A 144,179-nucleotide genomic window follows, 5' to 3' on the forward strand; every position below is an offset into this window, starting at 1 on the left:
CGGTCGTCACTTTTTATGAATCTGAGGTGAACTATCCTGAGGGGCTCCACCTACCCCCACTAGTAATGGATCTGTGTCTCCCTTCCTTCCCTTCTGCTGCTGAAATCAGGAAACGAGCAAGAGCGGGAACACAGTGCAGCAGTCAGTGGGGTCACCTCATGCCGAGCTGCTGGGGGTGAGGAGCACCGCTGCCTGATGCTTCCACGCTGAGGGAATGCCGATAATGACTGGAGGCAAAGCTGCCACCACCAGATATGGGAAAGCAGAAAGCAAGAACCGAGAACCTGGCAATAACATCACTGGACAGAACTTCCAAAGCAAGATGAGCAGCAGCAGAGGAGTGAGCGCTCACATTAGATACAAGCGGATGGTGGTGGGACAACCAGTCGCTAGTGATTGTCCTATAACCGCGGTTACTGGCACCGGGTGACTTATGGTAGATGCATTGCCAGAGGTGATGCTCATATCTGAAGAATGAAAGATCTTTCACAGACTGACTGGTCATATACTGGCCAAAAATGTAGAAAACGGCTGACGTTTGTCCAAATGACAACGCATCACTGACGGCACATTGTAACGTCTGTTGTAGCAGACATCCTCCATTTTCATCAACTGTTGGCTGAGGTGGGTTATTCACCCAGAATGGAGGTCTGCTGATCACTCACCGGTCAGCAATGAGCTTTCCCAACATTCACAGACACATCTGCCCTTACATTACCCACCTGTCCGAATAGGGAGAGGTCCTCTTCCTCCAGACTCCCATCTAGCCAAAACTCCTGTCCACCTCTACTCTTCTCCAGCCTCCTGTCCTCCTCTGTCCCCTCACCTTTAAGCCTCCTGTCCTCCTCTGTCCCTTCTATTTTCAAGCCTCCTGTCCTCCTCTGCCCCTTCTATTTTCAAGCCTCCTGTCCTCCTCTGCCCCTTCTATTTTCAAGCCTCCTGTCCTCCTCTGCCCCTTCTATTTTCAAGCCTCCTGTCCTCCTCTGCCCCTTCTATTTTCAAGCCTCCTGTCCTCCTCTGCCCCTTCTATTTTCAAGCCTCCTGTCCTCCTCTGCCCCTTCTATTTTCAAGCCTCCTGTCCTCCTCTGCCCCTTCTATTTTCAAGCCTCCTGTCCTCCTCTGCCCCTTCTATTTTCAAGCCTCCTGTCCTCCTCTGTCCCTTCTATTTTCAAGCCTCCTGTCCTTCCCTGTCCCTTCTATTTTCAAGCCTCCTGTCCTCCTCTGTCCCTTCTATTCTCCAGCCTCCTCTGTCCCCCTCTATTCTCCAGCCTCCTTTGTCCCCCTCTATTCTCCAGCCTCCTCTGTCCCCCTCTATGTTAAAGTCTCCAATCCTCCTCTGTACCCTCTATTCTCCTTTCCCCTCTATTCTCCAGCCTCCTGTCCTCCTCTGTCCCCTCTATTCTCCAGCCTCCTCTGTCCCCTCTATTCTCCAGCCTCCTCTGTCCCCTCTATTCTCCAGTCCTCCTCTATTCTCCAGCCTACTGTACACCTTCTATTCTCCAGCCTCCTGTCCTCTGTACCCTCTATTCTCCAGCCTCCTCTGTCCCCTGTACCCTCTATTCTCCAGCCTCCTCTGTCCCCTCTATTCTCCAGCGTCCTGTCCTCCTCTGTCCCCTCCATTCTCCAGCCTCCTGTCCTCCTCTTTACCCTCCATTCTCCAGTCCTCCTCTGTCCCCTCCATTCTTCAGCCTCCTGTCCTCTGTACCCTCTATTCTCCAGCCTCCTGTCCTCCTCTGAACCCTCTATTCTCCAGCCTCCTGTCCTCTCTATTGTCCAGCCTCCTCTCCTCTGTCCCCTCTATTCTCCAGCCTCCTGTCCTCCTCTGTCCCCTCTATTCTCCAGCCTCCTGTCCTCCTCTGTCCCCTCTATTCTCCAGCCTCCTGTCCTCCTCTGTCCCCTCTATTCTCCAGCCTCCTCTGTCCCCTCTATTCTCCAGCCTCCTGTCCTCTATTCTCCAGCCTTCTGTCCTCCTCTATTCTCCAGCCTCCTGTCCTCCTCTATTCTCCAGCCTCCTGTCCTCTGAACCCTCTATTCTCCAGCCTCCTGTCCTCCTCTGCCCCTTCTATTCTCCAGCCTCCTGTCCTCCTCTGTCCCCTCTATTCTCCAGCCTCCTGTCCTCCTCTGTCCCCTCTATTCTCCAGCCTCCTCTGAACCCTCTATTCTCCAGCCTCCTGTCCTCCTCTATTCTCCAGCCTCCTGTCCTCCTCACCCTCTATTCTCCAGCCTCCTGTCCTCCTCACCCTCTATTCTCCAGCCTCCTGTCCTCCTCACCCTCTATTCTCCAGCCTCCTGTCCTCTGTACCCTCTATTCTCCAGCCTCCTGTCCTCTGTACCCTCTATTCTCCAGCCTCCTGTCCTCTGTCCCCTCTATTCTCCAGCCTCCTGTCCTCCTCTGTCCCCTCTATTCTCCAGCCTCCTGTCCTCCTCTGTCCCCTCTATTCTCCAGCCTCCTGTCCTCCTCTGTCCCCTCTATTCTCCAGCCTCCTGTCCTCCTCTGTCCCCTCTATTCTCCAGCCTCCTGTCCTCCTCTGTCCCCTCTATTCTCCAGCCTCCTGTCCTCCTCTGTCCCCTCTATTCTCCAGCCTCCTGTCCTCCTCTGTCCCCTCTATTCTCCAGCCTCCTGTCCTCCTCTGTCCCCTCTATTCTCCAGCCTCCTGTCCTCCTCTGTCCCCTCTATTCTCCAGCCTCCTGTCCTCCTCTGTCCCCTCTATTCTCCAGCCTCCTGTCCTCCTCTGTCCCCTCTATTCTCCAGCCTCCTGTCCTCCTCTGTCCCCTCTATTCTCCAGCCTCCTGTCCTCCTCTGTCCCCTCTATTCTCCAGCCTCCTGTCCTCCTCTGTCCCCTCCATTCTCCAGCCTCCTGTCCTCCTCTGTCCCCTCCATTCTCCAGTCCTCCTCTGTCCCCTCCATTCTCCAGCCTCCTGTCCTCTGTACCCTCTATTCTCCAGCCTCCTGTCCTCTCCATTCTCCAGTCCTCTGTCCCCTCTATTCTCCAGCCTCCTGTCCTCCTCTGTCCCCTCTATTCTCCAGCCTCCTCTGTCCCCTCTATTCTCCAGCCTCCTGTCCTCCTCTGTCCCCTCTATTCTACAGCCTCCTCTGTCCCCTCCATTCTCCAGCCTCCTGTCCTCCTCTGTCCCCTCCATTCTCCAGTCCTCCTCTGTCCCCTCCATTCTCCAGTCCTCCTCTGTCCCCTCCATTCTCCAGCCTCCTGTCCTCTGTACCCTCTATTCTCCAGCCTCCTGTCCTCTGTACCCTCTATTCTCCAGCCTCCTGTGAACCCTCTATTCTCCAGCCTCCTCTGTCCCCTCTATTCTCCAGCCTCCTGTCCTCCTCTATTCTCCAGCCTCCTGTCCTCCTCTGAACCCTCTATTCTCCAGCCTCCTGTCCTCCTCTGAACCCTCTATTCTCCAGCATCCTGTGCTCCTCTGAACCCTCTATTCTCCAGCATCCTGTGCTCCTCTGAACCCTCTATTCTCCAGCCTCCTCTGTCCCCTCCATTCTCCAGCCTCCTGTCCTCTGTCCCCTCTATTCTCCAGCCTCCTGTCCTCTGTACCCTCTATTCTCCAGCCTCCTGTCCTCTGTACCCTCTATTCTCCAGCCTCCTGTCCTCTGTACCCTCTATTCTCCAGTCTCCTGTCCTCTGTACCCTCTATTCTCCAGTCTCCTGTCCTCTGTACCCTCTATTCTCCAGCCTCCTGTCCTCTGTACCCTCTATTCTCCAGCCTCCTCTGTCCCCTCTATTCTCCAGCCTACTGTACAGCTTCTATTCTCCAGCCTCCTGTCCTCTCTATTCTTCAGCCTCCTCTGTCCCATCTATTCTCCAGCCTCCTCTGTCCCCTCTATTCTCCAGTCCTCCTCTATTCTCCAGCCTACTGTACAGCTTCTATTCTCCAGCCTCCTGTCCTCTGTACCCTCTATTCTCCAGCCTCCTGTCCTCTCTATTCTCCAGCCTCCTCTGTCCCATCTATTCTCCAGTCCTCCTCTATTCTCCAGCCTCCTGTGTCCCCTCTATTCTCCAGTCCTCCTCTATTCTCCAGCATACTGTACAGCTTCTATTCTCCAGCCTCCTGTCCTCTGTACCCTCTATTCTCCAGCCTCCTGTCCTCCTCTGTCCCCTCCATTCTCCAGCCTCCTGTCCTCCTCTGTCCCCTCCATTCTCCAGCCTCCTGTCCTCCTCTGTCCCCTCCATTCTCCAGCCTCCTGTCCTCCTCTGTCCCCTCCATTCTCCAGCCTCCTGTCCTCTGTCCCCTCTATTCTCCAGCCTCCTGTCCTCCTCTGAACCCTCTATTCTCCAGCCTCCTGTTCTCTCCATTCTCCAGCCTACTGTCCTCTGTCCCCTCCATTCTCCAGCCTCCTGTCCTCCTCTGTCCCCTCCATTCTCCAGCCTCCTGTCCTCCTCTGTCCCCTCCATTCTCCAGCCTCCTGTCCTCCTCTGTCCCCTCCATTCTCCAGCCTCCTGTCCTCTGTCCCCTCCATTCTCCAGCCCTCTGTACCCTCTATTCTCCAGCCTCCTGTCCTCCTCTGAACCCTCTATTCTCCAGCCTCCTGTTCTCTCCATTCTCCAGCCTACTGTCCTCTGTCCCCTCCATTCTCCAGCCTCCTGTCCTCTGTCCCCTCCATTCTCCAGTCTCCTGTCCTCTGTCCCCTCCATTCTCCAGTCTCCTGTCCTCTCCATTCTCCAGTCTCCTGTCCTCTGTCCCCTCCATTCTCCAGCCTCCTGTCCTCCTCTGAACCCTCTATTCTCCAGCCTCCTGTCCTCTGTCCCCTCTATTCTCCAGCCTCCTCTGTCCCCTCTATTCTCCAGCCTCCTGTCCTCCTCTGTCCCCTCTATTCTCCAGCCTCCTGTCCTCCTCTGAACCCTCTATTCTCCAGCGTCCTGTCCTCCTCTGTCCCCTCCATTCTCCAGCGTCCTGTCCTCCTCTGTCCCCTCCATTCTCCAGCATCCTGTCTTCCTCTGTCCCCTCTATTCTCCAGCCTCCTGTCCTCTGTCCCCTCTATTCTCCAGCCTCCTGTCCTCTGTACCCTCTATTCTCCAGCCTCCTGTCCTCTGTACCCTCTATTCTCCAGCCCTCATCTATTCTCCAGCCCTCATCTATTCTCCAGCCTCCTCTGTCCCCCCTATTCTCCAGCCTCCTCTGTCCCCTCTATTCTCCAGCCTACTGTACAGCTTCTATTCTCCAGCCTCCTGTCCTCTGTACCCTCTATTCTCCAGCCTCCTCTGTTCCCTCCATTCTCCAGCGTCCTGTCCTCCTCTGTCCCCTCTATTCTCCAGCCTCCTGTCCTCCTCTGTCCCCTCCATTCTCCAGCCTCCTGTCCTCCTCTGTCCCCTCCATTCTCCAGCCTCCTGTCCTCCTCTGTCCCCTCCATTCTCCAGCCTCCTGTCCTCCTCTGAACCCTCTATTCTCCAGCCTCCTGTCCTCCTCTGAACCCTCTATTCTCCAGCCTCCTGTCCTCCTCTGAACCCTCTATTCTCCAGCCTCCTGTCCTCCTCTGAACCCCTCTATTCTCCAGCCTCCTCTGTCCTCTCTATTCTCCAGCCTCCTCTGTCCTCTCTATTCTCCAGCCTCCTCTGTCCCCTCTATTCTCCAGCCTCCTGTCCTCCTCTGTCCCCTCTATTCTCCAGCCTCCTGTCCTCCTCTGTCCCCTCTATTCTCCAGCCTCTTGTCCTCCTCTGTCCCCTCCATTCTCCAGCCTCCTGTCCTCTGTCCCCTCTATTCTCCAGCCTCCTGTCCTCCTCTGTCCCCTCCATTCTCCAGCCTCCTGTCCTCTGTCCCCTCTATTCTCCAGCCTCCTGTCCTCTGTCCCCTCTATTCTCCAGCCTCCTGTCCTCTGTACCCTCTATTCTCCAGCCTCCTGTCCTCTGTACCCTCTATTCTCCAGCCTCCTGTCCTCTGTCCCCTCTATTCTCCAGCCTCCTGTCCTCCTCTGAACCCTCTATTCTCCAGCCTCCTGTCCTCTGTCCCCTCTATTCTCCAGCCTCCTGTCCTCTGTCCCCTCTATTCTCCAGCCTCCTGTCCTCTGTCCCCTCTATTCTCCAGCCTCCTGTCCTCTGTCCCCTCTATTCTCCAGCCTCCTGTCCCCTCTATTCTCCAGCCTCCTGTCCCCTCTATTCTCCAGCCTCCTGTCCCCTCTATTCTCCAGCCTCCTGTCCCCTCTATTCTCCAGCCTCCTGTCCCCTCTATTCTCCAGCCTCCTGTCCTCTCTATTCTCCAGCCTCCTGTCCTCTCTATTCTCCAGCCTCCTGTCCTCTCTATTCTCCAGCCTCCTGTCCTCCTCTGTCCCCTCTATTCTCCAGCCTCCTGTCCTCCTCTGTCCCCTCTATTCTCCAGCCTCCTGTCCTCCTCTGTCCCCTCTATTCTCCAGCCTCCTGTCCTCCTCTGTCCCCTCTATTCTCCAGCCTCCTGTCCTCCTCTGTCCCCTCTATTCTCCAGCCTCCTGTCCTCCTCTGTCCCCTCTATTCTCCAGCCTCCTCTGTCCTCCTCTGTCCCCTCTATTCTCCAGCCTCCTGTCCTCTGTCCCCTCTATTCTCCAGCCTCCTGTCCTCTGTACCCTCTATTCTCCAGCCTCCTGTGAACCCTCTATTCTCCAGCCTCCTCTGTCCCCTCTATTCTCCAGCCTCCTGTCCTCCTCTGTCCCCTCTATTCTCCAGCCTCCTGTCCTCCTCTATTCTCCAGCCTCCTGTCCTCCTCTGAACCCTCTATTCTCCAGCCTCCTGTCCTCCTCTGAACCCTCTATTCTCCAGCATCCTGTGCTCCTCTGAACCCTCTATTCTCCAGCCTCCTCTGTCCCCTCCATTCTCCAGCCTCCTGTCCTCTGTCCCCTCTATTCTCCAGCCTCCTGTCCTCTGTCCCCTCTATTCTCCAGCCTCCTGTCCTCTGTACCCTCTATTCTCCAGCCTCCTGTCCTCTGTACCCTCTATTCTCCAGCCTCCTGTCCTCTGTACCCTCTATTCTCCAGCCTCCTGTCCTCTGTACCCTCTATTCTCCAGCCTCCTGTCCTCTGTACCCTCTATTCTCCAGCCTCCTGTCCTCTGTACCCTCTATTCTCCAGTCCTCCTCTATTCTCCAGCCTCCTCTGTCCCCTCTATTCTCCAGCCTACTGTACAGCTTCTATTCTCCAGCCTCCTGTCCTCTCTATTCTCCAGCCTCCTCTGTCCCCTCTATTCTCCAGCCTCCTCTGTCCCCTCTATTCTCCAGTCCTCCTCTATTCTCCAGCCTACTGTACAGCTTCTATTCTCCAGCCTCCTGTCCTCTGTACCCTCTATTCTCCAGCCTCCTGTCCTCTCTATTCTCCAGCCTCCTCTGTCCCATCTATTCTCCAGTCCTCCTCTATTCTCCAGCCTCCTCTGTCCCCTCTATTCTCCAGTCCTCCTCTATTCTCCAGCATACTGTACAGCTTCTATTCTCCAGCCTCCTGTCCTCTGTACCCTCTATTCTCCAGCCTCCTCTGTCCCCTCCATTCTCCAGCCTCCTGTCCTCCTCTGTCCCCTCCATTCTCCAGCCTCCTCCATTCTCCAGCCCTCTGTCCCCTCCATTCTCCAGCCTCCTGTCCTCTGTACCCTCTATTCTCCAGCCTCCTGTCCTCCTCTGAACCCTCTATTCTCCAGCCTCCTGTTCTCTCCATTCTCCAGCCTACTGTCCTCTGTCCCCTCCATTCTCCAGCCTCCTGTCCTCCTCTGTCCCCTCCATTCTCCAGCCTCCTGTCCTCCTCTGTCCCCTCCATTCTCCAGCCTCCTGTCCTCCTCTGTCCCCTCCATTCTCCAGCCTCCTGTCCTCTGTCCCCTCTATTCTCCAGCCTCCTGTCCTCTGTACCCTCTATTCTCCAGCCTCCTGTCCTCTGTCCCCTCTATTCTCCAGCCTCCTGTCCTCTGTCCCCTCTATTCTCCAGCCTCCTGTCCTCCTCTGAACCCTCTATTCTCCAGCCTCCTGTCCTCTGTCCCCTCTATTCTCCAGCCTCCTGTCCTCTGTCCCCTCTATTCTCCAGCCTCCTGTCCTCTGTCCCCTCTATTCTCCAGCCTCCTGTCCTCTGTCCCCTCTATTCTCCAGCCTCCTGTCCCCTCTATTCTCCAGCCTCCTGTCCTCTCTATTCTCCAGCCTCCTGTCCTCTCTATTCTCCAGCCTCCTGTCCTCTCTATTCTCCAGCCTCCTGTCCTCCTCTGTCCCCTCTATTCTCCAGCGTCCTGTCCTCCTCTGTCCCCTCCATTCTCCAGCGTCCTGTCCTCCTCTGTCCCCTCCATTCTCCAGCGTCCTGTCCTCCTCTGTCCCCTCCATTCTCCAGCGTCCTGTCCTCCTCTGTCCCCTCTATTCTCCAGCCTCCTGTCCTCTGTACCCTCTATTCTCCAGCCTCCTGTCCTCTGTACCCTCTATTCTCCAGCCTCCTGTCCTCTGTCCCCTCTATTCTCCAGCCTCCTGTCCTCCTCTGTCCCCTCTATTCTCCAGCCTCCTGTCCTCCTCTGTCCCCTCTATTCTCCAGCCTCCTGTCCTCCTCTGTCCCCTCTATTCTCCAGCCTCCTGTCCTCTGTACCCTCTATTCTCCAGCCTCCTGTCCTCTGTACCCTCTATTCTCCAGCCTCCTGTCCTCTGTACCCTCTATTCTCCAGCCTCCTGTCCTCTGTACCCTCTATTCTCCAGCCTCCTGTGAACCCTCTATTCTCCAGCCTCCTCTGTCCCCTCTATTCTCCAGCCTCCTGTCCTCCTCTGTCCCCTCTATTCTCCAGCCTCCTGTCCTCCTCTATTCTCCAGCCTCCTGTCCTCCTCTGAACCCTCTATTCTCCAGCATCCTGTGCTCCTCTGAACCCTCTATTCTCCAGCCTCCTCTGTCCCCTCCATTCTCCAGCCTCCTGTCCTCTGTACCCTCTATTCTCCAGCTTCCTGTCCTCTGTACCCTCTATTCTCCAGCCTCCTGTCCTCTGTACCCTCTATTCTCCAGCCTCCTGTCCTCTGTCCCCTCTATTCTCCAGCCTCCTGTCCTCCTCTGTCCCCTCTATTCTCCAGCCTCCTGTCCTCCTCTGTCCCCTCTATTCTCCAGCCTCCTGTCCTCCTCTGTCCCCTCTATTCTCCAGCCTCCTGTCCTCTGTACCCTCTATTCTCCAGCCTCCTGTCCTCTGTACCCTCTATTCTCCAGCCTCCTGTCCTCTGTACCCTCTATTCTCCAGCCTCCTGTGAACCCTCTATTCTCCAGCCTCCTCTGTCCCCTCTATTCTCCAGCCTCCTGTCCTCCTCTGTCCCCTCTATTCTCCAGCCTCCTGTCCTCCTCTATTCTCCAGCCTCCTGTCCTCCTCTGAACCCTCTATTCTCCAGCCTCCTGTCCTCCTCTGAACCCTCTATTCTCCAGCATCCTGTGCTCCTCTGAACCCTCTATTCTCCAGCCTCCTCTGTCCCCTCCATTCTCCAGCCTCCTGTCCTCTGTACCCTCTATTCTCCAGCCTCCTGTCCTCTGTACCCTCTATTCTCCAGCCTCCTGTCCTCTGTACCCTCTATTCTCCAGCCTCCTGTCCTCTGTACCCTCTATTCTCCAGCCTCCTGTCCTCTGTACCCTCTATTCTCCAGCCTCCTCTGTCCCCTCTATTCTCCAGCCTACTGTACAGCTTCTATTCTCCAGCCTCCTGTCCTCTCTATTCTCCAGCCTCCTCTGTCCCATCTATTCTCCAGCCTCCTCTGTCCCCTCTATTCTCCAGCCTCCTCTGTCCCCTCTATTCTCCAGCCTCCTCTGTCCCCTCTATTCTCCAGCCTCCTCTGTCCCCTCTATTCTCCAGCCTCCTCTGTCCCCTCTATTCTCCAGTCCTCCTCTATTCTCCAGCCTACTGTACAGCTTCTATTCTCCAGCCTCCTGTCCTCTATACCCTCTATTCTCCAGCCTCCTGTCCGCTCTATTCTCCAGCCTCCTCTGTCCCATCTATTCTCCAGTCCTCCTCTATTCTCCAGCCTCCTCTGTCCCCTCTATTCTCCAGTCCTCCTCTATTCTCCAGCATACTGTACAGCTTCTATTCTCCAGCCTCCTGTCCTCTGTACCCTCTATTCTCCAGCCTCCTGTCCTCCTCTGTCCCCTCCATTCTCCAGCCTCCTGTCCTCCTCTGTCCCCTCCATTCTCCAGCCTCCTCCATTCTCCAGCCCTCTGTCCCCTCCATTCTCCAGCCTCCTGTCCTCTGTACCCTCTATTCTCCAGCCTCCTGTCCTCCTCTGAACCCTCTATTCTCCAGCCTCCTGTTCTCTCCATTCTCCAGCCTACTGTCCTCTGTCCCCTCCATTCTCCAGCCTCCTGTCCTCCTCTGTCCCCTCCATTCTCCAGCCTCCTGTCCTCCTCTGTCCCCTCCATTCTCCAGCCTCCTGTCCTCTGTCCCCTCCATTCTCCAGCCCTCTGTCCCCTCCATTCTCCAGCCTCCTGTCCTCTGTACCCTCTATTCTCCAGCCTCCTGTCCTCCTCTGAACCCTCTATTCTCCAGCCTCCTGTTCTCTCCATTCTCCAGCCTACTGTCCTCTGTCCCCTCCATTCTCCAGCCTCCTGTCCTCTGTCCCCTCCATTCTCCAGTCTCCTGTCCTCTGTACCCTCTATTCTCCAGCCTCCTGTCCTCCTCTGAACCCTCTATTCTCCAGCCTCCTGTCCTCTGTCCCCTCTATTCTCCAGCCTCCTCTGTCCCCTCTATTCTCCAGCCTCCTGTCCTCCTCTGTCCCCTCTATTCTCCAGCCTCCTGTCCTCCTCTGAACCCTCTATTCTCCAGCGTCCTGTCCTCCACTGTCCCCTCCATTCTCCAGCGTCCTGTCCTCCTCTGTCCCCTCCATTCTCCAGCATCCTGTCCTCCTCTGTCCCCTCTATTCTCCAGCCTCCTGTCCTCTGTACTCTCTATTCTCCAGCCTCCTGTCCTCTGTACCCTCTATTCTCCAGCCTCCTGTCCTCTGTCCCCTCTATTCTCCAGCCCTCATCTATTCTCCAGCCTCCTCTGTCCCCCCTATTCTCCAGCCTCCTCTGTCCCCTCTATTCTCCAGCCTACTGTACAGCTTCTATTCTCCAGCCTCCTGTCCTCTGTACCCTCTATTCTCCAGCCTCCTCTGTTCCCTCCATTCTCCAGCCTCCTGTCCTCCTCTGAACCCCTCTATTCTCCAGCCTCCTCTGTCCTCTCTATTCTCCAGCCTCCTGTCCTCCTCTGTCCCCTCTATTCTCCAGCCTCCTGTCCTCCTCTGTCCCCTCTATTCTCCAGCCTTCTGTCCTCCTCTGTCCCCTCTATTCTCCAGCCTCCTGTCCTCCTCTGTCCCCTCCATTCTCCAGCCTCCTGTCCTCTGTCCCCTCTATTCTCCAGCCTCCTGTCCTCCTCTGTCCCCTCCATTCTCCAGCCTCCTGTCCTCTGTCCCCTCTATTCTCCAGCCTCCTGTCCCCTCTATTCTCCAGCCTCCTGTCCCCTCTATTCTCCAGCCTCCTGTCCTCTCTATTCTCCAGCCTCCTGTCCTCTCTATTCTCCAGCCTCCTGTCCTCTCTATTCTCCAGCCTCCTGTCCTCTCTATTCTCCAGCCTCCTGTCCTCTCTATTCTCCAGCCTCCTGTCCTCCTCTGTCCCCTCTATTCTCCAGCCTCCTGTCCTCCTCTGTCCCCTCTATTCTCCAGCTTCCTGTCCTCCTCTGAACCCTCTATTCTCCAGCCTCCTCTGTCCCCTCTATTCTCCAGCTTCCTGTCCTCCTCTGAACCCTCTATTCTCCAGCCTCCTGTCCTCCTCTATTCTCCAGCTTCCTGTCCTCCTCTGTCCCCTCTATTCTCCAGCTTACTGTCCTCCTCTGAACCCTCTATTCTCCAGCCTCCTGTCCTCCTCTGAACCCTCTATTCTCCAGCCTCCTGTCCTCCTCTGAACCCTCCATTCTCCAGCCTCCTGTCCTCCTCTGAACCCTCTATTCTCCAGCCTCCTGTCCTCCTCTGAACCCTCTATTCTCCTGTCCTCCTCTGAACCCTCTATTCTCCAGCCTCCTCTGAACCCTCTATTCTCCAGCCTCCTCTGTCCCCTCTATTCTCCAGCCTCCTGTCCTCTGTACCCACTCCTCATAGAAGACACATGCACACAAGGCAGAAACAAGTGTTCATGTGTACAGGGAAGTCTTCAGGAACATTTCTGCTCGCTGCGTCTCGTGGTCGGTTGGTCTTACGTTCCGAGAAGACTCATGACACAATACAAGGAGTCGTCCATAAAGAAGAAGCAGCCACCAGCAGAAAACATTAATAATGATATATTTTAATGAAAAATCTTCCATCATCAGTTTCTATCCAAAGACACTCAAAACTAAAATTGATTCTTTTGTCCTTAATTTGACCTATGACGGCGCCGGGCGAGAACTGAAATCCTTTGTGTTTTCATACAAGATTTTTTTTTCTCCTTTTATTGTTATGAGTAAACAACCAGGCGAAATGTAGCCGACACGTCCTCCTCGTATATCCCACAAGCTCCGATTCCATGTAGCTATACAGAGTATATACATTACACAAGTGGGGCGGAGCCAAACAATCCCCACCCCCTGCACTGGGGAACAGGTCTACAGACGAGGACACAAGTGGGAAATTCTCACAACTCCCCTCTGACTCCGCCCCCTCTGACTCCGCCCCCTCTGACTATTCCTCTCCACTTTTCCTGACTAGTCCTGTGCTGAATGATGTGTAAGAGGCCGCGTCACCTTGAGGGTTTTGTCCCAATTACTAATGAGACATTCTGTAATTATGAATGATACATGGGCAGGCAATGTGGATGCAGCACTCATCCTGCCTGGCCCCCTCTCTAGTGTCCCCCCAGTCAGTGCAGTGGCTCCAGTTACAGGGAGTGTGTTATACCCAGTAGGAGGTATCCTCATCTGCCAGCAACAATGTGATCAATCAGCCCCGGAGGACGAGAGTATGAATCTCCCATTCCTATAGCTGTCAGAGCTGGCCATCCGCTCCCCATAACCAGTGGACTATAACTCTCAGCATGCCCCAACAGCCACACTCTTGTTGGGGATGGTGGGAAGTTAAAGGTTGCTGCTGTGAGCCGCCTCCCGATGCCACAGCGCTGAATGGACACACAGCCCCTAAAACTGGGTGCAGATGAGACGATACCCCCCTCACGAACTGTCGTGTATGAACTGTCGTGTAGACGCCTCACTTCAGGGGCCACAGCTGCTCCTCCCACTTTAGCAGTGGGTGGGGTCTTGATGTTTGGCTCCACCCACTCCGACATTGGGAAACATCAAAAGCGTACAGCTACGGCTCAAAATTCAGATCAGAAAGGAAAAAGGACAAATAAACAACCGTGACCTTCACACTGAATACAAGAACTGTAGAAATAATTGTAACATTTCCAAAACGGCACTTGTTTTCCAAAAATGGGCACAAAAATAGATATTGTCGCCACCAAGAACAATGGGGTACTATAAAAATGTTAAAAGCCAGATACAAGTATATAAAATGTGTCAATTCTCTTTAAACATTGTATATATTTCAAACAAAAAGAAAGCGACCCTCGCCGACAGGTTAATACACATGCAAGGAGGAAGAAACATACAGGGAGGGACCCTGCGACCGGACAAGTGCATCCCACCCCATACCTCAGGACTGGACAAGTGCATCCCACCAGGACAGATCAGCAGGGGAGGAGCGCACCCCACCCCGTACCCCAGGACCGGACAAGTGCATCCCACCAGGACAGATCAGCAGGGGAGGAGCGCACCCCACCCCGTACCCCAGGACCGGACAAGTGCATCCCACCCCATACCCCAGGACCGGACATGTGCATTCCACCAGACAGATCAGCAGGGGAGGAGCGCACCCCAGGACCGGACAAGTGCATCCCACCAGGACAGATCAGCAGGGGAGGAGCGCACCCCACCCATTACTCCAGGCCCAGACGTGTGCATCCCACCAGACAGATCAGCAGGGGAGGAGCGCACCCCAGGACCGGACATGTGCATCCCACCAGGACAGATCAGCAGGGGAGGAGCGCACCCCACCCCGTACCCCAGGACCGGACAAGTGCATCCCACCAGGACAGATCAGCAGGGGAGGAGCGCACCCCACCCCGTACCCCAGGACCGGACAAGTGCATCCCACCCCATACCCCAAGACCGGACATGTGCATTCCACCAGGACACATCAGCAGGGGAGGAGCGCACCCCACCCCATACCCCAGGACCGGAAATGTGCATCCCACCAGGACAGATCAGCAGGGGAGGAGTGCACCCCACCCCGTACACCGGATGCAGTGGAGGATTGTCCTGGGTGGACAGGGGCGAAAGGACTCTTAACATACAGCCCCTAACAGCAGCGCAGAGGAATCAGGAGCCAGGCCATACCACTCATGAGAGGGGGCTGACAAAACTGGTAAAATTCACTGGTAACTTACCCCCCACTATCAGAGACATGGAGACTCTGCACAGAAGACGTGGCACCAGCTGCGTGGCTTGGTGACGTTCGCAGTAACCAGATGGGGAACATCCCCAACTTCCACCATTATATTACGTCACCATAATTGAACATGGGACGGTCAGACCGTGTGATGGGTATAAGCAGCTGGATAATGCCTGGTCCATCCCCGGAGGATACAGAATACTGAGCCAAACCGGTATAATAGGAGCCTCAATACGGGGGTCACTGCTGGACCTCACGGTGGGGGGTGAGTCACTGCTGGACCTCACGTGTGGGGGGGGGGGGTGGGGTCACTGCTGGACCTCACGTGTGGGCGGTGGGTCACTGCTGGACCTCGCGTGTGGGGGGTGGGTCACTGCTGGACCTCGCGTGTGGGGGGTGGGTCACTGCTGGACCTCGCGTGTGGGGGGTGGGTCACTGCTGGACCTCGCGTGTGGGGGGTGGGTCACTGCTGGACCTCGCGTGTGGGGGGTGGGTCACTGCTGGACCTCGCGTGTGGGGGGTGGGTCACTGCTGGACCTCACAGTTGGGAGAGTCACTGCTGAATGTTGGGGTGGGGGAGTCACTGCTGGACCTCAGGAGGAGTTGGGGGGTGGGGGGGGGTCACTGCTGGACCTCGCGTGTGGGGGGTGGGTCATTGCTGGACCTCGCGTGTGGGGGGGTGGGTCACTGCTGGACCTCATGGTTGGGAGAGTCACTGCTGAATGTTGGGGTGGGGGGTCACTGCTGGACCTCACGTGTGGGGGGTGGGTCACTGCTGGACCTCACGTGTGGGGGGGTGGGAGAAGTCACTGCTGGACCTCACGTGTGGGGGGTGGGTCACTGCTGGACCTCACGTGTGGGGGGTGGGTCATTGCTGGACCTCGGGGTGGGGGGGAGAGAAGTCACTGCTGGACCTCACGGTTGGGAGAGTCACTGCTGAATGTTGGGGTGGGGGAGTCACTGCTGGACCTCACGTGTGGGGGGGTGGGTCACTGCTGGACCTCGGGGTGAAGGGGGGGGGGGAGAAGTCACTGCTGGACCTCACGGTTGGGAGAGTCACTGCTGGACCTTACGGTGGGGAGAGTCACTGCTGAATGTTGGGGTGGGGGAGTCACTGCTGGACCTCAGGAGGAGTTGGGGGGTTGGTCACTGCTGGACCTCACGGTGGGGGGAGTCACTGCTGGACCTCGGGGTGCGGAGAGTCACTGCTGGACCTCGGGGTGCGGAGAGTCACTGCTGGACCTCGGGGTGCGGAGAGTCACTGCTGGACCTCATGGTGGGGGAGGCAACGCTAGACTGCAGGGTCAGCGACAACTTATCTCCAGGGTCAATATAAAACTTCCAGATTATGGAGACACGATGTCACACTGAGTATTGTGCAATTCTTCATATTGTGCTGTTTAGTTTGGCATTATTATTTTTTTTATATAAAAGGAATGAACAAAGTGAGAAGTCGCGCTGAGACTTAATCATCGCGCCTGGTCAAACTTTCCCCCAATCTACATATCGTCACTCATCACTTTTCCATCGTTTCCTGATGTCTGTGCTGTTCGAAATGGCCCTGAAGTACTTGAGGCATTTTATTTCAAATGGTTAAGAGGATGCTGGGAGTTGTAGTGCATGTACTTAGCCCTATACTTGCAAAGTAGCTGAGAGGCTGGTGCTGTCCAGCTTTCTAAAACTCATCCATCTGTACAGTGGTGCGAGCAGGAGCTGTAATCATAGTATCGTACAGAGTGTGATGGTGCACGCACCCCTGGCAAAAGGTTTACAGGTAGATAAGACTGCTGCAGTCAGAAGCGTCAGACATAGAAGGGTTAGACATTATTCTACCAATTAACAAATTTTAAAGTGAATGTAAAAAAGAAATGTAAATATCTGGTGACCACCCATCGCCCCCAGTCATCGGTATGTGGCGAGCGCCTGCCGCCCCCGTCATCGGTATCTGATCTGGTGACCGCCCGTCGCCCCCAGTCATCGGTATGTGGCGAGCGCCCGTCGCCGCCAGTCATCGGTATGTGGCCGGCGCCCGTCGCCCCCAGTCATCCGTATGTGGCCGTCGCCCGTCGCCCCCAGTCATCCGTATGTGGCCGGCGCCCGTCGCCCCCAGTCATCCGTATGTGGCCGGCGCCCGTCGCCCCCAGTCATCCGTATGTGGCCGGCGCCCGTCGCCCCCAGTCATCCGTATGTGGCCGGCGCCCGTCGCCCCCAGTCATCCGTATGTGGCCGGCGCCCGTCGCCCCCAGTCATCCGTATGTGGCCGGCGCCCGTCGCCCCCAGTCATCAGCATGTGGCCGGCGCCCGTCGCCCCCAGTCATCAGCATGTGGCCGGCGCCCGTCGCCCCCAGTCATCAGCATGTGGCGGGCGCCCGTCGCCCCCAGTCATCAGCATGTGGCCGGCGCCCGTGGCCCCCAGTCATCAGCATGTGGCCGGCGCCCGTGGCCCCCAGTCATCAGTATGTGGCCAGCGCCCGTGGCCCCCAGTCATCAGTATGTGGCCAGCGCCCGTGGCCCCCAGTCATCAGTATGTGGCCAGCGCCCGTGGCCCCCAGTCATCAGTATGTGGCCAGCGCCCGTGGCCCCCAGTCATCAGTATGTGGCCAGCGCCCGTGGCCCCCAGTCATCAGTATGTGGCCAGCGCCCGTGGCCCCCAGTCATCCGTATGTGGCCGGCGCCCGTCGCCCCCAGTCATCCGTATGTGGCCGGCGCCCGTCGCCCCCAGTCATCCGTATGTGGCCGGCGCCCGTCGCCCCCAGTCATCCGTATGTGGCCGTCGCCCGTCGCCCCCAGTCATCCGTATGTGGCCGGCGCCCGTCGCCCCCCAGTCATCCGTATGTGGCCGGCGCCCGTCGCCCCCAGTCATCCGTATGTGGCCGGCGCCCGTCGCCCCCAGTCATCAGTATGTGGCCGGCGCCCGTCGCCCCCAGTCATCAGTATGTGGCGAGCGCCCGCTGCCTCCATCCCTTCTTCTCGTCTCTTGTACTCAGGTTATGGAGGATCTCGGCAGGAGGTTGCTCCAGACATCTTGGAGAACAGAGCCCAGATCTCCGGTGTTTGAGGCTTGTACGGATCTTTCTGTCATTTCATGTGAACCCAGACAGATGGGATGATGGGAGATCAGGGCTCCGGGGGTCAGATTATCACCAAATACTGATGGGATTTACATTCCTTTTTTCTTCATTTACTTTGCATTTTGTTGACGCTTCCGTTAATTTTTTTGTTTGTTCTTTTTTTTACTAAAGCTGAGTCTATGTGGATGTAGCGTAGTAATGTCCTCGCCTTTTCGGGGATCCAGCACCGTTCTGCTCCTCTTCTCGGTGACGTCGCACCCCTAAAGATCTTATTGGCTAATAGTTCAGAGATAACTTTTCCTTTGCCTGACACTATAACCTTGGGCTGTGTTAATAAAGCAGACGGCCTGAGTCCACCAAACAAGCCTATGCGGTTTTGATTTCCCAAGGGCTCATAAAACAAAATCTTACTAATTTGGAGTTCAAAAGGCATAGAAGAGCGTGGGTTTCGCTCACACTAGTATCAGTGAGCGTCTTAGACTGTGGCCACCTATACTGGAGGCATTACTGGTATAATCCCACAGTGGATGCTTTATAGAAGCAGATCTGCAGGATCTGGGACCAGAATAAAGGTCTCCCTACACATTAGATACCGCTGCTACTGATCATCTGACGTGCACGCAGCCTCCCAGACAGGGCACGTCGGAGGAGGGTGGGAAGGGATCGGGCAGCTGCTGCCAGCAGAGGGATCCTGAGGGCAGCGACCTTCTCCTCACTCCCCATGACTGCTCAGCCAAACCAAGCACTTGTGTATGTGAGGGTCTGTGGGGACACCTGTCACCTGAAGGACTATTTGCTTGACATAATCTCATGTACACGGTCGGCTTAAGCCTTTGTCATGATCGGCACCACCAAGTATTCCCACGTGCAGCACAAGTACGGGTTGAGGGCTTCACTACAAGTACCAGCAGACTGATGCACACAATGGACTTTCAGGAAACTCAGGAACTTGGACGACATTTTGCTTTTTTTTCACTGAGATGTTTCGGTAATAGCATCATTTGTTGGTACCAATGAGTATAAACCTGAACAACCAACGCTCTGCCCGTCCCCCGCAGGAGCCGGTGGCCATTGACCTTGTAGTGCAGCCATAGCTCGTAACAGCGTCTTCTCTACAGAAGACCAAAAACTAAGAAGAGAAGCAAAAGGCAGAGCTCCAGCTCACCAGGACCACACCCAGTCGGCACAAACCCCACGTTATTAGCACCAGGCGGTGCCGGATCTTCTGGTGCTCCCCTCTGCCAAATCTGCCCACCCACCGACACCTGACCTATAACAGTCCACAAACACCTCGGCCCTGCCAGACAGAAGCAGTAGTGTCCACACTGCTCCGATACCCCTACGAGGGCGCTCCTGGCCAGAGAACATTGCATGCTGGGGCACGAGCACGGCCAATGTGAGGGACGGGTCTGATCCTGGGGTAAGAACTAGAGACTACCCCATACTTGGGGCATCCCCAGCTGGGCAGACCATCTCTTTAGCCCAGCTTACCACCCATGCCTCCATCACGCTCTGTGAGGATACCGGCGGTCAGGTCCCGGCACAGATTTACCGCCACCCTCCACCTGTCCTGGTCTCGTATCTGCGGGTGTTCACCCTTCCATCCTGTCGTCCCACGTGCCAACTGCTGCCGCCAACCAATGACAACACATAATATGCCAACGAACATCGCGGGTCTCGTAAACACCACCCAGAGCAGAAGAGCCGGGATCTCTGCTCCGCTAAGGCTTAAAAATCAAAGAAATAATAATAAACTCCTATAAAGTAGTAAAGGTAAAAGTTCCGGTATAATAAAAGGTTAGTAAATAAAGAGGAAACCGGTGACATCGTTACCTATAGCACCAGCAGCCGAACTATCAAATCTGAAGCAATCGGAGCTGGCGCAGTGCCGGTCGTCTATACCTTGTGCTTGGCGACTTTAGCTGGACCGTAGCGTCGGCCGGTCAGACTAAACGTCCTCACAGCTCCCCGCGGGGGCCGCAGAGGATCTGTACAATTCACGTTGCTGGTGAACACATTTGGTCAGAGACGTTCTAAAATGAACACGGGATAAGATCTGGACAACAGAGATAAGTGTCTGTACCAGTGCAGCGACATCCCACCGAGACAACACGGGTCACTCCTCACATCAAAAAGGGTCAAACACTCCAATCAGAGATCACAAGGACATGAACACTTCAAGCTTCCTATGAAGAGAAAGGTCCCGGGGAGAATCCCTGCTGCACCGCGCTCGCCTGCCTGTACCTTTCAGGATCAGACGATCTCACAAAGCCAGCGGCGGGGGAGGAGTCACTGCACCGCCGGCTCCATGGCAGCGTCGCATCCGGCGGGGTGTAGGGGATTATCCAGGAAAAGCCGAGGCTCCTCCCATTAGAGGGCAAGCAGCGGTTTCCAGGTGTCTGCCTGCGGTGGATGCGGCTGCCTCCCCGTATTGTCTGCAGGGGGTCATATACTTTCATCAGAAAAGAAATGTAAAGAGAAACTAGAACCGACCAAACACAGGCATTTCCCAAAAAAAAGAAGAAAAAAGGGTTAAAAATGAAGAAACATCTGAAGTCCGGGCGCAGGTGTCAGCTACTCCACAGCAATGGAAGCCACCTCTGCTTTGGGGGTGTCATCTTGGCTGGTTTCTTCCAGGGGGGAGGCCTTTGCCGGCTCAGTCAGTTCCTCCTCGTCGGCCTCCTTCTCCGCGAGGCCGCTCAGGGAGCCCAGCGGGAACGTGCTCTCGCAGTTCTGGGTGGAGGAGACCTGGGAGATGACAGGCATTTGGACAGAGGAGTTGCTTTCAAAGCCGTGTTCCACCAGCTCGTACTGCCCAAGAGCCTCTTCCTGCTCCTGACTCAGGTAATCCGGGACTAGGAAATCGCTGCGGAGAAGAAAACAACACCACTCTTACCACCAGAGCGCACAAATCGGAGCGCGGAGCCCACCCTGGAGCACGGCGGAGGTAGGACCACCAGCCGCCCTGGCCCTGTTCCCATCACCTTTCAGGTTTATGATTAGACGCGACGTGTCCAAATGGCGCAGCGCCGGGAGGTTCTCCTGGCAAAGGCAATAAATGTAATATGAACAGAGTCTTATAATAATGGAGCAGAGGTATCGTGTACAGATGTAGGATCTGCTGGTCACCCGCTCCCTCACGTCTGCAGCACAGACTACAGCACCTACACCTGGGGGTCATGAAAATACACCAGCCATCTGACCACCCATCAGCCTCTCTGCAGATATGGTATAGGGGCCCAGAGAGGGGGGCTCAGGAGAGCGGGGGTGGGGAGAGGGGGCGGAGTGAGAAGGGGGGGGGTTGCCAGCCCAGAGAGGGAGGCTCAGCAGAGCGGGGGTGGGGAGAGGGGGCGGAGTGAGAAGGGGGGGTTGCCGACGCAGAGAGGGAGAGGGGGGCTCAGGAGAGCGGGGGTGGGGAGAGGGGGCGGAGCGAGAAGGGGGGAGGGTTGCCGGCGCAGAGGGAGAAGGGGGCTCAGGAGAGTGGGGGCGGAGTGAGAAGGGGGGGTTGCCGGCCCAGAGAGGGAGAGGGGGGCTCAGGAGAGCGGGGGTGGGGAGAGGGGGCGGAGTGAGAAGGGGGGGGTTGCCGGCCCAGAGAGGGAGAGGGAGAGGGAGAGGGGGGCTCAGGAGAGCGGGGGTGGGGAGAGGGGGCGGAGTGAGAAGGGGGGGGTTGCCGGCCCAGAGAGGGAGAGGGGGGCTCAGCAGAGCGGGGGTGGGGAGAGGGGGCGGAGTGAGAAGGGGGGGGTTGCCGGCCCAGAGAGGGAGAGGGGAGCTCAGCAGAGCGGGGGTGGGGAGAGGGGGCGAAGTGAGAAGGGGGGGTTGCCGGCCCAGAGAGGGAGAGGGAGAGGGGGGCTCAGCAGAGCGGGGGTGGGGAGAGGGGGTGGAGTGAGAAGGGGGGGGTTGCCGGCCCAGAGAGGGAGAGGGGGGCTCAGGAGAGCGGGGGTGGGGAGAGGGGGCGGAGTGAGAAGGGGGGTTTGCCGGCCCAGAGAGGGAGAGGGAGAGGGGGGCTCAGGAGAGCAGGAAAGGGGGCAGGCGGAGTGAAAGGGGAGGGGTCGCCAACCTGGGGAGGACAGGAGAGGGTGGGGGGAGGAAAGGAGGGTCCCGGGGAGGGGGAAGGGTTCGAGTATAGTGGAATTTGTTATTTTCTATGTCTGTAACTCAATAATGATTGGTTTCCGTCACCCCTGATGTCCAGATTCCTCAGTTTTCTGCGCCAATGATGGAACATAGAAGTGCTCCTCACAAACAGGGCTGTGGAGTCGGTATCAAATGGAGCGACTCCGACTCCTAAAATATATAATAAATTGGGTGCAGTCGTGCAATGCAGTTTGTGGGGAATATTTCTTCATAAGAATTTGGGAAAGTTATGAACTGTCCTATAAATGTCCGTCCTGTTCCTGATCTCAGGGTCTGGACTTTACTGAGATGAATCTGTGCTACAGTTAATTTATCACTTACACATGAGCCGCGGACGAGGGAGTCGGGGAGCCGCGGACATTGAGGAGTTGGAGGACGTTTGGCTTACCGACTCCACAGCCCTGGTCACAAAATGAGAATGTCCCCAAAAATTTAATTTATTTCAGTTCTTCAATACAAAAAGTACTGATCGCCTCCATGCCACATTGATGCACAAGGAGCCGCGACCAAGTATTGAGGCATTTACTGAACAGACATTTCAGATTTTAAAAACATTTTTCAAGCTGTTGTTATAAAGTATTCTAATTTACTGAGATAATGACTTTTGTGCTTTGATTGGCTGTAATCCATAATCATCAACATTAACAGAAATAAACACGTGAAATAGATCCCTCTGCGTGTAATGACTCTATATAATAGATCCCTCTGCGTGTAATGACTATATAATAGATCCCTCTGCGTGTAATGACTCTATATAATAGATCCCTCTGCGTGTAATGACTCTATAATAGATCCCTCTGCGTGTAATGACTCTATATAATAGATCCCTCTGCGTGTAATGACTCTATATAATAGATCCCTCTGTGTGTAATGACTATATAATAGATCCGTGTGTAATGACTCTATATAATAGATCCCTCCGCGTGTAATGACTCTATATAATAGATCCCTCCGCGTGTAATGACTCTATATAATAGATCCCTCCGCGTGTAATGACTCTATATAATAGATCCCTCCGCGTGTAATGACTCTATATAATAGATCCCTCCGCGTGTAATGACTCTATATAATAGATCCCTCCGCGTGTAATGACTCTATATAATAGATCCCTCCGCGTGTAATGACTCTATATAATAGATCCCTCCGCGTGTAATGACTCTATATAATAGATCCCTCCGCGTGTAATGACTCTATATAATAGATCCCTCCGCGTGTAATGACTCTATATAATAGATCCCTCTGCGTGTAATGACTCTATATAATAGATCCCTCTGCGTGTAATGACTCTATATAATAGATCCCTCTGCGTGTAATGACTATATAATAGATCCCTCTGCGTGTAATGACTCTATATAATAGATCCCTCTGCGTGTAATGACTCTATATAATAGATCCCTCTGCGTGTAATGACTCTATATAATAGATCCCTCTGCGTGTAATGACTCTATATAATAGATCCCTCTGCGTGTAATGACTCTATATAATAGATCCCTCTGCGTGTAATGACTCTATATAATAGATCCCTCTGCGTGTAATGACTCTATATAATAGATCCCTCTGCATGTAATGACTATATAATAGATCCCTCTGTGTGTAATGACTCTATATAATAGATCCCTCTGTGTGTAATGACTCTATATAATAGATCCCTGTGTGTAATGACTCTATATAATAGATCCCTCTGTGTGTAATGACTATATAATAGATCCCTCTGTGTGTAATGACTATATAATAGATCCCTCTGTGTGTAATGACTATATAATAGATCCCTCTGTGTGTAATGACTCTATATAATAGATCCCTCTGTGTGTAATGACTCTATATAATAGATCCCTCTGTGTGTAATGACTATATAATAGATCCCTCTGTGTGTAATGACTCTATATAATAGATCCCTCTGTGTGTAATGACTCTATATAATAGATCCCTCTGTGTGTAATGACTATATAATAGATCCCTCCGCGTGTAATGACTCTATATAATAGATCCCTCCGTGTGTAATGACTCTATATAATAGATCCCTCCGCGTGTAATGACTCTATATAATAGATCCCTCTGTGTGTAATGACTCTATATAATAGATCCCTCTGTGTGTAATGACTCTATATAATAGATCCCTCTGTGTGTAATGATAGATCCCTGTGTGTAATGACTCTATATAATAGATCCCTCTGTGTGTAATGACTCTATAGAATAGATCCCTCTGTGTGTAATGACTATATAATAGATCCCTCTGTGTGTAATGACTATATAATAGATCCCTCTGTGTGTAATGACTATATAATAGATCCCTCTGTGTGTAATGACTCTATATAATAGATCCCTCTGTGTGTAATGACTCTATATAATAGATCCCTCTGTGTGTAATGACTCTATATAATAGATCCCTCTGTGTGTAATGACTCTATATAATAGATCCCTCTGTGTGTAATGACTCTATATAATAGATCCCTCTGTGTGTAACGACTCTATATAATAGATTGCTGTGTGTAGTGACTCTATATAATAGATCCCTCCGCGTGTAATGACTATATAATAGATCCCTCCGCGTGTAATGACTCTATATAATAGATCCCTCTGTGTGTAATGACTCTATATAATAGATCCCTCTGTGTGTAATGACTATATAATAGATCCCTCTGTGTGTAATGACTCTATATAATAGATCCCTCTGTGTGTAATGACTATATAATAGATTGCTGTGTGTAGTGACTCTATATAATAGATCCCTCCGCGTGTAATGACTCTATATAATAGATCCCTCCGCGTGTAATGACTCTATATAATGGATCCCTCTGTGTGTAATGACTCTATATAATAGATCCCTCTGTGTGTAATGACTCTATATAATAGATCCCTCTGGGTGTAATGTCTCTATATAATAGATCCCTCTGCGTGTAATGACTCTATATAATAGATCACTCTGTGTGTAATGACTATATAATAGATCCCTCTGTGTGTAATGACTCTATATAATAGATCCCTCTGTGTGTAATGACTCTATATAATAGATCCCTCTGTGTGTAATGACTATATAATAGATCGCTCTGTGGGTAATGACTATATAATAGATCCCTCTGCGTGTAATGACTCTATATAATAGATCCCTCTGTGTGTAATGACTCTATATAATAGATAGCTCTGTGGGTAATGACTCTATATAATAGATCCCTCTGTGTGTAATGACTCCATATAATAGATCCCCCTGTGTGTAATGACTCTATATAATAGATCCCTCTGTGTGTAATGACTATATAATAGATCCCTCTGTGTGTAATGACTCTATATAATAGATCCCTCTGTGTGTAATGACTCTATATAATAGATCCCTCTGTGTGTAATGACTATATAATAGATCCCTCTGTGTGTAATGACTATATATAATAGATAGCTCTGTGGGTAATGACTCTATATAATAGATCCCTCTGCATGTAATGACTCCATATAATAGATCCCCCTGTGTGTAATGACTCTATATAATAGATCCCTCTGTGTGTAATGACTCTATATAATAGATAGCTCTGTGGGTAATGACTCTATATAATAGATCCCTCTGCATGTAATGACTCCATATAATAGATCCCCCTGTGTGTAATGACTCTATATAATAGATCCCTCTGTGTGTAATGACTCTATATAATAGATCCCTCTGTGTGTAATGACTCTATATAATAGATCCCTCTGTGTGTAATGACTATATAATAGATCCCTCTGTGTGTAATGACTCTATATAATAGATCCCTGTGTGTAACGACTCTATATAATAGATCGCTGTGTGTAGTGACTCTATATAATAGATCCCTCCGCGTGTAATGACTCTATATAATAGATCCCTCCGCGTGTAATGACTATATAATGGATCCCTCTGTGTGTAATGACTATATAATAGATCCCTCTGTAATGACTTTATATAATAGATCCCTGTGTGTAATGACTCTATATAATAGATCCCTCTGTAATGACTCTATATAATGGATCCCTCTGTGTGTAATGACTCTATATAATAGATCCCTCTGTAATGACTATATAATAGATCCCTCTGTGTGTAATGACTCTATATAATAGATCCCTCTGTGTGTAATGACTCTATATAATGGATCCCTCTGTGTGTAATGACTCTATATAATAGATCCCTCTGTAATGACTCTATATAATAGATCGCTCTGTGTGTAATGACTCTATATAATAGATCCCACTGCGTGTAATGGCTCTATATAATAGATCCCTCTGTGTGTAATGACTCTATATAATAGATCCCTCTGTGTGTAATGACTCTATATAATAGATCCCTCTGCGTGTAATGACTCTATATAATAGATCCCTCTGTGTGTAATGACTCTATATAATAGATCCCTCTGGGTGTAATGACTCTATATAATAGATCCCTGTGTGTAACGACTCTATATAATGGATCCCTCTGTGTGTAACGACTCTATATAATGGATCCCTCTGTGTGTAATGACTTTATATAATAGATCCCTCTGTGTGTAATGACTCTATATAATGGATCCCTCTGTGTGTAACGACTCTATATAATGGATCCCTCTGTGTGTAATGACTCTATATAATAGATCCCTCTGTGTGTAATGACTCTATATAATAGATCCCTCTGTGTGTAATGACTCTATATAATGGATCCCTCTGTGTGTAACGACTCTATATAATGGATCCCTCTGTGTGTAATGACTTTATATAATAGATCCCTCTGTGTGTAATGACTCTATATAATGGATCCCTCTGTGTGTAACGACTCTATATAATGGATCCCTCTGTGTGTAATGACTCTATATAATAGATCCCTCTGTGTGTAATGACTCTATATAATGGATCCCTCTGTGTGTAACGACTCTATATAATGGATCCCTCTGTGTGTAATGACTCTATATAATATATGAGCTTCACTTTTTGTATTGAAGAACTGAAAAAAATTAATTTTTTGATGATATTTACTGAGATGCACCTGTACAATGAGAGATACGGGGTCTGACGTGAACCCGGGAGGCAGATGTGAGAAGAATTACTGGAAAATGAGAAAACCAAGCAAGCAATGTGAAAAACTGAGGATGTGCGACAGGCCAAACCCAGAGGCTGCACTACTGAGGCACAGCACATCTCCATTCGGAAACATTGAGGTAATATCTAAGCCGTGACGGAGCGAGACCAGTCCGGCAGAACGTGGATAGGACACACTCAGTAGTGCAGCCTCAAGCTTTGGGCCTAGACAGTCTTGTTATCTGTGGCCCCCGCCCGCAGCAGGCTCGTATATGGCTGACCTTCTTGCTTTCCTGTCTCTATGATTACATGATGGGAGTAAAAGGCTTTGCAGACCCTCCTCTCCCCGTTTCATGCAGTTTGCGGCCATTGAAGTCGCTTTTCGTGCAGAATCTCGGGGATGCACAGGACACTACGTACGGTCACACTTTTTACTCCACCAACATTTTTCTAATGCTTGGAACAAGATAGTGGAAATCCCTATTCAGACTATGTGGATTTCTGTGCTGCAGTCAGCTTATCCCTCTGTACCTGCCCGTCCGTCCTCTGGCCGCTCACAGTCAGGGCGCCCCGCGCGTTGCAGCTGCAGTCAGGAGGGTGCATTATGGCTCCGGGTTGTGACGCGGAGCTGTACTGCACCTTCCATGGGTTCGGCGTCTCTGCTGCGGCCCCTGCGCACCACTATGCACCGTGTATCAGATGTCGGTGCTGCTGCGTGCCCAGGCGGCTGCTGCGTGCCCAGGCGGCTGCTGCGTGGAGGAACATTGGGTTACGTCGGCGGGCGTCTTGCTGTGTACCTCACCTGCTCTGGAAGTAGTTTGCTAGCTCTGACGCTTCGTGGTTCAGGCTCCTCAGGTGCACGATTAAATTTCCAGAGTTGGTAAACATGGCGCCGCATGTTTTGCACTCGTATATCCGAGGCTTGCGGATAATGTGCCGGGAAACCCGCATGTGGTGTTTGTATTCCCCGAAGGAAGTGAATGTGGCACTACATATCTGGCACCGGAAACAGCGTTTACCTTCGTGTTTCAGCCGATGCATCTTTAAGGAGTAAGCCCGAGTGAATTTTTTCCCACAGCGATCACACTGAAATGGTTTAATTCCTAAGAAGAGAGCAAACAAATACGTGATTAGTTTACACCGAAGACGTCTACTGCTCTCTGTTGGCTGCCATTCAATATGGCCCCATCCTTCCAACACCTTCCCATTCACAAGGTACACAAGGAGAATACAGCCCCCGTCATGCAGCGCACGTGGCGAGGTGCAAGGACGGAGGAAAAACCAGAACCCCAGACACAACCGCGTCCCAGCATCTGCAGGCCAGAGCCAGAGGGATGTCACCGACATTACTGCCCGCTAAACAGCGACAGCGGAGTAGTCTGCCAGCGAAGGCGGGACGAGCGGAGGCCACAGCCTCTCCCTATAGACGAGCGGAGGCCACAGCCTCTCCCTATATACGAGCGGAGGCCACAGCCTCTCCCTATATACGAGCGGAGCCCACAGCCTCTCCCTATATATGAGCGGAGCCCACAGCCTCTCCCTATATACGAGCAGAGCGGGCGCAGACAGCCTCTCACTATACATGGATGTGTCCGCAGGGCTTGTGGACGGACACTGTCAGCAGGTTACACACTACATGTCCATCTCCGCTGTGCAGGTGGAGCAGAGGCAGGTGAAGCACTGACAGTCACGCAGCGCCATTTCCGCAGACTGACCAGAATGAATGAGCATGTGCTGCTTCAGGTTCTGGATCCGGGTGAAGCGCACTCCGCAGGTCGGGCACTGGAAAGGTCTGTCGGGGCCGTTGGGACTCGGCCGCTCCGTGCTGCTCGTGGATGGAGTCAGGTACAGCTGATATGGATACTGGACATTCTCCAATCTATGAAGACAACAGGACACAGTGATGGCGCCATTCATTGATAGGTCTGTACCGCTCATATAACGGAGGAGGGTCTGTGATGGCCTCGGAAGCATCTTTATATAAGGAGACACCGCAGAGAAGTCTGATCAGAGGATCATGTACGAGCTGTCACACACTCACCTGTCATCATCATCTGCATGGACATTGCTGCTGGCCGTCCCCTGGAGTGTGGGCAGACCTTCCCCGACACCCTCATCAATGGAGCCTGGAGAGAAGAGGGCACAGAGCGCGGGTCATCATCAAGGACGCAAGACAGGAGGGGCACACACACACACACAGCGGGGTCCTGCAGCCATCACAGGAGGGGCACACATACACAGCGGGGTCCTACCGCCATCACAGGAGGGGCACACATACACAGCGGGGTCCTGCCGCCATCACAGGAGGGGCACACATACACAGCAGAGTCCTGCCACCATCACAGGAGGGGCACACATACACAGCAGGGTCCTGCCACCATCACAGGAGGGGCACACATACACAGCAGGGTCCTGCCACCATCACAGGAGGGGCACACATACACAGCAGGGTCCTGCCACCATCACAGGAGGGACACACACACACAGCAGGTTCCTGCAGCCATCACAGGAGGGGCACACATACACAGCAGGGTCCTGCCGCCATCACAGGAGGGTCACACATACACAGCAGGGTCCTGCCGCTATCACAGGAGGGGCACACATACACACACAGCAGGGTCCTGCAGCCATCACAGAAGGGGCACACATACACAGCAGGGTCCTGCCACCATCACAGGAGGGGAACACACAGCAGGGTCCTGCAGCCATCACAGGAGGGGCACACATACACAGCGGGGTCCTGCTGCCATCACAGGAGGGGCACACATACACAGCAGAGTCCTGCAGCCATCACAGGAGGGGCACACACACAGCAGAGTCCTACAGCCATCACAGGAGGGGCACACATACACAGCAGAGTCCTGCAGCCATCACAGGAGGGGCACACACACAGCAGAGTCCTGCAGCCATCACAGGAGGGGCACACATACACAGCAGAGTCCTGCAGCCATCACAGGAGGGATCCTGCCGCCATCACAGGAGGGGAACACATACACAGCAGGTTCCTGCAGCCATCACAGGAGGGGAACACACACAGCAGAGTCCTGCCACCATCACAGGAGGGGAACACACACAGCAGAGTCCTGCCACCATCACAGGAGGGGCACACATACACAGCAGAGTCCTGCCACCATCACAGGAGGGGAACACACACAACAGAGTCCTGTCGCCATCACAGGAGGGGAACACACACAGCAGAGTCCTGCCACCATCACAGGAGGGGCACACATACACAGCAGGGTCCTGCCGCCATCACAGGAGGGGAACACACACAGCAGAGTCCTGCCGCCATCACAGGAGGGGAACACACACAGCAGGGTCCTGCCACCATCACAGGAGGGGAACACACACAGCAGGGTCCTGCCACCATCACAGGAGGGGAACACACACAGCAGGGTCCTGCCACCATCACAGGAGGGGAACACACACAGCAGAGTCCTGTCGCCATCACAGGAGGGGCACACATACACAGCAGGGTCCTGTCGCCATCACAGGAGGGGCACACATACACAGCAGGGTCCTGCCGCCATCACAGGAGGGGAACACACACACACACACACAGCAGAGTCCTGCCACCATCATAGGAGGGGCACACATACACAGCAGGTTCCTGCAGTCATCACAGGAGGGGAACACATACACAGCAGAGTCCTGCCACCATCACAGGAGGGGCACACATACACAGCAGAGTCCTGCCACCATCACAGGAGGGGCACACATACACAGCAGAGTCCTGCCACCATCACAGGAGGGGAACACATACACAGCAGAGTCCTGCCACCATCACAGGAGGGGCACACATACACAGCAGAGTCCTGCCACCATCACAGGAGGGGCACACATACACAGCAGAGTCCTGCCACCATCACAGGAGGGGAACACATACACAGCAGGTTCCTGCAGCCATCACAGGAGGGGCACACATACACAGCAGGTTCCTGCAGCCATCACAGGAAAAAACAGCTAGTAGACAAGTGCCATTTAGCAAAGGTTAATCCAACCATAGAAGATAGTGTAATATTGCATGATTGTGGGGGTACGGGACCCTCGCTCATCCGCCTTAAAAGTTTCTGCATTCAATGTAGAGAACTAGAGCAGGACCACCTTTATTTGGGGTCCTGGACTGTCGTGCAACCGTCCATACTGATTGGTGTGTGCATGCGACATTGGGGGACCCTCACACCATGACGTGTGCATGCAGCTTCCCGGCCTCAGAGACCACAGGGGCATCACATCCCCCAGCGGAGCCGCAGTAACGGAGGAGCTGCTGGCCGAGAACCAGACGGGAGAATAATGGCGTCCCCCCGGTGTGACGGTGGAATTCCCCCATATCATTGCACATCCTGTAGTCCGGCATTACTGGGACTGCATTATCACTACTATCATCCTGATCATCATAATACAGGAGGCCTCTCCTCCTCCCCCTGAAACACTCTGTGCTGCGCTACTACAATGAGGGGAGGCCTTATATGAGGTGTCCTGTAGTCTGGTCGGTATTTGCATGCGATTTGTATGGGGTCTGTGAGGGGAGGGACGGCCGGAGAGCGGCTCCTGACCACAGGAAGGAATCATGGAGATGAATCCATACAAGCAGGCTGTGTGGATGGGCCCCAGAATGGGCCCCTGCGGATCACGTGCTGTGTGGATGGGCCCCAGAATTGGCCCCTGCGGATCACGTGCTGTGTGGACGGGCACAGAATTGGCCCCTGCGGATCACGTGCCGTGCAGGGTAGACCGGCCGCTTTATAACGGGAGAATATCCAGCCAGAGTCTCCACTGCTCCCTGATAACACGCAGCTTTACCTGCTCCTTACTGACACCACACGCTGTGCCCCCTATGGCTATATTATATACACACACAGACACAATACGCCATCGATTGAACGTCTAGAGGCTCAATGAGGAGTACTGGGATCCGAACCAAAAGGTCAGGGATGATGGGAGTAGTGATACACAGTGTGATAAGAGACTAGATTGTGAGCTCCGGGGTCAGGGATGATGGGAGTAGTGATACACAGTGTGATAAGAGACTAGATTGTGAGCTCCGGGGTCAGGGATGATGGGAGTAGTGATACATTGTGTGATAGGAGATTAGATTGTGAGCTCCGGGGTCGGAGATGATGGGAGTAGTGATACATTGTGTGATAGGAGATTAGATTGTGAGCTCTGGGGTCAGGGATGATGGGAGTAGTGATACACTGTGTGATAGGAGATTAGATTGTGAGCTCCGGGGGTTGAGGATGATGGGAGTAGTGATACATTGTGTGATAGGAGATTAGATTGTGAGCTCTGGGGTCAGGGATGATGGGAGTAGTGATACACTGTGTGATAGGAGATTAGATTGTGAGCTCCGGGGGTTGAGGATGATGGGAGTAGTGATACATTGTGTGATAGGAGATTAGATTGTGAGCTCCGGGGGTTGAGGATGATGGGAGTAGTGATACACTGTGTGATAGGAGATTAGATTGTGAGCTCTGGGGTCAGGGATGATGGGAGTAGTGATACACTGTGTGATAGGAGATTAGATTGTGAGCTCTGGGGTCAGGGATGATGGGAGTAGTGATACACTGTGTGACAGGAGATTAGATTGTGAGCTCCGGGGGTTGAGGATGATGGGAGTAGTGATACATTGTGTGATAGGAGATTAGATTGTAAGCTCCGGGGTCGGAGATGATGGGAGTAGTGATACACAGTGTGATAGGAGATTAGACTGTGAGCTCTGGGGTCAGGGATTGATGGGAGTAGTGATACATTGTGTGATAGGAGATTAGATTGTGAGCTCTGGGGTCAGGGATGATGGGAGTAGTGATACACTGTGTGACAGGAGATTAGATTGTGAGCTCCGGGGTCAGGGATGATGGGAGTAGTGATACATTGTGTGATAGGAGATTAGATTGTGAGCTCTGGGGTCAGGGATGATGGGAGTAGTGATACATTGTGTGATAGGAGATTAGATTGTGAGCTCTGGGGTCAGGGATGATGGGAGCAGTGATACACTGTGTGATAGATTAGATTGTGAGCTCTGGGGTCAGGGATGATGGGAGTAGTGATACACTGTGTGATAGGAGATTAGATTGTGAGCTCTGGGGTCAGGGATGATGGGAGTAGTGATACACTGTGTGATAGGAGATTAGATTGTGAGCTCCTGGGGTCAGGGATGATAGGAGTAGTGATACACAGTGTGATAAGAGACTAGATTGTGAGCTCCGGGATCAGGGATGATGGGAGTAGTGATACATTGTGTGATAGATTAGATTGTGAGCTCTGGGATCAGGGATGATGGGAGTAGTGATACACAGTGTGATAGGAGATTAGATTGTGAGCTCCGGGGTCGGGGATGATGGGAGTAGTGATACATTGTGTGATAGGAGATTAGATTGTGAGCTCCGGGGTCGGGGATGATGGGAGTAGTGATACATTGTGTGATAGGAGATTAGATTGTGAGCTCTGGGATCAGGGATGATGGTAGTGATACACAGTGTGATAGGAGATTAGATTGTGAGCTCTGGGGTCAGGGATGATGGGAGTAGTGATACACTGTGTGACAGGAGATTAGATTGTGAGCTCCGGGGTCAGGGATGATGGGAGTAGTGATACATTGTGTGATAGGAGATTAGATTGTGAGCTCTGGGGTCAGGGATGATGGGAGTAGTGATACATTGTGTGATAGGAGATTAGATTGTGAGCTCTGGGGTCAGGGATGATGGGAGCAGTGATACACTGTGTGATAGATTAGATTGTGAGCTCTGGGGTCAGGGATGATGGGAGTAGTGATACACTGTGTGATAGGAGATTAGATTGTGAGCTCTGGGGTCAGGGATGATGGGAGTAGTGATACACTGTGTGATAGGAGATTAGATTGTGAGCTCCTGGGGTCAGGGATGATAGGAGTAGTGATACACAGTGTGATAAGAGACTAGATTGTGAGCTCCGGGATCAGGGATGATGGGAGTAGTGATACATTGTGTGATAGATTAGATTGTGAGCTCTGGGATCAGGGATGATGGGAGTAGTGATACACAGTGTGATAGGAGATTAGATTGTGAGCTCCGGGGTCGGGGATGATGGGAGTAGTGATACATTGTGTGATAGGAGATTAGATTGTGAGCTCCGGGGTCGGGGATGATGGGAGTAGTGATACATTGTGTGATAGGAGATTAGATTGTGAGCTCTGGGATCAGGGATGATGGTAGTGATACACAGTGTGATAGGAGATTAGATTGTGAGCTCTGGGGTCAGGGATGATGGGAGTAGTGATACACTGTGTGATAGGAGATTAGATTGTGAGCTCCAGGGTCGGGATGATGGGAGTAGTGATACATTGTGTGATAGGAGATTAGATTGTGAGCTCCGGGGTCAGGGATGATGGGAGTAGTGATACATTGTGTGATAGGAGATTAGATTGTGAGCTCTGGGGTCAGGGATGATGGGAGTAGTGATACATTGTGTGATAGGAGATTAGATTGTGAGCTCTGGGGTCAGGGATGATGGGAGTAGTGATACATTGTGTGATAGGAGATTAGATTGTGAGCTCCGGGGTCAGGGATGATGGGAGTAGTGATACACTGGGTGATAGGAGATTAGATTGTGAGCTCCGGGGTCAGGGATGATGGGAGTAGTGATACACAGTGTGATAAGAGACTAGATTGTGAGCTCCGGGGTCGGGGATGATGGGAGTAGTGATACACTGTGTGATAGGAGATTAGATTGTGAGCTCCTGGGGTCAGGGATGATGGGAGTAGTGATACATTGTGTGATAGGAGATTAGATTGTGAGCTCCGGGGTCAGGGATGATGGGAGTAGTGATACATTGTGTGATAGGAGATTAGATTGTGAGCTCCGGGGTCAGGGATGATGGGAGTAGTGATACACTGTGTGATAGGAGATTAGATTGTGAGCTCTGGGGTCAGGGATGATGGGAGTAGTGATACATTGTGTGATAGGAGATTAGATTGTGAGCTCTGGGGTCAGGGATGATGGGAATAGTGATACACTGTGTGATAGATTAGATTGTGAGCTCCGGGGGTTGAGGATGATGGGAGTAGTGATACATTGTGTGATAGATTAGATTGTGAGCTCTGGGGTCAGGGATGATGGGAGCAGTGATACACTGTGTGATAGGAGATTAGACTGTGAGCTCTGGGGTCAGGGATGATGGGAGTAGTGATACATTGTGTGATAGGAGATTAGATTGTGAGCTCTGGGGTCAGGGATGATGGGAATAGTGATACACTGTGTGATAGGAGATTAGATTGTGAGCTCTGGGGTCAGGGATGATGGGAGTAGTGATACACTGTGTGATAGATTAGATTGTGAGCTCCTGGGGTCAGGGATGATGGGAATAGTGATACATTGTGTGATAGGAGATTAGATTGTGAGCTCTGGGGTCAGGGATGATGGGAGTAGTGATACACTGTGTGATAGATTAGATTGTGAGCTCCTGGGGTCAGGGATGATGGGAGTAGTGATACACTGTGTGATAGATTAGATTGTGAGCTCCGGGGGTTGAGGATGATAAGAGTAGTGACACATTGTGAGCTCTGGGGGGACAGACACTAGCGGGTGGCACAGCTGGCGGCTCTCACCTATGGAAGACGACTGTGGGCTGATCAGCAGGTCCTCCTGCACCTGCTCGCTGCCTGGGACGGTCTGCTGGTCGCTCATGGAGCTCTGGGAGGCGCTGACCGGCTGTGACACTTCCTCGTGCACCTCCTCGTCACTGAGCCGCTCCACCTTCACCCGCACGTCGTCCTCCATCACTAGCGGGGAGCTGACCTTTGTGCTTTCACAGGGCACATAATCCGTCACCCTTCTGGCAACTTCCGAGGGTCCGGGCAGTTCTAATGTTCTGGACTCGATCTGCTTCACCTTATCTGACTGCATCCTCCTGTCAATGCCGAAGGGGAAAGTCCAGGGGAAGGCGTGAGACGAGTCCACGGGCTGACCCCTGGCCTCGGTGTAGGAAGGTGTGGGGTTCAGCACTTGGGGGGAGCTGGTCTGTGTGCTGCACTTCAGGGGGCTCTCGGGGGACATCACGATGTAGCTTTTCCGTTTCCGTCTGGACTCGCGACAGATGGGGATGGTCCTCTCCACCACACTGCACTCGGAGGACACCGGGGACAAGCTGCCATCTCGGAAGTTGGTGCCGGTGTTTTCCTGCCCGGTGTCCAGCACCTTTTCTTGCTGAGTGTTCCACAATATGCTGGACTTCATGAACTCGGAGCAGGTGCTGGCCACGCTGAACATCTGCATGTAGCTGGCGGCGGCCAGCACGTCGATGATGTTCTCCGTGTTGATGGACAGGGTGGCGGTGTAGGCGTACTCCAGCAGCGGGATGAATCCGGTCACTGTCACGTGGTGAATATCCAGGACGCACTGAGCGCTCTCCTCTGCCTGACCCACCAGCTTACTGCGGAAGAACTCGCTGCACGCCGCCAGCACCACCTTATGTGCCCGGAAGATCTTGTCCTGCACCCGGATGGTGATGTCACAGAAATGGCCGTCATTGCGCAACATGTTCAGCTTCCCCAGCATCTCCTGACTGTGCGCAGGCGAGCTGTGCGTGAACGTCTTCACCCCCATCCTGAGGTTTCTGGAGAGATGGTGCTTTCTCCTCTTCAGAAACAAGTGCAGTAACTCCGAATCTGAAAGACAGAAACGAGATGTGAGAGTGCAGCTCTGGAGGATAATGCAGGAGGTAACTCAGGATCAGTAATGTAATGTATGCACACAGTGACTGCAGGAGCAGAAAAGTGAGTACAGCTCTGGAGTATAATGCATAAGTAATGTATGTACACAGTGACTGCACCAGCAGAACAGTGAGTGCAGCTCTGGAGTATAATACAGGAGGTAACTCAGGATCAGTAATGTAATGTATGTACACAGTGACTGCACCAGCAGAATAGTGAGTGCAGCTCTGGAGGATAATACAGGATGTAACTCAGGATCAGTAATGTAATGTATGTACACAGTGACTGCACCAGCAGAATAGTGAGTGCAGCTCTGGGGTATAATACAGGGTGTAACTCAGGATCAGTAATGTATGTACACAGTGACTGCACCAGCAGAATAGTGAGTGCAGCTCTGGGGTATAATACAGGATGTAACTCAGGATCAGTAATGTAATGTATGTACACAGTGACTGCACCAGCAGAATAGTGAGTGCAGCTCTGGGGTATAATACAGGATGTAACTCAGGATCAGTAATGTAATGTATGTACACTGACTGCACCCGCAGAATAGTGAGTGCAGCTCTGGAGTATAATACAGGATGTAACTCAGGATCAGTAATGTAATGTATGTACACAGTGACTGCACCAGCAGAATAGTGAGTGCAGCTCTGGAGTATAATACAGGATGTAACTCAGGATCAGTAATGTAATGTATGTACACAGTGACTGCACCAGCAGAATAGGGAGTGCAGCTCTGGGGTATAATACAGGATGTAACTCAGGATCAGTAATGTAATGTATGTACACTGACTGCACCCGCAGAATAGTGAGTGCAGCTCTGGAGTATAATGCAGGATGTAACTCAGGATCAGTAATGTAATGTATGTACACAGTGACTGCACCAGCAGAATAGTGAGTGCAGCTCTGGAGTATAATACAGGAGGTAACTCAGGATCAGTAATGTAATGTATGTACACAGTGACTGCACCAGCAGAATAGTGAGTGCAGCTCTGGAGTATAATGCAGGATGTAACTCAGGATCAGTAATGTAATGTATGTACACAGTGACTGCACCAGCAGAATAGTGAGTGCAGCTCTGGAGTATAATACAGGAGGTAACTCAGGATCAGTAATGTAATGTATGTACACAGTGACTGCACCAGCAGAATAGGGAGTGCAGCTCCGGAGTATAATACAGGATGTAACTCAGGATCAGTAATGTAATGTATGTACACAGTGACTGCACCAGCAGAATAGTGAGCCCAGCTCTGGAGTATAATACAGGATATAACTCAGGATCAGTAATGTAATGTATGTACACAGTGACTGCACCAGCAGAATAGTGAGTGCAGCTCTGGAGTATAATACAGGAGGTAACTCAGGATCATTAATGTAATGTATGTACACAGTGACTGCACCAGCAGAATAGTGAGTGCAGCTCTGGAGTATAATACAGGATGTAACTCGGGATCAGTAATGTAATGTATGTACACAGTGACTGCACCCGCAGAATAGTGAGTGCAGCTCTGGAGTATAATACAGGAGGTAACTCAGGATCAGTAATGTAATGTATGTACACAGTGACTGCACCAGCAGAATAGTGAGTGCAGCTCTGGAGTATAATACAGGATGTAACTCAGGATCAGTAATGTAATGTATGTACACAGTGACTGCACCAGCAGAATAGTGAGTGCAGCTCTGGAGTATAATACAGGATGTAACTCAGGATCAGTAATGTAATGTATGTATACAGTGACTGCACCAGCAGAATAGTGAGTGCAGCTCTGGAGTATAATACAGGATGTAACTCAGGATCAGTAATGTATGTACACAGTGACTGCTCCAGCAGAATAGTGAGTGCAGCTCTGGAGTATAATACAGGATGTAACTCAGGATCAGTAATGTAATGTATATACAGCGACTGCACCAGCAGAATAGTGAGTGCAGCTCTGGAGTATAATACAGGATGTAACTCAGGATCAGTAATGTAACGTATGTACATGGAGACTGCACCAGCAGAATAGTGAGTGCAGCTCTGGAGTATAATACAGGATGTAACTCAGGATCAGTAATGTAACGTATGTACACAGTGACTGCACCAGCAGAATAGTGAGTGCAGCTCTGGAGTATAATACAGGGTGTAACTCCGGATCAGTAATGTAATGTATGCACATAGTGACTGCACCAGCAGAATAGTGAGTGCAGCTCTGGAGTATAATACAGGATGTAACTCAGGATCAGTAATGTATGTACACAGTGACTGCACCAGCAGAATAGTGAGTGCAGCTCTGGAGGATAATACAGGATGTAACTCAGGATCAGTAATGTAATGTATGTACACAGTGACTGCACCAGCAGAATAGTGAGTGCAGCTCTGGAGTATAATACAGGATGTAACTCAGGATCAGTAATGTATGTACACAGTGACTGCACCAGCAGAATAGTGAGTGCAGCTCTGGAGGATAATACAGGATGTAACTCCGGATCAGTAATGTAATGTATGTACACAGTGACTGCACCAGCAGAATAGTGAGTGCAGCTCTGGGGTATAATACAGGATGCAACTCCGGATCAGTAATGTAATGTATGTACACAGTGACTGCACCAGCAGAATAGTGAGTGCAGCTCTGGAGTATAATACAGGATGTAACTCAGGATCAGTAATGTAATGTATGTACACAGTGACTGCACCAGCAGAATAGTGAGTGCAGCTCAGGGGTATAATACAGGATGTAACTCAGGATCAGTAATGTAATGTATGTACACAGTGACTGCACCAGCAGAATAGTGAGTGCAGCTCTGGAGTATAATACAGGATGTAACTCAGGATCAGTAATGTAATGTATGTACACAGTGACTGCACCAGCAGAATAGTGAGTGCAGCTCTGGAGTATAATACAGGATGTAACTCAGGATCAGTAATGTAATGTATGTACACAGTGACTGCACCAGCAGAATAGTGAGTGCAGCTCTGGAGTATAATACAGGATGTAACTCAGGATCAGTAATGTAATGTATATACAGCGACTGCACCAGCAGAATAGTGAGTGCAGCTCTGGGGTATAATACAGGAGGTAACTCAGGATCAGTAATGTAATGTATGTACATAGAGACTGCACCAGCAGAATAGTGAGTGCAGCTCTGGAGTATAATACAGGATGTAACGCAGGATCAGTAATGTAATGTATGTACACAGTGACTGCACCAGGAGAATAGTGAGTGCAGCTCTGGAGTATAATACAGGGGGTAACTCAGGATCAGTAATGTAATGTATGTACACAGTGACTCCACCAGCAGAATAGTGAGTGCAGCTCTGGAGTATAATACAGGGTGTAACTCAGGATCAGTAATGTAATGTATGTACACAGTGACTGCACCAGCAGAATAGTGAGTGCAGCTCTGGGGTATAATACAGGAGGTAACTCAGGATCAGTAATGTAATGTATGTACACAGTGACTGCACCAGCAGAATAGTGAGTGCAGCTCTGGAGTATAATACAGGGTGTAACTCAGGATCAGTAATGTAATGTATGCACATAGTGACTGCACCAGCAGAATAGTGAGTGCAGCTCTGGGGTATAATACAGGATGTAACTCAGGATCAGTAATGTAATGTATGTACACAGTGACTGCACCAGCAGAATAGTGAGTGCAGCTCTGGAGTATAATACAGGAGGTAACTCAGGATCAGTAATGTAATGTATGTACTCAGTGACTGCAGCTCTGGAGTATAATACAGGAGGTAACTCAGGATCAGTAATGTAATGTATGTACACAGTGACTGCACCAGCAGAATAGTGAGTGCAGCTCTGGAGTATAATACAGGAGGTAACTCAGGATAAGTAATGTAATGTATGTACTCAGTGACTGCAGCTCTGGAGTATAATACAGGAGGTAACTCAGGATCAGTAATGTAATGTATGTACACAGTGACTGCACCAGCAGAATAGTGAGTGCAGCTCTGGAGTATAATACAGGATGTAACTCAGGATCAGTAATGTAATGTATGTACACAGTGACTGCACCAGCAGAATAGTGAGTGCAGCTCTGGAGTATAATACAGGATGTAACTCAGGATCAGTAATGTATGTACACAGTGACTGCACCAGCAGAATAGTGAGTGCAGCTCTGGAGGATAATACAGGATGTAACTCCGGATCAGTAATGTAATGTATGTACACAGTGACTGCACCAGCAGAATAGTGAGTGCAGCTCTGGGGTATAATACAGGATGTAACTCAGGATCAGTAATGTAATGTATGTACACAGTGACTGCACCAGCAGAATAGTGAGTGCAGCTCTGGAGTATAATACAGGAGGTAACTCAGGATCAGTAATGTAATGTATGTACTCAGTGACTGCAGCTCTGGAGTATAATACAGGAGGTAACTCAGGATCAGTAATGTAATGTATGTACACAGTGACTGCACCAGCAGAATAGTGAGTGCAGCTCTGGAGTATAATACAGGATGTAACTCAGGATCAGTAATGTAATGTATGTACACAGTGACTGCACCAGCAGAATAGTGAGTGCAGCTCTGGAGTATAATACAGGATGTAACTCAGGATCAGTAATGTAATGTATGTACACAGTGACTGCACCAGCAGAATAGTGAGTGCAGCTCTGGAGTATAATACAGGAGGTAACTCAGGATCAGTAATGTAATGTATGTACACAGTGACTCCTCCAGCAGAATAGTGAGTGCAGCTCTGGAGTATAATACAGGATGTAACTCAGGATTAGTAATGTAATGTATGTACACAGTGACTCCTCCAGCAGAATAGTGAGTGCAGCTCTGGAGTATAATACAGGATGTAACTCAGGATCAGTAATGTATGTTCAGGGTGATATATTTAGATTATTTTCCTTTGTCAGGCCACTACGTGTGAGAATGTGATATTACACGGGGGCTTTGGCTGCTGCTGCCCCTTTAATGCTCTGAGTTGGGGGATTTGTACACGTGCCTGTGTGAGCTGTTTAGTTTAAAATAGCACAGGGCTGTGATTATGTGCCGGCGCGGGGTTAGTGCCGCCTTGCAGGACATATTATGCTACGTTTAAATGAAAATCATGAAAGGGGCTCGATGGACAAGAGAGAAAATCGCGGTGTTTGACCCAAGCGCTAAGAATTGTGCCAGAGGGGCCGCTGGGCTCCTCGCTCTGGGAGATGTCCGGGTGCGGCGGTATTCACATGCAGCGTGCGTGGCCAGAGAATGTCGGCTGCGGCCTTTTATAGTAGTGCACATACATCCACGCTGTTCATACCATAGACACTGGTTACCTACAATGTATCCAGACTCACTGTCTAGACAGGATACAATGTTACAAACCATCAGCTGTGAGAATAACCAGCACTCCACAAGAGCCCCAGCTCAATACCCCACCATGAACTCTGACCCCAGTACCAAACACTGGGCAGCCCCCCAGCTCTCACAGCCGGTGGGGACGTCTGGGGTGGAGACGTCTGGGGGCTGCGGAGTCGGTTGTATGAGGGGGGTAGGTGAAGTCACAGCAGCCGCCCCCCTCACCCATATGTAGCACAGGTGCAGGCCTGAGGGGCCCGGCTCAGGGGGGGGGCCGGCCCAGGAGCCGACATTCCTCTGCACCGTGCCCTGAAGCAGAATGGCGGCTGCTGCCTCAGAGTCACCTTGAGAACACAGCGAGTGCGAACAGCAGGAAAGCAAAAATGTACCATGCAGGGATCGGGAGGACGACGCACCCCGGAGCCTGAGGGGACGCACACACGCCGTCACATGTATACAAAGACTATCTGACCGCTTCCAATAAACTCAAGGTCTCATCAATACCTCCGCTTGCTGTCAGTTACATCATGTTCTTAGTGTTAGGCTATGTTCACACATCATGCTTTTTTCAGCGTTTTTTTTTTCTGCAGCAAAACCTGATCTCTTGCCAGGAGGTTGTTCAGGATTTTTCTTGCTTTTGGTGCGTTTTTTTTCACTGTCCTTTTGTCTTATATGCATGTACATAAAGTTCAGTGATAAAAAAAAAAGCTCATTCTGGTTTTGGCAAAGAAAAATGCTGAAAACACTGAAAAACCTGACACTCTTTTGCTCATTTTTTTTTCAGTGTTTTTTTTCCACCACCCATTACTTTCAATGGGTGAAAAAACGCTCAAAGGGACATCCTCTATTTTACAAAAAACCACGCAAAGCGCAAAATACTGATCAAACAAAAACCAAGGTGTGCGGACGGGAGGTCTGGAATCTCAAAAACGCTGAAAAAATCATGATGTGTGAACATAGCCTAAGTTTATAAAGTTTTCACCATACGGCACACAGTGGTAGAGTAGGGGGAAACGGAATAAGAGGAGGTGGGAGGGGGCCGCACGCTATACAGGGGGAGGGGGATGTGAGGTGCACCGCACGGTATACAGAAGGGCCACAGGAAGGCGCAAGGCCTAGGTGAGGTGAAGAGCGTGGTACACTATACAGAGGGGAGAGGCAGCAAGACGCACCGCGCAGTATACAGGGGAGGCGGGGCGCGCGGCATACAGAGGGGCCCCGAGGGGAGGCGGGGCGCGCGGCATACAGAGGGGCCCCGAGGGGAGGCGGGGCGCGCGGCATACAGAGGGGCCCCGAGGGGAGGCGGGGCGCGTGGCATACAGAGGGGCCCCGAGGGGAGGCGGGGCGCGCGGTATACAGAGGGGCCCCGAGGGGAGGCGGGGTGCGCGGTATACAGAGGGGCCCCGAGGGGAGGCGGGGCGCACGGCATACAGAGGGGCCCCGAGGGGAGGCGGGGCGCACGGCATACAGAGGGGCCCTGAGGGGAGGCGGGGCGCACGGCATACAGAGGGGCCCCGAGGGGAGGCGGGGCGCACGGCATACAGAGGGGCCCCGAGGGGAGGCGGGGCGCACGGCATACAGAGGGGCCCCGAGGGGAGGCGGGGCGCACGGTATACAGAGGGGCCCCGAGGGGAGGCGGGGCGCACGGCATACAGGGGGAGGGGGATGTGAGGTGCACCGCACGGTATACAGAAGGGCCACAGGAAGGCGCAAGGCCTAGGTGAGGTGAAGCGCGTGGTACACTATACAGAGGGGAGAGGCAGCAAGACGCACCGCGCAGTATACAGGGGAGGCGGGGCGCGCGGCATACAGAGGGGCCCCGAGCGCGCGGCATACAGAGGGGCCCCGAGCGCACAGTATATAAAGGGGCCCCGAGGGGAGGCAGGCCCAGGCCCCTCGTGCTATTGCTCCCTGTTATCAGCCCTGTTTGGACAGGTGGAGAATGTATACAGGGCAGCTGATACTCCTTGTACGCCGCCTCCAGTCATTTCTATCAGCAGGCAGAGGACTGGTACGAGGATTTTCGAGCGCTGCTCTGGAGAGCCCACCTTGTCTGTCCTAGATTGGTTACTATGGTGACTAAATCCTACAGGGGCCTGTGCCATCCATAACAGGCAGCAGGTGAAGATGACAGGCAGGGTATCTGTGCACAGGGGTCCGGGGCATCACTGGTATTTAGGGTGGTACTGGCCCCCTTCTGGAAGGTTCTGTATAATACAATGGTGCGGAGGTGACGACCCCGACTACACAGCGGGAAATAAAGTATTGTCAGCGGGCACCAGAATCCAGCATTACCCCGAGATGAGCGGCATCAGAGGAGACGGCAGCCCCTTCTCTTCCTGGGCAGGACGGTGGAGGACCTCATCTCACATGGGTTACAGGGTTTCCTTATGTTCCCTCAGCAGATAACTTTCCCCACCAGATATTCAGGACACCTCTGGACAGATACACTTCAAAATCCACGTTAAAAAAAAAATAATAATCTGTGTGAACATCCCCTCGGTCCCTGAACAGATTCCCCCATAAGGGCACAATAATCCGCGGCTTTATCACTGGCATCAGGTGCTGGAGAGAGGACATCAAACACTGGGGCGGCTACAGGACGGTGACTGCGGGGAGAAATATGGAGACGTCCAAAAAGTGACCAAGCCCCATCCAAACGAGGAGGAAACCACGGCCGTGACCGCTCCTAGAGATCACACAGGAGCACCGGAGACCAGGCAGACAGAGGAGGCCACCGCCGGCCACACTGCGGGGCCAGGGCAGACAGAGGAGGCCACCGCCGGCCACACTGCGGGGCCAGGGCACAAAGACGAGGCCACCGCCGGCCACACTGCGGGGCCAGGGCACAAAGACGAGGCCACCGCCGGCCACACTGCGGGGCCAGGGCACAAAGACGAGGCCACCGCCGGCCACACTGCGGGGCCAGGGCACAAAGACGAGGCCACCGCCGGCCACACTGCGGGGCCAGGGCACAAAGACGAGGCCACCGCCGGCCACACTGCGGGGCCAGGGCACAAAGAGGAGGCCACCGCCGGCCACACTGCGGGGCCAGGGCACAAAGAGGAGGCCACCGCCGGCCACACTGCTGGACCAGGGCACAAAGAGGAGGCCACCGCCGGCCACACTACGGGGCCAGGGCACAAAGAGGAGGCCACCGCCGGCCACACTACGGGGCCAGGGCACAAAGAGGAGGCCACCGCCGGCCACACTACGGGGCCAGGGCACAAAGAGGAGGCCACCGCCGGCCACACTACGGGGCCAGGGCACAAAGAGGAGGCCACCGCCGGCCACACTACGGGGCCAGGGCACAAAGAGGAGGCCACCGCCGGCCACACTACGGGGCCAGGGCACAAAGAGGAGGCCACCGCCGGCCACACTACGGGGCCAGGGCACAAAGAGGAGGCCACCGCCGGCCACACTGCGGGGCCAGGGCAGACAGAGGAGGCCACCGCCGGCCACACTGCGGGGCCAGGGCAGACAGAGGAGGCCACCGCCGGCCACACTGCGGGGCCAGGGCAGACAGAGGAGGCCACCGCCGGCCACACTGCGGGGCCAGGGCAGACAGAGGAGGCCACCGCCGGCCACACTGCGGGGCCAGGGCACAAAGACGAGGCCACCGCCGGCCACACTGCGGGGCCAGGGCACAAAGACAAGGCCACCGCCGGCCACACTGCGGGGCCAGGGCACAAAGACAAGGCCACCGCCGGCCACACTGCGGGGCCAGGGCACAAAGACAAGGCCACCGCCGGCCACACTGCGGGGCCAGGGCACAAAGACGAGGCCACCGCCGGCCACACTGCGGGGCCAGGGCACAAAGACGAGGCCACCGCCGGCCACACTGCGGGGCCAGGGCACAAAGACGAGGCCACCGCCGGCCACACTGCGGGGCCAGGGCACAAAGACAAGGCCACCGCCGGCCACACTGCGGGGCCAGGGCACAAAGACGAGGCCACCGCCGGCCACACTGCTGGGCCAGGGCACAAAGAGGAGGCCACCGCCGGCCACACTACGGGGCCAGGGCACAAAGAGGAGGCCACCGCCGGCCACACTACGGGGCCAGGGCACAAAGAGGAGGCCACCGCCGGCCACACTACGGGGCCAGGGCACAAAGAGGAGGCCACCGCCGGCCACACTACGAGGCCAGGGCACAAAGAGGAGACCACCGCCGGCCACACTACGGGGCCAGGGCACAAAGAGGAGGCTACCGCCGGCCACACTACGGGGCCAAGGCACAGAGAGGAGGCCAGTGCTCAGAACCCCTCAAGTGACTGCAGAACATTTAGTGACATCAGTCGCTGGGGTCTCAGTTTGCACAGTAAGGCCGGGGTCACATTAGCGAGAGCATCCGATGCGAGAGATAATGACGCTCGGCTCCTGTCATCTCGCATGAAGCACAGCTGCGGAGGAGACTGAGAAATTAATATCTTCATCTCCTCCATTGCCAGCGTCTGCAGGAATCGGACAGCACTGGGATAACATCTGAGTGCAGTCTGAGATTTTACACGCACCCACAGACTTGTGTATGGGTCAGTGCGGTCCAATTCTTGGATGCACTCACAGCATGCTGCTCAATTGGCAGTATTATTATTATTTATATAGCTCCATTGATGCCATGGTGCTGTATATAAGAAGGGGCTACATACAAAATACAGATATCACTTACAGTAAAGAACTAACAATGATAGACGGGTACAGAGGGAGGAGGACCCTGCCCCTGCGGGCTTACATTCTACAGATACATTGTATATTATTATTATTTATATAGCGCCATTGATGCCATGGTGCTGTACATGAGAAGGGGTTACATACCAGATACAGATATCACTTACAGTAAATGACTAACAATGATAGACGGGTACAGAGGGAGGAGGACCCTGCCCCTGGGGGCTTACATTCTACAGATACATTGTATATTATTATTATTTATATAGCGCCATTGATTCCATGGTGCTGTACATGCAGGGTGGATAAAAATCAATGTTTTTTTTTAAAAAAAATCAAAAAAAATCGGATTTTTTTGATTTAAATCGGATTTTTTTGATTTAAATCGGATTTTTTTCAATAAACTGCTTTTTGAGGAAAATATTTTACCATCCAAAGGTTCTTCCATCATGAGATAAAGCTGAGTTGTTTAACTCAGTAGAATAAAGGCTGTATATGTGTAACATTCACAATGCCATGCTCTTCCAGAGGTTTCTGTAGGATTAGTGGGCAGTTTCTCTCCTATATTATCACAGACGCTCGCTTTACTTACGCAGTTCTCAAAACTGAATTTGACTCCGCAGAGGTCCCAGCCTCTTCTTCACGGCAAAAATGTTACAACATGAACAGAGTTGAGAAAAAGACCTTAATCCTCTTGTTCTACAAACCTATGAATACAGAAGAAACCCCTTCAGTGCCAAGTCCAAGAAGTTAGACAATATGTTTCTGATTGTTTGGAGTGGAATAGATCTGCACAACACAAGAAGAATGTGAATCTAAGTGTGAGGAGGAGGAAGGGCAAGCAGACAAGAAAATGAAAGTGAAACTTTGAGCACAATACTGCAGCATAGCCACAGACAGACAAGTCTGGATCTGTTTGTGCGTACGATCTGAGGTTTATTACATTCTTTCCTTATAATGGTAGCAGGCCGTAAAAGAGACCCAGTTTGGGAATATTTTAATGAAGCTCCTTCGCCTATCGGTAAGGCAGGCATGCGTGCAAAATGCAAACGATGCAACAAAGAGATGCAAGGCCTGGTGGCGCGAATGAGGCAACATCATGAGAAGTGCGGTGATGAAGATGACCAAAGAAACACTTCTGAACAGGCCGGATCTGTTGGTAAACATTTTTATTGAATCCTGTTTCTAAAGACTGAACTGTCATGTGTGAGAAAAATTATATTTCTTATTATTACTGCATGTTACTGTCATTTGGTACAGTTATGAAGAAAAACAAATATTCCTTTTGGGGCAGGGGCAGTGATGTGTTGTGTACAATAAGCAGAAATTGTATAAACAATAAAATAACAGCATTGACTTTTTTTGTTTAGGGGAATTCATGGATTCTGGAAACTATCCACCTCCAAGATCACCATCATCCTGTTCTACAGTTTCAGAGTTATCCATCCAGGATAGTGCTTCATTAGCAGCAGCATCATCATCAGACACCCACAGCCACATATCACCATCACCCAAAAGGAAGAAAAAACCTTTACCTCCTGGAACCACCAGAGATAGGTTTGTGATAAGAACTAGCAGATTAGAAAAAGAGTTGATTGATGAAAAAATTGCCCAGTTTATTTATGCAACGAACTCTTCTTTCCGTCTGACTGAGAACCCACATTTCATTAATATGGTTCAGTCACTGAGACCAGGATACAGTCCACCCAGCAGAGCTGATGTTGCAGGGAAACTGCTGGATCAAGTGTATGACAGAGAAATGGAGCAATGTGCAACAGCTCTGGAGGGTAAAATTGTTAACCTAAGTATTGATGGGTGGAGTAATGTCCACAATGATCCTATTGTATGTGCTTGTATAACAACAGAAGAAGGTAAAGTCTTCCTTGCACAAACTGATAAGTCAGGAAATGCACACACAGCAGAATACTTACAAGAAGTGGCAGTAAAAGCTATAACAACATGTGAACAAAAATTCAAATGTCTAGTACGCAGTTTGGTCACTGACAATGCTGCAAACGTATCCAAGATGAGAAGAAATTTAGAAGAGCAGGGAGGGAATACAAAGCTGCTAATAACATATGGTTGCAGTGCTCATTTGCTGCACCTCTTAGCCAAAGACTTAAGTGTTCCAGAAATAAAGGCTAATGTTGTTGAAATTGCTAAATACTTCCGTAATAATCATTTTGCTGCAGCAGCTCTGAAAAGGATGGGTGGAACCAAGCTAACGCTCCCACAAGATGTTAGATGGAACTCTGTGGTGGACTGTTTTGAGCAGTATATCAAAAACTGGCCTATTCTGAAAGACACTTTGTGAAGAAAATCGAGATAAGATAGATGGCACTGTCACGGCCAAAATCCTCAACATTGGGCTTAAGAGAAATGTTGAACATATGCTGAGCTTCCTGAAACCCATCTCTCAAGCTTTAAACAAAATACAGAAAAATAGCTGTTTTATTGCGGATGCTGTTGAAATTTGGAAGGAACTGAGTGAACACTTAAAAACAGAACTACACATGGACAGAATTAAATTACAAGCAGTAAACAAACGAATGGGACAAGCACTGACTCCAGCTCATTTTTTGGCAAATATTGTCAATATCCAATATCAGGGTCAAAACCTAAGTGCTGAGGAAGAGGAGTTAGCTATGACATGGGTATCCAGCAATCATCCATCTTTAATGCCAACTATAATAAACTTCAGAGCTAAGGGGGAACCATTCAAGAAATATATGTTTGCTGAAGATATTTTAAGGAAGGTCACACCAGTAAACTGGTGGAAGTCACTTAAGCGCTTGGATTTAGAGACTGTCCAAGTAATGATTTCACTTTTAACAGCAGTAGCTTCTTCTGCAGGCGTTGAAAGAATATTCTCTTCCTTTGGACTCATTCATTCTAAATTGAGAAATCGGTTGGGACCCAATAAAGCAGGAAAGCTTGTTTTTCTTTTCCAGATTATGAATAGGAACAAAGAAGAAGATGATGATGAAGATGACGACGAGTGAGCTACAGAGGACAGCAGGGACAGTAGTATTTAAGTTTTTCATGTGTCGGCTGGGCTGACAGTCTAAGTTTCTTAAAATATATATATATTTTGTTTAGCCAAATTAGTTAACAAACATGGATGTTTGTTTAAGCAAATAACTTATGCTGTAATGTTGTTATTGTTTCAGTTGAATAAATCTATTTAAATTGTTATTAAGGTCAGGATTATTTTTCTCCTTCCTAAGTACAACAGAACAGTGGTGTCCAAATATGAATGATTAACCCATTAAACTGGGGAGAAAAAAGTAATATAAAAAGTGATTCTAAAAATCTTCATCTACTTGCATGTTAAAGTAAAGTAGCAAGAACTAGTTTAGGTAGAAACTTTGATTTAAATCGTGATTTAAATCGTGATTTAAATCAGTTCGATTTAAATCAAATCCACCCTGTGTACATGAGAAGAGGTTACATACCAGATACAGATATCACTTACAGTAAAGAACTAACAATGATAGACGTGTACAGAGGGAGGAGGACCCTGCCCCTGCGGGCTTACATTCTACAGATACATTGTATATTATTATTATTTATATAGCTCCATTGATGCCATGGTGCTGTACATGAGAAGAGGTTACATACCAGATACAGATATCACTTACAGTAAAGAACTAACAATGATAGACGGGTACAGAGGGAGGAGGACCCTGCCCCTGGGGGCTTACATTCTACAGATACATTGTATATTATTATTATTTATATAGCGCCATTGATGCCATGGTGCTGTACATGAGAAGGGGTTACATACCAGATACAGATATCACTTACAGTAAAGAACTAACAATGATAGACGGGTACAGAGGGAGGAGGACCCTGCCCCATGGGGGGCTTACATTCTACAGGATTTGGTAGGAGACAGTAGGTTGGGGGGGCTGCAGTAGCTCCGGTGGTGTTGAGGCGGCAGCGGGGTCATGGCAGGCTGTAGATTTCGTGAAGAGATGGGTTTTCAGGTTCTCTCTGAAGGATCCAGGTGTGGTGGATAATCGGACGTGTGGGGGCACAGAATTCTATAGGACGGGGGATATTCAGAAGAAGTCTTGGAGGCGATTGGATGAGGAAAGAATAAGTGTGGAGGAGGGAATGTATCGGGAGATTAGTTCAGAGATGTACGGAGGAGAGAGGTTATGGACGGCTTTGTAGGTCAGTGTTAGTAGTTTGATACCCTGGGCAATTGGGAGCCAGTGGAGGGATTTGCATAGAGGGGTAGCAGAGGAGTAGCGAGGCGAGCGATGAACCAGTCGCGCAGCAGAGTTAAGGATGGACTAGAGGGGTGCGAGAGTGCTAGCTGGTAGGCCACGGAGGAAGATGTTGCAGTAGTTGAGGCGGGAGATGATGAGGGCATGCACAAGCAGTTTAATAGATTTAGGGTTGAGGAAAGGACGGATTCTGGAAATATTTTTGAGCTGGAGGCGACAGGAGGTGGCGAGAGCTTGGATGTGGGGTGTGAAAGGTAGAGTTAAGGGTTACTCCGAGGCAGCGGATTGTCGGTACTGGGGAAAGAGTGATGTCATTTATAGTGAAGATATGTGAGATGGAGGAAAGATGATGAGTTCAGTTTTGTCCACATTGAGCTTGAGGTAGCGGGAGGAGAAGGAGGATATGGCTGCTAGACATGCTGGGATTCTGGACAGCAGAGAGGTGACGTCTGGGCCAGAGAGGTAGATCTGGGTGTCATCAGCGTACAGATGGTACTGGAAACCATGGGATTTTGTGACCTGTTCCAGGCCAAGGGTATAGATTGAGATAAGTAGGGGTCTTAGGACAGAGCCTTGAGGAACTCCAACAGAGAGGGGGCGGAGTAAGGAGGTAGTGTGGAGAGAGTTAAAAGTGTTGAATAGTTGTTTGGGGTTGTAGGATAGGGAAGATATGAGGGTTGTGAAGTAGGCCTGTTTAGCAGAGGTGAGGGCTGATTTGAATGCGAGTGTTGCTTGCTTGAATGCAGTGAAGTCATCTTGAGAATGTGTTTTCTTCCAATGCCACTCCACAACCCTGGATGCTTGTCAAAGCTGTTTAGTGAGGTTGTTGTGCCAGGGTTGCCTGTTGACTTGCCGCGCTCTGCCATGCATAAGAGGGGCGACCAAGCCAATAGCTGATGCGAGAGTGGCATTGTAGAAAGCAGTGGCGCTGTGTGTCATGAAGTGAAGATATGGATGTCAGTGGTAGAACAGAGTCAGAGTGCGTGGGTGTCTAGATCTGCAAGGTTTCTGCGGGGGTGTGCCAGGTGAGGAGGACAGGGATGAGAAAGTGAGTAGATGGTGGTCAGATTGGGGTAGGTTGTGAGGTTAGATAGGGAGCAGAGTCGGGTGAAGATCAGGTCTAGTGTGTGTCCGTCTGTGTGGGTGGCTGAGGAGGACCACTGAGTAAGTCCAAAGGATGAAGTAAGGGACAGGAGTTTGGATGCTGCTGACTGGCGAGTGTCAGTGGGGATGTTGAAATCACCCATGATGATTGTGGGAATGTCAGCAGAGAGAAAGTAAAGAAGCCAGGTGGAGAACTGGTCAATAAAGGCAGTGACCGAGCCTGGAGGTCGGTATATAACAGCCATGTCCGTCACCAGGGCGAGGAGTATGGGTGAAGTGGAGGCCACCGTAACACAGCGCAGCAGGGGAGGCAGTGTCGGAGGTTGTTCGCCATGTCTCTGTGATGCCCAGGAAGGAGAGATGATGAGAGGTAAAGAGGTCGAGGACAAAATGGAGCTTGTTGCAGACAGAGCGGGTGTTCCAGAGTGCTCCAGAGAGAGGGAGCGGGGGGAAGGGGGGCGTCAGGGGGACCGGTTTTGCGTAAGAGAGGTTGCGGTAGTTTGCAGTTGGTTTGATGCGATAGGTGGGGGAATTGGTGGAAGGTGCATGAGAAAATAATGGCAGATCTGAGCTGCCCCATAGAGTAACACTGGGCCGAGTGCTCAGCGAGGTTTCATCCTTGTTATATGCTAGTGTGAGCGAGCCCTAAGCCACATACTAAAACAGGTCTCCATGGCCGGAGTTCCAAGACATCGCCTCTACTGACCCAAGAGCAGAAGAAATGTCACCCCAAAATGCTTCAACTACAGAAGTTCTGAGACTGTGTTGTGGAATAAAGAAACAAATCTGGAACATTTATATGGCTCAGCGGTGTCTGGAGGAGGGGTAAAGCCTCTGTTGAACGCGCATCAGGGGCTCAGTGATGCATCAGGCTGTGTGTGAACGATGCGGATTTGAAGCAGAAATTTCCTGATCGTTTCTACATCTCCTTGGCAGGAAAAATGCATGCGGATTTTACATGCGTTTTTGTACATCAATGAATGTTTTTTTGGAGCTACATAAAGCTATTTGGTGGGACATTGCTTAAACCTTGGATTACCATCAGAACTAGGATGAGTATATTGGTTAATCTGAATAATTAAAGAATGTGTCTGTTGTATTTCAAATTAAGTGCTTGCTCCCTGTCTGTGTGTTTAAGTCTTTACTTTAATTAGGTTTGGTCATGAAAAGGTCTGATTGACGCCTTGTCATCACCAAACAAAAGAGCTAGGTGTCAGCTAGTCCCATTCACCCAATCTTCATTAGCATTTCTTTTCATGTAATTTATAAGGCAGCTGTGAGCTGCTCTTTTTAGCCATTTGCAAACATGGTCCATTGCCATAATTAACATCTCACAGCTGGTTCGTTAGCCGCTATGTCCCCCCAATCAGCACTCCGCAGCGCTTTAGCTGCAGCGTATTTTTGTTGAGTCCAAAAAGCTATTGCCGCACTTTTGTTGTCGGTACATGTGAATCCACCGCATATGACACTTCAAGTCAGTCAAAATCGGCAGCGGAGATTAGCGTGTCCGCAACATAAATTGACACGCTGCGGGTGAGTTTGGGTACGTGGCCACGGTCAGAAGCTGCTTCAGGTTTGACATGTTTATACAGGATCAAACCCGCAGCATCCAGATGTTATGGTACAGTGGATGGGATCTCTAGAAATCCCATGTCCACTATACGTGCATCAGAGGCTGCAAATCACCCGTGCAATGACATGCGCGCGTCTTTCAGGACCACATGTCAAGTTCTCTTGCGGTGTCGCTTGTCTCCACAACAGAAATTTGCCAACTAGAAAGTATTGAATGCAGTAAATATGCATGGTTCAGTGAACACGTGTGGATTTATCTGCATTTAATAGAATGCAACGTTTTGGACGCAGCAAAAAATATGCGTCCAAAGCACTGCTACATCCGGATCGTGGGCACAGAGCAGAATATATATGGCGTGGGCTCCCGCGTCATTTTTATAACCGCTGGGAGCTTATATTAGTAGCCGGGGAAGGGGCCATTAGCCAACAATGTTCCCTGGCTATTAATATCAGCCCACAGCGGTTTGTTTAGCCTTTACTGGCTAGATTACAGTGGAACCCCCAGAAAAAAAAATTGACGTTGGGTCTCCCTATAAAATCTAAACCAGAAAAGCCTAAACTAGACAGCTGCGGGCTGATATTAATAGCCAGGGAAGGGGCCATGGATACTATCCCCCTCCGCGGCTATTAATATCACCTCTCAGCAGTCCCAGAAATGGTGCATCCATAAGATGCACCAAATCTGGCGCTTAGCCTCCGCTCTTCCCACTGCCCTGTAGCGGTGGCGAGGAGGGTAATGGGGTTGGGGTTCACGTCAGCCTTGTATTGGGGGCTGACGTGAAGCCTTGGTTAGTAATGGAGGGAGTCCATAAGAAGCCCCCATTACTAACTGTGAAGTAAAATGGTTGCCGCTTTTTCAATAAAAACACAGCCAGAATAAAGTATTTTAAATGAAATGAAAAACGCATGGTTTTTAAAAAAAATTTATTGCACGGGTCCGTGACTACCTCGACCTCCTTGAAAAAAAAAAAAAAAGTAAAACAATATCCCTCACCTGTCCGCCGTCAACGACGCAGTCCACAATCACTGCCGAGTGTTCCATGACGATCCGTGTCACTTCTACAGCAGTGACATCAGCAATCATGATGTCACTGCTGTAGAAGACAGCAATGAACACTAACAAGGAGTGTAAACCCCGTCAGTGTACATTGCTGTGCAGGAGGTCACTGGGGTTCATCAGCTCACCGCCATCACCCTGAGAACTTTCTTATGAATGCTCCCACAGTGAAGTCATGTGACCGATCAGCTGATCGCTCACGTGACCGCAGGTCCTGGCAGCTCAGTACACTGCAGGGAGTGAGCCTGCTCCCCACAGTATACCTCCGGGAGGGGAGGATGCCGCCGGGGACCAGGAAGACACAGGGGGGCGCCGGACAGGTGAGTATGGAGTTTTTTTGTTTGTTTTTTACAGTGCGTGGTAGCCGGCTTGGATGGGAAGACTACTGCTCCTCTTAACCACGCTGCTCCCTCTGTTATCAGCGGGAGCGGCGGTCGGGATGAGAGGAGTTGTAGTCCTCCTCTCCAACCCGGTACCACCCACACCGCGTTTCCACCGCAAATTCATGGCCATTGACTAATTGAAACGCAGTAAATTCACATATACCTGCGGGTTTGCTGTGTTTTAATGGACCTCAATGGGTGCAAATTCGCTGCGGGATCGCGCTAGAAATGGTCATGCTGCGTTTTTTAACGCAATGCGAATCCGGACTAGAAATTTCCACATCATGTGCACAACACATCCGGATTAGCATTGCTGTGCATGGCAGACCTATTAAAAAGCGGTATCGCGTTTCCGCGGCGGGAAAACTGACGCGAAAACACAAAAAATGCTACGTGTGCACATAGCCTCACATGGGGAGCAGGTCATAACAGCGAGAAGGATCTAATCAGTACTAAAGACGCCTGAGGCTGCAGCAGTCAGTAAGAGCGACACAGTCTGCTGAATTTTGGAAAACCTCTTGTTCTAGATGTGTTCACCTATTCGCACTACAATAAACAAAAACAATTTGAATTTACATTGGAGGGTATACAGCCCGGAGCTGCATGAGAACGGACCCCGCGCCGCCACTGCCGCACAGTACGACGGCAGGACCCCGCGCCGCCACTGCCGCACAGTACGACGGCAGGACCCCGCGCCGCCACTGCCGCACAGTACGACGGCAGGACCCCGCGCCGCCACTGCCGCACAGTACGACGGCAGGACCCCGCGCCGCCACTGCCGCACAGTACGACGGCAGGACCCCGCGCCGCCAATGTCACACCATGCACGACAATCAGGCCACTGATCCAGTGTAATACACAGACAGTGGAAACCAAGACCTGGACGTCTGATGCCGCGTCATATTATAACAGCTGCTACTATCACTGATATTATACACGAGCCCATAAGGGACATGAGGCGGGCGGGGGGGCAAGACGGCGGAGCCACTTCTGCGCGGTGTACAGTCTACGGGTGATGGAGGAAACGAGATGTGAAAACCCCAAAATAAGTCTAACACAAGACTTGAGTGACAGACGGTCCAGCCTCCGCAGGGGCATGTGAGAATAAGGGGCTGCGATAGTCTACGGCTTGTCTGCATCACCTCAGGAACACACGACGCTGGGTAGTATACACACACACACACGACGCTGGGTAGTATACACACACACACACGACGCTGGGTAGTATATATACACACACACACACACACACGAGGCTGGGTAGTATATACACACACACACGAGGCTGGGTAGTATATATACACACACACGAGGCTGGGTAGTATATATACACACACACTAGGCTGGGTAGTATATATACACACACACACGAGGCTGGGTAGTATATATACACACACACGAGGCTGGGTAGTATATATACACACACACTAGGCTGGGTAGTATATATACACACACACACGAGGCTGGGTAGTATATATACACACACACGAGGCTGGGTAGTATATATACATACACACGAGGCTGGGTAGTATATATACACACACACGAGGCTGGGTAGTATATATACACACACACACACGAGGCTGGGTAGTATATATACACACACACACACACGAGGCTGGGTAGTATATATATACACACACACACGAGGCTGGGTAGTACATACACACACACAACGCTGGGTAGTACATACACACACAACGCTGGGTAGTACATACACACACAACGCTGGGTAGTACATACACACACACAACGCTGGGTAGTACATACACACACACAACGCTGGGTAGTACATACACACACACACAACGCTGGGTAGTACATACACACACACACACAACGCTGGGTAGTACATATACACACACACACACAACGCTGGGTAGTACATATACACACACACAACGCTGGGTAGTACATATACACACACACACACACACAACGCTGGGTAGTACATATACACACACACACACAACGCTGGGTAGTACATATACACACACACACACAACGCTGGGTAGTACATATACACACACACACACACAACGCTGGGTAGTACATATACACACAAACACACACAACGCTGGGTAGTACATATACACACACACACACAACGCTGGGTAGTACATATACACACACACACAACGCTGGGTAGTACATATACACACACAACGCTGGGTAGTACATATACACACACACAACGCTGGGTAGTACATATACACACACACAACGCTGGGTAGTACATATACACACACACAACGCTGGGTAGTACATATACACACACACAACGCTGGGTAGTACATATACACACACACACACACACACACACAACGCTGGGTAGTACATATACACACACACAACGCTGGGTAGTACATATACACACACACACAACGCTGGGTAGTACATATACACACACACACACACAACGCTGGGTAGTACATATACACACACACACACACAACGCTGGGTAGTACATATACACACACACACACACGCTGGGTAGTACATATACACACACACACGCTGGGTAGTACATATACACACACACACACACACACAACGCTGGGTAGTACATATACACACACACACAACGCTGGGTAGTACATATACACACACACAACGCTGGGTAGTACATATACACACACACAACGCTGGGTAGTACATATACACACACACAACGCTGGGTAGTACATACACACACACAACGCTGGGTAGTACATACACACACACAACGCTGGGTAGTACATACACACACACAACGCTGGGTAGTACATACACACACACAACGCTGGGTAGTACATACACACACACAACGCTGGGTAGTACATACACACACACAACGCTGGGTAGTACATACACACACACAACGCTGGGTAGTACATACACACACACAACGCTGGGTAGTACATACACACACACAACGCTGGGTAGTACATACACACACACAACGCTGGGTAGTACATACACACACACAACGCTGGGTAGTACATACACACACACAACGCTGGGTAGTACATACACACACACAACGCTGGGTAGTACATACACACACACAACGCTGGGTAGTACATACACACACACAACGCTGGGTAGTACATACACACACACAACGCTGGGTAGTACATACACACACACAACGCTGGGTAGTACATACACACACACAACGCTGGGTAGTACATACACACACACAACGCTGGGTAGTACATACACACACACAACGCTGGGTAGTACATACACACACACAACGCTGGGTAGTACATACACACACACAACGCTGGGTAGTACATACACACACACAACGCTGGGTAGTACATACACACACACAACGCTGGGTAGTACATACACACACACAACGCTGGGTAGTACATACACACACACAACGCTGGGTAGTACATACACACACACAACGCTGGGTAGTACATACACACACACAACGCTGGGTAGTACATACACACACACAACGCTGGGTAGTACATACACACACACAACGCTGGGTAGTACATACACACACAACGCTGGGTAGTACATACACACACACAACGCTGGGTAGTACATACACACACACAACGCTGGGTAGTACATACACACACACAACGCTGGGTAGTACATACACACACACAACGCTGGGTAGTACATACACACACACAACGCTGGGTAGTACATACACACACACAACGCTGGGTAGTACATACACACACACAACGCTGGGTAGTACATACACACACACAACGCTGGGTAGTACATACACACACACAACGCTGGGTAGTACATACACACACACAACGCTGGGTAGTACATACACACACACAACGCTGGGTAGTACATACACACACACAACGCTGGGTAGTACATACACACACACAACGCTGGGTAGTACATACACACACACAACGCTGGGTAGTACATACACACACACAACGCTGGGTAGTACATACACACACACAACGCTGGGTAGTACATACACACACACACAACGCTGGGTAGTACATACACACACACAACGCTGGGTAGTACATACACACACACAACGCTGGGTAGTACATACACACACACAACGCTGGGTAGTACATACACACACACAACGCTGGGTAGTACATACACACACAACACGCTGGGTAGTACATACACACACAACACGCTGGGTAGTACATACACACACAACACGCTGGGTAGTACATACACACACAACACGCTGGGTAGTACATACACACACACAACGCTGGGTAGTACATACACACACACAACGCTGGGTAGTACATACACACACACAACGCTGGGTAGTACATACACACACACAACGCTGGGTAGTACATACACACACACAACGCTGGGTAGTACATACACACACACACACCCCGCTGGGTAGTACATACACACACACAACGCTGGGTAGTACATACACACACACACACCCCGCTGGGTAGTACATACACACACCCCGCTGGGTAGTACATACACACACACCCCCCGCTGGGTAGTACATACACACACACACACCCCGCTGGGTAGTACATACACACACCCCGCTGGGTAGTACATATACACACACACACAACGCTGGGTAGTACATATACACACACACACACACACACAACGCTGGGTAGTACATATACACACACACAACGCTGGGTAGTACATATACACACACACAACGCTGGGTAGTACATATACACACACACACACACACAACGCTGGGTAGTACATATACACACACAACGCTGGGTAGTACATATACACACACACACCCCGCTGGGTAGTACATATACACACACACACCCCGCTGGGTAGTACATATACACACACACACCCCGCTGGGTAGTACATATACACACACACACCCCGCTGGGTAGTACATATACACACACACACCCCGCTGGGTAGTACATATACACACACACACCCCGCTGGGTAGTACATATACACACACACACCCCGCTGGGTAGTACATATACACACACACACCCCGCTGGGTAGTACATATACACACACACACCCCGCTGGGTAGTACATATACACACACACACCCCGCTGGGTAGTACATATACACACACACACCCCGCTGGGTAGTACATATACACACACACACCCCGCTGGGTAGTACATATACACACACACACCCCGCTGGGTAGTACATATACACACACACACCCCGCTGGGTAGTACATATACACACACACACCCCGCTGGGTAGTACATATACACACACACACCCCGCTGGGTAGTACATACACACACACACACACACCCCGCTGGGTAGTACATGCACACACACACACACAACGCTGGGTAGTACACACACACACACAACGCTGGGTAGTACATACACACACACACACAACGCTGGGTAGTACATACACAGACAACGCTGGGTAGTACATACACACACAGACAACGCTGGGTAGTACATACACACACAGACAACGCTGGGTAGTACATACACACACACACAACGCTGGGTAGTACATACAAACACACACAACGCTGGGTAGTACATACAAACACACACAACGCTGGGTAGTACATACAAACACACACAACGCTGGGTAGTACACACAGACACACACAACGCTGGGTAGTACACACACACAACGCTGGGTAGTACACACACACACACAACGCTGGGTAGTACACACACACGACGCTGGGTAGTACACACACACGACGCTGGGTAGTACACACACGACGCTGGGTAGTACACACACACACGACGCTGGGTAGTACACACACACGACGCTGGGTAGTACACACACACGACGCTGGGTAGTACACACACACGACGCTGGGTAGTACACACACACGACGCTGGGTAGTACACACACACACGACGCTGGGTAGTACACACACACACGACGCTGGGTAGTACACACACACACGACGCTGGGTAGTACACACACACACACACGACGCTGGGTAGTACACACACACACACGACGCTGGGTAGTACACACACACGACGCTGGGTAGTACACACACACGACGCTGGGTAGTACACACACGACGCTGGGTAGTACACACACACGACGCTGGCTAGTACACACACACGACGCTGGCTAGTACACACACACGACGCTGGGTAGTACACACACACACAACGCTGGGTAGTACATATACACACAACGCTGGGTAGTACATATACACACACACAACGCTGGGTAGTACATATACACACACACACACAACGCTGGGTAGTACATATACACACACACACAACGCTGGGTAGTACATATACACACACACACACACACAACGCTGGGTAGTACATATACACACACACACAACGCTGGGTAGTACATATACACACACACACAACGCTGGGTAGTACATATACACACACACACACACACACACACAACGCTGGGTAGTACATACACACACACAACGCTGGGTAGTACATACACACACACAACGCTGGGTAGTACATACACACACACAACGCTGGGTAGTACATACACACACACAACGCTGGGTAGTACATACACACACACAACGCTGGGTAGTACATACACACACACAACGCTGGGTAGTACATACACACACACACAACGCTGGGTAGTACATACACACACACAACGCTGGGTAGTACATACACACACACAACGCTGGGTAGTACATACACACAACGCTGGGTAGTACATACACACACACAACGCTGGGTAGTACATACACACACAACGCTGGGTAGTACATACACACAACGCTGGGTAGTACATACACACACAACACGCTGGGTAGTACATACACACACACAACGCTGGGTAGTACATACACGCACACAATGCTGGGTAGTACATACACACACCCCGCTGGGTAGTACATATACACACACACACACAACGCTGGGTAGTACATATACACACACACAACGCTGGGTAGTACATATACACACACACACACACAACGCTGGGTAGTACATATACACACACACAACGCTGGGTAGTACATATACACACACACAACGCTGGGTAGTACATATACACACACACAACGCTGGGTAGTACATATACACACACACAACGCTGGGTAGTACATATACACACACACACACAACGCTGGGTAGTACATATACACACACACACAACGCTGGGTAGTACATATACACACACACAGAACGCTGGGTAGTACATATACACACACAACGCTGGGTAGTACATATACACACACACACACAACGCTGGGTAGTACATATACACACACACACACAACGCTGGGTAGTACATATACACACACAACGCTGGGTAGTACACATACACACACAACGCTGGGTAGTACATATACACACACAACGCTGGGTAGTACATATACACACACACAACGCTGGGTAGTACATATACACACACAACGCTGGGTAGTACATATACACACACAACACGCTGGGTAGTACATATACACACACACAACGCTGGGTAGTACATATACACACACACACACACACAACGCTGGGTAGTACATATACACACACACACAACGCTGGGTAGTACATATACACACACACACAACGCTGGGTAGTACATATACACACACACACACAACGCTGGGTAGTACATATACACACACACAACGCTGGGTAGTACATATACACACACACAACGCTGGGTAGTACATATACACACACACAACGCTGGGTAGTACATATACACACACAACGCTGGGTAGTACATACACACACACAACGCTGGGTAGTACATACACACACACACAACGCTGGGTAGTACATACACACACACAACGCTGGGTAGTACATACACACACAACGCTGGGTAGTACATACACACACACAACGCTGGGTAGTACATACACACACACAACGCTGGGTAGTACACACACACACACAACGCTGGGTAGTACATACACACACACACACCCCGCTGGGTAGTACATACACACACACACCCCGCTGGGTAGTACATACACACACACACACACACACCCCGCTGGGTAGTACATACACATACACACACACACACACACACACACACCCCGCTGGGTAGTACATACACACACACACACACACCCCGCTGGGTAGTACATACACACACCCCCCCCCCCCCCCGCTGCGTAGTACATACACACACACACCCCCCCCCCCCGCTGCGTAGTACACACACACACCCCGCTGGGTAGTACATACACACACACACACCCCGCTGGGTAGTACATACACACACACACACCCCGCTGGGTAGTACATACACACACACACACCCCGCTGGGTAGTACATACACACACACACACCCCGCTGGGTAGTACATATACACACACACAACGCTGGGTAGTACATATACACACACACAACGCTGGGTAGTACATATACACACACACAACGCTGGGTAGTACATATACACACACACAACGCTGGGTAGTACATATACACACACACACACAACGCTGGGTAGTACATATACACACACACACAACGCTGGGTAGTACATATACACACACACAGAACGCTGGGTAGTACATATACACACACAACGCTGGGTAGTACATATACACACACACACACAACGCTGGGTAGTACATATACACACACACACACAACGCTGGGTAGTACATATACACACACAACGCTGGGTAGTACATATACACACACAACGCTGGGTAGTACATATACACACACAACGCTGGGTAGTACATATACACACACACAACGCTGGGTAGTACATATACACACACACAACGCTGGGTAGTACATATACACACACAACGCTGGGTAGTACATATACACACACACAACGCTGGGTAGTACATATACACACACACACACACACAACGCTGGGTAGTACATATACACACACACACACAACGCTGGGTAGTACATATACACACACACACAACGCTGGGTAGTACATATACACACACACACACACAACGCTGGGTAGTACATATACACACACACAACGCTGGGTAGTACATATACACACACACAACGCTGGGTAGTACATATACACACACACAACGCTGGGTAGTACATATACACACACAACGCTGGGTAGTACATACACACACACAACGCTGGGTAGTACATACACACACACAACGCTGGGTAGTACATACACACACACACAACGCTGGGTAGTACATACACACACACAACGCTGGGTAGTACATACACACACAACGCTGGGTAGTACATACACACACACAACGCTGGGTAGTACATACACACACAACGCTGGGTAGTACACACACACACACAACGCTGGGTAGTACATACACACACACACACCCCGCTGGGTAGTACATACACACACACACCCCGCTGGGTAGTACATACACACACACACACACACACCCCGCTGGGTAGTACATACACATACACACACACACACACACACACACACACCCCGCTGGGTAGTACATACACACACACACACACACACCCCGCTGCGTAGTACATACACACACACACACCCCCCCCCCCGCTGCGTAGTACACACACACACCCCGCTGGGTAGTACATACACACACACACACCCCGCTGGGTAGTACATACACACACACACACCCCGCTGGGTAGTACATACACACACACACACCCCGCTGGGTAGTACATACACACACACACACCCCGCTGGGTAGTACATACACACACACACACCCCGCTGGGTAGTACATACACACACACACACCCCGCTGGGTAGTACATACACACACCCACACCCCGCTGGGTAGTACATACACACACACACACCCCGCTGGGTAGTACATACACACACACACCCCCCGCTGGGTAGTACATACACACACACCCCCCCCGCTGGGTAGTACATACACACACACCCCGCTGGGTAGTACATACACACACACACACCCCGCTGGGTAGTACATACACACACCGCTGAGTAGTACATACACACACACAACGCTGGGTAGTACACACACAACGCTGGGTAGTACACACACAACGCTGGGTAGTACACACACAACGCTGGGTAGTACACACACAACGCTGGGTAGTACACACACAACGCTGGGTAGTACACACACACACAACGCTGGGTAGTACATACACACACACACCCCGCTGGGTAGTACACACACACCCCGCTGGGTAGTACACACACACACACACACAACGCTGGGTAGTACATACACACACAACGCTGGGTAGTACATACACACACACACACCCCGCTGGGTAGTACATACACACACACAACGCTGGGTAGTACATACACACACACACACACCCCGCTGGGTAGTACATACACACACAACGCTGGGTAGTACATACACACACACACCCCGCTGGGTAGTACATACACACACACACACACACAACGCTGGGTAGTACATGTACATACACAGACAACGCTGGGTAGTACATACACACACAACACGCTGGGTAGTACATACACACACACACCCCGCTGGGTAGTACATACACACACACACCCCGCTGGGTAGTACATATACACACACACACCCCGCTGGGTAGTACATATACACACACACACCCCGCTGGGTAGTACATATACACACACACACCCCGCTGGGTAGTACATATACACACACACACCCCGCTGGGTAGTACATATACACACACACACCCCGCTGGGTAGTACATATACACACACACACCCCGCTGGGTAGTACATATACACACACACACCCCGCTGGGTAGTACATATACACACACACACCCCGCTGGGTAGTACATATACACACACACACCCCGCTGGGTAGTACATATACACACACACACCCCGCTGGGTAGTACATATACACACACACACCCCGCTGGGTAGTACATATACACACACACACCCCGCTGGGTAGTACATATACACACACACACCCCGCTGGGTAGTACATATACACACACACACCCCGCTGGGTAGTACATATACACACACACACCCCGCTGGGTAGTACATATACACACACACACCCCGCTGGGTAGTACATATACACACACACACCCCGCTGGGTAGTACATATACACACACACACCCCGCTGGGTAGTACATATACACACACACACCCCGCTGGGTAGTACATATACACACACACACCCCGCTGGGTAGTACATATACACACACACACCCCGCTGGGTAGTACATATACACACACACACCCCGCTGGGTAGTACATATACACACACACACCCCGCTGGGTAGTACATATACACACACACACCCCGCTGGGTAGTACATATACACACACACACCCCGCTGGGTAGTACATATACACACACACACCCCGCTGGGTAGTACATATACACACACACACCCCGCTGGGTAGTACATATACACACACACACCCCGCTGGGTAGTACATATACACACACACACCCCGCTGGGTAGTACATATACACACACACACCCCGCTGGGTAGTACATATACACACACACACCCCGCTGGGTAGTACATATACACACACACACCCCGCTGGGTAGTACATATACACACACACACCCCGCTGGGTAGTACATATACACACACACACCCCGCTGGGTAGTACATATACACACACACACCCCGCTGGGTAGTACATATACACACACACACCCCGCTGGGTAGTACATATACACACACACACCCCGCTGGGTAGTACATATACACACACACACCCCGCTGGGTAGTACATATACACACACACACCCCGCTGGGTAGTACATATACACACACACACCCCGCTGGGTAGTACATATACACACACACACCCCGCTGGGTAGTACATATACACACACACACCCCGCTGGGTAGTACATATACACACACACACCCCGCTGGGTAGTACATATACACACACACACCCCGCTGGGTAGTACATATACACACACACACCCCGCTGGGTAGTACATATACACACACACACCCCGCTGGGTAGTACATATACACACACACACCCCGCTGGGTAGTACATATACACACACACACCCCGCTGGGTAGTACATATACACACACACACCCCGCTGGGTAGTACATATACACACACACACCCCGCTGGGTAGTACATATACACACACACACCCCGCTGGGTAGTACATATACACACACACACCCCGCTGGGTAGTACATATACACACACACACCCCGCTGGGTAGTACATATACACACACACACCCCGCTGGGTAGTACATATACACACACACACCCCGCTGGGTAGTACATATACACACACACACCCCGCTGGGTAGTACATATACACACACACACCCCGCTGGGTAGTACATATACACACACACACCCCGCTGGGTAGTACATATACACACACACACCCCGCTGGGTAGTACATATACACACACACACCCCGCTGGGTAGTACATATACACACACACACCCCGCTGGGTAGTACATATACACACACACACCCCGCTGGGTAGTACATATACACACACACACCCCGCTGGGTAGTACATATACACACACACACCCCGCTGGGTAGTACATATACACACACACACCCCGCTGGGTAGTACATATACACACACACACCCCGCTGGGTAGTACATATACACACACACACCCCGCTGGGTAGTACATATACACACACACACCCCGCTGGGTAGTACATATACACACACACACCCCGCTGGGTAGTACATGCACACACACACACCCCGCTGGGTAGTACATATACACACACACACCCCGCTGGGTAGTACATATACACACACACACCCCGCTGGGTAGTACATGCACACACACACACCCCGCTGGGTAGTACATGCACACACACACACCCCGCTGGGTAGTACATGCACACACACACACCCCGCTGGGTAGTACATACACAGACAACGCTGGGTAGTACATACACACACAGACAACGCTGGGTAGTACATACACACACAGACAACGCTGGGTAGTACATACACACACAGACAACGCTGGGTAGTACATACACACACACACAACGCTGGGTAGTACATACAAACACACACAACGCTGGGTAGTACATACAAACACACACAACGCTGGGTAGTACACACACACACACACAACGCTGGGTAGTACACACACACACAACGCTGGGTAGTACATACACACACACACAACGCTGGGTAGTACACACACACACAACGCTGGGTAGTACATACACACACACACAACGCTGGGTAGTACATACACACACAACGCTGGGTAGTACATACACACACACAACGCTGGGTAGTACACACACACACGACGCTGGGTAGTACACACACACACGACGCTGGGTAGTACACACACACACGACGCTGGGTAGTACACACACACGACGCTGGGTAGTACACACACGACGCTGGGTAGTACACACACACGACGCTGGGTAGTACACACACGACGCTGGGTAGTACACACACAACGCTGGGTAGTACATACACACACACAAAACGCTGGGTAGTACATACACACACACAAAACGCTGGGTAGTACATACACACACACACACACAACGCTGGGTAGTACATACACACACACACAACGCTGGGTAGTACATACACACAACGCTGGGTAGTACATACACACACACACAACGCTGGGTAGTACATACACACACACACACAACGCTGGGTAGTACATACACACACACACACAACGCTGGGTAGTACACACACACACACAACGCTGGGTAGTACATACACACACACAACGCTGGGTAGTACACACACACACAACGCTGGGTAGTACACACACACAACGCTGGGTAGTACATACACACACACAACGCTGGGTAGTACATACACACACACACACAACGCTGGGTAGTACATACACACACACACACAACGCTGGGTAGTACATACACACACACGACGCTGGGTAGTACACACACACACGACGCTGGGTAGTACACACACACACGACGCTGGGTAGTACACACACGACGCTGGGTAGTACACACACGACGCTGGGTAGTACACACACACACGACGCTGGGTAGTACACACACGACGCTGGGTAGTACACACACACGACGCTGGGTAGTACACACACACACGACGCTGGGTAGTACACACACACGACGCTGGGTAGTACACACACACACGACGCTGGGTAGTACATACACACACACACACGACGCTGGGTAGTACACACACACACGACGCTGGGTAGTACACACACACGACGCTGGGTAGTACACACACGACGCTGGGTAGTACACACACACGACGCTGGGTAGTACACACACACGACGCTGGGTAGTACACACACACGACGCTGGGTAGTACACACACACGACGCTGGCTAGTACACACACACGACGCTGGCTAGTACACACACACGACGCTGGCTAGTACACACACACGACGCTGGCTAGTACACACACACGACGCTGGCTAGTACACACACACGACGCTGGCTAGTACACACACACGACGCTGGCTAGTACACACACACGACGCTGGCTAGTACACACACACGACGCTGGGTAGTACACACACGACGCTGGGTAGTACACACACGACGCTGGGTAGTACACACACACAACGCTGGGTAGTACATATACACACACAACGCTGGGTAGTACATATACACACACACAACGCTGGGTAGTACATATACACACACACACACACACAACGCTGGGTAGTACATATACACACACACACACATACAACGCTGGGTAGTACATATACACACACACACACAACGCTGGGTAGTACATATACACACACACACACAACGCTGGGTAGTACATATACACACACACACACACACAACGCTGGGTAGTACATATACACACACACAACGCTGGGTAGTACATATACACACACACAACGCTGGGTAGTACATATACACACACACACACACACAACGCTGGGTAGTACATACACACACACAACGCTGGGTAGTACATACACACACACAACGCTGGGTAGTACATACACACACACAACGCTGGGTAGTACATACACACACAACGCTGGGTAGTACATACACACACACAACGCTGGGTAGTACATACACACACACAACGCTGGGTAGTACATACACACACACAACGCTGGGTAGTACATACACACACACAACGCTGGGTAGTACATACACACACACAACGCTGGGTAGTACATACACACACACAACGCTGGGTAGTACATACACACACACAACGCTGGGTAGTACATACACACACACAACGCTGGGTAGTACATACACACACACAACGCTGGGTAGTACATACACACACACAACGCTGGGTAGTACATACACACACACAACGCTGGGTAGTACATACACACACACAACGCTGGGTAGTACATACACACACACAACGCTGGGTAGTACATACACACACAACACGCTGGGTAGTACATACACACACAACACGCTGGGTAGTACATACACACACAACACGCTGGGTAGTACATACACACACACAACGCTGGGTAGTACATACACGCACACAATGCTGGGTAGTACATACACACACCCCGCTGGGTAGTACATACACACACACAACGCTGGGTAGTACATACACACACACCCCGCTGGGTAGTACATACACACACACACACCCCGCTGGGTAGTACATACACACACACCCCGCTGGGTAGTACATACACACACACCCCGCTGGGTAGTACATACACACACCCCGCTGGGTAGTACATATACACACCCCGCTGGGTAGTACATATACACACACACACAACGCTGGGTAGTACATATACACACACACACACAACGCTGGGTAGTACATATACACACACACAACGCTGGGTAGTACATATACACACACACAACGCTGGGTAGTACATATACACACACACAACGCTGGGTAGTACATATACACACACACAACGCTGGGTAGTACATATACACACACACACACAACGCTGGGTAGTACATATACACACACACACACAACGCTGGGTAGTACATATACACACACACACAACGCTGGGTAGTACATATACACACACACACACAACGCTGGGTAGTACATATACACACACACAACGCTGGGTAGTACATATACACACACACAACGCTGGGTAGTACATATACACACACACAACGCTGGGTAGTACATATACACACACACACACAACGCTGGGTAGTACATATACACACACACACACAACGCTGGGTAGTACATATACACACACACACAACGCTGGGTAGTACATATACACACACAACGCTGGGTAGTACATACACACACACACACAACGCTGGGTAGTACATATACACACACACACAACGCTGGGTAGTACATATACACACACACACAACGCTGGGTAGTACATATACACACACAACGCTGGGTAGTACATATACACACACAACGCTGGGTAGTACATATACACACACAACGCTGGGTAGTACATATACACACACAACGCTGGGTAGTACATATACACACACACAACGCTGGGTAGTACATATACACACACAACGCTGGGTAGTACATATACACACACAACACGCTGGGTAGTACATATACACACACAACACGCTGGGTAGTACATATACACACACACAACGCTGGGTAGTACATATACACACACACACACAACGCTGGGTAGTACATATACACACACACAACGCTGGGTAGTACATATACACACACACAACGCTGGGTAGTACATATACACACACACAACGCTGGGTAGTACATATACACACACACAACGCTGGGTAGTACATACACACACACAACGCTGGGTAGTACATACACACACACAACGCTGGGTAGTACATACACACACACACAACGCTGGGTAGTACATACACACACACAACGCTGGGTAGTACATACACACACAACGCTGGGTAGTACATACACACACACAACGCTGGGTAGTACATACACACACACAACGCTGGGTAGTACATACACACACACACACCCCGCTGGGTAGTACATACACACACACACCCCGCTGGGTAGTACATACACACACACACACCCCGCTGGGTAGTACATACACACACACACACACACACCCCGCTGGGTAGTACATACACACACACACACACACCCCGCTGGGTAGTACATACACACACCCCCCCCCCCGCTGCGTAGTACATACACACACACACCCCACCCCCCCACCCCCCCCGCTGCGTAGTACACACACACACCCCGCTGGGTAGTACATACACACACACACACACCCCGCTGGGTAGTACATACACACACACACACCCCGCTGGGTAGTACATACACACACACACACCCCGCTGGGTAGTACATACACACACACACACCCCGCTGGGTAGTACATACACACACACACACCCCGCTGGGTAGTACATACACACACACACACCCCGCTGGGTAGTACATACACACACACACCCCCCGCTGGGTAGTACATACACACACACACACCCCGCTGGGTAGTACATACACACACCGCTGAGTAGTACATACACACACACACACACAACGCTGGGTAGTACATACACACACAACGCTGGGTAGTACATACACACACACAACGCTGGGTAGTACACACACAACGCTGGGTAGTACACACACAACGCTGGGTAGTACACACACAACGCTGGGTAGTACACACACAACGCTGGGTAGTACACACACAACGCTGGGTAGTACACACACAACGCTGGGTAGTACACACACAACGCTGGGTAGTACACACACAACGCTGGGTAGTACACACACACACAACGCTGGGTAGTACATACACACACACACACACAACGCTGGGTAGTACATACACACACAACGCTGGGTAGTACATACACACACACAACGCTGGGTAGTACACACACAACGCTGGGTAGTACACACACAACGCTGGGTAGTACACACACAACGCTGGGTAGTACACACACAACGCTGGGTAGTACACACACACACAACGCTGGGTAGTACATACACACACACACCCCGCTGGGTAGTACACACACACCCCGCTGGGTAGTACACACACACACACACACACAACGCTGGGTAGTACATACACACACAACGCTGGGTAGTACATACACACACACACACCCCGCTGGGTAGTACATACACACACACAACGCTGGGTAGTACATACACACACACACACACCCCGCTGGGTAGTACATACACACACCCCGCTGGGTAGTACATACACACACACCCCCCGCTGGGTAGTACATACACACACACAACGCTGGGTAGTACACACACAACGCTGGGTAGTACACACACAACGCTGGGTAGTACACACACAACGCTGGGTAGTACACACACAACGCTGGGTAGTACACACACACACAACGCTGGGTAGTACACACACACACACAACGCTGGGTAGTACACACACACACACAACGCTGGGTAGTACACACACACACACAACGCTGGGTAGTACATACACACACACACCCCGCTGGGTAGTACATACACACACACACACACACAACGCTGGGTAGTACATGTACATACACAGACAACGCTGGGTAGTACATACACACACAACACGCTGGGTAGTACATACACACACACACCCCGCTGGGTAGTACATACACACACACACCCCGCTGGGTAGTACATATACACACACACACCCCGCTGGGTAGTACATATACACACACACACCCCGCTGGGTAGTACATATACACACACACACCCCGCTGGGTAGTACATATACACACACACACCCCGCTGGGTAGTACATATACACACACACACCCCGCTGGGTAGTACATATACACACACACACCCCGCTGGGTAGTACATATACACACACACACCCCGCTGGGTAGTACATATACACACACACACCCCGCTGGGTAGTACATATACACACACACACCCCGCTGGGTAGTACATATACACACACACACCCCGCTGGGTAGTACATATACACACACACACCCCGCTGGGTAGTACATATACACACACACACCCCGCTGGGTAGTACATATACACACACACACCCCGCTGGGTAGTACATATACACACACACACCCCGCTGGGTAGTACATATACACACACACACCCCGCTGGGTAGTACATATACACACACACACCCCGCTGGGTAGTACATATACACACACACACCCCGCTGGGTAGTACATATACACACACACACCCCGCTGGGTAGTACATATACACACACACACCCCGCTGGGTAGTACATATACACACACACACCCCGCTGGGTAGTACATATACACACACACACCCCGCTGGGTAGTACATATACACACACACACCCCGCTGGGTAGTACATATACACACACACACCCCGCTGGGTAGTACATATACACACACACACCCCGCTGGGTAGTACATATACACACACACACCCCGCTGGGTAGTACATATACACACACACACCCCGCTGGGTAGTACATATACACACACACACCCCGCTGGGTAGTACATATACACACACACACCCCGCTGGGTAGTACATATACACACACACACCCCGCTGGGTAGTACATATACACACACACACCCCGCTGGGTAGTACATATACACACACACACCCCGCTGGGTAGTACATATACACACACACACCCCGCTGGGTAGTACATATACACACACACACCCCGCTGGGTAGTACATATACACACACACACCCCGCTGGGTAGTACATATACACACACACACCCCGCTGGGTAGTACATATACACACACACACCCCGCTGGGTAGTACATATACACACACACACCCCGCTGGGTAGTACATATACACACACACACCCCGCTGGGTAGTACATATACACACACACACCCCGCTGGGTAGTACATATACACACACACACCCCGCTGGGTAGTACATATACACACACACACCCCGCTGGGTAGTACATATACACACACACACCCCGCTGGGTAGTACATATACACACACACACCCCGCTGGGTAGTACATATACACACACACACCCCGCTGGGTAGTACATATACACACACACACCCCGCTGGGTAGTACATATACACACACACACCCCGCTGGGTAGTACATATACACACACACACCCCCGCTGGGTAGTACATATACACACACACCCCCCGCTGGGTAGTACATATACACACACACCCCCCGCTGGGTAGTACATATACACACACACCCCCCGCTGGGTAGTACATATACACACACACCCCCCGCTGGGTAGTACATATACACACACACCCCCCGCTGGGTAGTACATATACACACACACCCCCCGCTGGGTAGTACATATACACACACACCCCCCGCTGGGTAGTACATATACACACACACCCCCCGCTGGGTAGTACATATACACACACACCCCCCGCTGGGTAGTACATATACACACACACCCCCCGCTGGGTAGTACATATACACACACACCCCCCGCTGGGTAGTACATATACACACACACCCCCCGCTGGGTAGTACATATACACACACACCCCCCGCTGGGTAGTACATATACACACACACCCCCCGCTGGGTAGTACATATACACACACACCCCCCGCTGGGTAGTACATATACACACACACCCCCCGCTGGGTAGTACATATACACACACACCCCCCGCTGGGTAGTACATATACACACACACACCCCGCTGGGTAGTACATATACACACACACACCCCGCTGGGTAGTACATATACACACACACACCCCGCTGGGTAGTACATATACACACACACACCCCGCTGGGTAGTACATATACACACACACACCCCGCTGGGTAGTACATATACACACACACACCCCGCTGGGTAGTACATATACACACACACACCCCGCTGGGTAGTACATATACACACACACACCCCGCTGGGTAGTACATATACACACACACACCCCGCTGGGTAGTACATATACACACACACACCCCGCTGGGTAGTACATATACACACACACACCCCGCTGGGTAGTACATATACACACACACACCCCGCTGGGTAGTACATATACACACACACACCCCGCTGGGTAGTACATATACACACACACACCCCGCTGGGTAGTACATATACACACACACACCCCGCTGGGTAGTACATATACACACACACACCCCGCTGGGTAGTACATATACACACACACACCCCGCTGGGTAGTACATATACACACACACACCCCGCTGGGTAGTACATATACACACACACACCCCGCTGGGTAGTACATATACACACACACACCCCGCTGGGTAGTACATATACACACACACACCCCGCTGGGTAGTACATATACACACACACACCCCGCTGGGTAGTACATATACACACACACACCCCGCTGGGTAGTACATATACACACACACACCCCGCTGGGTAGTACATATACACACACACACCCCGCTGGGTAGTACATATACACACACACACCCCGCTGGGTAGTACATATACACACACACACCCCGCTGGGTAGTACATATACACACACACACCCCGCTGGGTAGTACATATACACACACACACCCCGCTGGGTAGTACATATACACACACACACCCCGCTGGGTAGTACATATACACACACACACCCCGCTGGGTAGTACATATACACACACACACCCCGCTGGGTAGTACATATACACACACACACCCCGCTGGGTAGTACATATACACACACACACCCCGCTGGGTAGTACATATACACACACACACCCCGCTGGGTAGTACATATACACACACACACCCCGCTGGGTAGTACATATACACACACACACCCCGCTGGGTAGTACATATACACACACACACCCCGCTGGGTAGTACATATACACACACACACCCCGCTGGGTAGTACATATACACACACACACCCCGCTGGGTAGTACATATACACACACACACCCCGCTGGGTAGTACATATACACACACACACCCCGCTGGGTAGTACATATACACACACACACCCCGCTGGGTAGTACATATACACACACACACCCCGCTGGGTAGTACATATACACACACACACCCCGCTGGGTAGTACATATACACACACACACCCCGCTGGGTAGTACATATACACACACACACCCCGCTGGGTAGTACATATACACACACACACCCCGCTGGGTAGTACATGCACACACACACACCCCGCTGGGTAGTACATGCACACACACACACCCCGCTGGGTAGTACATGCACACACACACACCCCGCTGGGTAGTACATATACACACACACACCCCGCTGGGTAGTACATATACACACACACACCCCGCTGGGTAGTACATACACACACACACACCCCGCTGGGTAGTACATGCACACACACACACCCCGCTGGGTAGTACATGCACACACACACACCCCGCTGGGTAGTACATACACAGACAACGCTGGGTAGTACATACACACACAGACAACGCTGGGTAGTACATACACACACAGACAACGCTGGGTAGTACATACACACACAGACAACGCTGGGTAGTACATACACACACACACAACGCTGGGTAGTACATACAAACACACACAACGCTGGGTAGTACATACAAACACACACAACGCTGGGTAGTACACACACACACAACGCTGGGTAGTACATACACACACACAACGCTGGGTAGTACACACACACACACAACGCTGGGTAGTACATACACACACACACAACGCTGGGTAGTACATACACACACAACGCTGGGTAGTACATACACACACACAACGCTGGGTAGTACACACACACACGACGCTGGGTAGTACACACACACACGACGCTGGGTAGTACACACACACACGACGCTGGGTAGTACACACACACGACGCTGGGTAGTACACACACGACGCTGGGTAGTACACACACACGACGCTGGGTAGTACACACACGACGCTGGGTAGTACACACACAACGCTGGGTAGTACATACACACACACAAAACGCTGGGTAGTACATACACACACACAAAACGCTGGGTAGTACATACACACACACACACACAACGCTGGGTAGTACATACACACACACACAACGCTGGGTAGTACATACACACAACGCTGGGTAGTACATACACACACACACAACGCTGGGTAGTACATACACACACACACACAACGCTGGGTAGTACATACACACACACACACAACGCTGGGTAGTACACACACACACACAACGCTGGGTAGTACATACACACACACAACGCTGGGTAGTACACACACACACAACGCTGGGTAGTACACACACACAACGCTGGGTAGTACATACACACACACAACGCTGGGTAGTACATACACACACACACACAACGCTGGGTAGTACATACACACACAACGCTGGGTAGTACATACACACACACGACGCTGGGTAGTACACACACACACGACGCTGGGTAGTACACACACACACGACGCTGGGTAGTACACACACGACGCTGGGTAGTACACACACGACGCTGGGTAGTACACACACGACGCTGGGTAGTACACACACACACGACGCTGGGTAGTACACACACGACGCTGGGTAGTACACACACACGACGCTGGGTAGTACACACACACACGACGCTGGGTAGTACACACACACGACGCTGGGTAGTACACACACACACGACGCTGGGTAGTACATACACACACACACACGACGCTGGGTAGTACACACACACACGACGCTGGGTAGTACACACACACGACGCTGGGTAGTACACACACGACGCTGGGTAGTACACACACGACGCTGGGTAGTACACACACACGACGCTGGCTAGTACACACACACGACGCTGGCTAGTACACACACACGACGCTGGCTAGTACACACACACGACGCTGGCTAGTACACACACACGACGCTGGCTAGTACACACACACGACGCTGGCTAGTACACACACACGACGCTGGCTAGTACACACACACGACGCTGGCTAGTACACACACACGACGCTGGCTAGTACACACACACGACGCTGGGTAGTACACACACGACGCTGGGTAGTACACACACGACGCTGGGTAGTACACACACACAACGCTGGGTAGTACATATACACACACAACGCTGGGTAGTACATATACACACACACAACGCTGGGTAGTACATATACACACACACACACACACAACGCTGGGTAGTACATATACACACACACACACATACAACGCTGGGTAGTACATATACACACACACACACAACGCTGGGTAGTACATATACACACACACACACAACGCTGGGTAGTACATATACACACACACACACACACGACGCTGGGTAGTACACACACACAACGCTGGGTAGTACATATACACACACAACGCTGGGTAGTACATATACACACACACAACGCTGGGTAGTACATATACACACACACACACACACAACGCTGGGTAGTACATATACACACACACACACATACAACGCTGGGTAGTACATATACACACACACACACAACGCTGGGTAGTACATATACACACACACACACAACGCTGGGTAGTACATATACACACACACACACACACAACGCTGGGTAGTACATATACACACACACAACGCTGGGTAGTACATATACACACACACAACGCTGGGTAGTACATATACACACACACACACACACAACGCTGGGTAGTACATACACACACACAACGCTGGGTAGTACATACACACACACAACGCTGGGTAGTACATACACACACACAACGCTGGGTAGTACATACACACACACAACGCTGGGTAGTACATACACACACAACGCTGGGTAGTACATACACACACACAACGCTGGGTAGTACATACACACACACAACGCTGGGTAGTACATACACACACACAACGCTGGGTAGTACATACACACACACAACGCTGGGTAGTACATACACACACACAACGCTGGGTAGTACATACACACACACAACGCTGGGTAGTACATACACACACACAACGCTGGGTAGTACATACACACACACAACGCTGGGTAGTACATACACACACACAACGCTGGGTAGTACATACACACACACAACGCTGGGTAGTACATACACACACACAACGCTGGGTAGTACATACACACACAACACGCTGGGTAGTACATACACACACAACACGCTGGGTAGTACATACACACACAACACGCTGGGTAGTACATACACACACACAACGCTGGGTAGTACATACACGCACACAATGCTGGGTAGTACATACACACACCCCGCTGGGTAGTACATACACACACACAACGCTGGGTAGTACATACACACACACCCCGCTGGGTAGTACATACACACACACCCCGCTGGGTAGTACATACACACACACCCCGCTGGGTAGTACATACACACACCCCGCTGGGTAGTACATACACACACCCCGCTGGGTAGTACATATACACACCCCGCTGGGTAGTACATATACACACACACACAACGCTGGGTAGTACATATACACACACACACACAACGCTGGGTAGTACATATACACACACACAACGCTGGGTAGTACATATACACACACACAACGCTGGGTAGTACATATACACACACACAACGCTGGGTAGTACATATACACACACACAACGCTGGGTAGTACATATACACACACACACACAACGCTGGGTAGTACATATACACACACACACACAACGCTGGGTAGTACATATACACACACACACAACGCTGGGTAGTACATATACACACACACACACAACGCTGGGTAGTACATATACACACACACAACGCTGGGTAGTACATATACACACACACAACGCTGGGTAGTACATATACACACACACAACGCTGGGTAGTACATATACACACACACACACAACGCTGGGTAGTACATATACACACACACACACAACGCTGGGTAGTACATATACACACACACACAACGCTGGGTAGTACATATACACACACAACGCTGGGTAGTACATATACACACACACACACAACGCTGGGTAGTACATATACACACACACACAACGCTGGGTAGTACATATACACACACACACAACGCTGGGTAGTACATATACACACACAACGCTGGGTAGTACATATACACACACAACGCTGGGTAGTACATATACACACACAACGCTGGGTAGTACATATACACACACACAACGCTGGGTAGTACATATACACACACAACACGCTGGGTAGTACATATACACACACAACACGCTGGGTAGTACATATACACACACAACACGCTGGGTAGTACATATACACACACACAACGCTGGGTAGTACATATACACACACACACACAACGCTGGGTAGTACATATACACACACACAACGCTGGGTAGTACATATACACACACACAACGCTGGGTAGTACATATACACACACACAACGCTGGGTAGTACATACACACACACAACGCTGGGTAGTACATACACACACACAACGCTGGGTAGTACATACACACACACAACGCTGGGTAGTACATACACACACACACAACGCTGGGTAGTACATACACACACACAACGCTGGGTAGTACATACACACACAACGCTGGGTAGTACATACACACACACAACGCTGGGTAGTACATACACACACACAACGCTGGGTAGTACATACACACACACACACCCCGCTGGGTAGTACATACACACACACACCCCGCTGGGTAGTACATACACACACACACACCCCGCTGGGTAGTACATACACACACACACACACACACACCCCGCTGGGTAGTACATACACACACACACACACACCCCGCTGGGTAGTACATACACACACCCCCCCCCCCCCGCTGCGTAGTACATACACACACACACCCCACCCCCCCCCCCCCCCGCTGCGTAGTACACACACACACCCCGCTGGGTAGTACATACACACACACACACCCCGCTGGGTAGTACATACACACACACACACCCCGCTGGGTAGTACATACACACACACACACCCCGCTGGGTAGTACATACACACACACACACCCCGCTGGGTAGTACATACACACACCCCGCTGGGTAGTACATACACACACACACCCCCCGCTGGGTAGTACATACACACACACACCCCCCGCTGGGTAGTACATACACACACCGCTGAGTAGTACATACACACACACACACACAACGCTGGGTAGTACATACACACACAACGCTGGGTAGTACATACACACACACAACGCTGGGTAGTACACACACAACGCTGGGTAGTACACACACAACGCTGGGTAGTACACACACAACGCTGGGTAGTACACACACAACGCTGGGTAGTACACACACAACGCTGGGTAGTACACACACAACGCTGGGTAGTACACACACAACGCTGGGTAGTACACACACAACGCTGGGTAGTACACACACACACAACGCTGGGTAGTACATACACACACACACACACAACGCTGGGTAGTACATACACACACAACGCTGGGTAGTACATACACACACACAACGCTGGGTAGTACACACACAACGCTGGGTAGTACACACACAACGCTGGGTAGTACACACACAACGCTGGGTAGTACACACACAACGCTGGGTAGTACACACACAACGCTGGGTAGTACACACACAACGCTGGGTAGTACACACACAACGCTGGGTAGTACACACACAACGCTGGGTAGTACACACACACACAACGCTGGGTAGTACATACACACACACACCCCGCTGGGTAGTACATACACACACACACACACAACGCTGGGTAGTACACACACACACAACGCTGGGTAGTACATACACACACACACAACGCTGGGTAGTACATACACACACACACAACGCTGGGTAGTACATAGACACACACACAACGCTGGGTAGTACATACACAGACAACGCTGGGTAGTACATACACACACAGACAACGCTGGGTAGTACATACACACACACACAACGCTGGGTAGTACATACAAACACACACAACGCTGGGTAGTACATACAAACACACACAACGCTGGGTAGTACACACACACACAACGCTGGGTAGTACACACACACACACAACGCTGGGTAGTACATACACACACACACAACGCTGGGAAGTACATACACACACACACAACGCTGGGTAGTACATACACACACACAACGCTGGGTAGTACATACACACACACAACGCTGGGTAGTACACACACACGACGCTGGGTAGTACACACACACGACGCTGGGTAGTACACACACACGACGCTGGGTAGTACACACACACGACGCTGGGTAGTACACACACGACGCTGGGTAGTACACACACACGACGCTGGGTAGTACACACACGACGCTGGGTAGTACACACACGACGCTGGGTAGTACACACACGACGCTGGGTAGTACACACACGACGCTGGGTAGTACATACACACACACAACGCTGGGTAGTACATACACACACACACACAACGCTGGGTAGTACATACACACTCACAACGCTGGGTAGTACATACACACACACAACGCTGGGTAGTACATACACACACACAACGCTGGGTAGTACATACACACACACAACGCTGGGTAGTACATACACACACACAACGCTGGGTAGTACATACACACACACAACGCTGGGTAGTACATACACACACACAACGCTGGGTAGTACATACACACACACAACGCTGGGTAGTACATACACACACACAACGCTGGGTAGTACATACACACACACAACGCTGGGTAGTACATACACACACACAACGCTGGGTAGTACATACACACACACACAACGCTGGGTAGTACATACACACACACACACAACGCTGGGTAGTACATACACACACACACACACAACGCTGGGTAGTACATACACACACACACACAACGCTGGGTAGTACATACACACACACACACACGACGCTGGGTAGTACACACACACACGACGCTGGGTAGTACACACACACGACGCTGGGTAGTACACACACACGACGCTGGGTAGTACACACACACGACGCTGGGTAGTACACACACACGACGCTGGGTAGTACACACACACACGACGCTGGGTAGTACATACACACGACGCTGGGCAGTACACACACACGACGCTGGGTAGTACACACACACACGACGCTGGGTAGTACACACACACACGACGCTGGGTAGTACATACACACACACACACACGACGCTGGGTAGTACACACACACACACGACGCTGGGTAGTACACACACGACGCTGGGTAGTACACACACGACGCTGGGTAGTACATATACACACACACACACACACACAACGCTGGGTAGTACATATACACACACACAACGCTGGGTAGTACATATACACACACAACGCTGGGTAGTACATATACACACACACACACACAACGCTGGGTAGTACATATACACACACACACACACAACGCTGGGTAGTACATATACACACACACACAACGCTGGGTAGTACATATACACACACACACACACACAACGCTGGGTAGTACATATACACACACACACACACACAACGCTGGGTAGTACATATACACACACACACACAACGCTGGGTAGTACATATACACACACACACACAACGCTGGGTAGTACATATACACACACACACACAACGCTGGGTAGTACATATACACACACACACACAACGCTGGGTAGTACATACACACACACAACGCTGGGTAGTACATACACACACACAACGCTGGGTAGTACATACACACACACAACGCTGGGTAGTACATACACACACACAACGCTGGGTAGTACATACACACACACAACGCTGGGTAGTACATACACACCCACCCCGCTGGGTAGTACATACACACACCCCGCTGGGTAGTACATATACACACACACACACAACGCTGGGTAGTACATATACACACACACACACAACGCTGGGTAGTACATATACACACACACACACACAACGCTGGGTAGTACATATACACACACACACAACGCTGGGTAGTACATATACACACACAACGCTGGGTAGTACATATACACACACACACAACGCTGGGTAGTACATATACACACACACACAACGCTGGGTAGTACATATACACACACACACAACGCTGGGTAGTACATATACACACACACACACAACGCTGGGTAGTACATATACACACACACACACAACGCTGGGTAGTACATATACACACACACACACAACGCTGGGTAGTACATATACACACACACACAACGCTGGGTAGTACATATACACACACAACGCTGGGTAGTACATATACACACACACAACGCTGGGTAGTACATAGACACACACACAACGCTGGGTAGTACACACACAACGCTGGGTAGTACACACACAACGCTGGGTAGTACACACACAACGCTGGGTAGTACACACACAACGCTGGGTAGTACACACACAACGCTGGGTAGTACACACACAACGCTGGGTAGTACACACACAACGCTGGGTAGTACACACACAACGCTGGGTAGTACACACACAACGCTGGGTAGTACACACACAACGCTGGGTAGTACACACACAACGCTGGGTAGTACACACACAACGCTGGGTAGTACACACACAACGCTGGGTAGTACACACACAACGCTGGGTAGTACACACACAACGCTGGGTAGTACACACACAACGCTGGGTAGTACACACACAACGCTGGGTAGTACACACACAACGCTGGGTAGTACACACACAACGCTGGGTAGTACACACACAACGCTGGGTAGTACACACACAACGCTGGGTAGTACACACACACACACAACGCTGGGTAGTACATACACACACACACACACACCCCGCTGGGTAGTACATACACACACACACACACACAACGCTGGGTAGTACATACACACACACACAACGCTGGGTAGTACATACACACACACACAACGCTGGGTAGTACATACACACACACACAACGCTGGGTAGTACATACACACACACACAACGCTGGGTAGTACATACACAGACAACGCTGGGTAGTACATACACAGACAACGCTGGGTAGTACATACACACACAGACAACGCTGGGTAGTACACACACACACACACAACGCTGGGTAGTACATACAAACACACACAACGCTGGGTAGTACACACACACACACAACGCTGGGTAGTACACACACACACAACGCTGGGTAGTACATACACACACACACAACGCTGGGTAGTACACACACACACAACGCTGGGTAGTACATACACACACACAACGCTGGGTAGTACATACACACACAACGCTGGGTAGTACATACACACACACAACGCTGGGTAGTACACACACACACACACGACGCTGGGTAGTACACACACACGACGCTGGGTAGTACACACACGACGCTGGGTAGTACACACACGACGCTGGGTAGTACACACACGACGCTGGGTAGTACATACACACACACAACGCTGGGTAGTACATACACACACACACACAACGCTGGGTAGTACATACACACACACACACAACGCTGGGTAGTACATACACACAACGCTGGGTAGTACACACACACACAACGCTGGGTAGTACATACACACACACACAACGCTGGGTAGTACATACACACACACACAACGCTGGGTAGTACATACACACACACACAACGCTGGGTAGTACATACACACACACACAACGCTGGGTAGTACATACACACACACAACGCTGGGTAGTACATACACACACACAACGCTGGGTAGTACATACACACAACGCTGGGTAGTACACACACACACACAACGCTGGGTAGTACACACACACACACACACAACACTGGGTAGTACATACACACACACAACGCTGGGTAGTACATACACACACACACAACGCTGGGTAGTACATACACACACACACAACGCTGGGTAGTACACACACACACGACGCTGGGTAGTACACACACACACGACGCTGGGTAGTACACACACACGACGCTGGGTAGTACACACACACACGACGCTGGGTAGTACACACACACACGACGCTGGGTAGTACACACACACGACGCTGGGTAGTACATACACACAACGCTGGGCAGTACACACACACACACGACGCTGGGTAGTACACACACACACGACGCTGGGTAGTACATACACACACAACGCTGGGTAGTACACACACACACGACGCTGGGTAGTACACACACACACGACGCTGGGTAGTACACACACACACGACGCTGGGTAGTACACACACACGACGCTGGGTAGTACACACACACGACGCTGGGTAGTACACACACGACGCTGGGTAGTACACACACACGACGCTGGGTAGTACACACACACGACGCTGGGTAGTACACACACACGACGCTGGGTAGTACACACACACGACGCTGGGTAGTACACACACACGACGCTGGGTAGTACACACACACGACGCTGGGTAGTACACACACACGACGCTGGGTAGTACACACACACGACGCTGGGTAGTACACACACACGACGCTGGGTAGTACACACACACGACGCTGGGTAGTACACACACACGACGCTGGGTAGTACACACACACGACGCTGGGTAGTACACACACACGACGCTGGGTAGTACACACACACGACGCTGGGTAGTACACACACACGACGCTGGGTAGTACACACACACGACGCTGGGTAGTACACACACACGACGCTGGGTAGTACACACACACGACGCTGGGTAGTACACACACGACGCTGGGTAGTACACACACGACGCTGGGTAGTACACACACACGACGCTGGGTAGTACACACACACGACGCTGGGTAGTACACACACACACGACGCTGGGTAGTACACACACACACGACGCTGGGTAGTACACACACACGACGCTGGGTAGTACACACACGACGCTGGGTAGTACACACACGACGCTGGGTAGTACATACACACACACGACGCTGGGTAGTACATACACACACACGAAGCTGGGTAGTACATACACACACACACACGAAGCTGGGTAGTACATACACACACACACGAAGCTGGGTAGTACATACACACACGAAGCTGGGTAGTACACACACACACGAAGCTGGGTAGTACACACACACACACACAACGCTGGGTAGTACATACACACACAACGCTGGGTAGTACACACACACACACAACGCTGGGTAGTACATACACACACACAACGCTGGGTAGTACATACACACACACGAAGCTGGGTAGTACATACACACACACACACACGAAGCTGGGTAGTACATACACACACACACACGAAGCTGGGTAGTACATACACACACACACACGAAGCTGGGTAGTACATACACACACACACACGAAGCTGGGTAGTACATACACACACACACGAAGCTGGGTAGTACATACACACACACACACACGACGCCCGGTAGTACATACACACACACACACACGACGCCCGGTAGTACATACACACACACACGACGCCCGGTAGTACATACACACACACACACGACGCCCGGTAGTACATACACACACACACGACGCTGGGTAATAATTTTTTATAACATATTCTGCAGCACTTTACAATTTTAGGGGGGACTTATACAGACAATACAGAATAAGCATTTCTCAAATCAAAAGCAGTGAGGGTCCGGCTGCTCGCAAGCTTACAGTCTATGAGGAAATGGGGGAGACACAAAAAGGTAGAATGTACATATATTGTATAATGCCGCCTTGATATACTATATAGGATAATTAATACATGGACTGGTCGCAGCCAGTATGTGTACAGTCCTGACCGAGGCTATTAAGTGCATGGATGGTATGAACCTGAGATTGAAGATTTTAATATGGGGGAAAACTGGGATGGATAGAGTGTGTTTAGGCGATACGCCAGTCTAAAGAAATGGGTTTTTAGGGTCCGCTTGAAACTGTGGGTATTGGGAATTAATTGAACTGTCCTGGGTAGTGCATTCCAAAGAATTGGCGCAGCACGCGAGAAATCTTGGAGACGGGAGTGGGAAGTTCGGATTATGGAGGATTTTAGTTTTAAGTCACTGGCAGAACGGAGGGCACGTGTAGGGTGGTAGACTGAGACAAGGGAGGAGATGTAGGGGGATACTGAAGCATAGAGCGCTTTGTGGGTAAGCGTGATAAGTTTAAATTGAATTCTATATTGGATGGGTAACCAATGCAATGACTGGCACAGGGAAGAGGCATCGGTGTAGCGGTTGGCGAGGAATATGATCCTGGCTGCTGCGTTAAGGACTGATTGGAGAGGGGAGAGTTTAGTATAATTGGGTCTCATCAGCATAGAGATGGTACTGAAAACCAAATCTGCTGATTGCTTGTCCAATAGGAGCGGTGTATAAGGAGAAAAGAAGGGGGCCTAGGACTGATCCTTGAGGAACCCCGACAGTAAGGAGAGAGGAGGAGGAGCCGGCAAAAGACACAGAGAAGGAGCGGTCAGAGAAGTAGGAGGAGAACCAGGAGAAAACAGTGTCCTTGAGGCCAATAGTGCGGAGCATAGTCAGGAGGAGCTGGTGATCCATAGTGTCAAATGCTGCAGAGAGATCCAGGAGATCAGCAGGGAGCAGTGACCATTAGATTTAGCTGTTAGTAGATCATTAGAGACTTTAGTGAGGGCAGTTTCAGTGGAGTGTAAAGAGCGGAAACCAGATTGTAAAGGGTCAAGAAGAGAGTTATCTGAGAGATAGCGGATGAGACGGGAGTGGACTAGGCGTTCCAGGAGTTTAGAGATGAAGGGAACATTGGAAACAGGTCTGTAGATGGTCGTGCAGTTCTGGTCAAGGGATGGTTTAAGTAATGGATGTATGCTGGCGTGTTTAAAAGAGGGAAAGATACCAGATGAGAGGGAGAGGTTGAAAATTTTAGTTAGGTGAGTGGCGACAGCTGGAGAAAGGGACTGAAGGAGATGTGAGGGAATAGGGTCACTGGTGCAGGTAGTAGGGCAAGAAGATGCGAGGAGCCTGATCACTTCATCTTCCGTGACTCGTTCGAAGTCAGAAAGTGAGCAAGATACAATGTGGCGGCGGAGAGCATGCATAACGTTTGGGGATTGGGAGAAAATTTCCTGTCGGATATGGTCATTTTTTTCTTTGAAATAGTTAGCCAGATAGTCAGCGCTGAGGTCGGTGGTCGGGGCCTGTGCTGTTTGATTGAGGAGAGAATGAAACGTGTCAAAGAGTCGTTTAGGATTATTGGAAAGTGAGATGATGAGGTTGTTAAAGTAGGTTTGTTTGGAGAGGTGAAGCGAAGAGTTATAGGTTTTCAGCATAAATTTATAATGGAGGAAATCTTCGGGCAGATTGGATTTTCTCCACAGACGTTCAGCGCACCTGAAGCACCGCTGGAGAAGACGTGTTTGAGGCGTATGCCAGGTTTGTCGCCGTCTATGCCGAATTGTTCTTTGTGTAGGAGGTGCGGCTTCATCCAGGGCACATTGCAATGTTTCGTTATAATGCTTCAATGCAGAGTCGGGACACGAGAGGGAGGAGATTGGGGCCAATGATGAGTGCAACTTTTTCATCAATTTCTGGGTGTTAATGGCGCGTATATTTCTATAAGTGTGGAAAGTGGGGGGGGGGTCTAGAGTACAGTCACAGTTCTTGACAGAGAATGAAAGAAGATTATGGTCAGAGAGTGGAAGGGGAGAGTTAGTAAAGTCATGTACTGAGCAAAGCCGGGAGAAGATCAGGTTCAATGTGTTCCCGTCCTCATGTGTAGGAGAATTAGCAAGCTGTGAAAGGCCAAAGGAGGAGGTTAGTGATAAAAGGTGAGCGGCAGATGGGGAAAGGGGATCGCCAACTGGGATGTTAAAATCTCCCATGATTATCGTGGGGCTGTCGCAGGATAGAAAATTTGGAAGCCAGGCAGCAAAGTCATCCAGGAAATGGCGGGAGGGACCTGGAGGGCGATAGACAACCGCCACTCGCAGGGAGAAGGGCCGGTAGAGTCTGACTGTGAGGGCCTCAAAAGAAGGGAAGATAAGGGAGGGTACTGGCGGGATCACCTGAAAAGTACATTGTGTTGAAAGAAGCAGACCAACACCTCCACCTGATCTATTGTCAGGTCTCGGAGTATGAGAGAAGTGTAGGCCACCATAGGAGAGAGCTGCAGCGGCAGTGGTGTCTGACTGCTGGATCCAGGTTTTGGTGAGAGCCGGGTACTATATACACACACACACACACACACACACGACGCTGGGTAGTACACACACACACGACGCTGGGTAGTATATATACACACACACGACGCTGGGTAGTATATATACACACACACACACACGACGCTGGGTAGTATATATACACACACGACGCTGGGTAGTATATATACACACACGACGCTGGGTAGTATATATACACACACACACGACGCTGGGTAGTATACACACACACACACGACGCTGGGTAGTATATACACACACGCACACACGACGCTGGGTAGTATACACACACGACGCTGGGTAGTATACACACACACGACGCTGGGTAGTATACACACACACACACGACGCTGGGTAGTATACACACACACGACGCTGGGTAGTATACACACACACGACGCTGGGTAGTATACACACACACACGACGCTGGGTAGTATATACACACACATACACGACGCTGGGTAGTATATACACACACATACACGACGCTGGGTAGTATATACACACACACACGACGCTGGGTAGTATATACACACACGACGCTGGGTAGCATATACACACACGCGACGCTGGGTAGTATATACACACACGCACACACGACGCTGGGTAGTATATACACACGCACACACGACGCTGGGTAGTATACACACACGACGCTGGGTAGTATATACACACACACGACGCTGGGTAGTATACACACACACGACGCTGGGTAGTATACACACACACACACGACGCTGGGTAGTATATACACACACGCACACACGACGCTGGGTAGTATACACACACGACGCTGGGTAGTATACACACACACGACGCTGGGTAGTATACACACACACACACGACGCTGGGTAGTATACACACACACGACGCTGGGTAGTATACACACACACGACGCTGGGTAGTATACACACACACACGACGCTGGGTAGTATATACACACACATACACGACGCTGGGTAGTATATACACACACATACACGACGCTGGGTAGTATATACACACACACACGACGCTGGGTAGTATATACACACACGACGCTGGGTAGTATATACACACACGACGCTGGGTAGTATATACACACACACACAACGCTGGGTAGTATATACACACACACAACGCTGGGTAGTATATACACACACACACACACGACGCTGGGTAGTATATACACACACACGACGCTGGGTAGTATATACGCACACACGACGCTGGGTAGTATATACGCACACACGACGCTGGGTAGTATATACGCACACACGACGCTGGGTAGTATACACACACACACACGACGCTGGGTAGTATATACACACACACGACGCTGGGTAGTATATACACACACACACGACGCTGGGTAGTATATACACACACACACGACGCTGGGTAGTATATACACACACGACGCTGGGTAGTATATACACACACGACGCTGGGTAGTATACACACACACGACGCTGGGTAGTATACGCACACACACGACGCTGGGTAGTATACACACACACACGACGCTGGGTAGTATACACACACACACGACGCTGGGTAGTATACACACACGACGCTGGGTAGTATACACACACGACGCTGGGTAGTATACATACACATACACGCACACACACGACGCTGGGTAGTATATACACACACACAACGCTGGGTAGTATATACACACACGACGCTGGGTAGTATATACACACACACACGACGCTGGGTAGTATATACACACACGACGCTGGGTAGTATATACACACACACGACGCTGGGTAGTATATACACACACACGACGCTGGGTAGTATATACACACACACGACGCTGGGTAGTATATACACACACGACGCTGGGTAGTATATACACACACACACGACGCTGGGTAGTACACACACACACAACGCTGGGTAGTATATACACACACACACACACAACGCTGGGTAGTATATACACACACACACACAACGCTGGGTAGTATATACACACACACACACACAACGCTGGGTAGTATATACACACACACAACGCTGGGTAGTATATACACACACACACACAACGCTGGGTAGTATATACACACACACACAACGCTGGGTAGTATACACACACACACAACGCTGGGTAGTATATACACACACACAACGCTGGGTAGTATACACACACACAACGCTGGGTAGTATATACACACACACAACGTTGGGTAGTATATACACACACACACAACGCTGGGTAGTATATACACACACAACGCTGGGTAGTATATACACACACACACAACGCTGGGTAGTATATACACACACACACAACGCTGGGTAGTATATACACACACAACGCTGGGTAGTATATACACACACAACGCTGGGTAGTATATACACACACACACACACACACACACACAACGCTGGGTAGTATATACACACACACAACGCTGGGTAGTATATACACACACACACACGACGCTGGGTAGTATATACACACACGACGCTGGGTAGTATACACACACACACGACGCTGGGTAGTATACACACACACACACGACGCTGGGTAGTATACACACACACACACAACGCTGGGTAGTATATACACACACACACAACGCTGGGTAGTATATACACACACACACACAACGCTGGGTAGTATACACACACACACAACGCTGGGTAGTATATACACACACACACAACGCTGGGTAGTATATACACACACACACACAACGCTGGGTAGTATATACACACACACACAACGCTGGGTAGTATATACACACACACACAACGCTGGGTAGTATATACACACACACACAACGCTGGGTAGTATATACACACACACAACGCTGGGTAGTATATACACACACACACAACGCTGGGTAGTATATACACACACACACAACGCTGGGTAGTATATACACACACACACAACGCTGGGTAGTATATACACACACACAACGCTGGGTAGTATATACACACACACAACGCTGGGTAGTATATACACACACACACAACGCTGGGTAGTATACACACACACACACACACAACGCTGGGTAGTATACACACACACACACACACAACGCTGGGTAGTATACACACACACACACACAACGCTGGGTAGTATACACACACACAACGCTGGGTAGTATATACACACACACAACGCTGGGTAGTATATACACACACACACACCGCTGGGTAGTATATACACACACACACACCGCTGGGTAGTATATACACACACACACGACGCTGGGTAGTATATACACACATGACGCTGGGTAGTATATACACACACACACACAACGCTGGGTAGTATATACACACACACACTCAACGCTGGGTAGTATATACACACACACTCAACGCTGGGTAGTATATACACACACAACGCTGGGTAGTATATACACACACACACACACAACGCTGGGTAGTATATACACACACACAACGCTGGGTAGTATATACACACACACAACGCTGGGTAGTATATACACACACACACAAACGCTGGGTAGTATATACACACACACAACGCTGGGTAGTATATACACACACACAACGCTGGGTAGTATATACACACACACACACACAACGCTGGGTAGTATATACACACACACACACAACGCTGGGTAGTATATACACACACACACACACACACACAACGCTGGGTAGTATATACACACACACACACACAACGCTGGGTAGTATATACACACACACAACGCTGGGTAGTATATACACACACACACAACGCTGGGTAGTATATACACACACACAACGCTGGGTAGTATATACACACACACAACGCTGGGTAGTATATACACACACACAACGCTGGGTAGTATATACACACACACAACGCTGGGTAGTATATACACACACATACGACGCTGGGTAGTATATACACACACATGACGCTGGGTAGTATATACACACACATGACGCTGGGTAGTATATACACACACACACACACAACGCTGGGTAGTATATACACACACACACACACACAACGCTGGGTAGTATATACACACACAACGCTGGGTAGTATATACACACACAACGCTGGGTAGTATATACACACAACGCTGGGTAGTATATACACACACAACGCTGGGTAGTATATACACACACAACGCTGGGTAGTATATATACACACAACGCTGGGTAGTATATATACACACACACACACAACGCTGGGTAGTATATACACACACACACACAAACGCTGGGTAGTATATACACACACACACACAACGCTGGGTAGTATATACACACACACACACACAACGCTGGGTAGTATATACACACACACACACAACGCTGGGTAGTATATACACACACACACAACGCTGGGTAGTATATACACACACACACAACGCTGGGTAGTATATACACACACACACAACGCTGGGTAGTATATACACACACACACAACGCTGGGTAGTATATACACACACACAACGCTGGGTAGTATATACACACACACACAACGCTGGGTAGTATATACACACACACACACAACGCTGGGTAGTATATACACACACACACAACGCTGGGTAGTATATACACACACACACAACGCTGGGTAGTATATACACACACACACAACGCTGGGTAGTATATACACACACACACACACACAACGCTGGGTAGTATATACACACACACAACGCTGGGTAGTATATACACACACACACGACGCTGGGTAGTATATACACACACGACGCTGGGTAGTATATACACACACGACGCTGGGTAGTATATACACACACACACACGACGCTGGGTAGTATATACACACACACGACGCTGGGTAGTATATACACACACACACAACGCTGGGTAGTATATACACACACACACAACGCTGGGTAGTATATACACACACACACAACGCTGGGTAGTATATACACACACACACAACGCTGGGTAGTATATACACACACACAACGCTGGGTAGTATATACACACACAACGCTGGGTAGTATATACACACACACACAACGCTGGGTAGTATATACACACACACAACGCTGGGTAGTATATACACACACACACAACGCTGGGTAGTATATACACACACACACAACGCTGGGTAGTATATACACACACACACACAACGCTGGGTAGTATATACACACACACAACGCTGGGTAGTATATACACACACACACAACGCTGGGTAGTATATACACACACACACACAACGCTGGGTAGTATATACACACACACACAACGCTGGGTAGTATATACACACACACACACACAACGCTGGGTAGTATATACACACACACACACAACGCTGGGTAGTATATACACACACACACAACGCTGGGTAGTATATATACACACACACAACGCTGGGTAGTATATACACACACACAACGCTGGGTAGTATATACACACACACACAACGCTGGGTAGTATATACACACACACACAACGCTGGGTAGTATATACACACACACAACGCTGGGTAGTATATACACACACACACAACGCTGGGTAGTATATACACACACACACACAACGCTGGGTAGTATATACACACAACGCTGGGTAGTATATACACACAACGCTGGGTAGTATATACACACAACGCTGGGTAGTATATACACACAACGCTGGGTAGTATATACACACAACGCTGGGTAGTATATACACACAACGCTGGGTAGTATATACACACAACGCTGGGTAGTATATACACACGCACACACGACGCTGGGTAGTATATACACACACGCACACACGACGCTGGGTAGTATATACACACACACGACGCTGGGTAGTATATACACACACACGACGCTGGGTAGTATATACACACACACGACGCTGGGTAGTATATACACACACACACGACGCTGGGTAGTATATACACACACACACAACGCTGGGTAGTATATACACACACACACACAACGCTGGGTAGTATATACACACACACACAACGCTGGGTAGTATATACACACACACACAACGCTGGGTAGTATATACACACACACACAACGCTGGGTAGTATATACACACACACAACGCTGGGTAGTATATACACACACACACAACGCTGGGTAGTATATACACACACACACAACGCTGGGTAGTATATACACACACACAACGCTGGGTAGTATATACACACACACACAACGCTGGGTAGTATATACACACACACACAACGCTGGGTAGTATATACACACACACACAACGCTGGGTAGTATATACACACACACACAACGCTGGGTAGTATATACACACACACACACACAACGCTGGGTAGTATATACACACACACAACGCTGGGTAGTATATACACACACACACAACGCTGGGTAGTATATACACACACACACAACGCTGGGTAGTATATACACACACACACAACGCTGGGTAGTATATACACACACACACACCGCTGGGTAGTATATACACACACACACACAACGCTGGGTAGTATATACACACACACACACAACGCTGGGTAGTATATACACACACACACACACAACGCTGGGTAGTATATACACACACACACAACGCTGGGTAGTATATACACACACACACAACGCTGGGTAGTATATACACACACACACACACAACGCTGGGTAGTATATACACACACACACAACGCTGGGTAGTATATACACACACACACACAACGCTGGGTAGTATATACACACACACACACAACGCTGGGTAGTATATACACACACACACACAACGCTGGGTAGTATATACACACACAACGCTGGGTAGTATATACACACACACACAACGCTGGGTAGTATATACACACACACACACACAACGCTGGGTAGTATATACACACACACACACAACGCTGGGTAGTATATACACACACACACACACAACGCTGGGTAGTATATACACACACACACACAACGCTGGGTAGTATATACACACACACAACGCTGGGTAGTATATACACACACACACACACACACAACGCTGGGTAGTATATACACACACACAACGCTGGGTAGTATATACACACACACACACAACGCTGGGTAGTATATACACACACACACAACGCTGGGTAGTATATACACACACACACACAACGCTGGGTAGTATATACACACACACACACACACAACGCTGGGTAGTATATACACACACACACACACAACGCTGGGTAGTATATACACACACACACAACGCTGGGTAGTATATACACACACACACAACGCTGGGTAGTATATACACACACACACAACGCTGGGTAGTATATACACACACACACAACGCTGGGTAGTATATACACACACACACAACGCTGGGTAGTATATACACACACACACAACGCTGGGTAGTATATACACACACACACAACGCTGGGTAGTATATACACACACACACAACGCTGGGTAGTATATACACACACACACAACGCTGGGTAGTATATACACACACACAACGCTGGGTAGTATATACACACACACACACAACGCTGGGTAGTATATACACACACACACAACGCTGGGTAGTATATACACACACACAACGCTGGGTAGTATATACACACACACACAACGCTGGGTAGTATATACACACACACACAACGCTGGGTAGTATATACACACACACAACGCTGGGTAGTATATACACACACAACGCTGGGTAGTATATACACACACACAACGCTGGGTAGTATATACACACACACAACGCTGGGTAGTATATACACACACACAACGCTGGGTAGTATATACACACACACACAACGCTGGGTAGTATATACACACACACACACAACGCTGGGTAGTATATACACACACACACACAACGCTGGGTAGTATATACACACACACACAACGCTGGGTAGTATATACACACACACACAACGCTGGGTAGTATATACACACACACAACGCTGGGTAGTATATACACACACACAACGCTGGGTAGTATATATACACACACACACAACGCTGGGTAGTATACACACACACACACACAACGCTGGGTAGTATACACACACACACACACACAACGCTGGGTAGTATACACACACAACGCTGGGTAGTATACACGCACACAACGCTGGGTAGTATATACACACACACAACGCTGGGTAGTATATACACACACACACAACGCTGGGTAGTATATACACACACACACGACGCTGGGTAGTATATACACACATGACGCTGGGTAGTATATACACACACACAACGCTGGGTAGTATATACACACACACACTCAACGCTGGGTAGTATATACACACACACACACTCAACGCTGGGTAGTATATACACACAACGCTGGGTAGTATATACACACACACACACACAACGCTGGGTAGTATATACACACACACAACGCTGGGTAGTATATACACACGACGCTGGGTAGTATATACACACGACGCTGGGTAGTATATACACACACACACAACGCTGGGTAGTATATACACACACACACACACAACGCTGGGTAGTATATACACACACACAACGCTGGGTAGTATATACACACACACACACAACGCTGGGTAGTATATACACACACACACACAACGCTGGGTAGTATATACACACACACACACAACGCTGGGTAGTATATACACACACACACACACAACGCTGGGTAGTATATACACACACACACACACAACGCTGGGTAGTATATACACACACACACAACGCTGGGTAGTATATACACACACAACGCTGGGTAGTATATACACACACAACGCTGGGTAGTATATACACACACAACGCTGGGTAGTATATACACACACACAACGCTGGGTAGTATATACACACACACAACGCTGGGTAGTATATACACACACACAACGCTGGGTAGTATATACACACACACAACGCTGGGTAGTATATACACACACACAACGCTGGGTAGTATATACACACACACAACGCTGGGTAGTATATACACACACACAACGCTGGGTAGTATATACACACACACAACGCTGGGTAGTATATACACACACACAACGCTGGGTAGTATATACACACACACAACGCTGGGTAGTATATACACACACATACGACGCTGGGTAGTATATACATACACATGACGCTGGGTAGTATATACACACACACACAACGCTGGGTAGTATATACACACACACACACACAACGCTGGGTAGTATATACACACACACAACGCTGGGTAGTATATACACACACACACAACGCTGGGTAGTATATACACACACACACAACGCTGGGTAGTATATACACACACACACAACGCTGGGTAGTATATACACACACACACACACACAACGCTGGGTAGTATATACACACACACACACAACGCTGGGTAGTATATACACACACACACACAACGCTGGGTAGTATATACACACACACACAACGCTGGGTAGTATATACACACACACACAACGCTGGGTAGTATATACACACACACAACGCTGGGTAGTATATACACACACACACAACGCTGGGTAGTATATACACACACACACAACGCTGGGTAGTATATACACACACACACAACGCTGGGTAGTATATACACACACACACAACGCTGGGTAGTATATACACACACACACAACGCTGGGTAGTATATACACACACACACAACGCTGGGTAGTATATACACACACACAACGCTGGGTAGTATATACACACACACAACGCTGGGTAGTATATACACACACACAACGCTGGGTAGTATATACACACACACAACGCTGGGTAGTATATACACACACACAACGCTGGGTAGTATATACACACACACAACGCTGGGTAGTATATACACACACATACGACGCTGGGTAGTATATACACACACATGACGCTGGGTAGTATATACACACACATGACGCTGGGTAGTATATACACACACACAACGCTGGGTAGTATATACACACACACACACACACACAACGCTGGGTAGTATATACACACACAACGCTGGGTAGTATATACACACACAACGCTGGGTAGTATATACACACACAACGCTGGGTAGTATATACACACACAACGCTGGGTAGTATATACACACACAACGCTGGGTAGTATATACACACACAACGCTGGGTAGTATATATACACACACACACAACGCTGGGTAGTATATACACACACACACAACGCTGGGTAGTATATACACACACACAACGCTGGGTAGTATATACACACACACACAACGCTGGGTAGTATATACACACACACAACGCTGGGTAGTATATACACACACACAACGCTGGGTAGTATATACACACACACACAACGCTGGGTAGTATACACACACACACACACAACGCTGGGTAGTATACACACACACACACACACACAACGCTGGGTAGTATACACACACAACGCTGGGTAGTATACACGCACACAACGCTGGGTAGTATATACACACACACAACGCTGGGTAGTATATACACACACACACACACACAACGCTGGGTAGTATATACACACACACACGACGCTGGGTAGTATATACACACATGACGCTGGGTAGTATATACACACACACACAACGCTGGGTAGTATATACACACACACACTCAACGCTGGGTAGTATATACACACACACACACTCAACGCTGGGTAGTATATACACACACAACGCTGGGTAGTATATACACACACACACACACAACGCTGGGTAGTATATACACACACACAACGCTGGGTAGTATATACACACACGACGCTGGGTAGTATATACACACGACGCTGGGTAGTATATACACACACACACAACGCTGGGTAGTATATACACACACACACACACAACGCTGGGTAGTATATACACACACACAACGCTGGGTAGTATATACACACACAACGCTGGGTAGTATATACACACACACACAACGCTGGGTAGTATATACACACACACACACAACGCTGGGTAGTATATACACACACACACACAACGCTGGGTAGTATATACACACACACACACAACGCTGGGTAGTATATACACACACACACACACAACGCTGGGTAGTATATACACACACACACACACAACGCTGGGTAGTATATACACACACACACACAACGCTGGGTAGTATATACACACAACGCTGGGTAGTATATACACACACAACGCTGGGTAGTATATACACACACACAACGCTGGGTAGTATATACACACACACAACGCTGGGTAGTATATACACACACACAACGCTGGGTAGTATATACACACACACAACGCTGGGTAGTATATACACACACACAACGCTGGGTAGTATATACACACACACAACGCTGGGTAGTATATACACACACACAACGCTGGGTAGTATATACACACACACAACGCTGGGTAGTATATACACACACACAACGCTGGGTAGTATATACACACACACAACGCTGGGTAGTATATACACACACACAACGCTGGGTAGTATATACACACACACAACGCTGGGTAGTATATACACACACATACGACGCTGGGTAGTATATACATACACATGACGCTGGGTAGTATATACACACACACACAACGCTGGGTAGTATATACACACACACACACACACACAACGCTGGGTAGTATATACACACACACAACGCTGGGTAGTATATACACACACACACAACGCTGGGTAGTATATACACACACACACAACGCTGGGTAGTATATACACACACACACACACAACGCTGGGTAGTATATACACACACACACACAACGCTGGGTAGTATATACACACACACACACACAACGCTGGGTAGTATATACACACACACACACACAACGCTGGGTAGTATATACACACACACAACGCTGGGTAGTATATACACACACACACAACGCTGGGTAGTATATACACACACACACAACGCTGGGTAGTATATACACACACACACAACGCTGGGTAGTATATACACACACACACAACGCTGGGTAGTATATACACACACACACAACGCTGGGTAGTATATACACACACACACAACGCTGGGTAGTATATACACACACACAACGCTGGGTAGTATATACACACACACAACGCTGGGTAGTATATACACACACACAACGCTGGGTAGTATATACACACACACAACGCTGGGTAGTATATACACACACACAACGCTGGGTAGTATATACACACACACAACGCTGGGTAGTATATACACACACATACGACGCTGGGTAGTATATACACACACATGACGCTGGGTAGTATATACACACACATGACGCTGGGTAGTATATACACACACACACACACACAACGCTGGGTAGTATATACACACACAACGCTGGGTAGTATATACACACACAACGCTGGGTAGTATATACACACAACGCTGGGTAGTATATACACACACAACGCTGGGTAGTATATATACACACACACACAACGCTGGGTAGTATATACACACACACAACGCTGGGTAGTATATACACACACACAACGCTGGGTAGTATATACACACACACAACGCTGGGTAGTATATACACACACATACGACGCTGGGTAGTATATACACACACATGACGCTGGGTAGTATATACACACACATGACGCTGGGTAGTATATACACACACACACACACACAACGCTGGGTAGTATATACACACACAACGCTGGGTAGTATATACACACACAACGCTGGGTAGTATATACACACAACGCTGGGTAGTATATACACACACAACGCTGGGTAGTATATATACACACACACACAACGCTGGGTAGTATATACACACACACAACGCTGGGTAGTAGATACACACACACACAACGCTGGGTAGTAGATACACACACACACAACGCTGGGTAGTATATACACACACACACACACACAACGCTGGGTAGTATATACACACACACACACACAACGCTGGGTAGTATATACACACACACACACACAACGCTGGGTAGTATATACACACACACACACAACGCTGGGTAGTATATACACACACACACAACGCTGGGTAGTATATACACACACACACAACGCTGGGTAGTATATACACACACACACAACGCTGGGTAGTATATACACACACACACACAACGCTGGGTAGTATATACACACACACACACAACGCTGGGTAGTATATACACACACACACACAACGCTGGGTAGTATATACACACACACACAACGCTGGGTAGTATATACACACACACACAACGCTGGGTAGTATATACACACACACACGACGCTGGGTAGTATATACACACACGACGCTGGGTAGTATATACACACACGACGCTGGGTAGTATATACACACACACACACGACGCTGGGTAGTATATACACACACACACGACGCTGGGTAGTATATACACACACAACGCTGGGTAGTATATACACACACACACAACGCTGGGTAGTATATACACACACACACAACGCTGGGTAGTATATACACACACACAACGCTGGGTAGTATATACACACACACAACGCTGGGTAGTATATACACACACACAACGCTGGGTAGTATATACACACACACAACGCTGGGTAGTATATACACACACACAACGCTGGGTAGTATATACACACACATACGACGCTGGGTAGTATATACATACACATGACGCTGGGTAGTATATACACACACACACAACGCTGGGTAGTATATACACACACACACACACACAACGCTGGGTAGTATATACACACACACAACGCTGGGTAGTATATACACACACACACAACGCTGGGTAGTATATACACACACACACAACGCTGGGTAGTATATACACACACACACAACGCTGGGTAGTATATACACACACACACACACACAACGCTGGGTAGTATATACACACACACACACAACGCTGGGTAGTATATACACACACACACACACACAACGCTGGGTAGTATATACACACACACACACACACAACGCTGGGTAGTATATACACACACAACGCTGGGTAGTATATACACACACAACGCTGGGTAGTATATACACACACAACGCTGGGTAGTATATACACACACAACGCTGGGTAGTATATACACACACAACGCTGGGTAGTATATACACACACAACGCTGGGTAGTATATACACACACAACGCTGGGTAGTATATACACACACAACGCTGGGTAGTATATACACACACAACGCTGGGTAGTATATACACACACAACGCTGGGTAGTATATACACACACACACAACGCTGGGTAGTATATACACACACACACAACGCTGGGTAGTATATACACACACACAACGCTGGGTAGTATATACACACACACACAACGCTGGGTAGTATATACACACACACAACGCTGGGTAGTATATACACACACACACACAACGCTGGGTAGTATATACACACACACACAACGCTGGGTAGTATATACACACACACACAACGCTGGGTAGTATATACACACACACACAACGCTGGGTAGTATATACACACACACACACAACGCTGGGTAGTATATACACACACACACACACAACGCTGGGTAGTATATACACACACACACAACGCTGGGTAGTATATACACACACACACACACAACGCTGGGTAGTATATACACACACACACAACGCTGGGTAGTATATACACACACACACAACGCTGGGTAGTATATATACACACACACAACGCTGGGTAGTATATACACACACACAACGCTGGGTAGTATATACACACACACACAACGCTGGGTAGTATATACACACACACACAACGCTGGGTAGTATATACACACACACAACGCTGGGTAGTATATACACACACACAACGCTGGGTAGTATATACACACACACACAACGCTGGGTAGTATATACACACACACACACAACGCTGGGTAGTATATACACACAACGCTGGGTAGTATATACACACAACGCTGGGTAGTATATACACACGCACACACGACGCTGGGTAGTATATACACACACGCACACACGACGCTGGGTAGTATATACACACACACGACGCTGGGTAGTATATACACACACACGACGCTGGGTAGTATATACACACACACGACGCTGGGTAGTATATACACACACACGACGCTGGGTAGTATATACACACACACGACGCTGGGTAGTATATACACACACACACAACGCTGGGTAGTATATACACACACACACACAACGCTGGGTAGTATATACACACACACACACAACGCTGGGTAGTATATACACACACACACACAACGCTGGGTAGTATATACACACACACACACAACGCTGGGTAGTATATACACACACACACACAACGCTGGGTAGTATATACACACACACACACAACGCTGGGTAGTATATACACACACACACAACGCTGGGTAGTATATACACACACACACAACGCTGGGTAGTATATACACACACACACAACGCTGGGTAGTATATACACACACACACAACGCTGGGTAGTATATACACACACACACAACGCTGGGTAGTATATACACACACACACAACGCTGGGTAGTATATACACACACACACAACGCTGGGTAGTATATACACACACACACAACGCTGGGTAGTATATACACACACACACAACGCTGGGTAGTATATACACACACACACACACAACGCTGGGTAGTATATACACACACACACCACGCTGGGTAGTATATACACACACACACAACGCTGGGTAGTATATACACACACACACCACGCTGGGTAGTATATACACACACACACAACGCTGGGTAGTATATACACACACACACAACGCTGGGTAGTATATACACACACACACAACGCTGGGTAGTATATACACACACACACAACGCTGGGTAGTATATACACACACACACAACGCTGGGTAGTATATACACACACACACAACGCTGGGTAGTATATACACACACACACACACACACAACGCTGGGTAGTATATACACACACACACAACGCTGGGTAGTATATACACACACACACAACGCTGGGTAGTATATACACACACACAACGCTGGGTAGTATATACACACACAACGCTGGGTAGTATATACACACACAACGCTGGGTAGTATATACACACACAACGCTGGGTAGTATATACACACACAACGCTGGGTAGTATATACACACACAACGCTGGGTAGTATATACACACACAACGCTGGGTAGTATATACACACACAACGCTGGGTAGTATATACACACACAACGCTGGGTAGTATATACACACACAACGCTGGGTAGTATATACACACACAACGCTGGGTAGTATATACACACACAACGCTGGGTAGTATATACACACACAACGCTGGGTAGTATATACACACACAACGCTGGGTAGTATATACACACACAACGCTGGGTAGTATATACACACACACCGCTGGGTAGTATATACACACACAACGCTGGGTAGTATATACACACACACACACACAACGCTGGGTAGTATATACACACACACACACACAACGCTGGGTAGTATATACACACACACACACACACACAACGCTGGGTAGTATATACACACACACAACGCTGGGTAGTATATTCACACACACACACACAACGCTGGGTAGTATATACACACACACACAACGCTGGGTAGTATATACACACACACACAACGCTGGGTAGTATATACACACACACAACGCTGGGTAGTATATACACACACACAACGCTGGGTAGTATATACACACACACAACGCTGGGTAGTATATACACACACACAACGCTGGGTAGTATATACACACACACAACGCTGGGTAGTATATACACACACACACAACGCTGGGTAGTATATACACACACATGACGCTGGGTAGTATATACACACACATGACGCTGGGTAGTATATACACACACACACACACAACGCTGGGTAGTATATACACACACACACACACAACGCTGGGTAGTATATACACACACAACGCTGGGTAGTATATACACACACAACGCTGGGTAGTATATACACACACAACGCTGGGTAGTATATACACACACAACGCTGGGTAGTATATACACACACAACGCTGGGTAGTATATATACACACACACACAACGCTGGGTAGTAGATACACACACACAACGCTGGGTAGTAGATACACACACACACAACGCTGGGTAGTATATACACACACACACACAACGCTGGGTAGTATATACACACACACACACAACGCTGGGTAGTATATACACACACACACACAACGCTGGGTAGTATATACACACACACACAACGCTGGGTAGTATATACACACACACACAACGCTGGGTAGTATATACACACACACACAACGCTGGGTAGTATATACACACACACACACAACGCTGGGTAGTATATACACACACACACAACGCTGGGTAGTATATACACACACACACACAACGCTGGGTAGTATATACACACACACACACGACGCTGGGTAGTATATACACACACACACGACGCTGGGTAGTATATACACACACACACGACGCTGGGTAGTATATACACACACGACGCTGGGTAGTATATACACACACGACGCTGGGTAGTATATACACACACGACGCTGGGTAGTATATACACACACACACACGACGCTGGGTAGTATATACACACACACACAACGCTGGGTAGTATATACACACACACACAACGCTGGGTAGTATATACACACACACACAACGCTGGGTAGTATATACACACACACACACAACGCTGGGTAGTATATACACACACACACACAACGCTGGGTAGTATATACACACACACACAACGCTGGGTAGTATATACACACACACACAACGCTGGGTAGTATATACACACACACACAACGCTGGGTAGTATATACACACACACACAACGCTGGGTAGTATATACACACACACAACGCTGGGTAGTATATACACACACACACAACGCTGGGTAGTATATACACACACACACAACGCTGGGTAGTATATACACACACAACGCTGGGTAGTATATACACACACAACGCTGGGTAGTATATACACACACAACGCTGGGTAGTATATACACACACAACGCTGGGTAGTATATACACACACAACGCTGGGTAGTATATACACACACACAACGCTGGGTAGTATATACACACACACAACGCTGGGTAGTATATACACACACAACGCTGGGTAGTATATACACACACAACGCTGGGTAGTATATACACACACAACGCTGGGTAGTATATACACACACAACGCTGGGTAGTATATACACACACAACGCTGGGTAGTATATACACACACAACGCTGGGTAGTATATACACACACACAACGCTGGGTAGTATATACACACACAACGCTGGGTAGTATATACACACACACAACGCTGGGTAGTATATACACACACACACAACGCTGGGTAGTATACACACACACGACGCTGGGTAGTATATACACACACACACAACGCTGGGTAGTATATACACACACACACAACGCTGGGTAGTATATACACACACACACAACGCTGGGTAGTATATACACACACACACAACGCTGGGTAGTATATACACACACACACACAACGCTGGGTAGTATATACACACACACACAACGCTGGGTAGTATATACACACACACAACGCTGGGTAGTATATACACACACACAACGCTGGGTAGTATATACACACACAACGCTGGGTAGTATATACACACACAACGCTGGGTAGTATATACACACACAACGCTGGGTAGTATATACACACACAACGCTGGGTAGTATATACACACACAACGCTGGGTAGTATATACACACACAACGCTGGGTAGTATATACACACAACGCTGGGTAGTATATACACACACAACGCTGGGTAGTATATACACACACAACGCTGGGTAGTATATACACACACAACGCTGGGTAGTATATACACACACAACGCTGGGTAGTATATACACACACAACGCTGGGTAGTATATACACACACAACGCTGGGTAGTATATACACACACAACGCTGGGTAGTATATACACACACAACGCTGGGTAGTATATACACACACAACGCTGGGTAGTATATACACACACAACGCTGGGTAGTATATACACACACAACGCTGGGTAGTATATACACACACAACGCTGGGTAGTATATACACACACAACGCTGGGTAGTATATACACACACAACGCTGGGTAGTATATACACACACAACGCTGGGTAGTATATACACACACAACGCTGGGTAGTATATACACACACAACGCTGGGTAGTATATACACACACACACGCCTGGTACTCTATATATATATATATATATATATATATATATATATATATATATATATATATATACACACATACACACACACTACCCAGCATCGTTCGTGTGTGTATATATATGTATATACATACACACACGACGCTGGGTAGATATATATATACACACACACACACATACGACGCTGGGTAGTACATACACACACACACAACGCTGGGTAGTACATACATACACACACACACACACACACACGACGCTGGGTAGTACATAATAATATTCATGTTTATTTTTATAGCGCCAACATATTCCACAGCACTTTACAATTTTAGGGGGGACATATACAGACAATACAGAATAAGCATATCTCATATGGAAAGCAGTGAGGGTCCTGCTGCTCGCAAGCTTACAGTCTATGAGGAAATGGGGGGAGACACAAAAGGTAGAATGTACATATATTGTATAATGCAGCCTTGATATACTATATAGGATAAATAATAATACATGGACTGGTCGCAGCCAGTATGTGTGCAGTCCTGACAGAGGCTATTAAGCGCATGGATGGTATGAACCTGAAATTGAAGATTTTAATATGGGGGAAAACTGGGACAGACAGATAGTGTGTGGAGGCGATACGCCAATCTAAAGAAATGGGTTTTTAGGGTTCGCTTGAAACTGTGGGTATTGGGAATTAATCGAACTGTCCTGGGTAGTGCATTCCAAAGAATTGGCGCAGCACACGAGAAATCTTGGAGACGGGAGTGGGAAGTTCGGATTATAGAGGATTTTAGTTTTAAGTCATTTGCAGAACGGAGGGCACGTGTAGGGTGGTAGACTGAGACAAGAGAGGAGATGTAGGGGGGTACTGAAGCATGGAGCGCTTTGTGGGTAAGCGTGATAAGTTTATATTGAACTCTATATTGGATGGGTAACCAGTGCAATGACTGGCACAGGGAAGAGGCCTCGGTGTAGCGGTTGGCGAGGAATCTGATCCTGGCTGCTGCGTTAAGGACGAATTGGAGAGGGGAGAGTTTAGTAAGAGGGAGCCTGATCAGTAGAGTTGCAGCAGTCCAGACGAGAATGAATAAGAGCGACAGTAAGAGTTTTTGCCGAGTCAAAGGTGAGAAAAGTCCTGATTCTTGAGATGTTTTTGAGGTGTAGATGACATGAACGAGCGAGTGATGTGATGTGAGGAGTGAAGGAAAGATCTGAGTCAAAAATGACCCCAAGACAGCGGGCTTGTTGCTGGAGAGTAATGGTTGAGCCACAAATGGAAATGGCAATATCGGGCACAGGTAGGTTAGTGGAGGGAGGAAAGACGAGTAGTTCAGTTTTTGACAGATTCAGTTTTAGACAGAAGGAGGACATAATGTTAGACACGGCAGAAAGACAATCACTGGTCTTTTGTAGTAATGCAGGGGTGATGTCCGGAGCAGAGGTGTATAATTGGGTGTCATCAGCATAGAGATGGTACTGGAAACCGAATCTGCTGATTGTTTGTCCAATAGGAGCGGTGTATAAGGAGAAAAGAAGGGGGCCTAGGACTGATCCTTGAGGAACCCCGACAGTAAGGAGAGAGGAGGAGGAGCCGGCAAAAGACACAGAAGGAGCGGTCAGAGAGGTAGGAGGAGAACCAGGAGAGAACAGTGTCCTTGAGGCCGATAGAGGGGAGCATAGTGAGGAGGAGCTGGTGATCCACAGTATCGAATGCTGCAGAGAGATCCAGGAGATCAGCAGGGAGCAGTGACCATTGGATTTAGCTGTTAGTAGATCATTAGAGACTTTAGTGAGGGCAGTTTCAGTAGAATGTCAAGAGCGGAAACCAGATTGTAAAGGGTCAAGAAGAGAGTTGTCTGAGAGATAGCGGATGAGATGGGAGTGGACCAGGCGTTCCAGGAGTTTAGAGATAAAGGGAAGATTGGAAACAGGTCTGTAGTTGGCCGTGCAGTTCTGGTCAAGGGATGGTTTTTTAAGTAATGGATGTATGCTGGCGTTTTTAAAAGAAGAGGGAAAGATACCAGATGAGAGGGAGAGGTTGAAAATTTTAGTTAGGTGAGTGGTGAAAGCTGGAGCAAGGGACTGAAGGAGATGTGAGGGAATAGGGTCACTGGTGCAGGTGGTAGGGCGAGAAGATGCAAGGAGCCTGATAACTTCATCTTCCGTTACTGGTTCGAAGTCAGAAAGTGAGCAAGATACAATGTGGCGGGGGAGAGCATGCATAACATTTGGGGATTGGGAGAAAATTTCCTGTCGTATCTGGTCAATTTTTTCTTTGAAATAATTGGCCAGATCGTCAGCGCTGAGGTCGGTGGTCGGGGCCTGTGTTGAGGTCGGTGGTCGGGGCCTGTGCTGAGGTCGGTGGTCGGGGCCTGTGCTGAGGTCGGTGGTCGGGGCCTGTGTTGTTTGATTGAGGAGAGAATGAAACTTGTCAGAGAGTCGTTTAGGATTATTGGAAAGTGAGATGATGAGGTTGTTAAAGTAGGTTTGTTTGGAGAGGTGAAGCGCAGAGTTATAGGTTTTCAGCATAAATTTATAATGGAGGAAATCTTCGGGCAGATTGGATTTTCTCCACAGCCGTTCAGCGCACCTGGAGCACCGCTGGAGAAGACGTGTTTGAGGCGTGTGCCAGGGTTGTCGCCGTCTATGCCGAATTGTTCTTTGTGTAGGAGGTGCGGCTTCATCCAGGGCACATTGCAATGTTTCGTTATAATGCTTCAGTGCAGAGTTGGGACACGAGAGGGAGGAGATTGGCGCCAATGATGAGTGCAACTTTTTCATCAATTTCTGGGTGTTAATGGCGCGTATATTTCTATAAGTGTGGAAAGTGGGGGGGTCTAGAGGAGAGTCACAGTTCTTGACAGAGAATGAAAGAAGATTATGGTCAGAGAGTGGAAGGGGAGAGTTAGTAAAGTCATGTACTGAGGAAAGGCGGGAGAAGATCAGGTCCAATGTGTTCCCGTCCTCATGTGTAGGAGAATTAGCAGCTGTGAAAGGTCGAAGGAGGTGGTTAGTGATAAAAGGTGAGCGGCAGATGGGGAAAGGGGATCGCCAACTGGGATGTTAAAATCTCCCATGATTATCGTGGGGATTTCGCAGGATAGAAAATTTGGAAGCCAGGCAGCAAAGTCATCCAGGAACTGACGGGAGGGACCTGGAGGGCGATAGACAACCGCCACTCGCAGGGAGAAGGGCCGGTAGAGTCTGACTGTGAGGGCCTCAAAAGAAGGGAAGATAAGGGAGGGTACTGGCGGGATCACCTGAAAAGTACATTGTGTTGAAAGAAGCAGACCAACACCTCCACCTGATCTGTTGTCAGGTCTCGGAGTATGAGAGAAGTGTAGGCCACCATAGGAGAGAGCAGCACTGTGTGTATATATATAAAAAACAACGCTGGGTAGTGTGTAATATATATATATATATATATATATATATATATATATATATATATATATACATATATATATATACACACATACATACGACGCTAGGTAATATATATACACACACGACGCTGGGTAGTATATTATATATATATATATACACACACACGACGCTGGGTAGTATATATACACACACACGAGACGCTGGGTAGTATATATATATATATATATATATACATACATACACGACGCTGGGTAGTATATATATATATATATACACACACGACGCTGGGTAGTATATATACACACACGAGACGCTGGGTAGTATATATACACACACACACGACGCTGGGTAGTATATATACACACACACACACACACACACGAGGCACACGCAGTTGTGTTGTCCTCTCGGGCCGGCAGTCCGCACGCCGCTCTGTAGTCGCCGGTGTCCCGGCAGCGGTCGGTGCCCGCGTCCTCCCGGGGCGGAGGTCAGATGACGGCGGACTCGCTGCCTCCTCCCCACAGACCCGGCGGGAATGGGACGCGGCGGCCTCACCTGCCAGTTTAATCTCCGTGCGGCCCTCCAGGCGTCCCGCGCGTACTCCGCCTCACAGGCCTCAGCCCCCCGCAGCGGCCCCGGCCTACACAGACAGCAGCCTGTCCACACGTACGCTTCCCGACCGCCGCCTTCACTCCGCGTCCCGGTTCCCCCTCTGGCGGCAGATAGTGCGCGCCGTCAGCCTCCGTGGATAATACAGGCCCAGGGCTCGGAATCTTCCACTGCTCAGCGGCGGGGGCGAAGGGGAGGACAGCGCATCAGTTTGTTTGTGTCCCACAATCCAGCGCGGCCGAGCGGGAGGAGGGAGTGACGCAGCGCGGGGGGCGGGTCCTGTCTGGCTCACTGGTTGCTTGGCAACAGCTCGAAGGCGCCACGGCAACTGGAGACCCCGCGTGTACCGAGCGCACCGTCCACATACATTGAAGACCCCCAGAAGTAACGAGTGCACCGTCCCCATAGATTGGAGACCCCCAGAAGTAACGAGTGCACCGTCCTCATAGATTGGAGACCCCGGATGTGCCGAGTGCACCATCCCCATAGATTGGAGACCCCGGATGTGCCGAGTGCACCGTCCCCATAGATTGGAGACCCCCAGAAGTAACGAGTCCACCCTCCCCATAGATTGGAGACCCCGGATGTGCCGAGTGCACCGTCCTCATAGATTGGAGACCCCGGATGTGCCGAGCGCACCGTCCTCATAGATTGGAGACCCCGGATGTGCCGAGTCCACCGTTTCCATAGATTGGAGACCCCGGATGTACCGAATGCACCGTCCCTATAGATTGGAGACCCCGGATGTACCGAGCGCACCGTCCCCATAGATTGGAGACCCTGGATGTGCCGAGCACACCGTCCTTATAGATTGGAGACTCCGATTGTTCTGAGTGCTCCATCCCCATAGATTAAAGACCCCGGATGTGGTGAGCGCACCGTTCTCATAGATTGGAGACCCCGGATGTGCCGAGCGCACCGTCTTCATAGATTGGAGACCCCGGATGTGCCGAGCGCACCGTCCTCATAGATTGGAGACCCCGGATGTGCCGAGCGCACCATCCCCATAGATTGGAGACCCCGGATGTGCCGAGTCCACCGTTTCCATAGATTGGAGACCCCGGATGTGCCAAGTGCACCGTCCCCATAGATTAGAGACCCCGGATGTACCGAGTGCACCATCCCCATAGATTGGAGACCCCGGATGTGCCAAGTGCACCGTCCCCATAGATTGGAGACCCTGGATGTGCCGAGCGCACCGTCTTCATAGATTGGAGACCCCGGATGTGCCGAGTGCACCGTCCCCATAGATTGGAGACCCCCAGAAGTAACGAGTCCACCCTCCCCATAGATTGGAGACCCCGGATGTGCCGAGTGCACCGTCCTCATAGATTGGAGACCCCGGATGTGCCGAGCGCACCGTCCTCATAGATTGGAGACCCCGGATGTGCCGAGTCCACCGTTTCCATAGATTGGAGACCCCGGATGTACCGAATGCACCGTCCCTATAGATTGGAGACCCCGGATGTACCGAGCGCACCGTCCCCATAGATTGGAGACCCTGGATGTGCCGAGCACACCGTCCTTATAGATTGGAGACTCCGATTGTTCTGAGTGCTCCATCCCCATAGATTAAAGACCCCGGATGTGTTGAGCGCACCGTTCTCATAGATTGGAGACCCCGGATGTGCCGAGCGCACCGTCTTCATAGATTGGAGACCCCGGATGTGCCGAGCGCACCGTCCTCATAGATTGGAGACCCCGGATGTGCCGAGCGCACCGTCCTCATAGATTGGAGACCCCGGATGTGCCGAGCGCACCATCCCCATAGATTGGAGACCCCGGATGTGCCGAGTCCACCGTTTCCATAGATTGGAGACCCCGGATGTGCCAAGTGCACCGTCCCCATAGATTAGAGACCCCGGATGTACCGAGTGCACCATCCCCATAGATTGGAGACCCCGGATGTGCCAAGTGCACCGTCCCCATAGATTGGAGACCCTGGATGTGCCGAGCGCACCGTCCTTATAGATTGGAGACTCCGATTGTTCTGAGTGCTCCATCCCCATAGATTGGAGACCCCGGATGTGTTGAGCGCACCGTTCTCATAGATTGGAGACCCCGGATGTGCCGAGCGCACCGTCTTCATAGATTGGAGACCCCGGATGTGCCGAGCGCACCATCCCCATAGATTGGAGACCCCGGATGTGCCGAGTCCACCGTTTCCATAGATTGGAGACCCCGGATGTGCCAAGTGCACCGTCCCCATAGATTAGAGACCCCGGATGTACAGAGTGCACCATCCCCATAGATTGGAGACCCTGGATGTGCCGAATGCACCGTCCCTATAGATTGGAGACCCCGGATGTACCGAGCGCACCGTCCCCATAGATTGGAGACCCTGGATGTGCCGAATGCACCGTCCCTATAGATTGGGGACCCCGGATGTGCCGAGCGCACCGTCCCCATAGATTGGAGACCCCGGATGTGCCAGGCGCACCGTCCTTATAGATTGGAGACCCCGATTGTACTGAGTGCACTATCCTCATAGATTAAAGACCCCGGATGTGCTGAGCACACCATCCTCATAGATGGGAGAGCCCGGATATCCCAAGTATATAGGAAACCCTGTAGAGTACTGTGAGGAGCTGGCCACTTACTAAAGACTTTCAGACTTTTCCGTTGATATAATTGAGTTTTATTAGTGATTTCTTGCTGTGTTTTATTAATGCTCTGCTTGATCGTCAGTTTATGTACACTAATTTGACTTGTAAAGTGTCCAGCATTCCAGTAATCTCATCAGTATCTCAGGAGCCTCTAACCATTGTTCAAACATTGACTAGGCCCGTTGTGTGAATGTTGAAAGTCGATCCAATGGAGCCGTCACTACAGGGGATCTCACATGTAGACCCAGGTGATGAGTTAGGCCTGAGAAAAATACCTCCACTAATGCACACTTAGCTTTGAGGGGAGGGTGAGAGCAGTTCTGCCCATTCAGGGGGCTGATCCCAGTGGAGGAGAAAAGAAGCCACATGTTTAGTTAGCAGTTGTTGGAATGATATCAAAGGGATAGGATCTAGTCTGAGGACCTGGACCATGAATGGATCGATGGCATATGGAGTAGAGATCGGCTGCCAACTAGACTAGATAAACGTGTTACAGTTGTGGGATCTGTCTGATTTTGATTAATTTTCTTAAAGGACTGTTGCTACTGGACACCTGTGCTTCTATCATTTTAACTGTCATCTGGAGGATCGTGAAGTGTGGCTACAAACTATACTGGCTGGAGATACAAAATCTGTGGGCCAACCAAAAGTTGGAAGATAGTGAGTGTGAGGAAAGCCGGCCGGTGGGTGCAGCTCTCTGGCGCCCCCTTTCCTCTCAGGTCAGTCAAGGTACTGCACCTAGAGAAAGTAGTGCCAGGTAGCTGCAACCAGCGCAGGGAACACGGTAGTGTGTTATCCCTTCAACGTCACTACACAGCACAACTCGCTAGCGCCCTCTTAGCCTCAGGTCAGTCAAGGAACTGCACCTAGGATAAGCGGTCGCCAGAGAGACTGTCCTGTAACCTACTGGGTATCGGGGCCCTCTGTAGTGAGGGCGGTATATATATCTTCCTTGGCCGCGCCAGGAATATATATATCTGAACCTCCGACCGTCACTACCAGCCTTCCCCAATCCCCAGTTGGTATGCTGCCACCAGTCCCTATTTTAGATATACGCCCAGTCCGTGAATGGGCCTATATCGGGTCAGGAACCAACCCTGGGTAGCGTTTTTGGCTTGAGCCGAGCTCACACGGACGTGCGTTCGTTATGCAGAATAAAAGGCAGGCCCACAATTACTTGAGGTAATTGATTATAATAATACACTAGATACACGATATACAACTAAATATACACAGGTATAAGGTCAGGCTAAACTATACAACAATGGAATACAACACACAGAATCACCACAGCATATCAGTTACCGGTTTCTTGATTTTCTTGTGACGCAGGGAGAGGATTCTGCGGTCGCAGGCACGGTTCTTTGTTACAGGCTGAGGCCTACCACCGCATGGTCAAACTGCTCCTCCCCTTGGTGGCCTCAGCTGGTGCTCAGATGTTCAGCACACCACTCTTGGGTCAAGACTGACTTGTCTCTTGTCTGTCCTGCTATCTTACCTGCCCTGTCCCGCCCACTGCTGGTGAGGTCAGCTGACTCAGTCTCCACCCTCAGGTCTAACTTCGATCAGAAGCCCAAATTCTATGGAACCCAATAACTTCTTCTGGGATGGTCTCATGATACCCCCAGGGGTTCCCATGGATTCGGGCCGCCGTAACCGACCTTTTGATATCAATTATGATACCATACGGTCCTCAGGAATGGCTCCGCGCTATATCTTGGCTTCCAGAGCACGTACAAACGTCTACCGCGGAGGCTTGTGTGCGCAATGGCTCCGGGACGCCGTGATATTTTTTTATTGGCCCATCCCACGCAACATGCGTGTACTTTTCATGTTTCTATATCTTATGCCTCCATGCTTGTGACAGACAAAGAAACTAGTCCTATGGGACAAATGGTCAGTTACAGATGGACGAAGCACCCCCCCCTGCTGGCTGTGTTTCCTCTCGAAGTCTTTGAAGCTCCTAGCATTCAAGTGTTAAGTAGGCTTCTTATCTTACAGGAGCCTGGATGGGGGGAAACTATCTAGTTGACGTTTTAACAGAAGGTCCCAAGGGTGGGGGCTGCTGAAGTGTGGCCATCCCTGGATATGATTTATCATTACCAAGATGGCGGCTACAGGTTCATCACACCTCCCCCTATACGAGGGCGCGAGGGGGTAGCACATTCCTGTGTTCCCCCGTGCGTCCTTCTGCACCCTCCCCTTGCCGGGATAACCCGTCAGCGTTACCGTGGTCACGGCCTCTTCTGTGGCGAATGGAGAAGTGGTACTGCTGGAGAGCGAGGCTCCAGCGTAGCAACCTGCCATTCGACCCAGAGACCGTGTGTAACCAGCTGAGGGGGTTGTGGTCTGTCTCCACGGTGAAATGGCTCCCGTACAAGTAGGGCTGCAGACACTGCAGGGCCCATACAATTGCCAGGCATTCTTTTTCCACCGTGGAGTAAGCCACCTCCCGGGGCAGTAGCTTCCTGCTCAGGTACAAGACAGGATGTTCCTGGCCTGTCGTGTTGACCTGACTTAGCACAGCACCGAGGCCAAAGTCACTGGCGTCGGTCTGTACCACAAACGGCCGGTCGAAGTCGGCAGCTTGCAGTACAGGGGAGCTACTTAGGGCGGCCTTGAGTGCCCCGAAAGCTGTCTCGCAGGCGACTGTCCAGTCGACTGCGACGGGCAGCTTCTTCTTGGTGAGGTCCGTCAGGGGCTTGGCCAGGGTGCTATAGTGTGGGACGAACCTCCTATAGTACCCGGCGGTCCCCAAGAAGGACATCACCTGCTTTTTGGTCCTAGGAGTGGGCCAGGATGCGATGGCATCCACTTTCCCCGGTTCTGGCTTCAGAACCCCCCCGCCTACCCGGTGACCCAGGTAGAGGACCTCACTCATGCCCAGCTGGCACTTTTCCGGCTTGATGGTCAAGCCTGCCCGGTGGATCCGACCGAGCACCTGCCGCAGGTGCTCTAGGTGATCCTCCCAAGTGGGACTGAAGACTGCAATATCGTCCAAGTACGCAGCCGCGTACCCTTCAAGTCCCTCAAGCAGCGTATTGACCATCCGCTGAAAAGTGGCAGGGGCATTCTTCATGCCGAATGGCATCACTGTGGACTCGTACAGTCCAAAAGGGGTGATAAAGGCAGAGCGTTCCCTTGCCGCGGGGGTCAGAGGAATCTGCCAGTACCCCCGGCTCAGATCCATGATGGTCAGGTACTTAGCCCCGGCCATCCGATCGAGCAGGTCATCGATGCGTGGTATGGGGAACGCATCGGTGGCCGTTACAGCGTTGAGCCCCCGGTAGTCCACGCAGAACCGTGTAGTTCGGTCCTTCTTTGGTACGAGGACTACAGGCGAGGCCCACGCGCTGCTGGATGCCTGGATCACCCCCAGCTTCAGCATCTCGTCTATCTCTTGGCGCATGTTTCCCTGCACCTCGAAAGAGACCCGATATGCTGAACGCCGGATCGGCGGGTGATCGCCAGTGTCCACGTCGTGGACAGCCATCTCAGTCCTTCCGGGCAGGCTGCTGAACAGCCCCCGGAAGGGGTGCAGGGTGGTCCCCAGCTGGGACCGTTGGTCCTCCGTGAGCTGGTGGCCAACCCCCACATCCTCGATGGACCCACCCGCCTTGGCTTGGGTGAGCAGATCCAGGAGGGTTTCTACCTCTCCTTCCTCGGGAAGGTTGCACACTGGGTGGGCAGTCGCTTCCCGCTCATGATGAGCCTTCATCATGTTCACGTGGAAGGCCTTCCTCCTTCCACGGGCGTGATCCAGGGTGACCAGATAGGTGACGGCATTGAGTTTCTGGTGCACGAAGTAGGGACCTTCCCAGGCTGCCTGAAGCTTGTTCTGTGGTACGGGGACCAGTACCCACACCTTTTGACCCACCTGGTAGGTCCTCTCACAAGCATTCTGGTCGTACCACCGCTTCTGGTCGGCCTGGGCCTGGGCCATATTGTCCTGCACCAGCTTTGCCAAGGCCATCATCCTGTCCCGGTGGCGCACGACATACTCGATGACCGACACCTCGGGGGTGGCCAAATCCCCTTCCCATGCTTCCTTCACCAGAGCCAGGGGGCCCCGTACCCGTCGCCCGTACAGGAGCTCAAAGGGGGAGAACCCCGTTGAGGCCTGCGGAACCTCCCGGTAAGCAAATAGGAGGTGTGGGAGGTAACGCTCCCAGTCTCTCCCGTGGGAGTCGACCAACATCTTAAGCATCTGCTTTAAGGTGCCATTGAACCGCTCACACAGGCCATTAGTCTGTGGGTGATACGGGCTGGCCACCAGATGTTGCACCTGCATTTGCTTACAGAGGGACTCCATCAGCCGCGACATGAACTGGGTCCCTCGGTCGGTGAGCATTTCTTGGGGGAAACCCACTCTGGAGAAGATCTCCAGTAAGGCGGTAGCCACCTTGTCGGCCCGAATGGACGACAAAGCTACCGCTTCCGGGTACCGGGTGGCATAGTCCACTACCGTGAGTATGAAGCATTTCCCGGAGTGGCTGGGAGTGGACAGAGGTCCAATAAGATCCACAGCAACCCTCGAGAAAGGCTCTTCGATGATTGGCAGAGTTACCAGTGGGGCTTTGGGGCGCGGCCCCGCCTTCCCCACCCTCTGACAGGTGTCACACGAACGGCAGTAGGCACCCACCGCGGCTCCCATCCCAGGCCAGTAGAAATGCTGAGCTATCCTGGCCTTGGTTTTAGCGATCCCTAGGTGTCCGGCCATCGGAATCTCGTGTGCGATCCGCAACAATTCCGCCCTGAACGGATAGGGTACCACTAACTGTCGGTCCCTGGGCCACGCCTCCGGTGAACCCTGCTGGACCGTTACCCGGTACAGCCGTCCCTGGTCCCAGACCACCCGCTCGCAGTCTGACTCCATGGGAGGCTGTGCCGCCTGTTCCTTGAGAGCTTTCAGGCTGTCGTCTGCTTCCAACGCAGCCTGAAATTCCTGACTTGATGTGGCCAGAATCGACGAAACTGCCACATCCTCTGTCAGCCCCTCCGGGCATGTCACCTGGCCGCTGTCTGACCCGGCAGACACTTGGTCAGAAGTGGGGAAGCCGTCGGACCTCTGCAAGGCTCCTTGGGCTCCGGCGCTCCCACTCCTGGTGACAGCGGCTATGACCGCTGTGACCGTGGGTAGTGCCTGCTTCCCCTCTGTTTCTGACCAAGCCGCCCGATCAGGCAGGCTTCCTAGGCCTTTGGACATCTCGGATGTGGGGAACTCCTGCCCTGGGGTCTTACCTGGCGGCTCCTCTCTTGGGACACCCCCACCTCCCATGGCCTGTTCCTCCCCCTGCAGTGGGCCTATACTCAGCAGCCTGGATACCCCTGGGAGCCCTACACTGCCGGTAGCTGCCCCCCTCTCCATCCCTGAGCTTCCCTCTACAGAATCCTGCCCGCCCCCTCCCTCACCGGAGGACAAGAGGTCACGGCACGCCGGCTGAGCACCTCTGCGGGCATCCCCACACTCCCCACCTGCTTTCACTAACCCTGTTTGTGTTGTGTCTGTGCAGGTGTTACCCTCAGGTTTCACTCCCTCCTCCTCAGCAGGACACACACTACATACAACATGGTTGGCATTAGCAGCAGACAAATCAATACACTCTTGGGGGGCCGAACTTGGGGGTTCAGAGGGTACATACTGCGATACTAGACGCCCCAAGTCGGTCCCTAATAAAACATTTGCGGGAATATTTGGCGTTACTCCCACCTCCCGCATCCCCCTCCCGGCACCCCAGTCCAAATACACCATGGCAACGGGAAGTGCCGGCTCCACGCCTCCAACCCCGGAGACGGAAAGAGTCTTTCCTGGTACCAAGTCCTGGGGGGACACCACCTCAGGCCGTACCAGTGTTCGTTCAGCGCCAGTGTCCCGCAGTCCCATGACCGCAGAACGGCCTATGGTGACGGGTTGGATGTTGTCCAGGGACCTACCACCACCCCCTCCCACACACAAAACATTGGGCGCTCTCTGGGACTGGGATGGGGTCTTTTGGCGCTGGGGACACTCAGCCCTAAAGTGTCCTGGTTTGTTGCATAGATGACAACGTCTTACGTCTGGTCCTTGCCTGGAGAGGGCAACAGGGGGATACACCCCTTGTGTTCTAGGGGCCGGGGAAACAGGGGCATGACTGGGCTTACCCCCTCTCCAGGTGCTGCTGGCAGACTTCTTCAGCTCAGGCGCCCTGTTATTGGCATACTCGTCTGCCAGGGCGGCTGTAGCAGAAGCCCCTGTTGGTTTTCGGTCACGGAGGAACTGTCGGAGGTCCTCTGGGCAGTTCCACAAGAACTGCTCCGTGACGAACAGTTCCTGGACCTCCTGGCGGGTAGTAAGCGCTAGACCCGAGGTCCAGTGCTCTGCGGCTCTCAACAGCGCCCGCATATGATCGGTCCAGGTGTCCTTGGGGCCACGCAGCAGGCTCCGGAACTTCTGGCGGTACGACTCGGGAGTGAGGTTGTACTGCCGGATCAGGGCCCGCTTGATGCAGTCGTAGTTCTGTACCTCCCCGGCAGGTAAGTCCCCCAAGGCATCCAGGGACTTACCCCTCAAACGGGGGGTCAGGTATCTGGCCCACTGATCCCGGGCCAGATGGTGCTGAAGACAGGTCCGTTCAAATGCCACCAGAAAGGAGTCCAGGTCCCCATCCTTCTCCAGTAGAGGGAAGTCCTCAGCTCGGACTTTGGACGACTTGGTCTCCTGATGGGTTGGTTGCTCTAGCGGAAGCCCCCGCTGGGCCAGGTCCAGTTGGTGCTGGCGCTCCGCAGCTCGCTCTGCACGCTCCGCAACCTCCCGGCGCTCTGCAGCTTCACGCTCCGCAGCCTCCCGGCGCTCTGCAGCTTCACGCTCCGCAGCCCGCTCCGCAGCCCGCTCCGCAGCCCGCTCTGCACGCTCCTCCTCCGCTGCCTTCTCTGATGCTGCCAGGAGGGTTTTGTAGACGGCATCGCCATGAGACTGGAGACTTGCCATAGCCGCTTGTAAAAGGGCTTGTGATCTGGACAGGCTGGGCTGGGTAGGTGGTGGGCAGCCCACTGCGGGACCGTATACTGGGGACTGGCTCCCTGAGGTGCCCGGGCTGGACTCCTCCTCGCCATGAGTAACAATGTCCTCCCCTCCTGCCACACGGACCGTAGCATTAGCCTCTTGCAGGGTCTTGCTCCTGGTGCCGTCTGCCATCTTGGTAACCGACACCGCTGCAACCCTGAGTTTGCACACACCTTGTTATACTTTTAGCCTGACCGTCTAACGTTGGGCTGACCTTAAGACTCCAGCAGTGGAAGTTACCACTGGCAGTCTTTAGTGCCTGGGAGTAGGGGTCCCACAACACTATTATTCTGCAATCCCACCGCTCTGCCACCAATGTGATGAAAGCCGGCCGGTGGGTGCAGCTCTCTGGCGCCCCCTTTCCTCTCAGGTCAGTCAAGGTACTGCACCTAGAGAAAGTAGTGCCAGGTAGCTGCAACCAGCGCAGGGAACACGGTAGTGTGTTATCCCTTCAACGTCACTACACAGCACAACTCGCTAGCGCCCTCTTAGCCTCAGGTCAGTCAAGGAACTGCACCTAGGATAAGCGGTCGCCAGAGAGACTGTCCTGTAACCTACTGGGTATCGGGGCCCTCTGTAGTGAGGGCGGTATATATATCTTCCTTGGCCGCGCCAGGAATATATATATCTGAACCTCCGACCGTCACTACCAGCCTTCCCCAATCCCCAGTTGGTATGCTGCCACCAGTCCCTATTTTAGATATACGCCCAGTCCGTGAATGGGCCTATATCGGGTCAGGAACCAACCCTGGGTAGCGTTTTTGGCTTGAGCCGAGCTCACACGGACGTGCGTTCGTTATGCAGAATAAAAGGCAGGCCCACAATTACTTGAGGTAATTGATTATAATAATACACTAGATACACGATATACAACTAAATATACACAGGTATAAGGTCAGGCTAAACTATACAACAATGGAATACAACACACAGAATCACCACAGCATATCAGTTACCGGTTTCTTGATTTTCTTGTGACGCAGGGAGAGGATTCTGCGGTCGCAGGCACGGTTCTTTGTTACAGGCTGAGGCCTACCACCGCATGGTCAAACTGCTCCTCCCCTTGGTGGCCTCAGCTGGTGCTCAGATGTTCAGCACACCACTCTTGGGTCAAGACTGACTTGTCTCTTGTCTGTCCTGCTATCTTACCTGCCCTGTCCCGCCCACTGCTGGTGAGGTCAGCTGACTCAGTCTCCACCCTCAGGTCTAACTTCGATCAGAAGCCCAAATTCTATGGAACCCAATAACTTCTTCTGGGATGGTCTCATGATACCCCCAGGGGTTCCCATGGATTCGGGCCGCCGTAACCGACCTTTTGATATCAATTATGATACCATACGGTCCTCAGGAATGGCTCCGCGCTATATCTTGGCTTCCAGAGCACGTACAAACGTCTACCGCGGAGGCTTGTGTGCGCAATGGCTCCGGGACGCCGTGATATTTTTTTATTGGCCCATCCCACGCAACATGCGTGTACTTTTCATGTTTCTATATCTTATGCCTCCATGCTTGTGACAGACAAAGAAACTAGTCCTATGGGACAAATGGTCAGTTACAGATGGACGAAGCACCCCCCCCTGCTGGCTGTGTTTCCTCTCGAAGTCTTTGAAGCTCCTAGCATTCAAGTGTTAAGTAGGCTTCTTATCTTACAGGAGCCTGGATGGGGGGAAACTATCTAGTTGACGTTTTAACAGAAGGTCCCAAGGGTGGGGGCTGCTGAAGTGTGGCCATCCCTGGATATGATTTATCATTACCAAGATGGCGGCTACAGGTTCATCACAGTGAGTATCACCTAAGACCGTGGAACCACTGATCCCGATGGGAATTTGAGGACTGAGAGAACTGTATTTTGGACATTTACTTGGAGTTGTTGTAAAAACCTTGATGTAAGAAATAGTGATGAGTGAGTATGTTCTGTTAACCCTTTCGGCAAGCATGCTCGGGTGCTTTCCGAGTATCTTCAGTGGTGCTCGGTGTTATGTTTTCGTCACTCAGTGCTCATGATTTGCGACTGTTTGACAGCTTTAATACATGTGAGAAATGTCTAAGAAATAGGCATTCCTCACATGTTTTAAAGCTGTCAAACAGTCGCAAATCATGAGCACGGAGTGACGAAAACACTGAAGATACTCGGCGAGCACTAGAGTATGCTCGCCGAAAGAGTTAACAGAACGTACTCGCTCATCACTAGTAAGAAATGAAATATTGTTGCATCGTTAACCTGCCGAGGTGATTATTACAACCCACAACCTCAGATCGTTACATGTACCATTGGAGATGAGCAGATTTGAAATTTGGATTTGCCAAATTTTCTCAAGAAGTTTGACTTGCAGGAAGTAAATTAGCGCAAATTGCATAATTAAAAAACCTTTAATTGCCTGAAAAATATGGGTAGAGCTGTGTGAGCGCCCGCTGGAGTCAGCTGAACACATTGTGAGCTCTGTAATGCAACCACGACATTTTTAACGTCCAAATCACATCAACCGGTGGTAACCAACAGCATATATGAAAACAACTGCTTTTTCTGCTCCTTCAAAAGTGATGATTTTTAGACAGTTCATTTAAGTAATCTGAAAAGTTTTCAGCACGGTGGCTCAGTGGTTAGCACTGTATGGTGGCTCAGTGGTTAGCACTGCAGCCTTGCAGCGCTGGGGTCTTGGGTTTAAGCTCCACCAAGGACGACATCTGCGAGGAGGTTGTATGTTCTCCCTATGTTTGTGTGGGTTTCCTCCGGGTTCTCTGGTTTCCTCCCACACTCCAAAGACTGATAGTGAATGTAGATTGTGAGCCCCAATGGGGACAGCGATGATAATGTCTGTAACCGCTGTGGAATTAATGGTGCTATATGAGTGAGTAAAATAAATAGTACTGCATTGTAACAATACAACGCAGTACCAAACTTTTTCGGCTACTTAAATGATGCAAACGGCCTAAAAAGGATCCCTTTTGGAGGGACGGAACAAGACATGGCATTTTGATATACGGTTGGATGCAACAATTCTCCGTGTTTAGGGAGTATTAAGATCATCTTTTTCATAAACCGTCTCAATATTATCTCGTTAATTAGGGAGACAAAAGACGTGTTCTGTTTTGAATGGGAAGTAATGGCCTCCCAACTAGAAGTGAAATATTTTCCCTGTTTTGGGGTGTTCTACTAGTTTAATGATAATAAAATGATAAGGCGATTAAAAGGCTTTTTATCAAGCATTATCTTTTTTTCTGTAAACAAAACAGATGTATTGCTTTGAACATGAAGATGTTATTATTGCTTCTTAACAAGGAGTGAAAATTGTGCCCCTTTTTGGGTGTCTTAAATTGGTTTGCTAGTTACAAAATGATTAGGTAATTACAAAGGCTTTTTATCAAGCACACCAACTATCCGTTTGTTTTCTGGATACAAAACAGGAGTACTGTTTTGAATGTTAAAAAGTCCTATTTTGGAGCTGATTCATTTTTGTGTACTTTCTTGAGTGCACTTTTCCTGTTTAGCACTTTAAAGTATAGTGGGCAACCAGAAGATGTGCGACTGGTGTAGCTTGGGAGGAGAAGCCCAATAGAAAGGACAGGCCAGACAATTAGATGTGTGGTAGTTTAGGGCCAGCAACAGAACCTATTGCAATACTATATTATAGATGACTTGATAAACAGGAAGATGCTCAGCTGAGTGTGATCCATCAGGACTGGCGGAAGCATAACTGTGTGGATGATTTTTTTCTGCCAAAGGCCATTTCAGAATTCTGTTGCCCTTCTGCGGATTGACCACTAGTGGTTGCTGTTACTCACTTTGCTAAATTGTTCTGTAATTCCACTCCTTACCACTGGAGGCTGTTATTGTGTTCTGCAATCGCCCTTTAGTAAGATGACCTTTGTTAAACCAGTGGATGGCATCTTATTTCCTGTTTGGGACTACTTAAAGGGGTTTTCCCATGAACGAAAGTTCATTTTAATCAATTACTCTTGGAATAATAAGTTCTACAATTGGATGTGTTTAAATAAAATGTCCCTGTGCTGAGATAATCTTATAGATGAGCCCCTGTGTAATGTCTGACCGGGCAGGAACATGGTCTGATCATACCACATCTCCTGGGCAGGGGGGACGCAAAAGAGTATACAGACATTACAGCACGGGATCACATGAGAGTATACAGACATTACAGCACGGGATCACATGAGAGTATACAGACAGGACAGCACGGGATCACATGAGAGTATACAGACATTACAGCACGGGATCACATGAGAGTATACAGACAGGACAGCACGGGATCACATAAGAGTATACAGACATTACAGCAGGGGATCACATGAGAGTATACAGACATTACAGCAGGGGATCACATGAGAGTATACAGACATTACAGCAGGGGGATCACATGAGAGTATACAGACATTACAGCAGGGGGATCACATGAGAGTATACAGACATTACAGCAGGGGATCACATGAGAGTATACAGACATTACAGCAGGGGATCACATGAGAGTATACAGACAGGACAGCACGGGATCACATGAGAGTATACAGACAGGACAGCACGGGATCACATGAGAGTATACAGATATTACAGCAGGGGATCACATGAGAGTATACAGACATTACAGCAGGGGATCACATGAGAGTATACAGACATTACAGCAGGGGATCACATGAGAGTATACAGACATTACAGCAGGGGATCACATGAGAGTATACAGACATTACAGCACGGGATCACATGAGAGTATACAGACATTACAGCACGGGATCACATGAGAGTATACAGACATTACAGCACGGGATCACATGAGAGTATACAGACATTACAGCAGGGGATCACATGAGAGTATACAGACAGGACAGCACGGGATCACATGAGAGTATACAGACAGGACAGCACGGGATCACATGAGAGTATACAGACAGGACAGCACGGGATCACATGAGAGTATACAGACAGGACAGCACGGGATCACATGAGAGTATACAGACATTACAGCAGGGGATCACATGAGAGTATACAGACATTACAGCAGGGGATCACATGAGAGTATACAGACATTACAGCAGGGGATCACATGAGAGTATACAGACATTACAGCAGGGGATCACATGAGAGTATACAGACATTACAGCAGGGGATCACATGAGAGTATACAGACATTACAGCATGGGATCACATGAGAGTATACAGACAGGACAGCACGGGATCACATGAGAGTATACAGACATTACAGCAGGGGATCACATGAGAGTATACAGACATTACAGCAGGGGATCACATGAGAGTATACAGACATTACAGCAGGGGATCACATGAGAGTATACAGACATTACAGCAGGGGGATCACATGAGAGTATACAGACATTACAGCAGGGGATCACATGAGAGTATACAGACATTACAGCACGGGATCACATGAGAGTATACAGACATTACAGCACGGGATCACATGAGAGTATACAGACATTACAGCACGGGATCACATGAGAGTATACAGACATTACAGCACGGGATCACATGAGAGTATACAGACATTACAGCACGGGATCACATGAGAGTATACAGACATTACAGCACGGGATCACATGAGAGTATACAGACAGGACAGCAGGGGATCACATGAGAGTATACAGACAGGACAGCAGGGGATCACATGAGAGTATACAGACATTACAGCAGGGGATCACATGAGAGTATACAGACATTACAGCAGGGGATCACATGAGAGTATACAGACAGGACAGCACGGGATCACATGAGAGTATACAGACAGGACAGCACGGGATCACATGAGAGTATACAGACAGGACAGCACGGGATCACATGAGAGTATACAGACAGGACAGCACGGGATCACATGAGAGTATACAGACATTACAGCAGGGGATCACATGAGAGTATACAGACATTACAGCAGGGGATCACATGAGAGTATACAGACATTACAGCAGGGGATCACATGAGAGTATACAGACATTACAGCAGGGGATCACATGAGAGTATACAGACATTTCAGCACGGGATCACATGAGAGTATACAGACATTTCAGCACGGGATCACATGAGAGTATACAGACATTACAGCACGGGATCACATGAGAGTATACAGACAGGACAGCACGGGATCACATAAGAGTATACAGACATTACAGCAGGGGATCACATGAGAGTATACAGACATTACAGCAGGGGATCACATGAGAGTATACAGACATTACAGCAGGGGGATCACATGAGAGTATACAGACATTACAGCAGGGGATCACATGAGAGTATACAGACATTACAGCACGGGATCACATGAGAGTATACAGACATTACAGCACGGGATCACATGAGAGTATACAGACATTACAGCACGGGATCACATGAGAGTATACAGACATTACAGCACGGGATCACATGAGAGTATACAGACATTACAGCACGGGATCACATGAGAGTATACAGACATTACAGCACGGGATCACATGAGAGTATACAGACAGGACAGCAGGGGATCACATGAGAGTATACAGACAGGACAGCAGGGGATCACATGAGAGTATACAGACATTACAGCACAGGATCACATGAGAGTATACAGACATTACAGCAGGGGATCACATGAGAGTATACAGACATTACAGCACGGGATCACATGAGAGTATACAGACTTGACAGCAGGGGATCACATGAGAGTATACAGACATTACAGCACGGGATCACATGAGAGTATACAGACATTACAGCACGGGATCACATGAGAGTATACAGACATTACAGCACGGGATCGCATGAGAGTATACAGACAGGACAGCATGGGATCACATAAGAGTATACAGACATTACAGCAGCGGATCACATGAGAGTATACAGACATTACAGCAGGGGATCACATGAGAGTATACAGACATTACAGCACGGGGATCACATGAGAGTATACAGACATTACAGCACGGGATCACATGAGAGTATACAGACATTACAGCAGGGGATCACATGAGAGTATATAGACATTACAGCACGGGATCACATGAGAGTATACAGACAGGACAGCAGGGGATCACATGAGAGTATACAGACATTACAGCAGGGGATCACATGAGAGTATACAGACATTACAGCACGGGATCACATGAGAGTATACAGACATTACAGCAGGGGATCACATGAGAGTATACAGACATCACAGCACGGGATCACATGAGAGTATACAGACATTACAGCACGGGATCACACGAGAGTATACAGACATTACAGCAGGGGATCACACGAGAGTATACAGACATTACAGCAGGGGATCACATGAGAGTATACAGGCATTACAGCAGGGGATCACATGAGCGTATACAGACATTACAGCACGGGATCACATGAGAGTATACAGACATTACAGCACGGGATCACATGAGAGTATACAGACAGGACAGCACAGATCACATGAGAGTATACAGACATTACAGCACGGGATCACATGAGAGTATACAGACATTACAGCAGGGGATCACATGAGAGTATACAGACATTACAGCACGGGATCACATGAGAGTATACAGACATTACAGCACGGGATCGCATGAGAGTATACAGACATTACAGCACGGGATCGCATGAGAGTATACAGACAGGACAGCATGGGATCACATAAGAGTATACAGACATTACAGCAGCGGATCACATGAGAGTATACAGACATTACAGCAGGGGATCACATGAGAGTATACAGACATTACAGCACGGGGATCACATGAGAGTATACAGACATTACAGCACGGGATCACATGAGAGTATACAGACATTACAGCAGGGGATCACATGAGAGTATATAGACATTACAGCACGGGATCACATGAGAGTATACAGACAGGACAGCAGGGGATCACATGAGAGTATACAGACATTACAGCAGGGGATCACATGAGAGTATACAGACATTACAGCACGGGATCACATGAGAGTATACAGACATTACAGCAGGGGATCACATGAGAGTATACAGACATCACAGCACGGGATCACATGAGAGTATACAGACATTACAGCACGGGATCACACGAGAGTATACAGACATTACAGCAGGGGATCACACGAGAGTATACAGACATTACAGCAGGGGATCACATGAGAGTATACAGGCATTACAGCAGGGGATCACATGAGCGTATACAGACATTACAGCACGGGATCACATGAGAGTATACAGACATTACAGCAGGGGATCACATGAGAGTATACAGACATTACAGCACGGGATCACATGAGAGTATACAGACAGGACAGCACAGATCACATGAGAGTATACAGACATTACAGCACGGGATCACATGAGAGTATACAGACATTACAGCAGGGGATCACATGAGAGTATACAGACATTACAGCACGGGATCACATGAGAGTATACAGACATTACAGCAGGGGATCACATGAGAGTATACAGACATTACAGCAGGGGATCACATGAGCGTATACAGACATTACAGCACGGGATCACATGAGAGTATACAGACATTACAGCAGGGGATCACATGAGAGTATACAGACATTACAGCAGGGGATCACATGAGCGTATACAGACATTACAGCACGTGATCACATGAGAGTATACAGACATTAAAGCAGGGGATCACATGAGAGTATACAGAAATTACAGCACGGGATCACATGAGAGTATACAGCCAGGACAGCAGGGGATCACATGAGAGTATACAGACATTACAGCAGGGGATCACATAAGAGTATACAGACATTACAGCAGGGGATCACATGAGAGTATACAGACATTACAGCACGGGATCACATGAGAGTATTCAGACAGGACAGCACAGGATCACATGAGATTATACAGACATTACAGCAGGAGATCACATGAGAGTATTCAGACAGGACAGCACAGGATCACATGAGAGTATACAGACATTACAGCACGGGATCACATGAGAGTATACAGACAGTACAGCACGGGATCACATGAGAGTATACAGGCATTACAGCAGGGATCACATGAGAGTATACAGACATTACAGCACGGGATCACATGAGAGTATACAGACATTACAGCAGGGATCACATGAGAGTATACAGACATTACAGCACGGGATCACATGAGAGTATATAGACATTACAGCAGGGGATCACATGAGAGTATACAGACATTACAGCAGGGGGATCACATGAGAGTATACAGACATTACAGCAGGGGATCACATGAGAGTATACAGACATTACAGCACGGGATCACATGAGAGTATGCAGACATTACAGCAGGGGATCACATGAGAGTATACACACATTACAGCAGGGGATCACATGAGAGTATACAGACATTACAGCACGGGATCACATGAGAGTATACAGACATTACAGCACGGGATCACATGAGAGTATACAGACATTACAGCAGGGGATCACATGAGAGTATACAGACATTACAGCAGGGGGATCACATGAGAGTATACAGACATTACAGCAGGGGATCACATGAGAGTATACAGACATTACAGCACGGGATCACATGAGAGTATGCAGACATTACAGCAGGGGATCACATGAGAGTATACACACATTACAGCAGGGGATCACATGAGAGTATACAGACATTACAGCACGGGATCACATGAGAGTATACAGACATTACAGCAGGGGATCACATGAGAGTATACAGACATTACAGCACGGGATCACATGAGAGTATACAGACATTACAGCACGGGATTACATGAGAGTATACAGACATTACAGCAGGGGATCACATGAGAGTGTACAGACATTACAGCAGGGGATCACATGAGAGTATACAGACATTACAGCACGGGATCACATGAGAGTATACAGACATTACAGCACGGGATCACATGAGAGTATACAGACATTACAGCAGGAGATCACATGAGAGTATACAGACATTACAGCAGGGGGATCACATGAGAGTGTACAGACATTACAGCAGGGGATCACATGAGAGTATACAGACATTACAGCAGGGGGATCACATGAGAGTGTACAGATATTACAGCAGGGGATCACATGAGAGTATATAGACATTACAGCACGGGATCACATGAGAGTATACAGACATTACAGCACGGGATCACATGAGAGTATACAGACATTACAGCAGGGGATCACATGAGAGTATACAGACATTACAGCACGGGATCACATGAGAGTATACAGACATTACAGCTGGGAATCACATAAGAGTATACAGACATTACAGCAGGGGATCACATGAGAGTATTCAGACATTACAGCAGGGATCACATGAGAGTATACAGACATTACAGCACGGGATCACATGAGAGTATATAGACATTACAGCAGGGGATCACATGAGAGTATACAAACATTACAGCAGGGGGACCACATGAGAGTATACAGACATTACAGCAGGGGATCACATGAGAGTATACAGACATTACAGCACGGGATCACATGAGAGTATACAGACATTACAGCAGGGGATCACATGAGAGTATACAGACATTACAGCAGGGGATCACATGAGAGTATACAGACATTACAGCAGGGGATCACATGAGAGTATACAGACATTACAGCACGGGATCCCATGAGAGTATACAGACATTACAGCACGGGATCACATGAGAGTATACAGACATTACAGCAGGGGATCACATGAGAGTATACAGACATTACAGCACGGGATCACATGAGAGTATACAGACATTACAGCTGGGGATCACATAAGAGTATACAGACATTACAGCAGGGGATCACATGAGAGTATACAGACATTACAGCAGGGGATCACATGAGAGTATACAGACTTTACAGCAGGGGATCACATGAGAGTATACAGACATTACAGCACGGGGATCACATGAGAGTATACAGACATTACAGCACGGGATCACATGAGAGTATACAGACATTACAGCACGGGATCACATGAGAGTATACAGACATTACAGCAGGGGATCACATGAGAGTATACAGACATTACAGCAGGGGATCACATGAGAGTATACAGACATTACAGCACGGGATCACATGAGAGTGTACAGACATTACAGCACTGGATCACATGAGAGTATACAGACATTACAGCACGGGATCACATGAGAGTATACAGACATTACAGCAGGGGATCACATGAGAGTATACAGACAGGACAGCAGGGGATCACATGAGAGTATACAGACATTACAGCACAGGATCACATGAGAGTATACAGACATTACAGCACGGGATCACATGAGAGTATACAGACATTACAGCAGGGGATCACATGAGAGTATACAGACATTACAGCACGGGATCACATGAGAGTATACAGACATTACAGCACGGGATCACATGAGAGTATACAGACATTACAGCACGGGATCACATGAGAGTATACAGACATTACAGCACAGGATCACATGAGAGCATACAGACATTACAGCACGGGATCACATGAGAGTATACAGACATTACAGCACGAGATCACATGCGAGTATACAGACAGGACAGCATGGGATCACATAAGAGTATACAGACATTACAGCAGGGGATCACATGAGAGTATACAGACATTACAGCAGGGGATCACATGAGAGTATACAGACATTACAGCAGGGGATCACATGAGAGTATACAGACATTACAGCACGGGGATCACATGAGAGTATACAGACATTACAGCACGGGATCACATGAGAGTATACAGACATTACAGCACGGGATCACATGAGAGTATACAGACATTACAGCAGGGGATCACATGAGAGTATACAGACATTACAGCACGGGATCACATGAGAGTATACAGACATTACAGCAGGGGATCACATGAGAGTATACAGACATTACAGCACGGGATCACATGAGAGTATACAGACATTACAGCACGGGATCACATGAGAGTATACAGACATTACAGCACGGGATCACATGAGAGTGTACAGACATTACAGCACGGGATCACATGAGAGTATACAGACATTACAGCACGGGATCACATGAGAGTATACAGACATTACAGCAGGGGATCACATGAGAGTATACAGACAGGACAGCAGGGGATCACATGAGAGTATACAGACATTACAGCACGGGATCACATGAGAGTATACAGACATTACAGCACGGGATCACATGAGAGTATACAGACATTACAGCAGGGGATCACATGAGAGTATACAGACATTACAGCACGAGATCACATGAGAGTATACAGACATTACAGCACGAGATCACATGAGAGTATACAGACAGGACAGCATGGGATCACATAAGAGTATACAGACATTACAGCAGGGGATCACATGAGAGTATACAGACATTACAGCAGGGGATCACATGAGAGTATACAGACATTACAGCAGGGGATCACATGAGAGTATACAGACATTACAGCACGGGATCACATGAGATTATACAGACATTACAGCACGGGATCACATGAGAGTATACAGACATTACAGCACGAGATCACATGAGAGTATACAGACATTACAGCACGGGATCACATGAGAGTATACAGACATTACAGCACGGGATCACATGAGAGTATACAGACATTACAGCACGGGATCACATGAGAGTATACAGACATTACAGCACGAGATCACATGAGAGTATACAGACATTACAGCACGAGATCACATGAGAGTATACAGACAGGACAGCATGGGATCACATAAGAGTATACAGACATTACAGCAGGGGATCACATGAGAGTATACAGACATTACAGCAGGGGATCACATGAGAGTATACAGACATTACAGCAGGGGATCACATGAGAGTATACAGACATTACAGCACGGGGATCACATGAGAGTATACAGACATTACAGCACGGGATCACATGAGAGTATACAGACATTACAGCACGGGATCACATGAGAGTATACAGACATTACAGCAGGGGATCACATGAGAGTATACAGACATTACAGCACGAGATCACATGAGAGTATACAGACATTACAGCACGAGATCACATGAGAGTATACAGACAGGACAGCATGGGATCACATAAGAGTATACAGACATTACAGCAGGGGATCACATGAGAGTATACAGACATTACAGCAGGGGATCACATGAGAGTATACAGACATTACAGCAGGGGATCACATGAGAGTATACAGACATTACAGCACGGGATCACATGAGATTATACAGACATTACAGCACGGGATCACATGAGAGTATACAGACATTACAGCACGAGATCACATGAGAGTATACAGACATTACAGCACGGGATCACATGAGAGTATACAGACATTACAGCACGGGATCACATGAGAGTATACAGACATTACAGCACGGGATCACATGAGAGTATACAGACATTACAGCACGAGATCACATGAGAGTATACAGACATTACAGCACGAGATCACATGAGAGTATACAGACAGGACAGCATGGGATCACATAAGAGTATACAGACATTACAGCAGGGGATCACATGAGAGTATACAGACATTACAGCAGGGGATCACATGAGAGTATACAGACATTACAGCAGGGGATCACATGAGAGTATACAGACATTACAGCACGGGATCACATGAGAGTATACAGACATTACAGCACGGGATCACATGAGAGTATACAGACATTACAGCAGGGGATCACATGAGAGTATACAGACATTACAGCAGGGGATCACATGAGCGTATACAGATATTACAGCAGGGGATCACATGAGAGTATACAGACATTACAGCACGGGATCACATGAGAGTATACAGACATTACAGCAGGGGATCACATGAGAGTATACAGACATTACAGCACGGGATCACATGAGAGTATACAGACATTACAGCACGGGATCACACGAGAGTATACAGACATCACAGCACGGGATCACACGAGAGTATACAGACATTACAGCACGGGATCACACGAGAGTATACAGACATTACAGCAGGGGATCACACGAGAGTATACAGACATTACAGCCGGGGATCACATGAGCGTATACAGACATTACAGCCGGGGATCACATGAGCGTATACAGACATTACAGCACGGGATCACATGAGAGTATACAGACATTACAGCACGGGATCACATGAGAGTATACAGACATTACAGCAGGGGATCACATGAGAGTATACAGACAGGACAGCGTAGATCACATGAGAGTATACAGACATTACAGCACGGGATCACATGAGAGTATACAGACATTACAGCACGGGATCACATGAGAGTATACAGACATTACAGCACGGGATCACATGAGAGTATACAGACATTACAGCACGGGATCACATGAGAGTATACAGACATTACAGCAGGGGATCACGTGAGAGTATACAGACATTACAGCAGGGGATCACATGAGCGTATACAGACATTACAGCAGGGGATCACATGAGAGTATACAGACATTACAGCAGGGGATCACATGAGAGTATACAGACATTACAGCACGGGATCACATGAGAGCATATAGACATTACAGCAGGGGATCACATGAGAGTATACAGACATTACAGCAGGGGGTTCACATGAGAGTATACAGACATTACAGCAGGGGATCACATGAGAGTATACAGACATTACAGCAGGGGATCACATGAGAGTATACAGACATTACAGCACGGGATCACATGAGAGTATACAGACATTACAGCAGGGGGTTCACATGAGAGTATACAGACATTACAGCAGGGGATCACATGAGAGTATACAGACATTACAGCAGGGGATCACATGAGAGTATACAGACATTACAGCAGGGGATCACATGAGAGTATACAGACATTACAGCACGGGATCACATGAGAGTATACAGACATTACAGCAGGGGATCACATGAGAGTATACAGACAGGACAGCACGGGATCACATGAGAGTATACAGACATTACAGCAGGGGATCACGTGAGAGTATACAGACATTACAGCAGGGGATCACATGAGCGTATACAGACATTACAGCAGGGGATCACATGAGAGTATACAGACATTACAGCAGGGGATCACATGAGAGTATACAGACATTACAGCACGGGATCACATGAGAGTATACAGACATTACAGCAGGGGGTTCACATGAGAGTATACAGACATTACAGCAGGGGATCACATGAGAGTATACAGACATTACAGCACGGGATCACATGAGAGTATACAGACATTACAGCACTGGGGCAGATGAGAGTATGCAGACATTACAGCAGGGGATCACATGAGAGTATACAGACATTACAGCAGGGGATCACATGAGAGTATACAGACATTACAGCACGGGATCACATGAGAGTATACAGACATTACAGCACGGAATCACGAGAGTATACAGACAGTACAGCAGGGGATCACATGAGAGTATACAGACATTACAGCACGGGATCACATGAGAGTATACAGACATTACAGCACGGGATCACATGAGAGTATACAGACATTACAGCACGGGATCACATGAGAGTATACAGATATTACAGCAGGGGATCACATGAGCGTATACAGACATTACAGCAGGGGATCACATGAGAGTATACAGACATTACAGCAGGGGATCACATGAGAGTATACAGACATTACAGCAGGGGATCACATGAGAGTATACAGACATTACAGCAGGGGGTTCACATGAGAGTATACAGACATTACAGCAGGGGATCACATGAGAGTATACAGACATTACAGCACGGGATCACATGAGAGTATACAGACATTACAGCACTGGGGCAGATGAGAGTATGCAGACATTACAGCAGGGGATCACATGAGAGTATACAGACATTACAGCAGGGGATCACATGAGAGTATACAGACATTACAGCACGGGATCACATGAGAGTATACAGACATTACAGCACGGAATCACGAGAGTATACAGACAGTACAGCAGGGGATCACATGAGAGTATACAGACATTACAGCACGGGATCACATGAGAGTATACAGACATTACAGCACGGGATCACATGAGAGTATACAGACATTACAGCACGGGATCACATGAGAGTATACAGATATTACAGCAGGGGATCACATGAGAGTATACAGACATTACAGCAGGGGATCACATGAGAGTATACAGACATTACAGCAGGGGATCACATGAGAGTATACAGACAGTACAGCAGGGGATCACATGAGAGTATACAGACATTACAGCAGGGGATCACATGAGAATATACAGACATTACAGCAGGGGATCACATGAGAGTATACAGACATTACAGCAGGGGATCACATGAGAGTATACAGACATTACAGCACGGGATCACATGAGAGTGTACAGACATTACAGCAGGGGATCACATGAGAGTATACAGACATTACAGCACGGGATCACATGAGAGTATACAGACATTACAGCACGGGATCACATGAGAGTATACAGACATTACAGCACGGGATCACATGAGAGTATGCAGACATTACAGCACGGGATCACATGAGAGTATACAGACATTACAGCAGGGGATCACATGAGAGTATACAGACATTACAGCACGGGATCACATGAGAGTATACAGATATTACAGCAGGGGATCACATGAGAGTATACAGACAGGACAGCACAGGATCACATGAGAGTATACAGACATTACAGCAGGATATCACATGAGAGTATACAGACATTACAGCACGGGATCACATGAGAGTATACAGACATTACAGCACGGGATCACATGAGAGTATACAGACAGTACAGCACGGGATCACATGAGAGTATACAGACATTACAGCAGGGGATCACATGAGAGTATATAGACATTACAGCAGGGGATCACATGAGAGTATACAGACATTACAGCAGGGGGATCACATGAGAGTATACAGACATTACAGCAGGGGATCACATGAGAGTATACAGACAGGACAGCACGGGATCACATGAGAGTATGCAGACATTACAGCAGGGGATCACATGAGAGTATACAGACATTACAGCAGGGGATCACATGAGAGTATACAGAAATTACAGCACGGGATCACATGAGAGTATACAGACATTACAGCACGGAATCACATGAGAGTATACAGACAGTACAGCAGGGGATCACATGAGAGTATACAGACATTACAGCACGGGATCACATGAGAGTATACAGACATTACAGCACGGGATCACATGAGAGTATACAGACATTACAGCACGGGATCACATGAGAGTATACAGATATTACAGCAGGGGATCACATGAGAGTATACAGACATTACAGCACGGGATCACATGAGAGTATACAGACATTACAGCAGGGGATCACATGAGAGTATACAGACAGTACAGCAGGGGATCACATGAAAGTATACAGACATTACAGCAGGGGATCACATGAGAATATACAGACATTACAGCAGGGGATCACATGAGAGTATACAGACATTACAGCAGGGGATCACATGAGAGTATACAGACATTACAGCACGGGATCACATGAGAGTGTACAGACATTACAGCAGGGGATCACATGAGAGTATACAGACATTACAGCACGGGATCACATGAGAGTATACAGACATTACAGCACGGGATCACATGAGAGTATACAGACATTACAGCACGGGATCACATGAGAGTATGCAGACATTACAGCACGGGATCACATGAGAGTATGCAGACATTACAGCACGGGATCACATGAGAGTATACAGACATTACAGCAGGGGATCACATGAGAGTATACAGACATTACAGCAGGGGGATCACATGAGAGTATACAGACATTACAGCACGGGATCACATGAGAGTATACAGACATTACAACACGGGATCACATGAGAGTATACAGACATTACAGCAGGGGATCACATGAGAGTATACAGACAGTACAGCAGGGGATCACATGAGAGTATACAGACATTACAGCAGGGGATCACATGAGAGTATACAGACATTACAGCAGGGGATCACATGAGAGTATACAGACATTACAGCAGGGGATCACATGAGAGTATACAGACATTACAGCCCAGGATCACATGAGAGTATACAGACAGTACAGCACGGGATCACATGAGAGTATACAGGCATTACAGCAGGGATCACATGAGAGTATACAGACATTACAGCATGGGATCACATGAGAGTATACAGACATTACAGCAGGGATCACATGAGAGTATACAGACATTACAGCACGGGATCACATGAGAGTATATAGACATTACAGCAGGGGATCACATGAGAGTACACAGACATTACAGCACGGGATCACATGAGAGTATACAGACATTACAGCAGGGGATCACATGAGAGTATACAGACATTACAGCACGGGATCACATGAGAGTATACAGACATTACAGCACTGGGTCAGATGAGAGTATACAGACATTACAGCAGGGGATCACATGAGAGTATACAGACATTACAGCAGGGGATCACATGAGAGTATACAGACAGGACAGCACGGGATCACATGAGAGTATGCAGACATTACAGCAGGGGATCACATGAGAGTATACAGACATTACAGCAGGGGATCACATGAGAGTATACAGACATTACAGCAGGGGATCACATGAGAGTATACAGACATTACAGCACGGAATCACATGAGAGTATACAGACATTACAGCAGGGGATCACATGAGAGTATACAGACATTACAGCACGGGATCACATGAGAGTATACAGATATTACAGCAGGGGATCACATGAGAGTATACAGACATTACAGCACGGGATCACATGAGAGTATACAGACATTACAGCAGGGGATCACATGAGAGTATACAGACATTACACCACGGGATCACATGAGAGTATACAGACATTACAGCAGGGGATCACATGAGAGTATACAGACATTACAGCACGGGATCACATGAGAGTATTCAGACATTACAGCAGGGGATCACATGAGAGTATACAGACATTACAGCACGGGATCACATGAGAGTGTACAGACATTACAGCAGGGGATCACATGAGAGTATAGAGACATTACAGCATGGGATCACATGAGAGTATACAGACATTACAGCACGGGATCACGAGAGTATACAGACATTACAGCACAGGATCACATGAGATTATACAGACATTACAGCACGGGATCACATGAGAGTATACAGACTTTACAGCAGGGGATCACATGAGAGTATACAGACATTACAGCATGGGATCGCATGAGAGTATACAGACATTACAGCACGGGATCACATGAGAGTATACAGACATTACAGCACGGGATCACATGAGAGTATACAGACATTACAGCAGGGGATCACATGAGAGTATACAGACAGTATAGCAGTGGATCACATGAGAGTATACAGACATTACAGCAGGGGATCACATGAGAGTATACAGACATTACAGCACGGGATCACATGAGAGTATACAGACATTACAACACGGGATCACATGAGAGTATACAGACATTACAGCAGGGGATCACATGAGAGTATACAGACAGTACAGCAGGGGATCACATGAGAGTATACAGACATTACAGCAGGGGATCACATGAGAGTATACAGACATTACAGCAGGGGATCACATGAGAGTATACAGACATTACAGCAGGGGATCACATGAGAGTATACAGACATTACAGCAGGGGATCACATGAAAGTATACAGACATTACAGCAGGGGATCACATGAGAATATACAGACATTACAGCAGGGGATCACATGAGAGTATACAGACATTACAGCAGGGGATCACATGAGAGTATACAGACATTACAGCACGGGATCACATGAGAGTGTACAGACATTACAGCAGGGGATCACATGAGAGTATACAGACATTACAGCACGGGATCACATGAGAGTATACAGGCATTACAGCACGGGATCACATGAGAGTATACAGACATTACAGCACGGGATCACATGAGAGTATGCAGACATTACAGCACGGGATCACATGAGAGTATGCAGACATTACAGCACGGGATCACATGAGAGTATACAGACATTACAGCAGGGGATCACATGAGAGTATACAGACATTACAGCAGGGGGATCACATGAGAGTATACAGACATTACAGCACGGGATCACATGAGAGTATACAGACATTACAACACGGGATCACATGAGAGTATACAGACATTACAGCAGGGGATCACATGAGAGTATACAGACAGTACAGCAGGGGATCACATGAGAGTATACAGACATTACAGCAGGGGATCACATGAGAGTATACAGACATTACAGCAGGGGATCACATGAGAGTATACAGACATTACAGCAGGGGATCACATGAGAGTATACAGACATTACAGCCCAGGATCACATGAGAGTATACAGACAGTACAGCACGGGATCACATGAGAGTATACAGGCATTACAGCAGGGATCACATGAGAGTATACAGACATTACAGCATGGGATCACATGAGAGTATACAGACATTACAGCAGGGATCACATGAGAGTATACAGACATTACAGCACGGGATCACATGAGAGTATATAGACATTACAGCAGGGGATCACATGAGAGTACACAGACATTACAGCACGGGATCACATGAGAGTATACAGACATTACAGCAGGGGATCACATGAGAGTATACAGACATTACAGCACGGGATCACATGAGAGTATACAGACATTACAGCACTGGGTCAGATGAGAGTATACAGACAGGACAGCACGGGATCACATGAGAGTATGCAGACATTACAGCAGGGGATCACATGAGAGTATACAGACATTACAGCAGGGGATCACATGAGAGTATACAGACATTACAGCAGGGGATCACATGAGAGTATACAGACATTACAGCACGGAATCACATGAGAGTATACAGACATTACAGCAGGGGATCACATGAGAGTATACAGACATTACAGCACGGGATCACATGAGAGTATACAGATATTACAGCAGGGGATCACATGAGAGTATACAGACATTACAGCACGGGATCACATGAGAGTATACAGACATTACAGCAGGGGATCACATGAGAGTATACAGACATTACACCACGGGATCACATGAGAGTATACAGACATTACAGCAGGGGATCACATGAGAGTATACAGACATTACAGCACGGGATCACATGAGAGTATTCAGACATTACAGCAGGGGATCACATGAGAGTATACAGACATTACAGCACGGGATCACATGAGAGTGTACAGACATTACAGCAGGGGATCAC

General features: G+C 49.6%; 2 protein-coding genes across 3 annotated transcripts; one reads left to right on the forward strand and one right to left on the reverse strand.

Annotated features, from left to right (window-relative positions):
- Window positions 1–15,795: 15,795 nt before the first annotated feature.
- ZBTB44 (zinc finger and BTB domain containing 44) lies at window positions 15,796–113,755 on the reverse strand. Of its 2 annotated transcripts, none has more exons than XM_073657470.1 (6): window positions 113,441–113,755; window positions 35,132–36,190; window positions 28,588–28,672; window positions 28,262–28,425; window positions 27,349–27,649; window positions 15,796–20,286 (listed from the first exon to the last, which is right to left on the reverse strand). In XM_073657470.1, exons 2-6 carry the CDS (start codon window positions 36,126–36,128, stop codon window positions 19,995–19,997), a joined length of 1,839 nt encoding a protein of 612 aa, XP_073513571.1. In that variant the 5' UTR covers window positions 36,129–36,190; window positions 113,441–113,755; the 3' UTR covers window positions 15,796–19,994. The 2 variants fall into 2 exon arrangements, with proteins under 2 accessions (XP_073513571.1, XP_073513573.1); XM_073657472.1 differs by having other exon boundaries at window positions 20,146–20,286; window positions 27,566–27,649.
- Window positions 46,556–49,380, forward strand: LOC141172862 (uncharacterized). Its single transcript, XM_073657469.1, has 2 exons — window positions 46,556–47,344; window positions 47,556–49,380. The coding sequence occupies exons 1-2, from the start codon at window positions 47,143–47,145 to the stop codon at window positions 48,497–48,499; spliced, it is 1,146 nt and encodes a 381-aa protein (XP_073513570.1). The 5' UTR covers window positions 46,556–47,142; the 3' UTR covers window positions 48,500–49,380.
- Window positions 113,756–144,179: the final 30,424 nt, after the last annotated feature.

Source organism: Phyllobates terribilis, unplaced genomic scaffold (assembly GCF_046119375.1).
Source record: "Phyllobates terribilis strain yellow unplaced genomic scaffold, ASM4611937v1 Scaffold_12__6_contigs__length_324123572, whole genome shotgun sequence".
Taxonomy (NCBI): Eukaryota; Metazoa; Chordata; class Amphibia; order Anura; family Dendrobatidae; genus Phyllobates; species Phyllobates terribilis.

Bases quoted from the DNA above. Each gene is read 5' to 3' on its own strand.
- ZBTB44 (XM_073657470.1), bottom strand. From the start codon at position 36,128: ATGGGGGTGAAGACGTTCACGCACAGCTCGCCTGCGCACAGTCAGGAG. The intron at 28,426-28,587 runs GTGAGTGTGTGA...TTGTCTTCATAG, and splicing joins CATGCAGATGATGATGACAG to ATTGGAGAATGTCCAGTATC. The intron at 20,287-27,348 runs GTGAGGTACACA...TCTTCTCCGCAG, and splicing joins GCAAACTACTTCCAGAGCAG to CGATTTCCTAGTCCCGGATT.
- LOC141172862 (XM_073657469.1), top strand. From the start codon at position 47,143: ATGGTAGCAGGCCGTAAAAGAGACCCAGTTTGGGAATATTTTAATGAA. The intron at 47,345-47,555 runs GTAAACATTTTT...TTTTTTGTTTAG, and splicing joins TGAACAGGCCGGATCTGTTG to GGGAATTCATGGATTCTGGA.